Below are 110,237 nucleotides of genomic sequence, written 5' to 3'. Positions count from 1 at the left end.
TTGTTCTTGTGTTTTATGCTTAAATGTTCCTCATTTACTTTATGTTGTAATACTTTTTTTTTTTATTTTTGTGCTTTTTTTTCGGAGGATTTTTTTTTTTTTCATTTTATGTAACATGTATATCAATATACATATATCGATACTATATTATATAAATTAATATATAGAGAAAAGGTTTTTTTTGTGCTTAACTTTAGGCAAAGTAAATATATATGTATCCAGATATACAGTTAGGCGCGTGAATAAGCAAATAAGCTCTAATTTTTTTTTCTGTTTCTGTGTTTCTGAAGAAAAAACTGACGTATATATGCGACCGTACCGGATTATATACATATATGTATATCTATTTTTTTTTTTCATAATTTATAAATCAATTTTTTTTTTTATAATATAATATAAAATACACATATATAGTTTAATGAAATGTTAGCATGCTCAAGTTCAGGCTGTTCTTACCAACTATATATATATACGATGAAATGTGTGAGAGAATGAGAGAGAGAAAAGCAGAAGTAGAGGTAGAGGTAAAGTAAGGGAGAGGGGAAGAGAGCAAAGGCGAGGCAGCTTATGATGGGCTGAAGAAAAATGTTCATCAGACAAAATTACAAAGAAAGAAAAAGAAAACTTAGAAGTGAAAAAACTGAATTAATTTTTTTTTTCATAGTTTGTAACGAGAATTTTTTTCATAATTATAAAGATATATAAATATATATTTTTTTTTTGAAAATCATTTTTTTTTGTATGCGTTTAAACAACTTGAGCATGTTACATACACAAACACTCACACACACACACATATAAGTACTGACAAAAATTAATTAAAAACAAACAAAAACAAAAACCTTAAATGAAACGAAAAGCACGTGATAAATGCCTGACAAAAGTAAGATGAGAGAAGAAAAGAGATACACTAATATTAAAGAGAAGCAAAAAGCAAAGAAACGAAAATTCATTTATGCAAGTGGGCGTGGCAGCTTTAGCCAAATATGAAAAATTGTCGAAACATTCTCTATTTATATTTTATTTTATTTAAATTGCATTTTTTAAGTTTGTATTTTGTTTTTAATTTTATCTACATTCATATATATATATTCAGGCGATTCTGTCATGCCTCCACGCATTATGTAAAACGAAACATGAACAAAGTTTCAATCAATTTCATTTAACCAATATATACATATATATATTTATGTATAAATAAATATTCACTGCATATTGAGAAACTTGAGATGATCCTCTATGTAAATCTTTTTCTTTTTTGGTTTCTAGTTTTTAACAAAAAATGTGAACAATTTTACTTTGTCGACAAAATTTCTGAAATACATACATTAATCAACAAACATACAAATGTAAACAAAAAAAAAAAGGAAAATTTCCAAAAATTTATTTTCTTCTATATTTTAATTTTGGATGAATGAAATAAATAATTGCAACCACTTTGATTTTCATTTGTTTTATTTTGTTTTTAGATTAACCTAATTATTAATAATATATGAGTTTTTAAATTTAAGCATACATAAGAAAAAAAAAAAAATTACAAAAATGAATACAAATTGTTAAATAGCAAACAATTCATCATTTTTGCATACAGCTTGGTTGTGCTGAGTACTAAAAAAATTCTAAAACATCAACATTAAAAATAAATAAGCAACAACACGAAGCATACGAATTAACTAAATGGAAGTCAAAATGCAAATATATATACAAATGCAATTTTTTATATAATTAATAATCGTAATCGTAAAATCAAATTAAAACAGTTACGCTAGGTGGCCGCGAGAAGCACCGAAAGAAGAAGCAGAAGCAAAGCAAGAGCAAATAGGGAGAAGCTTGGATCGGCGAATCGATAAGTATCGATAAGTAGATAACTAAAACGGATGAAAATGCCAGGCCATAAGACTTAAAAGCAAACATACATAGGAAGCTTAGAACAAACAAGCAAAGCAATAAAATAAGTAGAAGAAAAAAACATCAAACACAAAGTGAGAAGCGAAATGAGAAGTTGAACGAAAACAGAACGAAGCGACTAACTAATTGGAGAATGCACAACAAAAGCACGCAACTGAAGGAAGTAAACGGAGAGAAGCCAACAACAGAGAGATATACAGGAGAGAAACACAGGAGAGAAGTTCTCGCTGCTTTCTTTCTTTGCTTCTTCTGTGCTTTTCAGCTTCGCGCGGCACTCAGACCTAAGCACATACGGCACACACATACTTAGCTAAAGCAAAGACACACAGACAGACAGACAGACAGTCGATAACAATCGATATACATAGTTACCAAGTGAATATACTCAACCAATTGTAGCCTTAGCTTGTAATGGAATATCAGATTAATCAACTTAGCACTTAGCGTCTCTCGTCTCGTAATTAGTATTTAGTGCAAGCGTAAAGCAAATTTTTTTCCTTGTCCAATAAACGATTAGCGATTAATTAATGATTAATCGATAACCTAAACACGTCTCATCAATCGTTCAAGTTAGAATTAAAAAAAAAAAACAAATCGTATTTAACAAGATTCTTTTATAAAGAAATTTAACATAAAAAAGTTTTTTTTTTTTTAGAAATATTTTTTGAGCATGTGCGAAAATCGTATATACCAACTATATATACATAAAAACTCATATTTTTTTTTTGTAGAGCTGATAATTTTTTTTCACATACTATATTTTATACGATAAATGGAAAAACATATATATATATAGATATAAATATATATATACATAATTTTTTTTTTCAATTTTTGTTATTAAACATAAGCAGCCAAGCTAATTTTGTCGTATATGTTTTTTTTTTTTTGTGAAAAAATCAAAGCGCAATTAAAATAATAAAATAATTAAAAAGAACCTAACAACAAATAAAATTGCATACATTTTAAATGTTGTTCAAGGAAAATGAAATATACAACCACATATTTTTTTTTATATACATAAAGAATATAATATATATATGTATTAATATATATATACCAAAGTAAATGTTTAGTGTTAAACGAATCTTTTTATAATGCATAACAAATCGAAAAACGCATACAAAAACAATTTTTTTTTTTTGAGTTTAGCATAGGTAAAAAAAGAAGCAAAAAACACATTTTTTTTATATATATTAAAAAAAAAATTAAAAACAATAAGAATGAAGTGAAATACCATATATATACATTAACGAATCGAACCTCAAAACTGATTAATAAAAAATAGTTTCTTACGTAAAAACTTAATGAAAACAAATATTGAACCAGGTTAACAATATATTTTTTTTTTTCTAATGTCGTGAATAGCAAATTAAATAAAGCAAATCGAAGACAAAGCGACTTATGGTATTATGTATAGAAAAAAAGTATTCGAAATGAAAATTAAAAAAAAAAAAAAATACAGCAAAAAACAATAGATTGTTCTTAAATTTCTTTTCGTCAACTCTATGAAGATTATTCATTTCGAATTTCTATTTAATGGCGTAAGTCAAACGTTCCATCTTATATAGAAATCGTACCGAACATTTTTTTTTTATATATATACATACATACCTACATATATTAATATATATAGAAACATTTATATATAGTACATATAAAGCGAACTATATACTAACATATTTTTTTCGGCTTAGAAATCGTAGTGCATGTGAAACGTATTTGAAAAACAAAAATACAAAGTTTAATATTAATACGAAAATTTTGAAAAAAAGTTAAAGAACCCGTCAAACTGCTGACAAATGTTTGAGTGCGGAACGTGAACTGCCCTTTGAAAGATTTTTAAATATGATCAATAACATGAACAGAAACAAAAACACATAATAAAGACAACAACAAATACACAAGTCAACTGCATAAGCAATATATATAAACTGCATAAATAAAGGAACAAAACGATTTAAAAGAATGTATTCACTGAATAAAAACCGATACAAAACGAAAAAAAAAAGAAAATAAAAATTATATATGTAACTATATACCAATACGTATACAAATGATAAGTGAGAAACAAATATGAAAAAAATAAATACAAAAACAAAAGAGAAACATATACGATACGATAAACTACACTACACACACACACACATAAAGTCATAAACTTGTAACGTTCGTAGTTCATATATATGAAAGTGAAAAGAACAACTTGAATTTTAATTCGTTTATACAAATATATATATTGTGTAATATATATATATTATATATTAATATATGAATAGCAGCAGCTAATTGTTGTACTAAGACGTCACATTAAAACCAAGATAAGAACAAATAAAAATATTTAAAATTCAAAATAAAACGCGTTTTTGCCCATGTCACAGACAAAAGCTGGTAGATACGCATGCAGTTCTATTGATGCAGATGTGCGTGTATAGCGGAATTTCAAAAGAAAACGAATTTCTTCCAGCAGTTAACAGGGAATGTTAATGTGCCTGACAAAAGCTGATAGATACGTTTGCATTCAAATTGAGTTGCGAGTGCGTCTTAAATATGTGGCTGACGAGAGCTAATTGATATGCCAACATATATTTGCGCAGAGCGCGTGTACGAGTGGCAGACAAAGTCTTTATGCTACGAGAGATGTATTTGGCGCATATTTGAATTTGAATTCATTTATTTTTCTACTCTACTGCTTAATTTCAAGAAATCAATGTCGTATATATATATATATATATATATATATATATATATATATATATATATATATATATATATATATATATATATTTCAATAACATTTTCTGCCAAGTGCACTGGCACAATTAAAGTGCATTACATCACTGTTGCAATGTGTTGACAATCGCCGTTAAGTGGTTCTTATGTGGAAGGTGCTCTTGATGTAGTAACTCATTGCACTAGGATGCCTGGTGTTAATGAGCATATTGTAATCTGTATTCGCCCATAAATAGGGTTGCCTTACATTCACATTCGCATCGCTAGATGATGTTTGTTCAACCGCAGCAAAGCATTCGATTGACGTTGCTGCCACGCCCCTATCGTTTGGTGACATTCTCCGCCTGATAGGCAATTGATTAGCTGATAGACGGCACACGTTTTTCAATCACATTCAATTAAAATTGTTTGTGTACTTCTTGTCATTTAAGTGTTATTGTATTTAGCTGCCGTGCAAAGTTATTTTTTTATTGTTTGTTTTTGTTTCTTTTCTTATCTGGCGGACAATTTGAAAGTCATTAAAATGTTTGCCATGAGGAAGTACATTGTATAAATCATGTTAATCATATTGCTATAAAAGTGATTTTATGAAATATACTTTCATATTTGCAATGATAAAGATGCTTGCTTTGGCCTTCAGCTGGTTCTTGAAGTTAGCTTAACTTTAAACTTTACAAAAATATAGACATACAATAGTTTTCGACATGAGGAAGGTTCTTGTAAAGTGCCTGATATCTAGATTAAATTCTTTTAATAATATTCTTTGCTCGTAGATAAAGGGACCTAGCTTAAGCACCAAGTGGAGTTATTAAAATTTTGAAGAAAATGACAAAACTATATGGAAATATTTAGATCGCTTTCCAACAACTTACAATATTATTTTTTGCATATGAAAGGGTATTTACTTGTCGGTTTGGCTTCTCGTTTATTTTTATTCATGTTTCTTCTTTAATTGCTGATAATTTTCGCGTTTTGCTAATGGGGAATACCCATGTATATGCATTAGACTTGCTTCGATACGATCGTCTGCCCCCCTCTCTCTCTGAATGTAGTCGATTTTCGTTCAATATATTTAGATTGAATTTTTTTTGTAGTTCCTGATAATCATTGTGTTTTGCCAATGTGGAATATCCGTCTATACGCATTAGAGTTGGTTCGATATGGTTGTCTCTTTCTCCATCTGTCCTTCTTCCTCTGAAAATGGAATCTAATCTAAGCAGCGCCTACATGAGCTAAGCTATTTGGTTTCTCGCGTAGCTCCATTCCATGTTATTGGCTACATCTGCTTCTTTCTCTCTCTCTCTCTCGGCCGACACTCAATCAGCTCGTTGCAGTTTGGGAGGCGTATCTACTCATTAATCTTATCAGAGATTTCGCCGATGCGTAGTTGCATTTGTTAAGTGCAAGTAGATCAAATGCTGACTCAATTACAACAGCTGATTGGCTCGGCTCAATGGATTCAATCTGCTAAAAGCCAAATGTCGATTGTTTACCCTTAAATGCACTTCAAATGGCTTCATACTTCACTGGCTTTCTTTATTATTAAGTAGAGTAGGGTAAACCCTCGTAAAATCTTTCTTCCTCAGCCTCTTCTCTTCGAATATTCTCCTAGAACACAATAGATCAAAATCGGTTTCAGTACGTAGATAACAATCGACGGGAGTCCTATATAAATTGACAGTGTGAAGTCTTCGTGTTGGACTTCCTACACTCATAAACGGCTTCTTGCTGGCGTTTATTTACAAAGAGCAGTTAGCTCGCTTGTTGAATCATAGCATGTCCATATTGTTTCGATTATGCAAGGCTACTACACTGAGTCCGATAAAGCGCCTTACGTCACGCTGCTAGAGGGCAATAAATATCTGACTCGAACGCACTTGAAATGTCTTTTAGGCATGCCCACTCCGACTATTATTGTTGTTATATCAAATGCTGCCCAAAGTATTGAACCTAACCTTTTCCCAGGCGATAGAGAGTCGAGCGTAATTGTCCTTGAATTATTGTTCAATTGATGGCCTGCTGGGCTCTTAAACTATGTAGGCTATTGTCCTGGGCATAAGCCGGGCCATGCACATGTAATAATAATTCTCAATTGGCATTACTTGATTCGATTGCTGTACAGTCACTTGAGTCTACAAGTTTATAGACTACTTTATTGGGTGGTAGGGGCCTTTGTTTGGCAAGCGTCTTGGAGAATAGGTTGGCATGGAGGTAAAGGGGTAAGGTAATAAGGGGGTTGGTTGATAAGGGGATAAAGGGGTAAGAGAGTAGGGAGTAGGGAGGTAAGGGGATAAGACAATAAGGGGGTAAGTTAATAAGAGGATGAAGGGGTAAGGGAGTAAAGAGGTAATGTATCAAGGGGTAAGGGAATTAGAAGGTAAGGGAGTAATTGAATCAAGTGGGTAAAGGGGTAAGGCCTTCAATTAGTCAGCCGATAATTTACATGGAGTCAAGGTCTTTGCCAGTTGAGCTAGTACTTCTGCTGCTACTACTTGACGTTCGGGTAACTTACCAACTGCTGTCAGCTCTGCTCACTTCCCATTTGTGTTCGTAGGTAATTGGAAACGACAGTCTGTGATTACCCGATTAGGCTATAGATACCTGTTCGCTGCTTGAGGGTACGACTTGTGTCAGTTGGCTTATCAGCGGTTATTTGTCCATTTGCCCCAATCAAGTTCAATTTGTGATTTCTTGATATATGTATACCCATATAGGTTTCTTATTTATTTGTTAACTTTTGTTTGCTTTATTGTTGTTAGTTGTTGTTGCTGTTCGCCATAGAAAATGCCGCATTCCATTTGGCTAAGGCTAAGTACTTAACACATCACAGATTGCATTGTCACTGACTGAGCTGACTCCGCTCACTTCTTCAGGAAGACCTCGTGTAGCTCCACGTCCTTCAGATTGTTAACGGCCGCCGCTGAGGCCCGCTGCGCCCGCCTGCCGCGTCGACCCATGCGCCAATGCTCCTCGATTTCGATGAGGGTGCGTCCGCGCGTCTCTGGCACACAGATGTAGATGAAGACGGCGGCCAGGAACGAGACAACCGCATAGAAGGCAAACAGATTCGATGTGCCGAGCAGCGCCTCCATATTCGGATAGATCTTCAGGCAGATGAAGGCCAGGATCATGCCAAAGAAGACGGAGATGCCGGACGCACTGCCGCGCACACTCTGCGGAAATACCTCCGATATCATAATGAACGGCAGCGTCAGCATGCCCATTGTCGAGAACACAATGTGCGCCACAATGCAGACGACTGGCAGCCAGGACCAGGTGCCCACTGTGCTGGGGCACCAGCCGCCGGTGGCTAGGAAGAGCATGCAAATGCCCATGCCCGATGCGGAGAAGATGCCCGCCGCCCGTCTGCCCCACTTCTCGAAGATGGTGCTCATAAAGAAGGTGGTTATGATGCGTGCCACGCCCAGCATGACAGCGACCAGCACTGGATCGATGGTGACGCCGGCTCGCTGAGCGATCTGCACCGCATACACTATGATGACCACAACGCCGCAGGCCTGCTGGAACCCAAAGAAGCCGATCATCATGAGTAGCGGCTTGTAGACCTCCGGACGGCGAATGGCCTGGCTCATGGATTCGCTGGCTGCCGTGTCCCGGCTGTTGTCCGCCGTCATTTTCATTTGTGTCAGCTCCGCCTCAAACTCCGGCACGCAGTCGTCATCTGGGTGGATCAAGAGCATTAATACCGGTTGCATGTGCAGCTAGCGTTGGACTTACCTCGCCGGTGCAGTCCGCGGAAATAGCGCAGCGATCGACGCGCCAGCTCGATGCGACCCTTCTGCAGCAGCCAGCTGGGCGACTCCGGCATCGGCATCACCAGCAGCGTGGCGGCCAGCTGATAGCCGCAGCTGATGCTGGCAATGAGCACCACATTGTGCCGTATGAAATAGCCCAGCAGATACATCAGCAGTATGCCCGATGCCAGGCCGATTGAGGTGCCCAGGATCAAACGGCCTCGGATGCGCGGCAAACTGATCTCGGCCGAGTAGACGCCCACCGGGGAGACGAACATGCCAATCATCATGCCGCCAAAGGCGCGCCCCACCAGCATCTGGGCATAAATGATGTCCCGATTCGTGTGCAGGAAGCTTGTCGCCAGCAGCAGCCAGCCAATCAGACCGATCACATTTGTCAGCAGAATCGTGTACTTGCGCCCGATGCGGTCTAGAAAGTAGCTAACCATCAGGCCACCCAGGGGACAGGCCATGTTGTTGATGGAGGCTGTGCGGCGGAGGAAGTGGAAGATTGTTTATCAAGAGGTTGTCGGACCGAACGAGAGGTAGAGGGACGCGAGATCTCTCAGAAAAACTAATCTAAACAAAGTTTAGCTATAGGAAAGGCCTATTCGCATGAGGAGCCCTTTAAGCCTATGATCAATCTTATTGCTATTAAGTCGAAAAAAAAGAAACCATTCGAGCCGAAATCTTGTCTTTCTCCAAGCTTAAGATTACGGCCAGCTAAGAGAAAACAACTATTGAAGATAGTCAAAGATGAGAATGAAATGAGATCATATCTTTATAATTCAGTTTAATTAAAATGCACAACAAATAAATGGGTGAAGATCAATTAAGGTTAAATAGCGCAGACTGTGCTCCAACAAGATAAGGCAATAAAATAGCAAGATATCAGTTGAGATAAGATAACGAAATAATTGAGTATTGATAAGCATAAGAAAATTCAGTAAATGAACAAATATCAAGGGCTAAGATCAGCTTAAGCCAATAAGGGAAATACTAAGCAGAAAAGCCTTGAAATTGCCAAAGTAAACAAAGCATTCAATGTATGAAATGGCAAGGATATTAAAATAGACCAGATATGGGATTAAACGATAGGTAATTGCCAGAAGACTAACGAAGCTTTAGAGTTCCATTTACCTCTCTAACTAAATACAAAAGAGAAGAGATCTGCGGACTCTCAGTTATAACAGGAATACAATGTTGGTCGAAGAGATTTTCAAAATCCCGGGAAAATCTTAAGCTTAAGTTAAGTGAAGCTTTAGGAAACATAGGAAGATGCAAAAAGTTCAGGTAGCTCAGAAATTTCATAGACAAGTCCTTGGCATATTCTGATAAAAGAGTTTCAGGCATCACAGAAAAACATTTATCTAAATACTTTCTGCCTATAGAAGTTTCAGTTCTCCAAATAATCTATTGAGTTCTATGGAATTTCTTGTACAGAATCTGTAATCTTGAGAGCCTATAGAATTTTAAAGTGTGCTAACTTTATTCAGATATCTTAGAGATCTTTTGGAAATCTCAGAAGTCTCCATAAATCTACCACAAAGAAAGAGAACTGCGATTCTGAACATTTTCTGCAGCTCTCTCTCTCTCTCTCACTCGTTGGGTACTCACCAAACCAGCTGGCCTCGTCCTTGTTCAGCCAGAATGGTTGCGTCTCGTCTGTCAGCTGATTGAGCGTGACGCTGGGCATGCTGACCACCATGCCGGAGCCGAGGACGCCGCTGTTGCCCAGGAAGACCATCAGCTCCTGCCGCAGGACGGCCAAGTGGCGCTCCCCCAGGGGTAGGCTGCTCTCTTTGCGCTTACGCGATTTGCTCTGTTTGCTATTGTTGTGTTTGTCGTTGTCGTTGTCGTTGTCCTTATTGTTGTCCTTGCTGCTGTTGTTGTTGTTCGTTGTGGCTTGCAGGTTGCTTTTGTCGAGATCCTTGCAGATGATGCCCGGTTTGCCGGTCTCATAGGGCGGCGGCATCAGCTGTTCCTGCTCCAGCGTCATTTTGTCTTTTGTTGTTGTTGTTGTTGTTGTCTGGTTTATCCTCAGTGCTGGTTGCCCTCGCGTTTTGGACAACGTTGCCGCAACGTTGGCTGTGGCCCGACTGTGGCTATGCTGTCTGCTGCCAGTTGGCTTTGTAGTGCGGCCGGTGCCTAATGCCGATTCTCTTGATGTTGCTGGTGTTGTTGGTGCTCTTAACTTGGCTGTTGTACACTTGTCTAATTGAGAACGACAAGTGGAAACTTCCGCGCAATTCAATCATATGGCGACTGGCAACGACTCAGTATCAATTTCATAACTCGCTTCGTGTCTCTCCATGACGAAACCAAAATAAATATATATAAATATATACTTGAATGTATTTGTAAAAAAAAACCTTTGAGAACCTTTTGTTCTATCCTACATATAAATATATATATATATTTATATGTATATATCAGTGGCAACGTAACTCCCACTTGACGTCGTTGCGTCTACGCGTTTCCGAACTTTGGGACCAGTTCGATTATAGTGTGTTTCGGTTCTGTGTTTCTTCCCTGCATTTGTTGTTTTGTCTTTAGCGTTATCAGCAAATGTAAGCTTAACTGAGATGCGAGCGTGACACGACTTTAAAAAGCCATAGAAATTAAACAACTATTCATTATTAGATTGTTTATATATTTTTTTTTTTTGTAGTTAGGCACAGCGAAAAGTTATTATTCGATGGAGTGAGCGGGATATTATATAAAACATATGCTAATTACTGTGTGAGAGGTCTGTTTGGAATCTTAAATTGGAACAAAGCAAATTGGATTGAGACACGCTCCGAGACTTTCATTGATGTGACATTAGCGATTGAGCATGGCTAATAGTCGGGGATGTGTTATACGATTAAAATGAGCTAGCATGACTTGACACAGACTTTTACGATTGTTAATAAACACTTAAAAAAAAAAAAAAAAAACAAAACGAAATTTCATATTTGTCGAACTGTCTAATTAATAATTCATTTTCTAAGTCATTAATAAGAAGTTTATTAATTAATTAGAATAGTTCTCAATGAGAACAGATTTCTTATTCTTATATAGGTTTTTCTGGATTAATTTGATGGGTTTGAAAAACATCACTTAAAAAAATTTTAATAAATTCCAATCAATAAGAGTTTTGCATTGATCGTGGCAGATTTAGCTGTCTCTATAGCTCGAATCGTATATCGTATATTGTATCGCCTCACGTGCTCATCTCTATATTGTGGACATTTGCCTGCGGCATTCTATTGATTCCGCTATCGATTCGTATGGCGCCCCATAACGAGCCTCTTCAAGCCAAACACAGACATAAACACAGGCACAAAGACGCGCACACACACACACACACACACACGCTCACGCACATGCAGACATATATTATCACACGCGAAATTTGAGACTGGCATTTGGCAATTGGAGCAGCTTTTATATGCATCTGTTAATTACCGTTATTGCCTTTTTGCACTACTTTATGGCTCTCTTCTTATAGACGTCCGCCAATGGAACGGAACGACAGAGACGCGTCCGCCTCAAGCAACGTTTGCGCAGCAACTAAAATGTTGCCGGGCTAAAAAGAAGCACTCAATAAATAGAACGGCAGCAGCAACCATCTGCTGCTCTTAGCTGAAAAAGCAACTGTTGCTGCTGCTGGGGCTCTTTTGCGCTTGGGATACCCTGTATGATAGCAGAGGGGGTAAATGGGCACACTCAGGATATGGATCGTTATGATAGCAAGCTAGAGCAGAGCGTAAATAGGGCCGAACAGACGCAGTAGAATCTAGATAGCTAGATGCCGATGATGCGATCACTCAGTATATATCTATATCTATATCTATATCTATATCTATATCTATATCTATATCTATATCTATATCTATATCTATATCTATATCTATATCTATATCTATATCTATATCTATATCTATATCGATATCTATATCTATATCTATATCTATATCTATATCTATATCTATATCTATATCTATAGCTATATCTATATCTAGATCTATATCTATATCTATATCTATATCTATATCTATATCTATCTATATCTATATCTATATCTATATCTATATCTATATCTATATCTATATCTATATCTATATCTATATCTATATCTATATCTATATCTATATCTATATCTAGATCTATATCTATATCTAGATAGATCTATATCTATATCTATATCTATATCTATATCTAGATCTATATCTATATCTATATCTATATCTATATCTATATCTATATCTATATCTATATCTATATCTATATCTATATCTATATCTATATCTATATCTATATCTATATCTATATCTATATCTATATCTATATCTATATATCTATATATCTATATCTATATCTATATCTATATCTATATCTATATCTATATCTATATCTATATCTAGATCTATATCTATATCTATAGATCTATATCTATATCTATATCTATAATCTATATCTATATCTATATCTATATCTATATCTATATCTATATCTATATCTATATCTAGATCTATATCTATATCTATAGCTATATCTATATCTATATCTATATCTAGCTATATCTATATCTATATCTATATCTATATCTATATCTATATCTATATCTATATCTATATCTATATCTATATCTATATCTATATCTATATCTATATCTATATCTATATCTATATCTATATCTATATCTATCTATATCGATATCTATATCTATATCTATATCTATATCTATATCTATATCTATATCTATATCTATATCTATATCTATATCTATATCTATATCTATATCTATATCTATATCTATATCTATATCTATATCTATATCTATATCTATATCTATAGCGCATCTTCTAGTCCAGCATTTTCTCATCCTTCCATTTTAATATATTTCTTTATTGGTTTCCATTTAACAAATTGATTTTGTGTTCGTGTGTCCATTGCGTATGATAAACGTCACATTAAGTATACGACCCACAGACCACCCACATGGTTTAGTGCCATATTGTCTAATCGGTTGTTGCAGTTCTGTTGATTGGGTTGCCACACGACCATCAACTGCATCATCGACCTCTCCACCTCCCCCTTCCCAATTTCTGCTCTACCCCATTCCACACCCCATCCGCTATCTACAAATGAACGACATTGGCAACGAACTTTTCTTCACGGGAAAGACTTTTGCTGACGATGAGACGGCTGTACGAAGTCTAGGTTTTATTTTTATTTCCCTAAAAGGGTCTCATGGGTTTGTGAGTAAACATGTAACGTGAGTATGTATATTGTATACGTTCAAAGCAAACTGAGTTTATTTATACAATTTATTTATATTAGCCAGCTTATTAATTTGAGCACCCTTCAAAACCATTTTGTTTGTTAGGGTATTACGAGTCTTGTGTGAGGCGATGCAGCTGCAATTGGTGCTGGCCTTAGGCCAGAAGTTCTCACAGCTTTTGCTTATCGGCTGACTCTCTCCCGATCTCTCTGTTGCTGCGGAAGAGGGCCATAAATTATGCAGTGTGGTCAGTGATATGATATGTGTTGTGAAATTTGAATCGCGCAGAATGTTTGATTTGCTACACGCATACATACACACATACATACATAGATATGTACATGCTTATCAGACGCAACTTACGATGCGATCAAAGCCGAGTCGGTTTAATGAATTCTTCGCAAGGGGTATCGTGCGTGTGTGATTCAATTTAAGTGATTAGCTGACTAGTGAATTTAACGACCACAAGCCAGAATTGTAGCGATCAAATTACCTAAAAGCTAAACATATTTCTAATTTGATTAGGTGTGAAAAAACAGAAAATAAAAAAACAAAACAAATTGCCACGATAAGCGCTCATGGCGCGCCATGTGCCAAAGTTTTCGATAATAGCAATGTCATCGAGCACTTGATTTATTCCCGACAGGCACACACACTTCTTAAGAAACTGATTTATGACCCGTTTGGTATACCCGGCGTGAGGCTTGAACAGGTAAAGCGTCTGAAATATTTGGCATCTAAATTAAGGGTTAATTATTTTTTTTTTGCGCTGTCATTGGCGTTTTGATTAATTGCTAACCTCTGGATCTAAATCAATCAAAAAATTACAATGTGCACATTAACAATTCAAGTATTTCACAATTGACCAAATACTGAGAAAGTTGAAATAGTATTTCTTCTTTCCTTTGGCATGCATGCTTAATTAATTAATTGTCGTACGCAAACACACAATCACAAACACGAACACAAACACAAAGACAAACAAACATCTAAATATTAACACAAGAGTCGTCGGTATACAGCTGCTCAAATATATATTCGTTTTTATTTTATTTCGACTATGCACAAAACGTCTGGTCTAAAATAAACTGGTTTGCAGCGTTTATGCATGCAAATGTATGTGTGTATGTCTGTTTGCATCGTGGAATATAAACGAGATCAAACAACACTTAAGTGCTGCATGCCAATAACAGTGCTCAAAATATGAAATGCAATATCAATTTCTATTAATATACTATATAAATATTTTACTAGAATTTGAAAAGCGGTTACGTAAATTAAATGCATATCCTGAAGCTGGCTGCTATGAAACATCAGCGGTCGTGTGCACAGCTTTGAGCATGCTTTAAGACACGGCAGTTCTTGGTATACACTGCTAACACTGTAATATAATTGCATATGTTTTGTTACCAAATGAATCAAATAAACATTCGTCGATCACTTAAAGAAATATATATCGGCTTATCTTCAGATCTTATAAACCAATATGAAAAGACTCTGTAGGTTGTGCAAAGAGCAGCTCCGTTATTTTTAATGTTAATTAACATTTCTGTATGTTAACATCGCTGTTATGTAGTTGAACGTAACGTTTACATTTGAGTAACACAAAGTTAGCTGCAACAAATATCATGCTAATCATGTTGTTTTGACTACTTTCGCAGAACAGATATTGAAATAATAGAAAAATTGGTATTGTCAAATAAAATAGAAAGAAACAAATTAATATATCTCCAAGGCAATATCTGTTGTGTGTGCCCAAATATGGTTTTCTATTTCAAGAGCAACGTTGTACAGCCTCCAGCACTGCTGTACATGGGCCGCGATAAACACGAAAATGAGGAGCTCATCCGCTGGGGCTGGCCAGAAGATGTTTGGTTCCATGTGCACAATTTGTCATCGGCGCACGTTTATTTGCGTTTAAATAAGGGACAGACCATCGATGATATACCCAGCGATGTCTTGGTAGATGCAGCACAGCTGTGCAAAGCAAACAGCATTCAGGGCAACAAGGTAAACAATTTAGAGGTCGTCTACACCATGTGGGAGAATCTTAAAAAGACGCCCGACATGGAGCCCGGTCAGGTGGCCTATCACGATGAAAAGGCGGTGCGTAAGATACGACTGGAAAAGCGCATCAACGAGATCATTAACCGACTGAATAGGACCAAAACCGAGGTAGAGAATCCCGATTTCCGTGGGCAGCGCGAGGCGCGAGATGCTGCCGAGCGTCAGGATCAGAAACGCTTGCAGCGCGAGAAGCGTGAGAAGGAGAAGGAAGCGGCCAAGCAACGTGAGCTGGAGGCTGAACTGCGCAGCTATGCCTCGCTCCAGAAGGCAGAGAACATGCGCACCAACTATGATGCCGGCAACGAATCTGATGACTTTATGTAGTAGTTACTTTGCTACTTTAGATACTTAACACAAAATTGTATAATATATATATTGTATATATAATTGTATAATTGTAAAGCGAGTGTAAAACACAAAACAAAAAATTGTAATAAAAACGCTGTTAACCAATCTTGGATGTGGAGTCATGATTTAGCTTTTCAAATGTGGAGCAGTTCTGTTAGCATGTGTGAACGCAGTTGGTCTGGCATCACTGATTACGATAAAATGCGCGCCATTTAAATGGGAACCGGGCTAATTGCAAATGCAATAATTATGCAAATTTTAACGTATGTATGTATACAAATAAAATTATTTGCGTATTTTTCGAAGATTTTGTTTGCAGCTTAGTCTATAATTCTAATTTCATAAATTATTTAAACCTCCTCAGTGTAAATTTTTCGAATTAAATAACCCTAATTTGGTTCGTTAATGGGAAATGTTTAGATATCTTATAGACGGAATGAGGCGTGGCAGACCCCATAAAGTATACATACATACATATGTATGTATGTACATATCGAATCGTTATAGCCATGTATGTTTGTCTGTCGGCTCAGAAGTTATTTGTAATGTATGTAATTTCCTTTAATGCAGCCTAAGCGAAATCGAAGCCAACTGCGCAGTTAGCAGATCGCTTACTTATTTACATACATATGTATGTATGTTCATTTGGACGCATGCGTAGTATGTATGTATGTACGTGTGCCTAAAAGGGGCTGGAATGATTGGAGTATCAGCTTTCTGCAGAATTCAAGGGAGCAATCTTGACTGGAGCATTCTGTGTCAAATTGTCAAATTGTCCACTTTTTATTGTTATCAGGGCGAAATAAAAAAAAGATAAAGTAGTGGTGAATAAAGAAATGTTTTCTCATTTATAAAAGTAGAATGCGGCGTTGGGCGGAATTTAGCAGCTAAAATGCAACTCGAAGCCCAGAGATTTGTTTTTGTTTTTGTTTTATGTCTGCGGCTGGAGGCAGCGCCGATGCTGTCCTTGACAGCTCAATTTACGGTTTGGGTAGCTTGTCTGCTTTATGGAGCGACGGCTTGTTGCCTTTTTGAGATGTTACGCAGCAATATATGGGGGTACGCACATGGCCATTGTTGTTGCTGCTGGATGCTCGACATTATGGCTGGGCCAGCTGGCGGCGGGTCAGCAGCGTTCAGCACGCACTCATTATCGCTCGTTTTATTTTCACGCATTGTTCATGCCGTGCTCCGGCCCCGGCTCCAGTCCTAGTCCGTTCGTTGCGAACAAAAAACTTGATGAGGCTGCGTGTCTTTTGATTATGCCATAGCTCACTTGCAGCACTTCTCACTGAGCCGCCCATTGACCCTTCTGCCCCACAGCTCCCCTCGTTGTTTGCTTATGCGCAATGTTGCTGCCATTATGAGCGCTCGTAAACATTGATGACAGTTTGGAGGCGCAATGACCACGCCTCTTTTGGGCCGTTTGGCCCGTTACGTTCCCATTGATTGATTTCAAGCATTCGGCTCTCGATACTCTATGCAAATATTATGGTCACCAGCTGACGGCAATGTAAATTGTTAACGGCGCTGTTATTGTGACGCTGTTAACCCAATGTTAACCAAGAATTGAACTTCAAACTCGCTTTCAATTAACAGAAGTCACACACTAAAACAACACCGAGGGGCGGGCTACAAAGCTGCCTGGCAGCGGCGGACAAAATGTTGCCCGAGATCATCTTTACGATGTGTTCAACATTCTTTATGAGCCATTGCGAAACTTTTTATCGAAAGTAGCAAATCTCTACGACAAGTCTCCCCAAGGGAGAGAGCGTACAATTGGTTAGTTAACTTGTTGCTACGCTCAGTGTCCTCTGCCTGGCCTGGCTCCATGCTGGCTTCCTTTAAGAGTCAATTTGTCGCTAGCTTGACCAGAAATTTGACCATTTACTAGCCACTGTGAGTATGCTCAGAGCAAATACTGTTCTCAATTGGCTTAACCTCTATTCAATATTTGCTTACTCTTAAAACTTGATGATTCAGAGAAAAGAAACACCTGCCTAGTCTCAAGTGATCTTCAAGCATAATTTAATCTTACTTTATACATATATACCATCATTTTTGCTTGACAGAGCATCCGCTAGTCTGGCATACCCTACCGGGCACGTTGGATTCGTTTTAAAATGGCTCCAATCAGATGCCGTAAATGCGGCAACTTAGTTTCGGCTGGGAACTATAATAAAGTGACAACCATGAGCATGAAAGTGGCCCTGGACCCTGGGACCCTGGCCATCCCGCCCGCCCCTCGTCTCGCTTTGGTCCCTTTTTCGGGGCATCCCATTGCGTCGTGCTCCACTGTCAAAGCCGCTCATCACTCAGCGCCGCAATGGCAGTCATTAATCAAATGCCACCAAAAACACCCACCCACCGGGCAGCTCCCCTCCGACCCGTCCACTCCTCCGGCCGCCAGCTGCGGTCGCAATGACAATGGAACGCGTCGCTTTTGGGCTTTCATTGCATTTGTCACGCAGCATCCGAAGTTGCCGAGGCATGGGAAATGTCACACTTGTGTTGGCGTCCAGTTGCACAAGGACAAGGACAACTCCCCATCTCTCCATCTCTCTCACCCTCTCTCTCTCTCTCTCTCACAGCCCTTTAACTAGTGTGCGTGTGTGTCTGCCGTCTCCTATGTCTGCTCTGCGCTGCCTTTTTTTTTTCATTCAGTCTGAGCTTAATTATTAGTCTATTCTGATTGTTGTTACGTTGACTGGCTACCTCGCTTCCTCTTTTCCTCTCTCTCTCTTTCTCTCTCTCTCTCTCTTTCTCACTCTCGGGTTGGCGGTGTTAATTAACTTGCTTGGGAGCAATTAAAGGCAAGCTTTTTTCGTTGTGAACAGATTCACAACAATTTAAGCTTAGATTTATACTATTTCTCTATATTCTAGATACGAATGTAAATTTAATATTATTTTATTTATATACTCTCAATTCGAGCACTTTGCTGGGTCATAAAGTCTTCTTGATCATAAATAAAATTAATTAATAAGATTCATTGAGGTTTGAAGCACCTTTGGTCTCAGACAGCTTTATAAGTAAAATATTCCAAGTTTTTCAAAATGAAAATTTGTCAGAATGAAACACAAGACTTGAACTGATTGAACTTTGATTTTATTTTCTAACTCAAACTTTTAAAAATTTGATTTATAAAATCCAGATAAAACTTCAATTTATAAGCAAAGTAGAAAAAAGGATCTTAACTCTTGAAATCTTGGTATTAAGAGAATGTTTTTGGATCTGCCCTCAAGGTAGAGAAGCATGAGATTTAGCCAGACTTGAATACAATTTTAAAATGTCAATATTTGTTTATTAATTTATATTATATATTAGTTCAAAATCACATATGCTACAACTATCTGTTTATTTTTTTTTATTTAATTCGATAATTATCAGCAAAAAATTGTATAAAAATAAGTTTTCATATTATTTACAATTTATACCTAAGAGAGAAGTCATTAAATTAATGTAATATGTATGTATCTATGTATATGCATACTATATACTACATACATATATACATATGGCATATACATATATCTGACAGGACACTCGTTGATTAATCGTGTAATAAATAATTTTGCTTTGGAAGCTGCTATCAGTTCATCAAAATTCGCTTTTCACATTTGTTTGCGCATTGTGTTGAAATCCATGCGCGTTGCTTCCAGGCATGCCACATGCCGCATGCCGCATGCTGCATGCCGCACAGCGTCTGCCATCGTTCATGCATGCAAACACACAGAAAGACGAAGTCGACCAACTGCAATAGCGACAGCAGCAGAGCTAGAAATTCAAGCTAGAGGCCCTGGCGGAAGCGGAAGAGTCGCGAGAGGGGGCGGGGGGGACATGGCCATGTGGCGTCCATGAGGGCAATCAATCAGCTGGCCAAACTATTAGAGCAAAAGCTCGACTGGCAACGCGACTCCTTCAGCTTCGAGCTGAATTGCTTAATGGAATTGTGTATTAATTTCAACTCGACGTGAGTATATATACACACAAATATATTTAAATGGTAACGACCTGTGCTATAATGCTGTAGCTTTCGGAATTGTTGAGCGAATTGCAACAGCAGTTGCAGCGATCGCTCGTGCGGCAGACGAGTTGCTTTTCGCAACATTGAAATTGCTGCATTTTATGTGACTGCCTCATATAAATGTGCTCTCCAGATTATCCCAGGACCACCCCAGGACCATCGTAGACATCCACTCACACACACACACATGTCTTCAAATGCGCTGTTATGGGTTTGTCCTTGTGCTGGGGCAGTGCGACGACAAGCGAAGGTTTCCGGCAATTGCCCCGGAGTACTGCGGCCCCAGTAAGCTGATTTTTGTGCTGCTTGATACCTTGTAATGGTTTTGCTGATGAAACCGATTGATACCCATCAGACTATATATATAGGTATTGGCATATACGGGAACATAAATCATAAGTACAGCTATAAAGAAGCTGGTCAAATGAACTCTCAGCTCATTTAATGGATTCTCTCTCCTCTCCATCCTTTTCGTGTCTCTTCTTTCTCTTAATTTTATTCTCTCTTCTTCCGCTTTCTTTATCTTCCATCTTCTCTGAACTGCTATTTTGTTTCTTTTACCCTTTCTCTCATCATTTTTGTCTTCTTTATCGCATTTTTTTGCATTTTTCTGTTCTCTCGATTTCTTATTTTGTCTATTTTCTTCTTTCCTCTGTACTCTTTCTTATTTATATTTGCTTTTCTCTTTTCTCCCTTTACTATCCCTACCTATCCTGCTTATTCTTATTCCTATTATTATTGCTCAAGTCTTTATCTTTCTTTTCTCTTTTCCCATTTTACTTTGTCTCTCTTCTTTCTTCTATATCTCGGTTCCTTGCCATCTTTCTTGTCTCTCTCCTCACTTCTATTTTTTTTCTTCTGTTCTATTTCTTATTTATTTCTTCTCAGTCGCTTCTTTTCTTTCTTCTTTCGTATCATTTTCTCTCTCTCTTCCTTGTCCCCGTCTCTCGCTTCTCTCTTGTGTTTTCTCTCTCCTATTTTAACTTTATACATGCGTTTTTCCCTCTCCTTATCCATCTCTTCGTTGTCTCTCTCCTTACTCTCCACTCTTGTCTCTTTATTTTCCTTGACTTTATTGCTCCTAACTTTCTTATCGTTAGCTACCTTCGGAGTCATCCACATGGAAGCAAAGCTACCCCATTGTCCTGGAGTTTACTAGGTAGTACAAGCGCTTATTTCATGTTTGCTGTCATGGGAAGTTTGCACTGAGAGAAAGGATAGGGATAGGAAGCTGTGAAATTTCATTTGAATGTGTCTCAGTGGACAAATCAAAGTTAACGAAGCTCCGACATTGGCTCTAGCTGCTGGAAAAACACCAGCAGCTCGAAAAAGCGCGCGCGCACAAAAGAAAATTTAAAAATCCGCAGAGTAGCGAAAGAACAACAATAATGATGAAGAAGAACAGCGCGTAACAAGAATGCCTGTTAAAATATGATAGGTAGCCCGAGCTGTCGGAGCAATGCCTGCCACAGGCCCCTCGAATACCTCTTCATTCCCCTCGCCCAACCAAGCAAAAGCAATTAAGTTTTCGTTCCAGCTGCAGTACATAAATTTTTGGCAACAGAATAAAAAATATCTAGGCTGTGCAGGGGTGGAGAGAGGGAGAGTAAGTGATGGTTGATGAAAGGTGAGTGGGGATGGGCGGAGGGCTGTTTACTGTGTACCATATCTGGAGTCTGGAACCTCGCTTTCAACCAATGCTGACTAGCTGTCAGTTAGCCTGACTGACTGATATCCAAAGCAGATTCGCTTAAGCTCCATGAGTCTCTATTTTATCTATCTATCTTAATGAATCAACAAAGCTTTCGTTCTGTTCCTAAAATCTCGAAATTAAGTTCTCGAATCTAGTTCGTTCAAATCTAGTTCAATTGAGTGAGCTGTGAGTTCACAAGTGAAGTGAAAAATCGGCAATCGAACGAATTTCAGTAGTTTTTGCCATTTCCATTTGCATGGATATCATGCGGGATATATTTGGTAAAGTGATATGCATATTAGTTGGCTTTAAGATGTGACTTAAAGCGCTTAACCGAAAGCAAACAGGGGCAACATCTAGTTGGCCAAGCGGGGCGAAATGTCCCTGACATGGACCAGCAGCAGCTGGGCTGGCTAAGGAAGGAACAGCCTGGAGCTGGAGCATTCCGCTTAAGCAGACAATTTGGCAAGTGCTGGCAACGTGGCAACAAAGTGCCACGCCCAGCGCATATAGGGCGGTGGCTGCCACTATTTAACGCAGCAGCAGCAGCAACAACAACCGCGACAGGCTGCCTTCGCGTGATTTGTGTGCAAGCGCACTTCAAGGACACGCGACGCACAGGCGACTCTCACAGAGGGCAGCAGGAGAGGCAGGAGAGCGAGGAGATAGCTGCCTGCTGAAAGGGTCTATGGCTGCACTTTACTATGTGCCATTGTGGCCATAAATTCAATGCACTTGAACTGCATGCTCCGCGAGGAGCAGTGCGGGAAGAGGCATGAGAAGAAGGTTGCAGCAGCGGGTCGGAGATGTAGCCAAATTGAGACACAGGGTCGACATCAAAGTCAGAATCACAGCTCTCAGACTCTCACAGCAATCGCGTCTTGAGCACATCAGCGCATCAGAGTCAAAGGAATTAGAGTCGGATTGGGAGTCGGAGTCGGAGTCGGAGTCACAGTCACAGAGCATTTGAGGTCATAGTCCGGTTCCGGTTCGATGCCTGAGGCCGAGCCATAAGCCTCGTTTATGACCCCAGGGCGCAATTGCTCTTCGCTTTATGCATCGTTGTCAGCAGTTTATGCGCCGTTTGGTCATTTGCCCAAATTGTTTATGACCCAAAGGAGGCAAGGCAGAGCAGATCCAGCGGCCACATGGCCAAAAAGGCTGAATCACATTTCTGTATTGGCCAGGCACTTGCCAGAGCTACAAGCCATTAAAACCGAACATTCCGTACAATTTACGACAGATCTGCCACCCTATACAATCATTTACTTAATTTCAAATTATATTTAATATTAGCTTCGAATGCTCAACTTTTATCATTGGGAAGCAGTCTAAGTGATTGCCGGATAAGTCGTAAGAGATTCGAATGCCAGCTAATCGAATCTATGACAAATATTGTATTGTACGAAAGCGGTTAAGAAGAAGAATACGGATTACTGCTGTAGATCTTTGCCTCTTCTTCTTGGAAAAGATCTCGTCTGGGCGCTTTCTCTCGACCGGGCCGACACCTTCGTCTACATACAATGAAACACAGAGGGAGAGGGAGATCATGGGAGATAAATTGAAGGGAAAGGAAGAGAGAATAGCGGAGAGAGGAAAGGAGATAGCGAGCGTATGAGAGATAAAGAGAGAGTGTTCTTATAAAATGTTAAATAAAGCTTTTGAAATATGGTTTGTGATTACTTAAATGCCGACTCACCAATTAAATCTAAGAGTGAAATTTATATTCAATCAATATAAATTAAATACATTTATAAACGAATGATTTACCAAAGTTCCTCGTCAAGAAGGTTAATGAAACACATTGGACTTGCATTAAATATAATTGTTTCAATTTAATTCCCGAAATGTATTGTATATAATTGTTCGTTTAATAATTTTCGCTTTATTATAGTATACGAGTATATACATATATTATATATATACATATGTCTGTGTATATATAAATATGTCTGTATAGAAAGTTTTATATATGATGCGCACAAATACATACATATATTACATATACGTACATTTTGCACTATTGTATTTAACTCTTTTTAAAATTTTATCATAGAAACAAACATTTGAGTACCCTTTTACTTTTGAATTTGGAACACTTTGTCGAACGAATCTTTAGTAGGGATATTCCTTAGCTCCTGTGTATTTTTACTTATTGTACAGGCTCTTGTCACAATGAACATGTGATCAATTATTTCTGTGCACTTTACAGCACTGAATTATTGAATAGAAACTTGTTCGCATGTTCAATTTGCTGCCTGTTTGCCAGACCGATTTTTTAGCTTACACTGATTTTTCGGAGCCAAGAAATATATATATGTATATCATTTATATACATATATAACTTATTTTTCAATTTTTTTTTATTAGCTTTAGTTGTAATTGTATTTAAGGTTTAATTAGTTGTTCCGCATAGTTTGCACTAGAATATAGTTGGTTTTTCACATATAAGAATCTTAAAATATGTATTTATATATATATATGTATGAATGTATATATATTTGTGTAACATTAGTTTAATTCAGTTGGATGGGTTGTTTATTTGTTTAAAGCTTTCATTAGTTATCCTCTTGGTTGTAGTTGTTCCTTAGTATTTTATTTATTTTTTTTTCTCATATTTTTGTAGTTCTCCTTCTTGGTCGAAAGTTAGCACACAGGCAGATTACAAATTACAGTTATAGATAGACATACAGATTGGTAACATAGATAGTTGGTTAGCTAGATAGATCGATAGATAGAAGAATAACACATCTATAAAATGGACATCGAGAAGATTATTCACAGTATATAGAATATGTATATATATATTATAGTTGGCCAACTATATAATATTTGGTATGCAAATAAACGTAAATATTTTTAGCGGCTATAAAGAGGCATAGACAAATTGACATATTGGCAATACAGATCCGACCAAATCCTAAATCAACTATCCTGTGCCGTATGCATAGAATTGCATGAATAGTATTTTCTTCGTTCTCTTTTACTTTTCATTTTTCCTTTTTTTTTCGTTTCAGTTCATTTCTCCTTCTAATTAAATTTGGTTACAGCTGAAGTCTCTTTCTCGATTGCTTAACTCGATAGAGTATCGTGCTCGCAAGTTTTACTCTTTCCATTTCCAAGTGTTCCCTCAATTTAGAAGCTCAATTTTCAGCTTACAAAATATATTATTGACTTAATGAAAAAAAAAAAAAAACAATTAATTTACCTGAACGAGCATTAAGATCCTAATTCACGTTAGTTATTAAATCGAGCTTATATATATATAGATATTGATAAAGATATAGATATAGATATAGATATAGATATAGGTATAGGTATCTAGGTATAGTTATACATACTTGTAGTTAGGAGATATAGCAACATATGTAATCGTATGTGGGGGATATCTTTTGAGCTTTTGCAACAAAACTGTTTTACTAGAAACGATCTATTTTAATTGATTATGCTAATTAAACAATTTTATGTATATATAGGATAACGAAATATTTTCTTTTTGGCTCTGGGTGTGAGAGTTATGGTGTGTTTGGGAGACTTGCGCGTAAGGTAGTGTAATCGCTTTGATAAACTATGCATGGGATGCAGAGTGGCAGACAAATGCTGAACAGCACGACAAAATGTTAACGAAAGAGGTTTCATAGCAGCGAGCTTTGTCGCGGATGAAATTGAAGCCAGGCTCCCTCAGCAAATAAATAGAGAGAGGCAAATGTTAACGCAAGCGGTTTCATAGCAGCGAGCTTTGAAGTGGATCAAATTGAAGCCATGCATCTTCAGCAAATAAAGAAACAGAGAGAAAGAGAAAGAGGGAAAGAGAGAGTGATAGATAGAAATTGCGTGGCTTTGAGTTTTTACATTTATACATTGTAAATTGTAGTAGTTGTTGGACAGTTTTGTATTTTTGTAGAATTGCATTTAGTACTTTTTATTATCAACTTCAGCTGTCTATTGACATCAAACTTGACTTACTCGCTGACTTACTTATGCCTTAGCTGTGCTCTCTCACACCTGCACACAGTCACACGTACACACTCACACACAGTAACACACACATACACACACGCACACTTAAGCCTTAACATACACTCTCTCTCTCTCTCTCTCCTTTTATCTACACCTGCTCGGCACTCTCATCCAGCACCATCGAGTGCAGATCCATGGCGGAGCGCGTCTTCCTTGGGGGTCTCGGCATCAAATAGTGACTCGTGCTGGCACCCACGAAAACCGAATTCTGGCGTGGCCGAGAGACGTGCGAGACGTGCGAGGCATAGCCTGAAACAAAAATAAATAAGTATTATTATGTGCTATATGATAGCGGGCATAGAAGCATGATAATGATAATGCTAATGATTGCTAACTGCACAAAACTATACTAATAAAATTATGAAAATCGTAATAATAATGATTATGATAATGGATTTTCTCATCCCAATGCATGAAAATTGATATGATGAAAGTGTTAATGAAACATAGTATAACAATATATAATATAATATAGTTATAATATTAAAGAAACAGATGGTCGTTATAAGAAGAATAATAGTACTCATAGATAGAGTTTTGATAGTGCCTCGTTTAATATCTAATGCAACTATTGTTATTGACAGGCTAATGAATTAGTCATAATCCAAACTTTATAGATTCATTTAATATCATCAGTGGCTGCACACAATCGACTGATCATTTACTCACACACATACACACACACGCACACTCAGACGCTCGAAAAGCTTTCCTTTCCCATTTCACCCATTACGCATTCCACTTTTAGCAATTTTTCCATTTGCGAATCCATGAGTTGCGCGTCAGCATGTGTGTGTGCTTGTGCGTGTGTGTATGTACGTTTCCACTAGATTTAATTGCATTGCTATTGTCGTAGTCGGTCTCAGAGCCCGAGCCAGAGCTGGACCTGGAGTCAGAGGATTCTGGAGCGCCAGCAAATGGCATTAAAATTGTATTGTTATTTGCTTCGCTGGCGCCTTTGGTTTCCCCCTTTTTGGCAGGCCTCACAGCATGCCACGCCCCTTCGTGTGCGGCCCCTCCCTTAGTGTTGTGCAGCTTAATTGTCTGGCAACTCATTAAAAGTCCAACTAGAATGCAGTACTTAAAGCAGGCAACGCCTCAACTAGCGCGCATTAAACATATTTATAAGCTTTATTTCGCTGCTCTGTCGCTCTCGCTCTCCCTCTCTCTCTCTCTTTCGCTCCTTCTCTTTGTGTACTCTCGTGCGCAGTGTTTACTACTCTTTCCAGTGAGTTGCATCTTGGCAAAATTAAGTCCTCTCTGACAGCGGCGCTAATGCGTAAAGCGCAAACATGTGCGTCCGGCATAAAAGACAAATGCATTAAGCTGGAGCAACTACTTAAGAGCTGTGTGATGGGGAGTGCACGACTAGGAGATACTCTGGAACTTGAACTACTTGAGCTCTGTTAAATGCTTAATATAAATGTACGCATATAAAATAAGGGATAAACTCTATTAGACATCTATCATCTATATTTTGCGTATAAATAATTTCAGTTCTAGTTTTTCATTGAGCTCTCTATAAGGCCTGAATAGACCAACAAGTTCATTCTATTTTAGCCCAACTAATCCTTTCAGCTGTTGCATATGGGCCTGAATTAATGATGAGTGACCCACATCATGTTATATTCACAAAGGGAGTCCACATATGTATGTACATAGATCATGCATGCATGTATGTAATTAGTCAAGCGTGGCTGAATAAATGTTGATATAAAAGTTTGCGGCTTCATCAACTTTTATAGCCCTTGAAAGTTGCCGGACATTCTACAACACTGCATACCATTAAAGGAAGTGCAGAGTTAAGCAACTCAAATTTTAGTTGTATTTTATGATGATTGAGCCAAGGCACTAATTTGCGAATAGTTCTTTTATGGTTACCAAATTTAAAACACTTGAGGCACCACGTTGATTAAAGTGATTATTAAATCAAGTCTCTGTAAGTTCAATAAGCTAGACAAGTCCTTTTTCTTCGGGTTCTTAAGGCAAAATGTTTGCAAACTTACAGCTAGTTCGATGCGATTAACATGGATGTTCATGTAAAATTTATTTGCATCGGAAAGTTTGCAACGCCGCGCACAAAAGTAGGCAACACAACATGCATTACGAGTTGACAACACACACACACACACGCAAAAGGGTCTATCGACTGTGTGTGTGTGTGTGAAGACGTTCGTATTTAATTGCATTTTGCATTTGCATTTTACGCGAATTTTTCACACGAAAACGAACAAACACAAATAAGTAATGAAGTAATGCACGACTAGTAGATGCTCTGTAAAGAATTTTTATTAGGAATATTCTTCAGTCAGGCAGTAATAATCGATGCTATGAAGGAACTATGGGGGACTAGCACAACTACAGTTTTGAGCTAAACAACAAATAATGCATATCGATATTTATCGATTAATCATGATTTCTCTATTTTCACGATCACACTTGATAGCAATTCCTGCAATGGCTGATGACATCCACTGTCATAGCATTGTTGAATATGAATGGGGTGGCAACGAAAAACGTGCAGCATGCAACATGAGGCACGAGTGTGAAGCGTAAAGGCCGGCGTAGCCGCTTGGTGCGGGCACGTGGCAAGGACATCGAGGACAATGCGCTTACCCTTCGCATATATGTTGGGATTATAGGCCGCAAATTGACACGTTGGCATATTCAAATTATGATTGTGCACCATGCCCATCGACATGCGGGACACCGACGAGCGCTGCAATGACAAAAACCAAAGAGAATATCAATGAGAGCTGTGTGGATGGATATGGATGGATGCATATATAGGATGCATATACATTCAATTGAATCGAATTAACATGGTAATTGAAAACTTTATGGCTGATGTCACAAGCTCTTCATTTAATTTTCATTTGAATAACAGATACATTTAGATTTTTTTGCACATTTCTAATAGATAAGAGATGACAATCTCTAGTGTATTTCGATATATGTATATATATATTACCTGATGCGTCTGCACGGCATCGATGTCGACCAGCGGACAGGAGCTGCGATGCTGTTGCTGGAACTTTGGCTGGTACGGCTCCAGCATGCGTATCTTACCCCAGCGATTGAAGAAGAGCATGATGGCGCCCACCCAGAGGATGAGTACGAGTCCCACAATCAGCACCTCCTCGGTGCGCACAATGATCTTGGGGCCTACAATCGAGATGGAAGTGAACTTATTTCAATTGTTCTCTATGAAATGTACGGTAAAATATGTTGTTTATTTGTTGTTGTTGTTGTTGTTTTATTACTATTTTTATTTTAAATTTCTGTTTGCTGCACGTACGACGCATAAATAACTCAAGAGGCCGCAAGAGTGGAATTCAATTATCGCGCGTTTGCTGCCACATTCTGCTGCTATCTCAGCACCTGCCACCTGCCACCTCACAGCTCACAACTCATGGCTCATGGCACTTGGCTCTTGGCTGTTCGCTGTCGTAGGGGGCAATTGGATTACAGTTAAGACCATAAACATTCAATTACTCGTATTCTGCGCAAGGATTTCTTTTAAAGCCGAACATGCGTCGCTTTTATGTTGTTTTACGATTTAAGCCTGATTCTTATCGTGTTTTCTTCCCGTGTGTGGAGGGATCCAGCAACACCAGTTTAGCGGTGGCAGGACGGTTATTTGCTTAGCCTGACAACATTCGCTGTTGGCAGCCCTAAAACCCTACATTAAATATTTACAATCCGATCTGGCCACATCAGAGATAGTGTCCATCTAATCTATATAAATATTCACCTCTCTGGCAGCATTATAATGGTGATGACATATAACAGCATTATACAATTTAGCTATCTGGCAGCACTGTATTATAAAACGTTAATTATCTGGCAGCACCGTATTAATCTCTTTTATCCTGCTGAACAAATTGTTTATATCTAATAGAGTTTTTAAAGTACTACGATCTGGCAACGCCAGCTTATACCTAAAACTTACAGATGCTCATACACCATACTTTTATGAATACTTTTCTCCTATTTCTGTTCTTGATGATCCGGCAACGCTAATTATACAAAACTTCGGGAATAAATTCTTGCCTAGGGAAAAACTCGATCCACTCACTTGAAGCAGATTTGTAATGAAGCTCAACTAAAACAATATTGACCATCTGGCAGTGCGATGCGTCGATCTGGCAACAACATATGCTGCGAAGTGCTTGTAAACTTCGCTGGATCAAAATTAATCTGTGAGCCCTTCACTCCCATGGCTGTCTTTTTTCTATTTCTTTGTCTCTTTCTCTAACTAGATAAGTTTGCTCCAAGTGAACTTAAAAATTAAATTTTATATTTAAAATAAAACTACCATCAAGACTAGTTAATTGATGAATGGGATGAAATCAGATAAACCGATTATATATGTATAATCCCAATCATAATGCCCATGGTACACTGAGCAAGCGTTGCGTATATCTCTTTGAGCTGGATTATGGGGGATCACATAAATTAATTGATTATGAATACGAGTTCGAACCGTTCAACTCAACTAACCCGTTTCGAGAGCTGTGCCGTTGCTGGTGGCTGTGGCCGCTGTGCCCGTGGGGTCTGTCTCCTGGCTGTTGGCCAGCTCGGCGTTGTAGTCCACGGATGTGTTGCTGCTGCTGTTGCTGCCACGTGCGGCATTTGGGGACATGGCAGCCGTCTCTTCGACCTCTACCAGAAAGTTGGTTCCGCCCTGCCAGCCGGAGCCCCATTCTGCGAAAACAGTTTTCTGAATTGAGTACATCGTTGTGGCATGTGGCATGCGGCATGCGGCATGCGGCATACGGCATGCAGCATGTGCGCCAGTTACTCACCTTCAGAGATGCCAGTCGAAGTGCTGACCTCCTCAGCGTGCACCGCCAGCTTCACAACTGGCAAATAGAGAGAGCGAGTGAGAGAGAGAGAGAGAGGGAGAAAGATGGAAAGAGGCGGTTACAAATGTTGCAAATACAAACGACAAACTTTCGAGTGCGGCACTCGAATGTGGCAAGTGGCAAATATTGACTTTGGTCATTCGCTTGCCTTGGCCAACAGCCAACAGCCAAATCAAAATCAAAATCAAAATCAACAAACTTTGCCCAAAACTCGGCCATCGACTCGTCATCAAAGAAACATTTTGGTTTCGAGATATTGTCTTCATACAAACATAAGTGCAAAGTACACACATCAGAGTTATGAATCCCGATGATAGATAAAGTCTGCTGAGTGTGTGCCAATTCCTTAGAGCAGACCCATCAAGTTACTAGCATACATAGATACTATTTATTTGACCTTTAGCTTAAATCATTTTCCACTTTATGTTTGCAACTTCTTGAGAACTCTTGCTAAGCTTAAAACTAGATCAATATGAGGTCCCATGTTGAATTATCAACAAATCTAAACATAAATCCGAATATCTCTAGATACATATATCGCTATATTAGCTCCTTTAGAAAGGGTTTTAGTGTAACATTTAAGAGAGTTTAAAGTTCTTTAGTTGAGCATGCTCAGTTCTGTAGTACCCTAACCATAGTTTGGGGCTGGATGATATATTATGTTTTCATATACAAATTGCAAATAATGATGACTACATATAGAAATAATATATACATATATTCTCTGGAATCTACCACACCTTCGTCTTTTCTCTTGCATAAATTTGAACAACAATCATAGTATATATAGTCCATATGTGAATCCATTTCCAACGATTCAAATCTTTGGTGCTCATTTCACTATAAATACAGCGTATCTAACAGTCGATGCACGCACCTGCATCATCAAATTTCCATTTGGTTCATTAGGTTCGCGTTTAGCTACAATTAGTTAGTCAACTAACGAACTCATTTCAATCTCAATTATCCGTTCAATCGATAGGCCGACGCACTTAACTTGAACTAGTTGTAAGTGCTGCCAGAACGTTGCACTTCACCAAAGTGGCAGCTAATTCAATTTCAATTAGTATCAAGCGCAATTTAATTGCCAGCCGTGGAAAACTTTGCCACTCGCTGCGTAAATTTCTCTCAAAATTACCTAGACAAGGGCTAGAGCTAGCGAAAGGGTTGGAGCGTCAGGTGTAGTACGTCAGCAGAAAATAACAAATGGTAGCGTGATTCCCCGGAGTGTTGCATGGCTTGACGCGGCCAATTCACATGTGCAACTTCATGTTGCATGCAACGGTTCGCTCTGGCACTACCCGGATATCCCACTAGAGGGACACACAGCCTCAGCCGCGGCCTGCGAAGGTTTTTGCTGCCGCAGAGTTCGTAAAGTGCTTGAGTCAGAGAACAGACATGACACATATACATCGCCACACCCCTACCCTCTCTCTCTCTCAAACACACACACACACACAGACGCACATTTAGCGTAATGATTGCTGGTGCTATGAACGCAATTTACGAATATGGGAAACTTAAGACGTAACTTTTGGCACTTGTTTAGTGCATTAAAAGTTACAGCTGTACCAGAACTAGCAAAGTGTGTGGCCCTGTGGAAGGGGAGCTCATTTTCGTATGGCTGCTTAAGGGGTAGAGGACATCGCTTAGCTCCCATTGTGATAATGACGATGCGGATGATGATGAAGATGATTTATGGCCCAACCACAAGAGCCGAAATGCCATCAATTTAACGTCTTCAGATAAAGTCATGCAATTGAAGTTGGCATAGCTGAATATGCACGACTGGGCAATACCCTGCAGCTGCTTAGGGAATAGTGTATATGTACAATGTAAGTACACTTGTGTGAATGTATTTCTATCATGCGTGTATGTAATTACGTGTAACTAGTTATTAGATTATGTATTACGTATCTAGTTATTGCTCACAGAAATCACATATAAAATTTAGTGGATATATTATATGGATATAGTGTCTATATCATATGTATAATGCTGTCTATAGTGGAACATACACATTTTACTCTCCTCAAATGTCAGATATCTGGTGTAGTTATCTGAATCTCCATTATATACTCATTTAACGTATCTTGATGTATCTCTCACCTCTTTTGATATATCAGATATTCGGTTATAGCTATCATAAATTTCTCATTTCGATACATCTAAAATAAACTAGGTCTATTACCAGCCATGCTCTATAAGTACTTTCATATACATATGTACAATGAGTCGACCACTTTTATATGATATTGTGATATGTAAGTTGATACGCTTTATGGCCCTGGCTAATGTCTCTTAAGTACATTCTCACAATTTAGTGGCGATTGGGTCTAATGCATTTGCTGATAATCTTCACCCTGACCTTGATAGATAGACCAGACAGTCATTAGCAAATAGTTAAGCTCCCGCTAACCCCTCGCTCTCTCTCTCTCTTTCTCTCTCTTGAGGCATTTAATTTATTTATTTACTTGCTGCTCATTTAGTTAATTTGGTTAATTTGCTTAATCTACGCCCGAAAATGAGCTAATTAACATGCACAATTCCCGCTAGACATCCGCGGGGCGCAAGATCTGGGTGAGACAGAGATACTGACAGAGGCAGTGAATGTCGAAATGCGAGAGAGTGAAACAGAAAGAGAGATAAGCAGACGACATTTGTTTGTTTATATTCCAAGAACTTTGCTGCATTAGAAATTCCCTGTAATTTATGAATGAAACTGTGAATAAAAATGCAAAGCATTAGCAAAAATAATAGAAAAAAAAAACATAAAGAAGAAGAAACTACATAGACTTATACAAATGTGTGTGTGTGTGTGAAGAAAATGACAACAGAAGCAGAAACAGAAGCCAGCGTGTGCAATAAAAGTGAAAAGATATGCAGAAAGGGTAAACCGGAAAGGAAGTGCAGGTAATCAGCTAATTTATGAGTGTGTATGTGTGTGTGTGTGTGTGTACGTGTGTTGGTGTGTGTATGTCACCAGGGGTAAGCCTGGCAATTAAATGCTCGTTAAGTCAAAACCAGGAGCAGCATGTGAGCTACTTTCAAAATTACTTAACGCAATTGCAGTACAGCCAGAAGACAATGACAAATAGCAAACAGGCCAAGCGATACGCTACTAGATATACCCATAGATACCCTTTAAGCAGCTATAGCTCTGAATTAATGAGGTACACTAATGTGAGTGTATAAATGTATATGTGATTTATGTTGATTACCAACTGCTACAGAAAGTACGTTAAAGTACATCAATCCAACTTGTAAATACCTGCGCTCTATATACATATACGTATATATGTATGTATCTATATTTTTTCTTTAACACTCACTGCACTCACAACTTTATACTTAAGCTAGAGATTAAATATTCTTGCATTAGTCATTGAAGCGCATATAGAAAAGTTAGCTAGCTCAACTAGTGGATACCCTTTAAATAGATTTTTGTTTCAGAGATATATAATATATACATATATATAAGCTATGTCTTTTCATATAAAGTTCATACTGTTTTTGATATACATAGTAATAATGTGAGACAGCCCATAAATACCCTATTATCATTTGTTATATACTCCATTTATTAATCAACCCAACTTATATGATGTTGATTTGCTTAAAATCTGAGAATATCTGATAGATGTTCTAAAAGAAGTTCATTCCAATTTTTAATGGCTTTTAAAAAGTCTGCAAAAATATAGTTAAGAACCTTATATAGATTGCAAGTCAATGCTCTCAGCTATAATACGCCTAAGTTCAAGCGACCATCTGGTCTACAGGGTATTTAAAAAAAAAATCGCAATTAAATTACAAAGTAAAATAAAAATGGTATTACGATTCCAGCTTGTGAAAAGCTGTCAATTTGCACAGCTGTTCAGGCATTCAACTGTAATCGTCTCATATGCTCCCGCCTGACGTGTATACCCTGCCCACACCTCAATTCAATCGCCGGGCATCGAGTACCAAAAGTATCGACTGAGATTGCCGCTTCAATTATGAGTAAATGTACTCAGGAGGACAGACAAAGCGAGAATCCATAGCCGATTAATAATTCATAAAGTATTAACAACAAGAGAGGCACACACACACATATATACACACACATGCACACACACACATGTGGGTAGCTTAATATAAAAGTAAGAAGTAATATTGATTTTCTATGCATTGCAATACACACAGACACACACACACACACTCAGACAAGCACTCAACTGTTTTGTAAATCAAGCAAACAAATAATACACACACGCAAACACACCTACACACGAGCACACGCACACACACACACTCAGTACGCACAACTCATGTGCTGTTAATTCAACATGACACATGCAAAATGCCACATAAGAAAGAGAAAGAGAGAGAGAGAGTGAGAGTGAGAGAGAGAAAACAAGAACAAATTACAGCAAAATAAAAACAAAAAGTGAAGAAGTAAGAGACTTGCCAACGGGTGTAAACGACTGCACTGATTACTATAGTAAGTTAAGTTAGTTAGAGCTAAGAAAAAACTGGGTGAGACAAGCAAAGATAGACTGTGATAGAGGGAGAGAGAGATAGAAAAAGTGAGAGGAAAATAAGTGAGAGACGGAGGGAAAGAGAGATCAGAAGAGAGGAAGAATGTAATAAATGAGTGAAGAGATTGAACAAAATTATTGCGAGGGAAATGGAACGCTGATAGAGAGTGAAGGAAGTGAAAGGAGAGGGAAGAGGTAGAGAAAGAGAGAGAGAAAGAGAGTGAGACGGGGGAGGGGGCGCGAGAAGGGATCAATAGCTAACATCCATTCTTCTTCTCCTTCCTGTCTTACTCCTTCGCCAGTCTTAGCTCTCTCTCTGCCTCTCTCTCTGGCACTGGCCTCGAAATGTTACATTCCGAATGCCACAGTCGTCATACCCATCCTAGTCAGTAAACTTCTCTTCCATCCATTCGATTGCAGTTGATTTATCTTGATAAACTCACGAATTGCTAAGCACTATTTCATGCCCCACTACGACCTCCCCCTCGCCTTCCTCCTGCAACTATTCAGCTCTCGTTGAGCTTCAGAAAAAAGTGTTGCCTACTTTTGGGCGAACGATTTAATGGAGCTGCTTTTGGGCAGCGACAGCTGCGATGGCCACGTCCTGAGAGCCACATAAAACGCAGAGTGCTCTGGCTAAGTGGTCAGCAATGGAGGATGGGGGCGAGGCGGGGCTTAATTAAAGCTGCTGCTGCTGCTGCTCCTGCTGCTGCTGTTGTTGTTGTTGTTGTAGTTGTTGTAGTTGTTGATAATTGAATTGTATTGTAAGCACAACTGTACGTCGAGATGAACTGTGACTCTGGCTGCGGTATATCACCTGGCCAGCACTGTTGTGGGCAATTCCCGTAGGCTGTCCACATGCCAAACTCGCACACACACACACACACAGAGAGAGACACACTTGTCTCAAGCTGCGTTTGGCATAGCAGCAAGTGCTTAGAGCCAAGCAGAGCAGCAAGGACACAATTAACGTTTAAATAGATGCCGCCTCGCATCGGCATATGCTAACGAGCAGCTTATGTGGCACATGTGGACGCGATTTGCATTGGCAATTCCACGCGGCCAAGCGGAAATACCAAAACGGAAATACCGCCAATCGAGCAACAGAGCAACCGAGCAACAGAGCGCCCCGGCAGACTCGATTGGCGGCCAACTTGACAGCGAGTCCGCGGAATGGCCCGCCGGATCAACAAGTGAAGGGACACGCCAGGATAGCCTGTTCAGCGTGGTCCGGGCGACGCCTACCTGGCCTAAGCGTTCACATTTATGGCCCAAATTGCCGCAAATATGTGGCCCGAGGGCCAGCGGCCAAGGGCTGGCCCGCAAATGCATTTCATAAACAACAAGCGAGCAACGCGCACGGCCAAGCAGGCAACAACAACGCATACGCACACTTTTATAGCCATCCAGTAATATTCCTCCTCTGTCTGGCATCTTTTTGCAGGAAGTGAGCTAAAAAGAAGACAATCACAATCACAATTACAAAACCGAGTCCAGATGTGCCTATTTTTTGGTTTGCTTCGTAGTCCCCTTCTACATAATCTGCTCAATGATGCATTCGTCCTTGCCCCTCGATCGAAAACGCATTCACTTGCAAGGCACAGCGAGGCAAGTGGGCAGTAACCGACTGTCCAATACACGCTCACAAGTGAGCGAGCAAAGATTTAATGGAACCTACACAGAGCTCAACAATTTGAGGCTGACATTGACTCCATTTACTTAAATATTCAATTTGACTCCATCTAATAGAGCTATTATTTCTCTGTTATTTCAATATCAAGTACCACTCAGACCAAAAAACCAATATGCCCTTTCTCATTTGCTGATCGAGCATGTAAAGCCCGTTGCATATTGAGCATCTAGAACAGTTTTTTTTTTGTGGAATTCCATTCGAAATACTCGACAATTTCAACATTTTGGGCACGTTCCAATGTGAACCAAGTGGCCTTCTCTACTATTTGCTGCGATTTGCCGTAGTTCAAGTGCTTCGCTTCTACCGCGCACAATTCGGACGTAGCGGGTGTGAACGATGTGCAGCTAGTTAAGGTATATTTGAAAATGAAGTAGATTTTAAATTACGTTTTTAAGAAATTAGAAGTCTATTAGTAGATTACAATATGGTATGAAAAGCTGTCACCTTTATAGGGTATTTCGGCAGTTTAATAATATACAGGGTAGCGAATCAGTTCAGTATTCTATGCACTAAGCGTTTTACAGTTAAGCTTGAGTATAATAGTGAGTTAGCATAATATTGAAGGAATTTCGTTTAGCGTGGGATCTTCGAGGGTATTCTATAGTGCAACATTGCCTTATGAATGTGCTATAAATTTTTCTACTTGAGCATTAAATGCTTATGACCATTGCCTTGAAAGTCAAGTAAGAAATCAAATTGATGACTTATTAATACCCCTGCAGGGTCTCATTAGCGGCCGGAGCAACTATTGAGTGCTTAGCTAAGCTGTACGGTGCCAAGCTATGCTAATCAGGTTGAAAATATTGCCCCGGCAGGTAGCAATGCCATTTGATGTTGATTTAGACTTTCAGAGTTCAGCTCAGAGTTTTAGCAATTGCTGTTCCTTTACAGGGTATCACGAAAGTGCATTGCCTTGACAGCTCGCTATGTTTCAGTGCAAGTCAATGGCATTTCAATTGGTTCGGCCGCATGCTGGTCCATTCATCCAAGCCAGGCCCGGCTGATGCCCCCCAGTGGACGCATCGAGTGTCTCGGTCTTCGCTTTGCCCTGGACGCCAACTGCGACTGCAGTTGGTCCGAAATTGATGGCGTTACTAATTGACAGTGATTGGCGAGTGGAACAGTTGTTCGGCCAGTCATTGCAATTGTAAATTGATTGTGCTGAGAGCCAACTATTGCTGACAGCGTGTAAATATCATAGACATCCGATGCCGGACGGAGATACCCTGTGTGAATTTGGTATTCGCAGGGGGGATATAGTATATATGTATCTATATGTACCCTTGAATCCTTCAGTGCAATAAGTTCAATTTCTCAATTCGATTATCTATCGTTCCTTTTGGCTTCAATTTAAATTGAGCTTAAGAATTATATTCATGGATTGGCATTTAGCCTCAATGGCTGGGCTGGCAGCTGTTTCCGCTTCCGTCGCTTTGCTCGCAGCCAAAGTCACGTTCACGTTGCCAGCGCACAAAGCAAACAGAGTGCGGGAAAATTGGCAAATCGGAAAATGTGCAACGGCAGCCCCAAACTATGAAAATGCGCTCGGGAGCTGTTTGGTCAACGTGCATGGAGCTGGCCCGTTGGTCGAGCTCCTGCATCCGGTATTTCTCTAACGCACTCCCAGATAAGCAGCAGAAGTAATAAAAAAACAGAAAAGGAACAAAAACGGAAAGGACAAAGAAAGAAAAAACCCGAAGCTGAATTCCATTTGGGATTTGGAAAATTGTCAACCGCAGAAAAGACTTTGTCGTTGGCTGGCTCATGCAGTCATGAAAAATGTTCCCGGGCAGCGGGGGAAATACCAGTTGGCCCGGCCGGAGTTACGACGAACTGCGTGCCTCTTGCGATTGCGTGTGAAAATGCAACAATCCACGTTTCCTGCCGATAGTCAAATGAGCGCGGCAAAAGGCCAACGAGTCGCCTCGAGTCGCAACCTTCTGACACCAACCAAACAAATGGGCTGCACCCAAAGCATCAGCGAATGTGGGAAAACAAACGCCTCAACCCTTCCACAACGGGGCTGACTCTATTCGTTATCGCGTTCCAGCCACAGCCAAGTGTTTACCCAGGGCCCAGCTTTGAGAAAGTGTGAAAACTCTGTTAAGGATTTACCAAATTTACACTCCTGCTAGCTTTCCATAATATATATACATTTCTGGAATATTTGGCCAAAAGGTCAATTTATTGCCTAACCATTGGAATTTTAGAGGAACTGAAAGCTGAAACTATTGTGACCTTGACTTTGACTATCTATATCTATATCTATATCTATATCTATATCTATATCTATATCTATATCTATATCTATATCTATATCTATATCTATATCTATATCTATATCTATATCTATATCTATATCTATATCTATATCTATATCTATATCTATATCTATATCTATATCTATATCTATATCTATATCGATATCTATATCTATATCTATATCTATATCTATATCTATATCTATATCTATATCTATATCTATATCTATATCTATATCTATATCTATATCTATATCTATATCTATATCTATATCTATATCTATATCTATATCTATATCTATATCTATATCTATATCTATATCTATATCTATATCTATATCTATATCTATATCTATATCTATCTATATCTATATCTATATCTATATCTATATCTATATCTATATCTATATCTATATCTATATCTATATCTATATCTATATCTATATCTATATCTATATCTATATCTATATCTATATCTATATCTATATCTATATCTATATCTATATCTATATCTATATCTATATCTATATCTATATCTATATCTATATCTATATCTATATCTATATCTATATCTATATCTATATCTATATCTATATCTATATCTATATCTATATCTATATCTATATCTATATCTATATCTATCTATATCTATATCTATATCTATATCTATATCTATATCTATATCTATATCTATATCTATATCTATATCTATATCTATATCTATATCTATATTATATCTATATCTATATCTATATCTATATCTATATTTATATCTATATCTATATCTATATCTATATCTATATCTATATCTATATCTATATCTATATCTATATCTATATCTATATCTATATCTATATCTATATCTATATCTATATCTATATCTGATGATATACTGACTGACTGTACTGTCCTGTTAAATCTCTTGTAGATGATTTATTTCCACTTAATCATCATATGCTTAACTATGATTACATACAGTAAGTAAGTGATACATTTGTTCTTAATGCTTTTGGGGTCCGGCTTTTGGTAATAGCTTTTCGCTGACTAATACAAAATGCATGTGATCTAGAATTGGGCTTAAATTGGATAATTGTTAAGTCAAATCTGTTGCACTTTGAGTGATTTTGCTTTCTGGTGACGAGAGTTAATTGAATGCGTCAAAGAGCTATGGAAATTTTTTGGAATATTCGAGAAAGTCACGTAGGTACGATTTGCTCCTGTCAATGAGGCCAACGAACAGGTCGAGTGTTTTTAGCCAACATTTGATCACCCTTCGTGGCTGGCAAGTGTCTGGGATGCATTTGCTTTCGATTTACTTTGGGCAGCCTTGAGGCTTGCAGCGGCAGCGGCAGCAGCAGCAGCAGCAGCAGGAGTCGGCTCAGTCATAAGTAGTTCTGGCCAGGAGGAAAGACTCCATTCACAAGATTTCACGGAAAGCGAAAACTCTCTCAACTCTCAATAAAATGCAGATCGACTCGCAGTCGCAGCTGTTGTGCACTTCTGTTGTCCAGCTCTCTGTCTGCGCCTCCCATTGTCCTGGCTGCACCGGCGTCAACGGCGTTTGCACAACAAAGGCCCACAAAACGCAATGGGCCAAGGTTAGGCGCAGTCGCAGCGCCGGCCCAGCATTCAAATCGAATTATGGTCGCAGCACGAGGCCAGCTGCAGCCAGAGTCGCTCTCACTTTCTCCCTTTCTCCCTTTCCAACTATCTATCTGAATATGTATGCATGTATGTATATCTATCTAATTGCTTTGATTTCTGACTGGATAAATTGTGTAAAAGTGTTTGGGCGATTGCGAGAAAAGGGTTGGCCGCATGTGCTGCGTTTTTCGCGAGTTTATGAAAAGTCCAGAAGATTTACGAAATTGAAAATCCATCAAGCGAAATCCCTGCAACAAGGACAATCAAGGACATTGAGCAGGTAGAGCGCATGTATATTATCTTAAGCCGAAACACGCGGGCCGCGATTTCGGGCCGCGCCATAAAAACCGGCGGATTAGCCAAAACTACGGCCCAACTGCGATCGAACGTACGATCGATCGATCAGGTAAATCATCTTCGAGCAAAAACAATTCCGGGAAATTCGCAAAGAGCCGATCGCTACCTGCACTGAATCATGCTCGGCATGCTGGCTATATAAAGGCCAGCTGTCGCGCTAGTTGGCCAAGCAGTTGACGTTAACGCAGCGTAGCGCGAACTACTATTTGGCAGTGCAGTCTCCAAGATAAATTACAAACTCGAATCAAGCGAAAATGGGTTGCTGTACGAGCAGTCTGAAGGAGGATGCGGAGCGCAGTTTGGATGCCAGCGGTAATGCCACCAAGCGTAATCGCAGCGGCAGCTCCACCAACAAGAGCAACAAAAGCAGCAACAACAACACCAACAATACCAACAACAACAACAGCAGCAGCAACACCAACAACAAGTGCAACAGCAACAGTTGCGACAGCAGCGGACTCGGCGGCAGCAATCGCAGCATCTGGAGCCGCAGCCAATCGCGGCCCATTTGCGATGACTTTGCCGAGCGGCCGCTGGCCGAGGTGGAGCAGGAGATGGAGCGCTCCTGCGGCTATCATACGTGCAGCAGTGCAGCATCGACGCCCACCAAGCACCAGCTGCGCCGCACCCAGGATATGGAGCTGGCCAATCGGAGCAGCGCGAGCTCCACCCGTCTGGATCTGTCGCCGGACGTGGGCAACCTGGAATGGGAGATGTACATGATGCAGCACGCACAGCGCATCATGCCGAAGACCTCGTCGCCCGTCTGCCAGCGACGCGATGTCACCATCGAGCTCAATTCGCGCTCCTACCACAAGTGGCGCAACTATTTGCAGAGCACGCCGGCCCACATGCTGCACAATGTCAGCCACATACCGGAGGCGATTGCCGGCCACTTCTGTCCCGTCGACTTTCCCGCCTTCACCGATCTCGAGGGCGAGATGGAGAGTGCGGCCAAGCGCTTCAAGGTGGATACGGAAGCGTCTGTCTCCGAGGACGGCTATCCCATGCAGCCGATACAGTTTCAGACACACACCATCAGCACCGATCTGTGAGCAGGACAACTGGACGGGCTCCGCCTGGTACGGAGCCGTTGCAGTTGTTCACACACACACACACACGCACAGACGCCATTCCATTGATCGATTGCTGGCCGCTGGCAACAGGTTGTCAGTCAGTCGATCAACCAAGCAGTCAATCAACCGCAACTGTTCAACAGTTAGACAATCACAAAAGCAAGCAATAGCTCAGTCGATCAGCGCAACATTTTGAAAATAGTTGTCCATCAAACGAACCAGCTCCCAATCAAGCAGTCAATTACAATCCTGTATATACGTATATCTCTGTGTAAATAATTAACGACAATTGCCTAGCAAACAAAAATATCTACTCTTAAATATGCCTATAACAATTTTTTTGTGCCTAGCTCTAAGACAAAAATGTAATTTAATACCATTTTTTTTTTTTCGGCCTATCCCAAAAAATAAAATTGAATTTTAATTATGTATCGAAAATCGAGACGAATTTATTAATTAACTAAATAAACAGAGCAAATTTAATATATAAAATATGAGATTTCAATTTTCCATCTTCCATTTTCAATTTCCCATTTTCAGTTTATTAAAGGCTCTGCCACACCCCTCGCTGATTCTTGTGGGCTTTCTTAATTAGTCAAAGCAAACAAATGGAAGGCAACAGCAACAGCAACAACAAAAGCAACAACAACAACAGCTGAAGCTGTTCGCCTTCGTCAGGGGTCAGAGGTCACCTGCATTGCGTATTTCCGCTTGGCCAAGTTTTCGCCAATTTGGCTCAAAGCCTCAAAAGCAACAAAATTCCGTTGATGCGATGATATTTGAGTTCTATTCAAAGTTTTTGTTAACTCACTTTTTCAATTGGAATTTTATGTTGTTCATGAATTGTTCATAAACCGTTTCGCTCTCCTTTTTCACTTATCATCCACTGCATTTCTTCACACTTTCGCTATTGACTACAAAACATTTTGTTAGAGCTACTTTGGCATATGTGAAGTGTTTCTCTCTCTCTCTCTTTTTCTCTTTCTCTCCCTCTTGCTCACTTCTCTCTTGTCACTTTTTGCCTATAATTTTCTTTCATTCTCTTTTAATTAATGTCCCACATCTTCGTTTGATCTTATAAGCCATGCGATCCTTTCTCTATTTCTCTTTCTCTCTCTCCCTCTATTTTTCATGTTTTTGGTTCTAGTTATATTCCATCTATCTATCTATCTCCACTTTTATCTCTTTCTACATTTTCTCTTTGTTTCTTTCTCACTTCTTCTCTCTCTCTCTGTCTGTCCCTATATATATCTCCATTTCTTTAATGCTACAAGTGACTCTTCTTTTCTTTCTTCTGCTTCTACTCCCTGTCTCCGCCCACTCACTTTCTCTGCCTTTATGTCTTCTCTATCAACATGCCTACTTATATATCGCCATCTCTCTCTCTCCCTCTCTCTCTCGCTCTCTCTCTCTCTCTCTTTTCGATTCCCCCATCATTTAATCAGTTTTCACAGTTGAAATGATTTGTTATTACCTTTTACCTCCATATTTTCGACTTTTTCTATACGTGTATGAATATTTCATTATTTTTTTTATTTATATACACCACTTTTTTGTGGTTTATTTGTGGTTTTGGCCTTAATTGGATGTCCTTTTGGGATTTTTTGTGCAATTCTGTCCAATTAATTATAGCACAAATGATACATTTAAATTGTGAATATTGCGCATACGCTATGTGGTTGGCTTTACATTGCATTATATTACATTCATTTCTTTATGCGCGTGTGTGTGTGTGTGTGTGCGTGTTTGTGTGTGCTGTGTGGAGGCGTTATTCATAATGCGCATTGATTTTTGCCATTGGTCAGCTGGTCTCAGACACGCACTCTCCTGCACCCATCTCCAGCCCCGACTCTGGGCCCTGGGCCACCTCTATTAGTCGACCGGCTTAGTGCAGCAATCAAAAAATCAAAAATTGAAATCGAAGGCAATACGGAAATGATTATTCCAACATATTAAACGGCCACGTGCAACATGCAACCTCGCCCACCTCGCCCACCTCGCCAGTTTCTCAATCAATTGCCGAACTTCGAGCTGTTGAGGTATACAAAATGCAGAGTATAATTGTAAGTGAATGAAATTTGACATTGACTTGAGGATGAAGAAGCTGAAGAAAGTTCAAAATTTAAATAGAAAATGTAGAAAATATTCTTTCCCTAAGACATAAGATGAGTATTATAAATGGCTTTATACATCTGAGATGAGAGTGTGTGTGTGATACATATTCTATCTACATACATATATGATAACGGATTGCTTTAACTGTACATTTATATATAGTATACTTAGTTAAAGAAAGTCTAAATAAATCGTGAGTGATTCAAGGCTCACATTGGTCCATTTAGCGTATGACTACTGCCACTAAGTGATGTAGAGGCCTGATTCAACGATATGCATATATATATATTTAATGTATAGTTAAAACAATTAGCAATGACTGTGGTCCGTCGTCATAAACTAAAACACAAACTCGAATTGCTTAGTTCGCATTGAGCAATCGAAATACGAAAGAAAAAAGCAATTTATAGACACATCTACATACATATATATCCAACTATATTTATATACATATATACAATATATCCATCATCATTTTCATGTGTGCTTCTCGTGACATAAGTGATTACAACTATTGCAGGGTATTGTGAGACGGCATGTCCGGAAAAGTTTGCCCGCAATTGTTTCCAAATATTTTTCTTCATCAAACTTTTCCACACAAATAATGAAAAGCCGGACGACAATTCGCCTGATTGTTCATAATTTAAAGCGAGTAATATTGATTTTGGGCTAGCCCCGGCCCTCAGTCTTCACATCTGCCCTTCAGCCAGTGGCCAGACGTCTTGGCGGGGCAGCGGGGCCGTCTGTGTCCAGACGTTGCCTTCTTGGCCTCATCATTGTCAGCGCCATCATTATCGTCATCGAGGGGCCAATGCTGACAGGCTGCCTTGGTTGGCTAACCTAGCCATTGACATGCTACCAATATAGTCTAGTCCCAGTCCACAGTCCACAGTCCACAGTCCAGACGTTGCCCGCACCACGAGCAGTCGTCTTGCACAAGTGCAGCCCTGACATTGCGAGCCGTTTGCATTTTTAATGACGTGACAGTGTTGGCCATAATTGTGCACCCCACAATTGTTCAATCAGTCAATCAGTCAGTCAGTCGGACAGCAGCACCGTCAAGTCCTCGCCGTGTAGCGGCTTTCGGTGACCCACCTATGTAGGTGGAAAGTCGCGTTTTGAGGTTAGGGCGCTGGTTCAACCGCAGTTTGAGTCGTATGTGCATACACTGAGCGAAAAGCATATGGAACTTGGCATGGCTACTAGGTGTTGTATATAAAATTAATAGTTTTTGGTATGAGGAGAGAATAAAACAATGAAATATCTGATTAAGGATTTTTTATATTTAATTATAGAAACCTAAGACTTTTAGCTATTTAGCTCTTGGCTTTACAGCTGTACATACTACGTCAATCACTCATCAATCAAGTAGTTATTTCTCTAGTTTCAGAACTACTTCTTAGACAGCATAAGCTCACGATTACTCTAATCACTTGACCTAACTGCACAAACTCTATATCTATCTCACGCTCTTTAAACTGTTCAATCAATCAATCATCAATCAAACTATAAAACTGCAACTGCAATCTGGGCAAATGTTAGTTCACAATATTGAATTACCATCAATGGGTACTTTCCTTAGTATATTTATCAATACATTAGCTGCCTTTTGCTCTCCGCTTTCGCTCAGTGTACATTGTGCTAATCGTGTCTATATGCCATGCACTTCTGCTCATTGTCAAAACGCCGACAGGGTGCTTGGCCAAATGACAGTGCATACTGCCTGATCACACACCACACTCCCCATCCCCCTCCCCCTCCCCCTTCACCTCTCTCAGTTGGTAAATCGCTCTTCCCCCCTCCATTTCATGTAGACAATTGCAGCACATTTGCACCTGTGACGCAGACAAAGCTCCGGCAGCAGAGCGACTCGAGTCGAGGACACGCCTTGGTTATTGCGAAAAAGGAAAACTTTTGCACTGGCCCAGGCCGTTGCCGTATACGGTAGGGATGGTGGGCGTGGTAGTTGCTAATATGGAAGAATTTACAGATGTGAAACACACAATTTAATAATTTTATGTGCAGACGGCACAACTTTTTGCCACGAGGCCAGCAAATTCTTTGTCACAAAAGTTTTACTTTATATATAATAAATATATTTATGTAGAAGTGTGTGTGTGAGTGTGTGTGTAGTCTCATGGACACGCACATAAAAATGATATAGAATTATTAACTTTCTGGGTCTCGAATTGAGCGATAAAAGCAACAACAACAACGCAAACTGGACCCGAGGCTAGAGGCCTTTCATTGTTCGATCAAAGGGCAGGGGTGAGGGCAAACTTTCTCTCTCTCTCTCTCTTTCTCTCCGTATGTGTGTGTGTGTGTGTGCGCCGAGGGGTTAACATAACAGTATGCCCAGTAATAAATAGTGAATAGAGCTATTTTCTATGGAATTTATGCGAAAAATGCGTTCAAATGAAATTGAAATAAAAGGTCGAGGGACAGAGGGCTGCAGGGGCAGGGGGCGGGACAGAGCCGGCCTGGTCAATGGGTTGGCGAATGAAGACTAGCATGAATTATATGCGAACATCCCATAGGGTATACTTTGATATTATTAACGGTTCTTTGTGCATTATGCCAAAGTCGAAGAAATTCGATATGCAACAATTTGTATGAGTAAAATAAACAAGGGAAAATTACAAGAAATCAGAGAACTTTTTTTATGCACATGAGTTAATATTAATAAGTAATGAATTATTATTACTACGAGAGAGAGAGAGGGGGGGGGGGGGAGAGAAAGAGTGAGAGAGCTCATGATAAATGTTTTTATATAAATTAATGTTATCCGCCATGCAGAACACTCCATTTACCCTGCACTACCTACAGAAACTCAGAGACTATTTACGCTAGAGTACTTAGATTTGGTATGCGATTACTCCAATACGTAACTTTCATAGTAATTACGCTCGGGCTGGAAAACACGCATTTGGAATCAAAACAAATTCCAATTTGTGTAATATTTAAAGAGGGACCATTATTTATGAGCTGTTTGAGTGAAGAAGTCAGGGCGGGCGAGTGCAAGGCACTCCACTTAAATAAATAACATCATACATAAGTTAAGATATGTCGCAGTTCGTGTTGTTCAACTCTTTTGCGGCGGAGCTGCGAAACGGGGCCAGGTCAGAATGTTCGTGGTCTTGGCCAGCAATCTATTAGTGCGACCCATGCATAATTCAGTCGCTCTAATGGTAGCTCGCGGGCACAGTTTAAAGTGAGAGAGAGGGAGAGAGGAAGAGAGAGAGAGAGTCAAGAAGAAGTGTTGCGACATTTAAACAGTTAGAGCAGAGTGAGACCGAGAGCGAGGGAGAGTAAGAGTGAGATGGAGGCAGATTTAGACCATGTCAGGACAATCAATTGAGTCTGGCCCAAAAGTGGGAAACTAGTTTTTGAGCTGTCACAAAGCTTAAGCCCAGGGCTTGGGCGGGCATTAGCTGCCTGAATTATCGGTATATAGGCCGATATATATGACTATATAGGGTACATGCATAAGCTGCTCTAATTACTAAATGCAACACTTGAGTTGAGTCTGGGATTTAGGCGACAAATCCCACTTGAATTTGTCGCGTGCGCAACGGGATTCTGGCCGGGATTCGGGATACGGGATACGGCAATCGGGATTTGGGCTGGGCCAATGATAACCGCAGCTGAGCCAAAGCCACAGATTAACCAGTCAAGCACACACACGCACAATGAAACACACACACACACACATATGCGTATGTGTGTGCGTGTGCGGTTTATAGCACTTGGAATTTTATGGAAAAACGTCGCGGGGTTTCATTTTAATTCGCTCATCGCAAGGCGTTGGGCTCGTAATCCTTGCCAGAATCATGGCTCATGTTGCGGTTTTATATGCAGCTGTGTGTGGCTGTGTTAGCTGTCACTATTTTCCCTAAGCCTCTCACACTCCATCTCGCCCAGCATCACAAAGCCATTTAGCGCCCTGATGAATTTATGGCCCATCTTAAAGCCTAGCCATTCCATGGCCCGACACTCGCCCTGCTTCTCCTGGCCAAGTCGAAAAAATAAAAGAACGAGCGAAAGAGGGAGAGACGAGATGCCTAAACAAAATCCAAAATGCAGACCAGGAACTTGATGCGTGTAAACATTAGCCCTGGGTGGGGCGCTCTCCCATGTTGATTGGAGGCTTCTAAGCAAAAAACCAAACAAACCAAAGAGCAAAAAAAAAAAAAAAGATAACAACAAAAAAATGAAAGTAAAGTAAACTCAGAAACCGAAACGTTTTCTGTTTAATCAAATTCAATTATGAAAAATACACAAAATACTGAAAAAAATTAAGAATAAATGAAAAGCGATAAAAGGAAATAAGCTGAAATAGTTGGGCAAGTTTATTAAAATGCTCCGAGTGTAAGGTTACTTAGAAGAAGAAGAAGATAATGACTGTGGGGCAGAGAATATATTGCAAGAATTTTATTATATATGGTATAGAAAATCAAATAAGACAACTAACTAACTAAATGTAATATAAATGATTTGATTTGTTAGATAATGATGTCTATAGAGACTTACAATTTGTAGATAGACCTCTAACTATATTTTATCTTTTTACATTTTTTCCAGAAAAAAAACATTCGAAAACTAGAAAATTATAGATTTGCTATAGATAGATCCATCTCTAACTATATTTTATCTTTAAATTTTATCCGGATAAAAGTTTCGAATATTAATATATAATATATGCTTCATAGCAAGATTTTGATTTTGAGGCGTAAAGAAATGCTTTTTCGCTCAGTGTATTAACTGGTCAGAGCATTTAGCCTATGTTCATGTGATTGTGTATGTGCGCGCGCGTGTGTGTGTGTGTGTGTGTGTGTATTGTTCTTGATGCTGCTACTGTTATCTGTAAGCGAGTGTGTCAAAATCACATTAGATGCTGTTAACTTAAGCCAGTGGCTTCTTTTTTGCCCATTGACTTGATTTTTTGTTGTTGTTTGTTGTTAGCCAACAAATTGATTGATTGCGATTGATGCGTGCAGCAGTTTTGTCCTTAACCCTGGCACACAGAGAAAATCAACTCACATAAGCACATATATATACATATATACATATATTTACTTATATATTTGTGTGTGTGTGTGTGCTTTATGGAAGTTTATTATGAAGATGCCTTTTGGCATGTTTAGCTTTTGTTATCTGCGGCTGGCCAAAAAGATTTCAGGCCAATTCCAAGGAGAAGCTGTATGTATGTGTGTGTGTGTGTTTGTGTGTGTGGACATTATTAACTTTTGCTTACACTTGACTTTGTTTTGTAAACTTTGTTATCAGCTTCCACTTATCATTATTAAAAGGAGCAGCTAACTATGTCAAGGGCAAATGATTGAGGTAGAGCAAGGGCAGTGAATGGGTTGAAAGAGCTGCGAAAACTTTCCTAAGAGACCTTCAAATTAAGCCATTCGCCATGGAACTCTGACTGAATAAGCGCGAAGCAGAACAGAAAGTATGGGAAATGAGCTTGAAGCGTGAACAAAAGATTAGAAGCTCCTTGAGTTAAGATATTACAAATCTCCGATTACTCATATATGGATTTACCATGGAGCTATCATATTTATTCAACTAAAATCCTTCTCACAAATTCTATTCACCAATTTTTATTTAATTTGTAATTTTTTCGGGTATTTCTCCTTTTTTTTTTATTATTTTAAATTACTTTGTCTTTTGGCATTTCCTTTTGCAGAATGTTTTGAAGTTTAACGTTTAAACTTTGACTACGAAAGTTGTTTTGTACATTTTTCTGGGGACACTTGTCTCTCTGGGGCATAGCCCATACCTACCTGGCTGACTCTGGGCTCTGGCTGGCTGTTAAGTATCTGTGCGAATGCCCCTCTTCGTGCACCTGCTCTGCCCAACAACGAGAGAGCCCACAAAAACTTTGATATTGCATACCTTATCGCAATTCGCCTTGCGGCCTGTGGCAAATCGAAACTAAAAATCTTTTGGGGCAATTTCGTGATACTTTCGACTAGGTAGATACCTGGGAAGTGCCCAATATTCACTTTGAGAGCGTCAATTTGAAAATTCAAAGAAATTCCACTGAGATTGAAATGCAAAATTAAAATGATTTCAAGTTTAATAGATAATATGAATAGCATGGTTACTGAAATTCGGAATATAATATTGTGAGGTGTTGGAAAATGTATAATACTATATGATCATATCTTAGGGTATATGAAAATAGATTTTGAACTAAGTCAAAATGAGTTGGACAAACAAGCCGAGTAGGTGAGGTGTAGCACAGCCCTACATGGTATATATGTGGATAGCAGGCCCAATCCCTTGTTATGGCCGTTCAATGGTTACAGGGTATTTAATCTCAAACTTGGTAAATTCGCTTTGTCAGCTTTGTGCTTGCCGCACAGAGCAGAACCTTTTGTGTGGCCTGGCCTAGCAAGGGAGCCAACACATTTGCCACACACAAACACAAACATACTCACACATACACACACACTCGCTCATTCAGTTATCCACAAATAGATAGAGTGTCAACTGTTTTTTTATTTTTTTGCCAATTGTTGCGCATGAAAAACTGCAGCGCATCAATAAACTTGAATTTTTTTGCATAGCCCTCGCCCAGCTGGGGTCAGAGGTTAACGAGAGAGAGAGAGAGCGAGAGAGAGTGAGCGCACTTGAAAACTGTTTGTATTCCCGGAACGTCAGCCGGCAATTGATGCGTTTTTTGCTTTTGAGCAGTAACTGGCTGGAAAAAAAAAGGAAAGAAAGGGTTTGTGAAGGGGTTGCGGCGGCCGTAAGGAGCTAAAGGGTTAAAAAATGAACTCGCGCTTATAATAAACAATTTTCATGGCCTTTTTTTATGGCATCTACATATGTTGGCCTGGCCCGCAGCCAGAGCCTGGCCATAAACCAACAGAAGCCACCACACAGCCATAAACTAGCTGACATAGCCGCTGTCTGGCTACGCAGTGCCATTCCACGTCGTTCCAGTTCAGTTTCAATGGCATACAGCAGACGAAGACAAAACAATTAAGTGTAGAGTGTAGAGAATAGCGTGTAGAGAATAGAGTGTAGAGTTTGCGGTCTAGCGATTGTAGTCTAGAGTTTATAGACTGAAGAGTGTAAAGTCTATAGTCAAGAGTTTACAGTCTAGAGTTTAAAGTCTATAGTTTTGAGTCCACAGTCTGGAGTTTACAATCGAGCGTCTATAGTCTAGAGTTTAAAGTCTATAGTCTACAGTCTAGAGTCTACAGTCTAGAGTCTACAGTCTAGAGTCTACAGTCTAGAGTCTACAGTCTAGAGTCTACAGTCTAGAGTCTACAGTTGAGAGTCTACAGTCTAAAGTCTACAGTCTAGAATCTACAGTTGAGAGTCTACAGTCTAGAGTCTACAGTCTAGAGTCTACAGTCAAGAGTCTACAGTCTAGAGTCTACAGTCTACAGTCTACAGTCTACAGTCTAGAGTCTACAGTTGAGAGTCTACAGTCTAGAGTCTACAGTCTGAGGTCTACAGTCTACAGTCTACAGTCTACAGTCTACAGTCTACAGTCTAGAGTCTACAGTCGAGAGTCTACAATCTAGAGTTTACAGTCTAGAGTCTACAGTGTAGAGTTTTGATTGCTGTTGAGCTCAGTTTGGAGGCAGAGTAAAGTAATGCAAAGGCAGACAGTGCCACCTTCTGTTGTCATTGTTGTTGGATTTGTCGTACCTTTGTTTGCCATCTGATATAGACCCATCTTTACAATCCTCGCGCCCTCTACGCCCAAAGAGCAACACAAAGTGCTCGACTTTAATTGAAAAACTTTTTTGCAGCCGTGTAAAACAATTGTGTGGGTGTGACGCTGCCTATCGTGGGGTGGGCTAAGTGGGGGCAGACGGGTCGTCTCATATTTTGAGCGGGAAATCAATTAGAAAATTGTGGTTGCGAAAAATGTCCAGGGAAAATTGTCGAAACATAATAATAATAATTGGCATCCTATGGGCGGCCAATGGGCAAGCAATGCTGCATTAAATTTGCCATGCTCAACATGCAACGTGCACCGTGCACTGTGCAACATGCCACATGCTGCATGCCACATGCGACACGCCACAAGCAACTCAATTAAAAAGTTCAAAGTTGATGGCGCACCCAAAAGAGTAGCTCTATCTCTCTATATATAGCACGTAGCTTAAAGTAAACAAAAATCAAATTATTTCGATCCGGAGAGGCGCGTGGCACAAGCTCACATGGCGTGAAGGAAATATATACAAGATATATTCATAATATATGATATTCTACGTAATCTAACTTATATTTTGTCGTACATTATTAAATCTATCTACATCTATCCGCGAATCTCATATCTATACTTCGATATTTTTAATTCCGGACTTTTCTGTGGCTCACAGCTCTTCTCAGCGTTATTTAAATTTAAAACCTTAACTTTGATAAAAACTAGAAGAAATACTTTCTTAAACGATATACAAATTGTGGCTATAAAAATACTATCGAATGGTAAAGATTTTTTGTTTCACAAAACTATCGATAGCATGGGTCTACTAACTGTTGTTTACCAACACTAACAACGCTCATATATCAGCCCACCCACAATGGCGTCTCCTACCTATCTGCATGCAGCCATCTCCTGTGAAACATTTCAACAATTTCTCATAGCATTCCAAAGTTGATAAATTGCTTTCAATCTATGCATTCTCCGCACATTTCCTCTGTCGTTGTCCAACACTAATATTCACTAACCACAGCACCTCGTCACTGTCAGCTGCAACAGCAACAGCCACTTTTGTTGCTTTTCCACGCCATTTGGCCAACTCAATGACAAGATACTCTATAGAGTGGTAGAGAGTTTGTCTCTATGATTTGAATTGAATATTTTGCAAATTAAAAAAAAAAATAATAACATAAATAAAATACATATTGAACTCATTAATTATGAAATCAATTTTACGTAATAGTTTTAAAACTTAAATAAATGTATACATTTAATAATTAAAAAAAAAAAATAAAAATATATATAAAAAAATTTTATTATTTATTTTGATTATTTTGTGAGCTTAAACTCTTTATATATAATAATTTAAAACAAATTTTTGTTGTTCTTTTTTATATTTTGTAAGATTAGATTCAAATTATTTACACTTTATTTTAATTTGAGTATTTTGAATATTTTATTTAAATTTCTTAAATTGAAGTTGAATATATAGATTTTATTAGATCATAATTTATAAATAAATTTTTTTATATAAATAATAATTTACCATTTTTTTCTAAGTCCAATGCTTTCTAAGTCTGCCTCTTAAATATATTAATATATATCTCTTTTTTTTCGCATTAAACTGTAACTATAAGAAAAACTTGATGTCAGCTTGACAAATATTAGCCTAAAAGTTGGCCCAAACTCTTGGCCAAATCCAAGTCCAAGCCTCTTGCTGCAGAGGCCTTTATTGTATTTTATTTTAATTTCTGTGGTTTTATATTTCTTTCCTCCCTATTTTTTGTTTTGGTTTCAGGGCGCTTTTCTGTTGGAATTTCGCAAATGTATTTGCAGCTGGGTCTGTGCCCGGCTTCCATCAGTCTGCGGCTAGCTGAATGATGTTGACATTTGCCACACTGCCCCACACAGCCGGCCATGGGGCAACAGTTTCACACATGCCACATGTGAGCGAGCAGGGAAGAATAAGAAGAAGAAACAGAGAGGGGGGGGGGGGGGGGGGGGGGTACACTTGCCACAAACGGCAGCAGTGCACGCGCTTTGCGTTTCATCTGGCAGCTAATTATGAAGCATTTGCATTGCGAGCAGCGCAAACAACAACAAATCCAATTAGTATGACTCACTAGAGCATCGAAGCTGACTCGGTGCTGAGTGTGGAGTGTGGAGTGCCGAGCATTAAATCAGACTCGACGTAGTCATTAAAGTGAGTGCAGGCAAATGCAGCATGCAGCTACGAATTACGATTGTTTGAAATATATGTATGTATGTGAAATTAAGCAAAGTTTTACGAGCAATTCGTATTTATAGTCCAGCTGCTTAAGTTTTTATTAGTGGAGCAAGGGAGGAATTAAAAGAGGGGGCGTGAGAGAGAGCAAACATGTACATATGTATGCATATGATGAATAGCATTTAGAATGTTGAAAGCAGCTTAAATTGTGTTGCAAATTGCATATGGAATTCATGAGGTAACTCACACAACGCTTAAAGCACTCATTCATACACTCAATCGGTTAGAGCCAGCTGTTCACCCACCTTAACATTAAGCAAATATATGTATGTATTCACAGGGAAGAGTAGTTAAAGTTATAATGTTACATTGGTTTGGATACGCTTATTGGGAGAGTGCAAGATCGAATATTAATATATCTATTGATTGACCTCTGTCTAAGTCTGAGCGATGTAAGCCTATATATTCCTATAAATCAAGATGATCAAGCTGGTACAGCTACGCTCAACAAACATACATATATATAAATACTTCATTGACAGCTTTATAGTATAGGAATGCCTAAAGATCAGTTAGCTGCGATCGCCCTTAACCTTAAAACAAATCCTAATTAGCTTAGTTAACAAATCAATTCAGTTAGAGCGACGTCTGCTGTACTCAGATATCTCGGCGATCTATGTTGAACTGATCTTCGCTCCACTTTCTCTGGGTATCTCACACCTATTGGGGGCTAATAAAAGCAGTTCGATGAACCACATAGATCTGTGCCGAACTAATGGCTGAGCTACAGCGATCTACACTCAGACGAATGAAACACAACACTTGAATCTCAGCTGATCGCAACTCTAATGAGCCACGGCATTATTTATTGCGCTTATCGTCATTAGGAATTTATCTCTAATAGGAATATTTTGTATACAAATATGTATAATTTTTTTCAATAACAAATCTCTACTGAAATGATCTTTCAAGGCTTGTAGCTGGGTAGAATTGTTTTTCCTATGTCTCTACAATTGATTGGACGATCTTTAATTCCATGCTAATGCTTAAACACCTTGTACTTAAGTGGAGTATACATTTCAGAGCTTAAAAATCCATATAGCTATTCTGGCTATACCATTGCCAAGCGAAAGTAAACAGATGCAATTGTTAATTAAAAAGGGCTCGAATATAAAGCGGGACAACAACAACTGAGGCGAGCGGAATATACAATTAGGAGCATATACAATGCACAGAAGCCTTCCCTGGCTGACACGCAAAAGCCACGTTTATATGAAGTTGATGGACATACAAAGCCGTAAACGAAATATGAAGACGTGCCCCATCGAGAGAAAGAGAAAGAAAGTGAGTGAGTGAGAGAGTAAGCTTGTTGCAACGACTGTAAGTAGTGGGAGTTTGTTTCCCCTCCCCCCCTCTCACTGTGACAGCTGCTCGCAGGGCAATTCATTAACCGTTTGTTGCGCGACTTCTCAAGTGGCGCCAATGGCTTTTGGCCCTCTGGGCAGGCCTGAGACTCGGGCCAAATGTGCCAAACGGCAGGCCATTAGCCAAGGCTGGAACACGTGTGCACAATGCGCTCGCATTTATGATGGCCAAAACCGAAACCGAAACCGAAACCGACAGGAAAATAGCAGATTTATGCAAAACCCAATTTTAATGAGGTGCCATAAATGGATGCAAAGCGCGTTTAGCTTTTATGGCAGCCAGCAATAAGATTTTCAATATTCGCTTTGGGCATTTGGCATACCTGCTCGGGCAGGGATTACCTGAGCGCTGGGCTGCCCAGGTAGGGCGGCGGCACAGTCGCACAGTCGCACAGGCGGCAGCTTAAATAGGCGAGCAGCCGCGAGCTGGGCAACCAGTAGCCACACGACAGCCAAGCAAGCAAGAGCCACTTCAAACGATCATGGGCAGCACACACTCCGATACGCACAGCAGCGATGCGAGCACTCGCGTCAGCTATGCCGACTTGACGCCGAGCCAAGTCGGCTGCTGTCCGTCGCCGCGTCCGCAGTGGAGCCAGTTACTCGCCCAGCTGCAGCGCAAGTTGGCCAGGAAGCGCCAATGCGCCTTTCAGCGTGGCTGCGGGGCGCGCACAGCGCTGCTGCGGCCCATGCCCAGATGCTCCTCCTTTGGCAGCTGCAGCACGCTTCTGACTCCAAGCAGGCAGCAGCAGCAGCAGCAACAGCAGAAGAAGAAGAGGAAGCAGCAGCAGGTGGACAACAACTACGCTCAGTGGAAATGCATGTTCGAGCACGCTGAGAGCAAGCGACTGCTGCCCCAGGCGCTGCGTCCACACGACATTAGCGAAGCGCTCTCGGGCCAGACAACGCCTCGGGGCTTCCCCTCACACACGGACACACGCCGCTGCACATTGGCCGAGCACCCCAAGCTGCTGGAGGAGGACCAAGCGGTGGAGCAGGAGCAGGAGCTGGAGCAGCACACGCCCCTCTACGATGACTGCAAAGTGCGACGCCGTCTCAGTTTCCGCCTGCCCGGCAGCGGCAGCCAGAGCAGCGTGCGTCGTCTGTCCACACGTCAGAAGGCCGACCAGGCCAAGCTCGAACAGCAGCTGGAGCGGGAGCTACGTGATCTGGAGGAATACTACGGCGCCTTTCACTATGCACGGCGCAACGAGCGACGCATTTGACGAGCGAATAGCGAGACAGCAAAAGAGAGAGAGAGAGAGAGAGAGAGTGAGAGAGTGATATGAAGAGTTGACAAATGGAATCCATAATGTGATAGCTTTTAGTATATGTAGAATAGCTAAGTTAGCTTTAAGACACTTTGAATAAAATTCAGTCTGAAATAAATTTAATAAAAAACATGAAAAATCAAATCGAGATGAAAGTCAATCAAGGTTAAGGTCATTTGAAACTAAATGATGGAACTGAAATGAGTTGAATAGCCTAGAAATACGATATCTGCATTCATTTGTGGCTGTCGGCTGTTTATTGGGCTGGAACGTCTACATAGGCGTATAGAATATCAACCACATTCAGCATTATTAGTTGAAATTAGTAAAGTCTAGGCGAAGCGTTGTAGCCGTCTATCGTCAATCAACCAATCAATCATTGGGTAAAGAAATTCACTTAAAGTACAATCTATTGATGGTTCATATAAGAAAAGTCCTCTGGCGTCGATAACAAACAGTAAAATCAAGAGATATCTGTAGACAATCAATCATTGGGAAATGCATATAATCTATAGAACAATATGTTAAAGAACTGAAAGATTAAATCAATCGAGTAATCATTTAGCTTAATATTCATGAAAGATATAATTAGGAGATATGAGATGAGCCTGAGATTCATTTAAGCTAGAGTATGAAACATACTTTGAAATAGGCATAAGATTGATAGCCAATCAATTAGTACAGTGTTGTGAAACAAATGAATTTCATATTTCAAGCAACTAATTGTGATTGAAGAAATATTATTATTCAAATTGATTGAATAAGCAGAGAAGAAGAAATCATTTTAATTCTACACATGCTAAAACATCGCAATCAATCAATCACTTTATCCATTATTCAAATCAATATCTAAGAGACAAAGTGAAATGACAATTAGTCAATCAGTTCATTAAAGGCAATATACATGATGTCGAACAAATGCTCTGGGCTTTGCGACTCTGACCGATAAATGCTTGATAGCTTAACTAAAGCAGTCAATCAATCAATCACAGACTGTGGAAGAGATTGCCATTCAACATGTGCGCCACGCATAGTGTAATCCTTTTGTTTTGCTTGCATGCTATTCATAAGCCAGAAATAGATATGCCAAATGAGTTGAAATCGTCTGATGCATGAAGACAAATCTAATTGCCAGTATGAATGGAATAGTAATTGGGTACATTTGTGTGGCCAGCCATCAGCTGAAGAGTGAAGGCTGCCAACGCCCCTAAAGTGGGGCAGGGTCACTGGCAAATGCCACTGGCAATTAATCAGAGTCAATGAATTCGCTGCCAGCTTACAAACAAAACAGACCGACAAAAAAGAAAAATAGATGAAAATGCTAGAAAAACTTGGCCAAAATGCAGCCAGAAATGCAACAGTCGGAAGAACGAGAGAGAGAGCGAGAGACAGAGTTCAGGATTTTATGGGATTTTTTCTGGCTTAGCAATAAGTCAGAGCAACGCAAGGCAATGCTGTATACCCTGTAATAAAAGAGTGTTGTGCGGACTGAATAATGGCATTTGTCAGTTAAACGTTAACGAATGTGGGAAATAAACAAAAATGGGTAGAGATAAATAACACGTAAATGATTGTATAAAAGTCTGTGCGAAGACTTGGCGAAAATATCCTGTAATAGTTAGAGAGAGAGAGAGAAATAGCACTAGAGAAAAACGGATAAGCAGGGTAAGAGAGCTATGTTACGTTATAAGTGACGCTTAAAGGGCAAAAGGGGGGAAAGAGTAGGAGTACAGGTAGGTATTTCTAGATATTTCAAATAGCTAAATAGGTAGGAAGGATCTGACTAAATATAGAGACATAGGGATAGATAGAAGTAGGCAATATGACATAGGATTAGACATAAGGTAATATATAGAATCTACAGGTAGCAAGACCTGAGAGCTACAGAAAAGAATGAAAGGAGACGGACGGATAAGATTCAGGGACATTTTCGAAACCGTTAGAAAGTTGTATACAGGCAAATACAAGTAGAGGTAGGTAGAGTGAGAGAGAGAGAGAGAGAGAGAGAATGTATGGATTGAATATATGTGTGAAATTGGAGAGGAGGAATAGATTGAAGAAAAAGAAACAGAGAGAAAAAGGCTAAGATATGAAAAGAAACAAATACATTCATGCATTCATTTACATGATGTACATAAGCATAAAGAATGCATATTTTACATTTCAATATGCAAATAGTAAACAAGTAAGAAGACTCTAGTCGAGACTGCTCGACTAGGAGATACCCTGAACCCTCCAAGCTGATATTCTTATCATTCTGCACTTCTTTTATGCACGCACACATACATACACATGCATCCACCCTCACGCGCCCGCGCTCTGCTAACTGCGCAGTAAGCAGCGACTGCGCTTGGGCTGCGCTGCAGTGTGGGCAATAGTATGAGAATCTATTTGATGAATAACTTTTTTTGTAGACATGCAATCTTAATGAAATTTTCAGAGCGTAATCATATGGTCAAAATGTGTGTACATTCTAAAGCACAAGTCTCTAGTACTTGAAATACGTTTTTTACAAATTGGGGGCGAAGGGGGCGTGGTATCCGAAATCTGTTGATTACAAAATGTTTGTATTCATCATATATATATACACAGTAAATCTGAAGTCTCTATGTTTAATAGTTTCCCATGAGGCTCAAAAAACAAAATCAATTTTTCGATTATTCTCGATAAAAAAGTTATCGGATGAGTTATCGAAAAAATAAAGCAAACTCGTACTGCGTATGGTATACACGAGTATGCACAAAAAATTTCAGCTCTCTAGCTCTTATATCTTCTGAGATCTCGGCGTTCATACGGACAGACGGACGGACGGACGGACGGACGGACGGACGGACGGACGGACGGACAGACGGACGGACAGACGGACGGACGGACGGACGGACAGACGGACAGGGCTATATCGACTCAGCTCATCGTGCTGATCAAGAATATATATACTTTGTGGGGTCTGCGATGATTCCTTCTGCCTGTTACATACTTTTACACAAAAACATTATACCCTGATTTCCCATTTTCAATGGGTTCAGGGTATAAAAAGAAAATGCTAGCAAATACATTCGAATTCATATTACATCTACTTGAATTGACTTGGATTCGGAAACTGTTCAAACTACTCTCGCTTCGTTGTAAAGTGAACTTTGGCTATTTAGCCTTCGATTTATCTTTATCGCCTACGGGCGGACATTTCAATCAGTCAATTTCACAGCGTCCAGCGATTGCTATTGATGATGTGTCTCTTCGTTTATTTTGACAAGTTTTGTTTTCTCTCGATGCCAATTTGATTTTTGGCAACAGCTAGAGCCGAAGAAGCGCAAGGCGAATGCGAGCTGCGAACTGCGAAATTCATTCATTAGGCAGAACAAAAATTGAATCGACTGTCCGCTGAGCGAGAGGGGAGACGAGAGGAGGAGGAGGAGGAGACATTGTTAGCGGAAGATTAATGAGGCTGGCCAGGCGAAATGCCAGAGACGGCGACGCGCCACATAATGCAAATGCCGCAGTGAAATATTTGTGGCACTTGTGGCGCCCCCGACAGACATGAGGCACATGCAAAAAAAAAAAGAATGAAGCGAATAAAATGAATAAAATGAAATAAACTAGATGACAACAAGTTGAACGAACCGCAAAGCTGACCACAAAAATTGGCACAAGTTCACAGAGAGAGAGGGAGAGAGAGAAGGAGAGAAAGAGAGCGACAACTGAACTCAATCAATGGGGCTGTTGAACATTTAGCTGGGACAGCTACTCGCAAAACAGCCAACAAACAGCATTCATTGAAATCGTTGTGGCTCAGCTCGCCAGCCAACAAACAGACTGTTTAGATGTTGCCCACTTGGCCAGGGCCTGCGGCTTAAATCGATAGCCACGGGCGAAGGGCGCGTCACGTGCTAACAAAGTCAACAAATGAAAACTAATCGGCAATTATAAGCAAATGTCTGCAGCGAAACGGAAAGCGGAAGAAGAGAATAATAAAACCAGAACAGAAGAGAGAAAGAGACAAAGAGAGAGACAGAGCCAGAGAGAGAGAGGGAGAGAGACCGACAGTCGAATTTAGCATGCAACATGCGGCGTATGAGTAACGCGTGTTAGCCAAATGTCACAAAGCGGCTAATAAGAAGAAACATGCAAGCAGAGCCAAATGCCATAAATACGAATACTAAATGCCCTTAACATAGTTTGTGCTCATAGACACACGCAGCAAATCTAATGTGAATCAAAACTTTATGTAAGGCAATTCCCATTATTTGACAAATCCCTATTAGATCATCTGGTTTTATGAACATAATCCTTGGATAGGGTATTCGAGTGTAAGAAGACAAAATAGAATGAAGCTGCTCGACTTGGCCAACAAGAGTCAAAAGACAAGGCAAACAAGGCAACGGAGCCAGCAAGATGAGACAGTGAGTGGAAAGAGAGAGAGAGAGAGAGAGAGAGGGAGACAATATGATGATATGAGAGGCAGGGCAAAGCAAGACAAACAGCCGGCAAATACTTTTCAATTTCGGGCACAGACTTAATGCCGCTCACTGCAGTCGAGGCTGAGGCCGAGGCCAAACGCCGACTCGCAATGAATCAGAGCCGTTGCCTGGCTCTTCTCTCATATCGTAAATGGCAATTACCCAGTAGAGGGCGCATCGGCGGGGGCGATTAGGGGCAACATAAATGATTGCATACGTGCAGGCGCCGAGCCAGCCGCAATTTTGGCTAATCAAATAAATTTGTCAGTTTATGCGAGTTGCCACATTTCACGCATGTTAAGTGGGTCGCGACACGGTCATGCTCTCTCTCTCTCTCTCTCTCTCTCTCTCTGTGTCTCTTTGTTTGTGCCAGCTCGTTTTGGGATGTTTCCATATGAAGTTCCCCTGTCTGGCTGCTGCGCCGAGGTCTATTTTTAAAGCCCCAAAACTTAATCATTCGACTATTTGAAGATTTTGTGTTAATACCCTTGCTTTTACTCTATTAAAACGGGTATATTGGCACTTGAGAGTAAAAGATATGATGACATGATAATGTGATGATATGATGATATGATGATATGATGATATGATGATATGATGATATGATGATATGATGAGATGATGATATGATGATATGATGATATGATGATATGATGAGATGATGATATGATGATATTTTTATATAGTTTATTTTTACATAAGTGTATACAGTTTAACAGTTACTTATTCTTGGCTCTGGAAGTTTTCGGCAGAGCATTGCGCAGCTGTAGGCAATAAAGGAAATTTAACATAATATTGAATTGAATACGCTCAGCGGGGTTCCAGGTGTGCATAGTTTTAGGGATGAGGCTGTGACAGAGAGAAGTGTGTGGGTGTGTATGTGGCATAAATAAGGGTGTATTAGTTTGAAACAGGCAGCCAGACAAGGCTTAAATCGAGCATTTTAAAGTGATTCCACTTGAGAAGCAAGCAAGCAGAAAGAGCGAGAGAGAGATAGAGAGAGAGAGAGAGAGAGAGAGAGAGAGAGAGAGAGAGAGGGGAGAGAGAAATCAACCTATATACCTGTAAACAGTTTTATTCTCATTTTTGGCATGCGAAATTTGATTTTGTGCTACAATATTTATTAAAATTGTATTTTTCAATTTAGCCACAATTTGCGTCGTTGACAACGACTTTCAGAGCAGCCGTATACCCACTACTCCAGCAAGTTCCCAGGTCCCACTTTTCCTGTTATTTTTCTCATTTTGCTCAGGCTCCAGTTTGTGGTTGGCAATGTCACTCGCAGCCGCTATCGTTGGCAACGCGATGATATCGTTTTATTTCCCTTTGACGCTTCCGCCGGCGGCCGCTTCAGTTGCCACATCCAACCCCAGCCACATGCAACACGGCCAACTCCACTCTCGCCCCCGCCCGCTGCGCACCTTTCTGCCGCCGCCTTCGGGTCCATTCATCCCACAAAGCTGCCGGTGAGTCATTCGTGTCTGTTCACGCTGACGCTGATTGTGTGCAAATGATAGCAATATGGTAACAATCTTTATGCCTCCACCTTGGCAGCCTTGCCAGCGCCCTTTCCTTCGCTTCATTCGCTCACCTCCCACTTCTCATCATCATCGCGCAGCATCCAACAATTTGCTATTACAGTTATACTCATCAGCATCATCTCATCATTCGTGGGGTATTTTGCTATGCGTCGCAGCAGGCAATCCAATTTTATCTCTTTACATTTCGATATTGGCCAAGAAGGAGTGAGAGAGAGTTATACATATACATATATACATGTATATAGAGGGGGAGCGTATGTTTCCTGGAACTGCCATCGACTCGAAGTTCAACTGCGTCGCATTCTAATTGGATTTCTGTTCGTGGAAATGCAATGAATCTTCTGCTGCCTGCATTCACTAACACATTCATGGTAAGCAATATTAAAGCGAGAACAGCTGCTCAACAGAGATGCCATCTTAACCTTTTCCTTTCTTTAGCGGCGTTTCGTACAGATTGTCAACAGTAATAGCATAATATGTAAGTAAGTAATGGAGCTGTTAGCATTGTTGGCTGAGTTGTTAACAAAGATCTTTCTGTTCTGCAAAGCTAACAGCAAATTATCATAACATTTTCATTAACAGTGTACTGTTCAGCTCCCAATAGATAACAGACTTACAATATACATAAGCAGATGATTAACAGCTACAGCTTTCACAATGAAGTTAACAGGAAACTGTTAATGTACTATCAACTGCTAGTCTGTTAACCTCCTGTTAATTCTAATTTTGCAGCTCTCTTAGAGGGTAACTGCCCGCTGTGCCAGCCTCACTTGGAGGCTTTATAACTTGATGTTTTGTTATTATGAAGAATTTTGCGCTTTCCGTTGGCCCAACTTGGCATATGTAGAAAATTGTTGCAAACAAATCATTTGCATGCGCGCCAATCTCAACGTTGGCTTGTGTGCGTGTGTGTGTGTGTGTGTGTGTGTGGGTTGACAGAAATAAGTTCATCATGTTATAAATTATTACAGTCTGTTTTGTATGCACACTCACAGGAGAAAATTAGATTCTTGTCGCTGCGTTACTTTCTCAACGCGCTCGCCCTCTCTCTCTCTCTCTCTCACACACACACTCGCGTCATCTCCATTTGATTCATATGAAGTTGGCGCTTAATTAAATTTTAATGACAATGTACACAACACTATATCATGCCACAAATCCCGATGGATTTCAGCTGGCAGCGCCAAATTGAGATAATAAAATGCTGCATGGACAGGCACATTAAATTGGAGGAGGACCGGCCAAAAACCAAGACCAGGCCGAAGAGCACAGCAGCAGCAGCAGTCGATGCGAGGTAAGAGACCTGCCCATGCCCCCATGCCAAAAGAAATGATGGCCAAAGTCTTTGGCTTTGCAGTTCTGCAGCAAATCTCACTTAAGGCGCATGGGGCGTATGCGTTACGCGATTAGTTGAAGCTCATTCGAGAGCATGTTAGGAGGGGAGCGTGCGGACAGGGGCAGGGGCAGCGGCAGGGGCTGGCATACTAAATGACAAAAGGATAAAAGGCGTTTGCCGAAAAATAAATTAGACAGCAGCGCGAGCTGCCCACGCGGAGGGTGAGAAGCAGCGGGAGAAGCAGAGGGGCGGGGATGTCTTGTACATAAGCCAAAGCGTAAGTGCCAATTAAAAAGCCAACAAAAAACATAAGAAGAAGAAGAGAACGCATAAAACAAGGCAAACAAAAAAAAAAAGCGAAAGAAGCGGACATAAGTAAATGATAATGAAAGGGCATGCTAAATAAGAGCAGACAGACACCACCCCACAGGCCATAAAATTGAGCAAGGACAAGAATTAGGGGACACACTTAGAAGCACACACACACACACACACATACACACGCCCATAAATCGCCTCATTTAATATACTGAAAGACGCATTCAAAGTTCTTGAAAAAGGAAGGAAAAAAAAAGCGATTTCGATGTGCATTTCAATCTTGAGAAGACCCAATTCTTTAATTCAATTTCTTTAAGTCACTTAGAAAAGTTTGACTCTTTTTTTTAAATTTTTTTTATTTTTTTATTTCGGTTTTGTTAAGATTTGTGATTTGTTTTTCATTTTTTTTTTTTTTCATTTCTTTGCAAAGCCAATTTTTATAGAATTAGCTTAGCCTTGAATATAAGAGATTTCCCAGCTACTTAAAGTGTGCAAAGCATTAGCATAGTAAGAAATAGCAGAGAATATCTATAAGACAAAAATATTTTAAAAATATTAAATATTATCTATAAGAAAATAAAAATATTAAGGAATCAAAGAAATATGAAAGAAATACTACCAGCAAGAATCTGAATTAATATCATAACTTCCACCTTATTAATATTTCACCTCGATATATATCTCTGCCTTAAACAAGTATGCAATTACTAATATTCAAAACAGAAATTCCCGCCTAATGTATCGGATATAATAAGCCTAAATACCTTCTCTAAAATAATACAATTAATTAATTTTGTCATCTTTTGAAAGCAGCTGCAGCTAGCAGAAAGCTGCCACACACTGCCACTGCTCTATAAGTGTTAAGCCACGCCCCCGTCTCAGTTACGTCCGTTGCAAGAAGAGAAGAAAAACAAAGAAAATTGAAAGCAAATGTGTAGCATACTTAGCAGCGCGCTTCGACGAGCAAAGTGGCATTGAAATAACAATAGCAATAACAATATTGTTGAAGAGAACAATAAGAAAGCGAGAAGAGGAAGAGAGCTCGGGTAGGGTGTGCTCAACGAGCATATACCCTGCATGCAGTGAGATGGGAGCGAAATGAGTATTAGAAGTTCGTTAAACTTGAATATTCCCATTTATTCAGCAAGGGTAAGAAGATAAGCAAGACAAATAGAGATAGAGGTAGAGTCAGCTATGGAGCCGAGCACATCTCTTCGCTCAGAATACAAATACTTCAGGCTGCATGTGAGGCGGATAACGCATATGCCGCTGTCAAGAACCACCTACAGGGTATATTAAGAAAACAATGTAACAAAAACTGCAAAATGCTGGCGAAGCTTGTACCAGAACTGGCACTGGGTCTATGGCTGGGGCACGAGCGGGGCGGGCTGCTCATTCCATTCCAAGGCAAAATGTAAATGACGCCATAATTGCAGCCATCAAATGAGGCAACAGCAGTGGCAGCAGCGACACCAAAAGCAACCGCAAAAGAAATCAAATGAAACGAAAGAAAAGAAAAGAAAAGAAAAGAAAAGAAAAGAACAGCAGGTCAAAGTCCCAGAGCCCTATTCGCCTGCCGTCCTCTGCCGTCCCCCTGTCACGCAGTCAAAATGCGTGCAACTAAGCGTTGCAAATCGAAGCCGCATTCATGAAACTGGCCTCATAACCATTTCATAGGTCTGCCGTTTCCTCCCATTTCACTCGCTCTGCCACAGCCCTTTTTTTCGGGTTTCTTTCTCTGCCACACTTGCCAATTGCCACTTGCCACTTGCCAGTTGCGACTTGCCTCAGCCCCGCCTCTTACCTTCAGCCTTGCTTTGATTGTCGGCCCAAGTCAATTGCAGCCCGCATCAGCAGCAGCCCCAAAAAGTATGCTACGCATATTTAATTTTATGATTTCTTTTGCGCTAGCTGAGGGCGGGCAATTCGAATACGCTTAAAAGACAATTCTTAGATAGCAAAGGAGGAAGAAAGAGAGGGAGAAAAGCCCTGCAAAACGACTGAAAAATACTCTCACTAAATAGATAGAGATATAGATATAGATATAGATATAGATATAGATATAGATATAGATATAGATATAGATATAGATATAGATATAGATATAGATATAGATATAGATATAGATATAGATATAGATATAGATATAGATATAGATATAGATATAGATATAGATATAGATATAGATATAGATATAGATATAGATATAGATATAGATATAGATATAGATATAGATATAGATATAGATATAGATATAGATATAGATATAGATATAGATATAGATATAGATATAGATATAGATATAGATATAGATATAGATATAGATATAGATATAGATATAGATATAGATATAGATATAGATATAGATATAGATATAGATATAGATATAGATATAGATATAGATATAGATATAGATATAGATATAGATATAGATATAGATATAGATATAGATATAGATATAGATATAGATATAGATATAGATATAGATATAGATATAGATATAGATATAGATATAGATATAGATATAGATATAGATATAGATATAGATATAGATATAGATATAGATATAGATATAGATATAGATATAGATATAGATATAGATATAGATATAGATATAGAATAGTAGATAAGATATAGATATAGATATAGATATATAGATATAGATATAGATATAGATATAGATATAGATATAGAATAGATATAGATATAGATATTAGATATAGATATAGATATAGATATAGATATAGATATAGATATAGATATAGATATAGAATATAGATATAGATATAGATATAGATATAGATATGATAGATATAGATATAGATATAGATATAGATTATAGATATAGATATAGATATAGATATAGATATAGATATAGATATAGATATAGATATAGATATAGATATAGATATAGATATAGATATAGATATAGATATAGATATACATATGTATATGTATGTATGGATTTCCTGATCAACTGTGCCTTGATTTCAAGTTCATTTCAAGTTCATGTCAACCTCAGCTCAAAAATAGAAACATTTCTCGCTTTAGCATTCGAACAGTACACAACTTTGCAAAAATCTATGAAAGTTACATTTTGCAGAAAATATTTAATAGTCAAGTCAAACAAAATTTAGTCCAAGTCATTTTCATAATTTCACTCACGACATTTATATAGAAGTTTGGCAAGCAGCATGTCGTACCGCACACAGGAGGAACTGCAGCGGCAGCTGCTGAAGCTTGGCTGGACAGTTGACCCGCAGCCGCAGACACTATATCCAAATATTCCGGGCGAGGGGATGCCTCTACGCCAGCTGGCCACGTTCACACTGCGGGAGCAGTGCCCCGACAATGCGTGCCAACCGAACGGAGCCAAGCCCTCCGCTCAGTCGTCGGCAAACTCAACCGATTTCCAAAAATCGAAGCAACAGAAAGATCGCCCACATAAGGACTTCCACTGACAGCGTGCAAAAATTTATTATCACTTTCGAGTCGAGACCGTTTCGGACACTAAATCAAGCATATATACTAATTGATATATATACAGTAGTACAATCACTTTATGTGGAATGAATTAATTATACAATAAGATGATGAAATTATTGAAAGTTTTAAATGATGATTTTTGGTCTTGAGAGTTATCTAGATTATTCACATTTGCATTTGGCCTTTGCAGTTGTAGGAAATATTATATTTTCACTTATGCCAGCGGAATATGCATGACGAGGAAAAGTTTTTGGGCAAGGAATCTAAGTAAGTTGAATTTAAAGCTCTGCACTTGAAATATGCGTGAGGAATTCAGCTTTCTCATGGTTTTCACATAGCTCCATATGGAACTACTAAGGAAATTCATCTAAGCCAAAACGATGGGAATTTTAACATGGCTGAAAAAGGAAAGGCCAGATACTGCGTTTGCTGATAAGCCTTGGCTGTGGACCTTGCGGTTTTCTTCATTTCTGTTAATAGGTATATATTTATTTTATATATCTACTTTCTTGGGGTCTTACGCTTGACCCAATCGGGCCGTGGCCGTGGCCGTGGCTAAGGGGCAACAGGAGCGAGGCTATGACTGTTTATACTGTCTGCCTTTTATGCCTTTGTGCGCGGCTTTTGTGTCTGTCCCTCATATCGAGCTGAGCATTGTGCGAAAGGTTTGCGCGTTGTTTGTTTGCCGTCTTATCGCTTATCGCTTATCGCTGCCAGAAATTGATTTCTAAGCATGTATTTAAGCTGAACAACAACCATTCAGCTCACTTTCACGCTGTGTGTGTGTGTGTGTGTGTGTGCGTGGGTGCGTGCCTGTGTCCATAATTATAAAGCCACTTTTGACTTTATGCCTTGTAATTTGTTTGGCCGTTCGCTGCACAGACAAAAGATGGGAAACGAATACATACATATATGCAAATTAGAGGCCAAGTTCTCTGTGGATTCGATGGCATGTGGCAGCAGGAATGTGGCAAGTGGCATGTTTAGTTTACAACTTGATATGCATAACTCAAATAAACAAACAAACAGAATCTACATACGCACAACCCGTTGGCCTTTAACACATCGTTTCGCATTGATGAATGACCCAAGTGCACAGTGTCGCGCAAAAGTCCATGTACATTGGTAAACGTGTGATTCAACAAAGTAATAAATTATTTTAGGATTCAACTTCCTTACAAAAGTCTTGAAGTAGCGATAGTGAAATGAGATCGTCAGAGTTTCAAAAGTCATTTCTGTTCCCAACTACTAGAGTTGAGTGCTCTTTGAGTACTCTGTGAGTACATTTTGAGTACTCTAATTAAAGAGCTCTTACATCGAGTACTTTTTTAATGCGAACAGAGCTAATGCCCATTGGTGGAGCACGAATACGTGGCGCAGCTGTACATGCTCAATGCTTCTCTAACATTTAGATACGTTTCTCAACTTTCTATCTATCAATTCGACTGCCTAACTTTTCGCACGCACTGTAGCCTGGCTATATGTATGTCAAGTAAATAATTTCGTTGCGAATAAATTTAATATGCAAATATTTGGCTGGCACGCAATTTGTAAACATTTAACAAATGTGATTTCAAATCGAAATTCAACTATTGCTGCGCCATCATCCAAATTTTAATTGTATATTCAAAAACAGAAACAGAAATTATAAACTCGCAAGCAATTTATTTGCTTGCTTTTGGCACTTTTGCTTGCAGCTGGGGAGTGTATATGCATCTGTGTATATCTATCAGATTGTATCTTTGTATCTATGGGTTTTATTATTATTATTGCGTCTATGTATTACTGTATCGTTGTATCTAAGTATCTGAGTATCTGAATATCTAAGTATCTGAGTATCTGAGTATCTGAATATCTAAGTATCTGAGTATCTGAATATCTAAGTATCTGAGTATCTGAGTATCTGGGTATCTGAGTATCTTAGTATCTTAGTAGCTGAGTATCTTAGTATCTTAGTATCTTAGTATCTTAGTATCTTAGTATCCTAGTATCTTAGTATCTTAGTATCTTAGTATCTTATTAACTTAGTATCTTAGTATCATAGTATCATATTAACTTAGTATCTTAGTATGTTAGTAAATTAGTATCTTTGTATAACAATATTATATCTCTGTATCTTTATATCTCTGTATCTTTATATCTTTGTATCTTTGCAAGTTTGCATAGTTGTATCTTTGACTCTCATTGCATCTCTGAGCTTCTGTGTCTTTGCACTTTCGGTATATCCTTGTAATTTTGCATCTTGACAACATTGTATCATTATATCTTTGTAACTTTGTATCTCTGTTTGCGTATGAACCTGCATCTGTATCTGGATCAGTTCAAGTTGAAATGAGTTTTTCATTTGGCAAATGCACGCCAAACTTTGAAGTGTTTCTTTCAACACACCGACGCAGTGAGCAAAAGCTGCAATTACTTTAGTGGATGGAAATGGAAATCAGAGCTAGCATTGAACAAAAACTTTAAAACTAGAAGAGCTAGCTAAAATCGAGCTCAGCACCGAAAGTAATTAAGATACCCAAACAAGTGAACATGGAGAATAATCTGCTTGTTGTTACAACAATTTGCAAAATAATTGTTCTGCAATTGAGTCTTAGTTGAGCATTGAGAACGAATTGATTGAAGCAATTTAGAATCGTGATGGTTAAATTTATGTATGAGGCTATGAAGAGAATAAAATGTCATTCGAGTGAACTGTGTATCAAGCTGAATGTCAGCCACGATAAAGGACTAGAACGCAATGCTAACTGGGAAGCCGCATAGTCAATGACGCACTCTGACCATGGACTATGACAAACAACTGGGGGAGGACAAGTGACATTGAATGACACAATTGAACACAGTTGGACACAATTATTAATATAACCAGATAAGCGGAGGGCAGTCAGAACAATGCACAGATATCAGTCAGTGGAGCTGACCATGGCTAAAAATTCATTGGAATCTCATTTCGATAAACCAAATTTAAGCAGAATATATTTTAATGATTTAATTGTATAGGATGAATCGAAACCGAATCTAGCCCTCGACTAGATATGCCTCAGGTCGAATGACAGCATAAGCATGAACATTCTTGTCGCCTCGTTCAGCTCGCTGGACATTGTTGTCAGTTTTGCTGACAGCATACACACACACACACACTCTCACACTCATACAGGAGTAGACAGCATGTAGAATGTAATGAAAACCTGGCCCTTACATTTGGGCCATCTATTACAAGCAGAGAGGAGCGCCAACGAGTGGACTTTGAGTTTCCTCTTGTGTCTGTTGTCTGTTGACCAAATGCGAACTGGCAAACAATGCATTTTGTGGGCCTGCCCCAGAGGCACTAATTATGGCAGGAGACGGAGCGAGGTAGATAAAGACAAGGCAGAGAAATAGAGAGAGGGAGAGAGAGAGAGAGAGAGAGAGCGAGAGAGACAGCTAGAGGTAAGCTGCTCAGCAGCAACCGAAATTTAGTTTTCATTCACATTTCTGTTGACCGAAATGCTCCAAAAGTGTGGAACTACTGTTCCGAGAACCAGCTCTTTTGCCGTTCTGTGAGCTGAGAGCTGAGGCGTGGCACATTTTCGTTTGGGTAATTATGCATTGAGCCGCTTGCCAAATTAATCCCCAACTGAAGTGTTCCCCAGAGCAAAAACAGCTCTGAAGTAAGATGCGGAGGGGAGATAGGTGAAGCATAACTAAAATTAATTTTGTTATAGCTTATTTCCATTTAAAAACTGATGAATAATGGAGGCCCAACGAGTAGAAGTCGAAGAAAGTTTATGCAGATTCGGAAACTCTATATCGGATCTATCGATATCGATAGCTAGCAAGAAAGACTAGATGTCTATTTGAAGTGGTTCGATATGAATTGAATATGAAGTTAAAATTGAATTGAATAAAGACGCCCATGTCGCTTTCGATTATACTCTTTCTATAGCTAATATCGATATTTATCGATTTATTTAAAAGTTCTAATAAATGAATAACTAACCACTAAAAATCGGTTTAAGCTTTGGAATGCTGACTTCTTAAACAAAAAATGGATGCATAATAATATATATGTATATAGAGAATATGAAATATATATATCTCTGGAATGCCCAGGCTGTTACAGCTGTTACGCATGGCTATTGTCTATAGGGTATTTTCGCTACTGTTTGTCTGCTGTTAGTTCGAGCACTTTCTTTTTTTGAGTTTTGTTTGACGTGTCCTTGCGGTCGGCTCAATAGAAACTAGGCGCGGCGACGACGTCGACGTGGGCAACTACAACAATTCGGCCAGGTTAACAGGTAGTTAACTCTTTTGGCCCAGCTACCTGCCTCGAGGCGCTCATTAAAAACTGTCGCCAACTCGTTGTCTCTAATGTCCTCTGTGTCTGCGTGTGTGTGTATTTGTGGGCGTGACCAGTGCTAAGACTCATGTTTGCCTTGTTAGCTGTAGGCGTGGCTGTTGCTGTTGTCCTTCGCCGCATGCTGTGACAATGTGCGAACATGCCTCGCAGCAAACTGGAACTGGAGGGAGGGGAGCCGGCTGCAAGGCGTGTGACTGCACGGTGGGCGTGGGTGTGTATGCAAGTGGGCGCAGTTGCAGAGATTAAGCCGCTTCTGGTCACACATTTTGCACCGAATGCGTTTTTAATTATGATTTGTATTTTGGCTCGTGACACGAGCACGAAAGCAAAAATGCTAAGTGCTTACCTACCGAATAGGGCTCAGGTTTCTATGAGAAAGGTGAGAAGAGTTTTATGGGAGCATCTTTAGTCATATATGCACACATTATATTCAGCTTAAGTATGTACGAGTTTAATGGGCGTGGCTACACGCATGCTTGTAAACATTCTCTACTCATATATACAAGCATTGAGTTTCAGATAAATTTTGTTATTGATCGAAATCGATAAATAAAAAATGTTTACAATTTGTCATGTCTGTAAAGCTGTTTGAGTATACTATATTGTATAAACCATTTTTGTATCAATGCGCATAGCTCATATGTACTTAAAATCGATAAATATCGATACGCCGAATCAGTTTAAGTTTTCAATAATATTCTATGTGCATATAATGCATTAAGTATAGATAATAGTTTTATGTATTAAGCATAATACAATGTTTACTGAAATCGATATATATCGATATTTAACATGAATTATTTACTGAATGTACTACTGTCATTATCATTATTATATTATATTATTATTTATTCTTGTCGTATATAACCTAGTAAGAAGTCAGTCCAACTGATTGGCTCTTATATGGTGAACATATCGATAAATATCGCTTTTATCACTTTCATTCGACTTTATGCTATTATCTAATGCTCCACACTCACTCTCCAAATGCATAGGGTATATGGTAAATACCCAAAATGCATTCAATTACTTGACTATTAATTAGATGAGAGAATCGCCACAATGGAATACCCCAACATGTGTTAACAATGCAAGCTAAGCTATCGCATCCACTCAGTAAACATATCACGATTGTCTGACGATTGTCAGATATTCAGATGTTCATATTTGGCAGGTTTACCTAGAAATCGTTGCAGCGAGCTGCGAGCGATGTTTGGGCTGTTGTCAGAGCTCTGTTTTTCTAGGCACCCCAAAGTGCACTATGAATGCTCAGCAGCTTCAGCTTGGTTTATTGAATTAATTCCAACATGTCATGCAGTGCACACACACAGATATAGTGTGTGTATGTGTGTGTGTGTGTGTGTGTGTGTGTAGCTGTGTCATGGAGATGTCAGCCTTTATCTATGGAAATACTGGCTGGCATTTTACAATTCAATTTGCAGCAGCAACTAAGCCGCCAGCACAGGCAACACAAGTAACAACAAAGGCATTGAATAAAGAAAGATTTCGTTAGATATACAATAAAAACAAATACGATAACAACAACAACAACAACAACAACAGATAGAAAGGCTAAGAATGTTGTTGGGGCTAATGAAATTAAAACGCGTGAACAGATTTTTAGCCGAGCGACAAGAAAAATAATACTAAACAGAAAAGTAAAGCCAAATCCAGACGGCGAGGACAGTGCGCAGAGGGCGAGGCAAAGGAGAAGTCGGTGGAGAAATGCTAAGAATGTGCACTTAAAGTAATTAAGCGGACGCAAGGACCAAACGAGAAATATTGCTGAATGCGAGTGGGAAAAATGTGCAGAACTTCAAGAAAAATGTGCACAGAGTGTAGGGATGGGAGCGGAGAGCGGGGGAGCTGGCAGCTGAGGGAGCAGATCTGGGAGCCGGAAGCAGCGATTGGAGTAGTTAAGCATGCGTGAGGAAAGCGTGTAAATGGCTTTTTCAACTAGCCAAATGTGAAGTGGCACAGAGCGAGACAGACAGAGAGAGAGAGAGAGAGAGAGAGAGAGAGAGAGAGAGAGAAGGGAGAGCAAAGCTGGTAAAGTGAAAATAGATTAATTAAATAATAGTTAGTTGAATGGAAATAGCTAAAGAGATGTTTGAGCTTAAAGTGCTTGAGTAGTTATGCAAAGAGCTACTTCACAAGGAGACTGAATGGGGCTTTGTAGGACATGCTCAATGGCGAGATACCCTGGATATTGAGAATACCCATCTACTGACACAATTTTGACAAGATTTTATTTAGATTTTCTCTATGATTTTATATTCGTCTTTATATCTTTATCTCTCTAGATGTTTCTGTATTTATTAAATTTGAATTCAGAGTATTCGAAAATTTAGTTTCATGTAAAGATATGAAAATATATGATTATGATATAAGAAAATTTTGACCTATAACATTGAAATCTTCTCCAACTGAAACACATCTAATAAGGCTATATAGCCTACTGATCTTCGATCTGGGCATTAAATTGATTAAAATCTTATATGCCATACACTTTAATCTCTATTTTCTTTACAAATTTAGAGAGCAGAGAGATATGAAATATAAGGAGAATATTTGAAAATGTGTATGTGTATGCATTAAGATAAAATATATATTCCACTATATATCTATTATGAAGTCTCTCATCTAAAAAATCGAACTACCTCTCACTAATCAATGAATTCCCTCTTCGAGCACAGCTCTTCAATATCGTATTAGAAGGCAGAGATTCACTCAGCTCTAGCCCCCTTGGGGGCAAGCGGGTTAATCGCATGTGTTTTAACATAAATGAAATGAATTTATGTACTGACAACAATAAAAATATTAAACCCGAATTCCAAATGGAGAACTTCAAACGATTGCGAAGAGGCGTGGAAGCCCCCTCTGCAAAACAAAAAAGGGGCAGAGGAAGGAAGCAAGCAAAAGTTCGTGCTTCATGCTTTACAATTCTCATTTTCGTTCGCATTTTCATTTTCATTTTCATTTTCATTTACACATTTTCATTTACAGGTTTTTATTTTTGCTTCCAATTTTAATGCGTGTTTTATGATATTTTTGTTGGGCACAAATGAAATGCACGAAATGTTCGCATTTTACAACACTGCAAAGATGTACCAGAAACGAAGACAAAAACAAAAGCCGTCGGCATGGCATGGCGTGTGAGTGTGTGTGTGTGTGTGTGAGCAAAAATTCATGCTGTTTTAGCCGCAGGCGAAGCATTCAGTGAGGGCCAAAACTGTGCTAAGGGGAAGGGGACGGGGTCAGAAAGCTAAAAGAAAATAAATACGTAACGGGATTTCAATCAAATTCATAAATAAAATGAAAAAAACGAGCAAACAAAATATAAAACTAAAAACTGAAATTTAAACTAGAAACAAATGTAGATAAAATTGTTCAACAAAAACGAATTGAATTTCAATTGCAAAGGGCAGCGAAAGATATCGGATTTCCTCCCACTGCTCAGCCATAAAATGCTAAAGTATTTCAATCAGAAATCTGTAAAATCAACGAAATAAATTCGGTAATAGAATTTTCACCGAATTCTCGCAATCGATTTGAGATAATATATCAAAATTATTATATTTCAAAGTTGGGCAGCAATCAGCGAAAGAGACGTTTCTACGTCTGATTCATATGTCGGCATAAGTTTGGATCTGGGACAAACGAGCAACCAAAATCGTTCTACACTGAGAAAACAAATGAAAGTGGCGTAGCTTAGATACTCTTGAAATCACGTTGAGGTATTATGTGAAGGGGTAAGAACTCAATTTGGAATAGGTATACAATGTTATCCAGTCGACATACAGAACTATACCCATACCATAGGTATAGGAACTATATGAACCTGATATATATCACATAATATGATGATAGACACTCTCGTGAAGTAAAAAAAAAGAATCTAGCACAAAGTCGAAATCAAGGAACCTTAGAACCACCAGGAATATGAGAAAGTGTCGATCAAAAATTTGGCAGGAGTGATGGAAAATGACACAAGAAAGTGTCAAAGGTTACTTGGATAATATGATCATCTCAACTTGAGAATACATTTCTAATGTTCTATAAACAACTTTTACAAGCAGAACAAATCAAAATACATCAATTTCTGCCCCAACTTGTACATGATATATGGTATCTCGAAGCAACCCATATAAAGCTACATATATGTATATTCAATAGACAGATATGTAGATGCACTAGATATAGTTCTCATATGCATTTCGCTGATCTATCAGCATTGCTATATGTAACTGGAATTTTACATATGTATCATCTTTGTTTATATATATGCCAGATGTTACAAGTTACATGCCAAAAGGTACATACCTCCCATTTAGAAAGAGGTACAAAAATAAAAAATGTATTTTCTGCGGCTTTTGTTATGGAATGAAAAAAAAAAAAAAAAAGACGAGACGTGCACATACTATACACCATATACACACATATACATATACATATATGCTATATGCTAAAAAAAAAAAAAACAAACAACAAACAAACCAAATAAAGCCGACATGTATCATATGCATGTGCGTCCTTTAGCCTGCTGTGTGGGCGTGGCATGGGGCATTGGATTGGGGTACAAGCGATACAGAGTTGACAAATTTGGAAAAATTACAACTGCGACAGGCTGGCGAGGCTGGCGCACAATTGCAATGATAATAGCGATGACGATGACGATGATGATGATGATGATGATGACGATGATAATGAATGCTGTAAGGGAAACGATGATGAGCATGATTAAGCAAGATGTTAAAAGTGCTCGTACATTTTTAGCAAGAGCAGCGCGAAATTGTTTATCGTTTATTTGTACACAACAGGCAGGGGCAGTGAAAGGGGCAGGGGGAGGGGCCAGGCACGGGTGTAGGCAGCTCGCGAATGTTTACAAATATATAAACCCCGACAGAGAACACCACCGCCCCGCACCACCGGCCAGCCCCCACCCGGATTGCGCTTGGCGGCTTTGATTGATTTTTGCGGTTCTAATGTACAATTTTAATATTTGGCCAAAACATTTGTACATTTCATTCCATAAATGTGAGTTTATTGCCATCAGCCGCAGCATTCACCCCACACCTCGTTCTTTAATTTCTTTTTTTTTTTCTTTTTTTTTTTGCTGCCCACACAAATTCTTTGGGCGTTCACACGCTGCGTATACTTAATAATTTGTGCTTCTAGTGCTTGTAGTGCTGTTAGAAGAATTATATTTGGGAACTATAAGCAGTTTCAGAGCATTCAGCTTTTGCCAGGGATCTAAAGGACTGCTGAAGGTTCTTTATGGTCTATATGGATTGTATCTGAGATGCTTGTCTTGGAGGTTTGTATGAGAATTTAGATCAATCCCTATATGAGCTGGGAAAAGAACATGAATCATGGGCATATACTACCTATCCACTTCACTTTAGCTTGGATTAGCAATACTTATGGCTATTTATCTTCAATTCAAAATGCGTCTTCTAGCTTTATTCAAGTCAGAGATACGTATTGATTGCTATGAGTATACCTATGAGACACATTACACAGTTTAAGTTGTACATATTGAGCTACTATGTCATATACATATATATAAATATATAAGTTTATTAAGTTTGAGATGACATTTACAAATACCAGGATGTGGCATAAGCTTCATTCTACCGGCGGCTAACCTTCTGAAAAACTCTCGCTTAAGCAAAATATATACACAATACACAGACCACCTTTCTCAGGCGTCTCAGCTGATGCTGAATATAAGCAGCCCTGAACAAGCACGAAATGTTAGCGTGCCCTTGCTCGAAGACATAATAAACAAGCAAACAATCGACAGCATTTCACAACCAACTGTACTCTCTCTCTCTCTCTCGAACAGCACCCAGAAGACTCGGTCCACAGACATAGAAGAAGAAGAAGAAGGAGAAGAAGAAAAAGAAGAAGAAGAAGAAGAAGAAGAAGGAGGAGTAAAGGCCAATAAACTCAAAAAGATATACCCATCATACTTATCGGATCTGAATTGAAATACTTTCCCACCTCATCTTCAATCTTCATTTAGAATAGCTCAACTGTTGGCCATAATTCTCTTACTTCATTTACTCCTTGCTGCTTCTTCTTCCTTCTGCTGCCACATTCACGTAGTTGAACTCAATTTGCGGCATATCGGATCGGACCGACCGAGATAAACAGCCTGAGCTTTGAACGCTCTTTGGGCAGCTGTGGCACAGCTTACCTGGCTAACCCGATGCAACAACAACAACAACAGCGAAAAAAAAGCCCATTATTTTATGTTTAGAAATAGAAAGACAAAGACGAGTTACAAATCAAAGGCAGCGAAAAATAACGGACTGAGTAGCCGCGTGTGGGAGCGCGTTACCTATCTTAACTGGCTTAGGGCCACTGTCACACGAAGGGCTAAAAGCCCCAACAGCCGCCCAGACAAGACAAGACAAGACAAGACAAGAGACAACAGCCACAGCAACAATATAACAAAGGGCACAAAACGAAAAAAAAAACAACAATACGAGTTGGAGCCAAGGGAAGTGCGTGTGCAGAGACAACAGGAGAGTGGGAGAGAGAAAGAGTCTGTTATCTGGTACACGGTGCGAAATATTTGATAAAGAATGAGAAATTGATGTATGGGAATGACCGTTAAAGGAATAAGAATGGAGCTGGCAAAGACGACAACGGAGAAGAGGCTGAATAAAAACCAAGGCACAGTAATGATATACGATGGGCATTACTTTGAGGATCACAATATATACAGGTCTTAAATAGATGACAAGAATAATCTTAATTAATACATAATCTTAAGAATAATAATAATCATTAATGATACTTTCTGAATAGAGTTATCGAAATTTGTTTCTATTTGTTACATATTAAATTACAGTAGAATCAGATTATAAAGACTCCGCTCATGGTAGCTGTACGACGAAAATAATGGTTCCCAGACAAACTTATGTATATGAGTAAACTTATAGGGTTACAGCGTCTGCTGGGTATTCCTTGAGCATCGTTTTGATCGGATTCTACTGTATTAGTATAAGAGCAAGTCCCTAAAGTTAAGCGCTACGTAGGTACCTTAGCTTGAATCAGACGTAGAGTGCTTATAGCTCAGTTAGTTTTAATATATTTTAACCATTTTTTTTATTTTATTGATACTTATATATGTATTTTGTGTTAGATATTTCAGCTAAGCTTAAAGAAGTTTAAAAGAATCGTAGAATGGCTAGGATATCAGTTCTTCGAAGGGTTCAGGGTATCTCCTAGTCGCGCAGTCTCGACTGGTGCTTTATTATTTGTTCAATCTGACTTTGGCTCAGCTCTTAAGTCTGTCAAGCGTCAATATGCACATTCCAGTGCCTCAATATGGATTCATTATATAAATTTTTAATTTTTTTTTTTTCAAATTTGTAATTTGTAATTTATAATAATTAACATTAGATCTATTTTCAGGCATCTTTTAAAACATAACTTAAATATAACTATAAAAAATATGCTAATTTTTTTGCTGACAGTGTAACGGTGCCTGTCTGGCGCAGTCTTCCGCCTGGAACTCTGTCTGTAACTCTGTCTGTAACTCGGTTTTGACCCTCGCGAGTTTCCAATCTTGTTGTTGTTGTTGTTGTTGCATGTGATTAGGCATCGCTCGATTTAACTGTCATTTGCAGGGGACAGCCATGCTGGGAGACAGTTGGACAGGTAACTAACTGCAGCTAAGACGATTACGTTGACGTCTGCGTCACAGAAGCACGTCAGAGCCAACTTGCACAACTCGCTCATCTCTCCCCAGAGGCTGGCGCTTGGGCTTGGGCTGGCATTCGCATGGCCGCAGCGCAATTTACATAAGCAGACCGACCAGAAGCCCTTCAACCGACTGCCAAATATATTTGAAATAAAAAAATAGAATAAAATAAAATAAAATAAAATAAACAAACAAAAAATCAAAACAAAAAATAAATAAAAAATGTAATAAAAAATAAACAAAAGAAAACATTTCATGGCAGCGAGTCCTTTTTGTAATGCAAAACAAAAAAAAAAAAGTGTCTCACAATGAAATACATAAATCACATACATACATACATAATTCAGCTAACAACGAAATTTTCTCACTTTCAAGCGAGCCGAGAAAGGGAATGAAACAGATTAGAAAAGGGAGAGGTAGAAACAAATTATTGCCGCATACATTTACAGGGTATGTGGAGGCTTTGATTCATTCATTCTAGCAGCTTTTCCGCTTTCGGCTAAAAATTGATTAATTTAGTTCCCAAGTGAACTAAAATTATAATACAAACAAAACAAGTTGTGAATTGAATAAATGAATAAGCAAAATATGGCAGGGTTGTGGAATATACGACTAGCAAATACCCTGGCTGAGAGAGTTGTAGTCCAAGTTCAGATCATATTATGGGCCATTATACTGAATGATGGTTACCTAACTTGAGTTATCTAATGTTAAATCGGAATATAGTACAAAACCAAATTAGAGTTCCCAAGAGTTCCCTAGTAGAATTGCATTTTATATAAGTAACTCTTAAATGATATACACAGTTCACACATGACAAGCAGTCTAACTATTTTCACAATCTTTATTCAAATTATTTATTCAGTCATCCCCGCGAGTGATCTGTGTCCAGGGTATATGACGGCATTAAATCCCGTTGCATTGCAAATTTATTGCCATTCGCTGAATGAAAGATAAATAAGCATTTTATCATCTCATTGCGGCTGTCCGTCTGCCTAATGCAATAAATATTTATTGCATTTTCTAAATCGTCAAATTTCTGTTGCTTCAGTTCAATAAAAATGCTGATTAATGCGCTGACAGATTGTTTTGTGAATTTATAATGAGTTTACTGAAATTTGGCAGTTGTTATTGCTATCTCTGTCTTTGCATTTGCATATATCCACGCGGTTTCTCTGTCTCCCTCTCTTCTTCTCTCTTGATTTTCTGGCTAGCTGTTCTTATCCTTCTTTTTAGGAAGGAATTCAGTATTCTACTGCATTCGCTGTCTCTTTCACTCGATCTTATGTCCTTTCCTTTCCTTTCCGTCAGTTGGTCTACTAATATTTTTCTCTTTTTCTTTTTCACACACTTATTTCCTCATAATTTCTTTTGCACTTTGAATCATTATATATTTACTATTTTCGATTTCTTGGTTTCTGTTTCTGTTTATCTTTATTTATCTCACGCTCTCTCTCTCTATCTCATTGTGTAACCCTATCTGTCTTAGCATATTTATATACACATATATCTCCTAAATCGCCGTACCTCTCTCTGTCAGATAAATTCCTTATTTCTTTCTCTTCTTTATATCTCTCTATCTCTATCTTTATCTCTAGATAGATCTATCTCTATCTATTACTATTATTATTTTATCTACACAATCATTTCAAACTTTCCACTAAATGTGCAATGCCAACACTTTCTCACGTCTGAAATACTTTGCCGTAGCCCATATAACTAACTGCCAACAAAGTGCTGGAAAAGTTGTAAAGTTCTAACTATTTTCAACAGCTATGCAGAAGTTGAATGTAATTGTACGAATCGAAAGTCATTTGATGTCATAATCAACCAAGTTCCAAGACGCCAGAGCCAATGGTCAATCAAAAGTCAGCTTATGCCCCATGCCGAGCTCTATTCTAAATCCCTGAAATAATCTTGCACAAACTGTCCAGCAGCAGAGAGAGAGAGAGAGAGAGAGAGAGAGGGAGAGACAGAGAGGAAGGGAAGATGTGTTAGTTTGTGTTGTGGGAGGTGTTCAAGTGTTTTACAATAACGGAGCATCTGCAGCAGCAGCAGCAACAACAACAACAACAACAGCGCACAAAGTTTCTTCACACTTTTCCACAGATTATCTCTATATGTACTTTTCTTATTTCTTTGCTTTTCTTTTTTTTTTTGTTTTTGATCGCCTGTGCTCTTTTGTTGGTCTTTCTCGTTGTTGCTGTTATTGTTTCTGTTTTCTGCTCTCATGCTCTGTTTGCAATATTTAAGTGGCGCATATTTGTTAAGGTCAGGTTGACAGAGTTTAAAGCATTCATATTCATCTATGTCCATTTGGCTTGAAATTTTGAAATTTTGATTGATTGCTATTTATATTCTTGGGAACATTTAATATGGAATAGTATGGCATAGATATCTGCTATTTTTGTTTTATTTCAAAGTAAGGCTAATATCATTCAACATATAATCGACTCACTTTGCTTTGCTTTAGTTTGGTTATTAATTGAAAATGTTTTATTTATGATATTTTAATTACAAATATTTATAACACTTTCAGTCTAATGATCTTTAGCTTCTACAATTTTATTTTGTGACTGATAGTTCAGAACTGTTACGAAATAAAAACCAAAATCATAATGCAAAAAGTCTTATATAAAAAAATTAAATATATATAATTTTCGGTTTTTATATAATTAAAAAAAAATCACATTTTATAAGAAAAAAGCAACTATTAAGACAAACATCAACTGTTATTGCAATTAAAGCAAATTAGATTTCACAACTCGATTATCCAATCAATTATCAATTCCATTAACGATCTGTGGACGAAAACAGAGTATGGCGCAGTCGGCTCTAATTAGTTGTCTCCGTCTGTTTCACGCCTCACGTTTTTCTTCTTCCGCTGCGTGCACTTCTCAGCGGGAGGCCATGGGCCCTGCTGCACATACATACATACATACACGTATGCTTATGCTACCGATACGCACATACATACATACATATATATATATATGCATATATGCATATGTATACGTGTATGCAAATGTATATGTATTCTTTTTATATGCAAACATCTTGGCTGGGAAATTTCGCATATTAATAGCGTTTTCCTTATTTTTTGCTCGCCTTATTTTTGCACATTAATGCAATTGGGGAAATGGGCAGAGAATTGGGGAGCAACCGGAATTTGTTTTAATATTCTTTTAAGTACCCGCCATAAGTGGTGGCAGGCGATTCGGGCAGCTGTTGCTGTCAAACAATAAATACAACAAGAAATCAAGCATACGCCGTGTTCGACTTACCGTGGGCAAACAGCCCCAGCCGCAGTAGGCAGTGCAGCCAATGTTGTTGCGAGCCGACAAGGGATTTGTAACGGTATTTGGGCCCGCTGCTGATACTGATCGATGCCATTGATAAGGATTTACATGTTGTGTTGCTGACGCGCAAAGTTGCAAGTGAAGGCACACACGCGCATATACACACACACACACGCACACACACAGTCTGACAGCCACGTAAACAAAATTGACAACAAAAATAATAGTGTTTCACTCAATTAATACAATTATCGCAGTCGCATGAATTTTTCAAAGGCGCTCTGCAATTAGCAACAAAAGCACGAACGAATTGAAATGCGCGCCAAAATAACTGTTTACTTGGCCAATGGGTGTGCCTGCACTGCCATCTGGTTCATCGCGTGCGCCGCTGTTGAGCACTAGCATGCAACTGGCAGCAATGGGACGCCCAATTGGCTTGGCGCGCTAACTCCAAGCCCACACACACACACACACACACGCACACACGACTACAGACAACAAGACGTACGCAATTGGCGCACAGTGCAAAAGTTCACAGAAAATGACCAAACATATGGCAGCACTGGCGATGTTAAGCACGTTTATGCGCCTATGTTAATCACGATGTGTGTATAAAACAAACATATTTGTGTTCAATCAATAACTGTATAAATATTATGAATATAAGGGAAACCAAAACTAAGCTTGCAAATTGATTTTGAACTGTTTTTCAGAACTGCTTTGTTATTGTTCTCTATGCTTGAGGTATGCAATAGCTGTGCAGCAGCTTTTAGGCGTATGAAATATCGTAAGCTGTTAACCCAAATAACTATATCGTGTAAACATGCCACCTGCAAATAGCAAGCAGTGTACAGTATACAGTGTAAAGGTGGCAACGCCATTTAACATTAACATTGCCAAACAGTTGCGTTACTGTTGCTCCACAGTTGAGCACATATATTTTGTTTACCATTCATCCACTAGCCCACTGTTAAAAGACACTCAGTCGTGCGACTAACCTTGCGGTCTGCTTGCTGCATTCACTTTGCATTTTGCAGTGGCCATGCATACTTTGCTGACCAACAACAATTGTCTGACTTGCCTGCTCCGCCTTGACTCGAGCCAGGATGAGCAGCCGGCAGCTCAAGCCATTGATGCAGATTTGCGGCATTCGCTGTTGCAGCATCTCGACTGGCAGGCAGATGAATTCAACATTGAATTCCTGCCCAAGCAGCTGTGCCGAAGTTGTCACCAGCAGCTACTGAGCTTTCGAGTGTTTCAGCAGCGGGCGAATGCTTGCCGGCAAGATCTCCTGTCCATGGTAAAGCGATTGAAGAAAGAGCTCGTCGAGGAACAACAAAATGCGGCATTTGAAGTTGTGTACGAGGAACCTCTAGCTGAAGACCAGGAAAAGCAGGAGCGGGAGCCAAAGCAGCTGCTCGAGAGAACCATCCAGGAGGAGAACCAATCGGACCCTATAGATGAACTGACTAAAGAAGAGCCGGAGACGGCGAAAGAGGAGATGAAACCCAATCAAAACGAGCCGGAGATGCCCAGCACCAAACGGCGCAGCAAAGGCTTAAAGAACAGTTTCAAGTGCGGCCAATGCGGTCACAGTTTTGCCCACAATCTCACCTTGGACGCGCATATTCGCAAGGTGCACGAGGGCAGCAAACGACCCTTTCAGTGCGATCGCTGCGACAAGGCGTACAGCTTCATGGGCGGCCTCTACACACACATCAAGGAGATTCACAGTCCAAAGGAGCGCTCCTATCGTTGTGACCATCCCGGCTGCGACCGTGTCTACATCAGCTGCATAGCCATGCAGAAGCACAAGCGACTGAAGCATTCCGAATCCTCTGCGGCTCCAGTCCGAAAGTATGTCTGCGAGCAATGCGGCGCAACGTTCAATCAGACAGCGAATCTCAAATACCATCGGCGCACCAAGCATCCCACCGAGGATGAGGCGGCAGCCAATGCGCTAGCCAGCGAACAGCACTATTGTGATCTCTGCCAGAAACATTTCCACTCCCGCTACACACTAAAATATCATACGATGCAACAGCACGGAGGAGGCAATTCAGACGCCGCCCAGGATCAGCCAACGCCCATGCACGAATGTCAGGTGTGCGGCCGGCGCATGGCTAAGCGCTTCATGCTCGTGCAGCACATGCTGATGCACAGCGCGGAGAAGCTGCCATGCGAGCATTGCGGCCGTCTCTTTGCCCGCAAATTCGAGCTAGAAGCCCACATTCGGGCAGTGCATCTGAAGCTGAGACCCTTCGGCTGCAGATACTGCGACGAATCGTTTGCATCAAGAAAGACGCAACGCCATCACGAGTACATTCACACCGGGGAGAAGCCCTATGTGTGCTCGACCTGTGGCCAGGCATTCAGGCAGCAGACGTGCCTCAAGAATCATGGCAGAGTGCATGAGAAGTCCAAGAAGTGATTGATTCACATAAGTTCTCTCTTTAGTTGTATAGTGCAGATAGAACAAGAAATATATTATACTTAAAGCTAACTATTAACAATGCCGTGCTCCTTCTGTAGTTGTTGTTTCTCCTTCTCTATGTACACGGGCAAATCGTCCAAGGGCTTAAAGTACATATGCACCGCCTGGGAGCCGGCCATCATGGCCAGCATTGCGCTGCCCAAGAACTTCATGTATTGGCCCCACGAGACTCCGGCGGGCATGATTAAATCGGTTCCTGTAGTTGATGTTGCTGCTGCTGCTGCTGTTGTAGTTGATCCTCCACGTAGTTTTTCGCCTGTCTGCGCTTGAACGTGCGATCTACAATAGGCAGAAAGTTTAATTTTATGAAGTCTTCACACTTAATTGTCGTCTGGAACTCACAGAAATTTGTCTCGCCTACGGTCCAGTTGATCATGGAGAACTCCAGAGCCGCGCCCAGAACAAAGAATATCGGCAGAAACCGATAGATGCCAAAGCGCCGCTTACCAGGCCAACTGTCAAGCAGACGTCGCACAGATCTGCTATATAGAGTCATCCGGTTTTTGAATTATATAAGCTGGCCGGTCCAATTATTTGACCAGGCGAATAGCCTCGTTTAACTGTTTAACTTGATGTTAATCAACGTTATTTATATAGAATGTTCTGCATGCAGCTTACCAACTGATACTATCAATTTAGTATAAATTTTTATACAAAATAAAGTAAAGCAAACTAAATACAGCTACCGATAGAGTTTCTATTTTAAACAGCTGTTTCAGATATTTATCAGCTGTTACGTGAAGCCAGCTCCTTTTTGCGTTAAGTTGCTCTTTCGAGCGTTCATGAAGGGTATGCTGCTTATGGATATCAAGTGGGAAAGAAAGCTGTTAAGAATATAGGATCACATATCACAATTGTTTTAGTTTAAGGTCATACAATAATAATTAAAATAATATAAACTGCAAATCATTTTATTTTTTTATATATATATAAGCACATAGCTTATTCGAATTGCGACGTTATTTGGAGTTGCTTACGTACGCTGTTAGAGCGTAACATGTTCTGTTAGCCTTACGTTGTAATCTACGTTTGTTTAGTATTTCTACATTTACTCAACACGTAAACAATTTTTTGAGTTTTTTTTTGTTTGCAAAAAGCCAAGCGTTTGCTTAAACATATGCCGACATAGTTAACCAAGAGCAACAATAACAAAATATGATACACAGCCTGTTCATAGTTAATAACAGCGGGTAAGCTAGAAAACAGATGTTGACAATGTTGAGAAAAGGAAAAATATGATAACTTTGATTTCACCCACAGCGAAGTCTTTTTGGAGAAGCATTGGCGTTCCGTTGTCTCTCGCTCCGTTTGCGAATACTTTCTCGATGCCCAGCGTGCCGCTCCCTACGTTAGTGATGCTTTGATTTCCCATGCCATTCCATGTAAATGATTTCAATTTCTTGCTCCTGCAGGATGTGCCGCCCGTTATTGCCACGCCGCACTATTATCTGATCACTGTGCAGCGGGATAGCGTCTCCTTGGTCGCTGCCTGCAAGCAGGAGGTGCCACCTTTGTTTGTCATCGAATTTCTGCATCGTGTGGTGGACACCTTCCAGGACTATTTCAGCGATTGCTCCGAGTCTGTGATCAAGGATAACTATGTGGTTGTCTACGAGCTGCTCGACGAGATGCTTGACAATGGCTTCCCCCTGGCCACCGAGAGCAACATACTCAAGGAGCTGATCAAGCCACCCAACATATTAAGAACCATTGCAAATACAGTCACCGGCAAGAGCAAGTATGTCCACCTGTCCCAACTAATCCTTGAAAAGTGCTCTCTAATGGATTATTTTTGTGGTTGCAGTGTCAGCACTATTTTGCCATCCGGTCAGCTGTCGGCCATACCCTGGCGCCGCAGCGGCGTGCGGTATACAAACAACGAGGCCTACTTTGATGTCATCGAGGAGGTGGATGCAATCATTGACAAATCCGGCTCAACGGTCTTCTCCGAGATACAGGGACACGTGTGTAGACAAGGACAACATATATAATTGTGAAACTCTATAATTCTTTCCCCTTGCAGATTGACTGTTGCATCAAGCTGTCGGGCATGCCCGACTTAACGCTCTCCTTTATGAATCCGCGTCTCTTTGACGATGTCTCATTTCATCCTTGCGTACGCTTCAAGCGCTGGGAGGCCGAGCGTTTGCTCTCCTTCATACCGCCCGATGGCAATTTCCGTCTAATGTCCTATCACATTAGCTCGCAATCGGTTGTGGCTATACCCATCTATATACGGCACAATTTCTCAATTAAGACGGGCGAGCAGGGGCGCTTGGATCTCACAATTGGGCCACGCAACACACTGGGACGCACCGTGGACAAGGTGAAGCTGGAGCTAACGATGCCCAGATGTGTGCTGAACTGCCTGCTAACACCCAATCAGGGCAAATACACATTCGATTCGGTGAGCAAAACGCTAGCCTGGGATGTCGGCCGCATCGATGTGTCGAAGCTGCCCAACATACGAGGATCGGTAAGGACCATGAAGGAAAAACTGTACATCAAAATATATACTTACATATATAATTATTCTGTTTTAATCGCTTTCAGGTCTCATTAACACCTGGCACGCCGAACATCGATGCCAATCCCTCCATCAATGTGCAATTCCAAATCTCTCAGCTTGCTGTGTCCGGTTTGAAGGTGAATCGATTGGACATGTACGGCGAGAAATACAAGCCCTTCAAGGGCGTCAAATACTTAACCAAAGCGGGCAAATTCCAGGTGCGCATGTAGCTGCATGCACCACATGCCACACACGCCACGCCCAGCCCACAGGCTCCCTCTACTCAGCTTTAATTAAGTGTAAAACAAATCGAAGTGAACTCGAATGTTCCACATATGTGCATAATTGTGCTGCTCTTTCTGTTTTATTTTATTTGCTATGCCATCATAACAGAAAAGAGAACAAGATCATGAATAAGAATAGGAAAAGTCCGCTTGTTCATTGTATTCATCCCAATTCGTGCTTATCTCTGTGCAAGCTCTATTTTATCATCTCTCTCTTTGTGTGTACTTGAGCAGCCCGAGCGTTGTGTCTGGAGGCGAACTATCATATACAGCTCATTAGAGGGTATATTAATGTTAAGAATAAGAAGCTAAAGTGCATTGTATTAAACATTTTTTTATATTATGTATATGCTCATAATATCATTCTTTTACAAATTAAGTTCTTGATAAGCCCTTTGTTTTTTTTTTTTTATTTTCTTTGCTTGCCTTATAAATAATAATAATATTTGACTATTATGTGTACACTCTATATATAAATTTATAGCAAGGGTCAATGAATAAAGATGTTCCGAGAAATTCATATATTTATATACATATGTATGTATATACTTTAAGATATTTCAACTGGACAATCAAAGGGTTAAATTTTCATAAATAAATATATACATGAATCTGATATCTGATGTATATATGTATATGTACTTAAGATATTCAAATCTTAAGTTAGAAGATAGAAAAAATGACATGTATATATTTATTTATATATTATATCTGATAGTCGGATTAGCTAATCTTTATAGGAGGTATCATGATTCAGATTTCTATATAACATATAACATTTCTATTAATGTTGAACTTGGGCGCATTCTCCATTATTTTCGAACAAGCACAGAAAAACTACATATTCAAGATAATAAATAAAATGTTTAATACTTTACAGGGTATCTGCCAATTGGTTACTTCATTCTCGATTGTTATCTACGGCTGCATTGGCTTTTATAAATGTCCAAGCGAATGCAGAAAGAAAAATGTTTTATGCTAACTTCAAGTATAGTTCTAGTTGTGTGTGTGTGTGTATGTGTGTGTGTGTGTTTGTGTGTGTGTGTGTGTGTTTGTTTAGTGTGGCGTCGCCATATTTGAAACTGGCTGTTGAACGTTGGCAAACAAGTTGCAAGCTGCCTGGCAACAAACCTCTCAAAGCCAGAGCCAAAACCAATAAATTTAAATAAAAATGCAAAACTTGATTTCTAATACCCTAGGTGGCTGGCCAAGCGGGTCTTATGTGAAGCCCGTAACACTGTACATTCTCTCAACTTGGCTCTATATATATAGCCTGCGCCTCACAATCTCACTGAACTCTCTCTCAACTTAATTAGACTCATAGGCTTAGTAAACCTTATTAACTCAATATTGGAATTTAAACTAATATCAACTTATACTAATATATATACAAATTCACCAATTTTTTTTATTTCAAAATATTGAACCTATCGCCAAATTGGTACTCCAAGAGGACCAAAGAAATATTAGTATATATTTTTTTGACCACAGGTGTATATATGTATATGTATATATATATATGTACATGAATATTTCTAGTGGTATATCTGACATATAGATATGTATATATATATTTATATAATGTCTCTTAATACTGATCTAACAGATGTACTATATTTATGTATGTATGTATGCCGTATACCATAAATCTTATATCAATACCCTAAATAAACTTCAGTTTAAAAAATTTTATAGATATACATATACACTTCATTTGTTGTATCTATAGATATATATAATATTTATAATTTTTAATATGTTTTCTATATACTTTATTATATATTTTATTAATTTTTTTTTTATTAATTTAAAAAGTATTTCTATATATTTCGATAAAACTAAAAGAAAATATATTTCAAGACATTTTTAATTTCAAATTCCAAATATGAAACATTTTTCTGATATATTAGATATTGGATAAATTACAGAGTATCTGCTCGTACACTACCCTCGAGACGGTAAAAACTTTTGTATATTTGCTTCCCTTTTTGAGTTGGCCCTTCCAAGCATTCGCATATACATAACACATAGTTATAAATACATACATACATACATATATAGACATTGCAAAGCTAACATATATATGTATGTACATGTACCCCTTATATTCTATATACTCAATATACCCTTGCATTTTTTCTGTTGACTGTGGCAACCGGTTCTGGGTTCAGCGTTTGAGCCCGGCCTCGGCTCGGCTCGGCTCTTGGGTCTCTGGCTGTTAGGCCCTGGATCTAGCCGGGGCGTGCAACAGTAGCCAAGTAGTGCCACCAGCGCGCAGCATACGCCTCTGACCATGCCTCCAGCTAGACATGTTATACACATCCAACTCATACACACATACATACATTGGCACATAGTTTGCTTAACTTGGCCGAAATTGCGAGCGTGGGAAACGGTTTTGGTTATGGTCAGAAAACGGCATGTGGCATGCCACATGCTGTGGCATAGCGCTGGCGCAGTTTGATGACTAACAGTTGAGACCCCGCTGCCGCTACCGCCCCCGCCCATCCATTCATTCCCTTCTCAAAGGGTCAAGTTTGTTGCATAAGTCTTTCGTTTTGGCTCACACGAAGTGATTGTTCGTTCTCCCCCATTTATTGTAGAATTCCATCAATTTTGTAACAACACCTCAGTTTTGCTCCGATAATTGATATCGGTTAATGCCAGTCGTCGTGGGAGCTGCCATTAATATTTATAAACGTATGGCTCCCAGGCATTTGCCGACACCCCCCTTCCATGCTTGCCCCCACCAACAGGCTCAAACGAGTGCCCAGATAATTGTGTGTGAACGAATACAAAGTGAAGAAACAAACAACTGTTTAATAGTCATTACTAAGTGGAAGAGAGGGAAAGAGAGAGACACAGAAAAAGAGATAGAGGGAGACTGAAACTGGGAACATAGAGAAAGAGAGACAGAGAGGTGTATAGAAATTGACTTATTTACACTTGACAATTACACAATTTTAATGGATAAGCAGGTTTTTAATGGCTTTTGGAGATTCCTCTTTAAACTTTTGACATTGTTAAAAAATTAATTACATAAATGTATATACAGTAGACACTCGGTAAGAAGCAACAGCATTATAACTATAGTGACAGCTGTAAGAATTTGTAGCAATTCAATAATCAACTAACTGATCGATGAACATAGTAAGGTATGTTAAGTCCATATATCCTAAAAGCTTATGCATCAATTCATTTTGGATTTAGATCAATCTGGATGAGCAATGATTATGATGATGGCAATGATTACTATTGACAATGAATAATTAGAATGCATAAAGATAATGAACATTAGAAATATATGATAATGAACAATAGAAATGATTTTGAAGCATAATAACTCTATGAAAGTGAACAATTATAATGCACGATAATAATGCATAAGAATGAAATGCCAATAAATTATTATAATATTCTTATTAATAATGGTATATGCACATTTATAAATGAAGAAAAAAAGGAAAAAAAATTAATTTAAAAAAAAAAATTAAATAAAAAAAAATTAATTTGTGGTAAAATTATAAAATTTAACTTTTATCCAAATTACATTTGTCAGGATTCGATCTCTAGCTAACTAACACGACGTGCAGCGACTCTACAGCAGCGCCACTGCACTGCTTGAGAAAATGTTAATGAAACGGAAACATCTTCACTGCTAAGCCACACACCAAGCAAAGAACTAAAGCAGTGCACTGCACTGGCTGAGAATGCAAACACAATTCAAAGACAATGCAAACACAATTCAATAACAATAACAGACTGCACGCATATTAACATAGAAAGCGGTCCATGCTTGTTTGCATGTATGTGTGCACGCGCATAGGCGAACTGCTTAACATGCCCAATGTTGCTTGCAAATTAAATGTTGTTGAGTTGTTTAACATAAATGTTGAAGGGACAAGGTAAAACTTTCGGCATATGATGGACAAATAAAAAGCGAATATAAAGAATCTAAGATATATAAAAAATATTACAAAAATTGAAGTTACATATTTGAATGCTGCAGCTTTAAGTTGTCAGAGATATAATTTGTTGATAAGGTTCTTCAGCGATAAGAGATAAAGGGAAAACGAAATCTACGTTTCTACACATATGGACAAACGGACGGAAGAATAGTGAAGAATGAATATATATACTTTATGAAACACCTCCATTTGCGCGCTACAGACTTTTAACAAAATCATTCTAGCCTGATATCACATTTTCAATTTTTTAGAATTGCAACAAAGCCAAACAGATTATCAATGCTTATAATATACTCATTGAAATAAAATACTTGAAAGTAATTCAAAGCCAATCAACGCTTAGCTGGCTGTATACCAACTTTTTGTAGGCAGTGTTTCGCTGCCAGCCAGATCAGATTTCATAAATCATTTTGGTTTGTTAGTTAGCTCGTTAACGCTTGCCAAGCTACCTACAAACACACACACTCACACACACATACGCCGCGACAAACACACACACACACACACTGCAGTCCAGTCCAGGCCAGTCCAGCCCAGGGCAGCCCAACCCAACTGCAATTCAAGCCCAACTCAAGACCCCACCCAGGTTCTCCTCTTTCGCTTAATGCTCCAGTTTTGTAATATGCTCCGCAAACTGAACTCTAGCCACTTGGCTGAGCGCTAAGTGATTTTTTCTAAATATATACTAAATGCAAGTGCATGCACTAGACGTGCCACGCCTCTCTCGCAATCGAAGGGAATATCTGAAGACGTGAATGCACTTCCAATTGAACGGGACTTTGTTGCAATTGAGTGTAAAACTGAGGAATTATATAATATAAAATGATTTTTGTTATTGATCACCATATAATGATGATAATGAGCAAGGGTAATGAACAATAAACTATGATTATATGCCAAAAACTATGATGAAGAACCATACAAAAATTATATTAATAATAATAGTGAATAATAATAATTAATAATAAATAATAAATAATAAATAATAAATAATAAATAATAAATAATAAATAATAAATAATAAATAATAAATAATAAATAATAAATAATAAATAATAAATAATAAATAATAAATAATAAATAATAAATAATAAATAAAGAGTAATGAATAATGAACAACGAATAAAGTGAATATAATAATTATGATTGTGAACAATAATAATGAATAGAGAATATGAAAAATAAATGCTGATGTATGTATGATGCTTATAATAATGAACAATGATAATATAGTAATAATAATGTTAATGCTAATGCTAATGAATAGCGCATCTGTTTAAAACTTGGATAAAAGCCCCATGATATTCTCGTTTGGCTCCACTCTTTCGTAGAGCATTCAAAATCAATAAACCAATCGGCGACACGACTTTGTCATTAGCAACAACATCTTGTCACATTGTTGTTGTTGTATGTAGTTTGTTTGCTTTGACATTTCAGTATCTCTCATTTCGCTCTGTGTATGCACAGTGAGTCGTGCAATTGTGCACATCTGTTCAATATTCATTTGATGCAACTTGTTTCGTTGCACTGTGCAAATGTTTGAGTTGTAAATTGCTGTTGTTCTTGCTGCTGATGTTGTTGTTGTTGTTGTTGTTGTTGTTGTTGCTGTCGCGTTTCGAAAGCTAAACCGACACGAGGCACACACAAATTGCGATCGTCAGTTACTTGGCAGCTTGAAAGTCAAAACCGAAGCCGACAAAATTCAAACTGCAGCTGAAACTTGACTCCATCCATTGCCCAAATCCAAAATCCAAAGTCTAATCAGCGTCTGGCCGGCTAATTAGAAACGCTGATTGTGCCACAAGACAAGGCAACTGGCACACAAACAAGCACAAACACAAACACACACACGCGCACACATGTATATATATATATACATATATCTTTATAGAGGGGGGCATGTGAGAGCGGACAGCATTAAATTGTAGTAACGCCTCGTTTGCTGGCCCTTGCATACCCTGTAAAGCAACAAATATTATTGGACATGAAAGATCGAATGGGGCAACAGCATTTGATATTATTAATATATATAATATATGTACACATATCTAGTAGAACTTTCGAAAAGAGAACTAGAGAAGAATGAACAAAATTACAAATGAAAAAAAAAATAAAAATAATATTAATAATAATAATATTCAATAATAATAATATTAATAATAATTATTATTGCTAAATTAGAGAGAGCTTTCGAGCTAAAGTCACTGAAGCTTGCGGTCCCGTCACCCTTAAAAATTTCCATTTTCGATTTTCTAACAAATTGGAATATTATAGAATATATTTGAGCATACTTTAGATATTACCTATTTTAAAAATATAGTCTAATTCTAATTTTTTTGTTTATGTTATATTTATATAATTCACAAATTATATTTTGTAATTTATTAAATTTTTTTGAATACTTATTTGGTTTTTGTTTACCATTTTAAACACATGTTTTTTCTCCAGCTTTTCCTTTTATCTATCATAGTAGTAAAATATATTACCTATAGTGGAGCCAAAAAAACCATATAATTCTTGAAAAAGTTTCATTAATAATAATAAAAAATAATATATATATAATAATAATATTGAATTACGAAATATTGATACATGACCAATTGCAATATACGATAACTAGTTATACGATATGCACATACAATATACGATATACGATATTCCCATATATGTTTATACGATATTCAGATATATGTGTACCTATTTGACGCCACATATGTAGACATATGAGCTATAGACATGTGATACCGAGATATACGATACACATACGCTATATACGATATATATGTGTATATATACGATATGCATTGCAGCTGAAAGCACAGCAGAGGCAGCAGCATTTACACTTTTTATTTCATTTTGAGTGCAGCTTGCGGGATAGCTCATTAAAAACGATTGAAACTTCCGCAAGAAGTCGAATTTTCAGACGACATAGATAGATGGGTAGATATGCCTAAATAGATATATGCATACGCCTTTGTTTCTAGCCGCAAAATGTGTTTCTGGAGCGTATTCAAAGCGGGCTTTGATAAAAAACCGAGCTCCCTGTACAGTCAGGGCCTTTGTTTTAAAGAGGTCGCCCGTGATTGGGAGCACAACTGGCAAGTGGCATGGCCAGGGACAGGGACAGGGGCAGGAGCAGGGGTAGGAGTAGGGGAGTACAGTGAATGTGGGCATGTGGGCTCGTTGTGGGAGTTAAATATTCGCTGGAGCCACTCGAGAATGTGTCAGAATTTTGTTCATTGTGTACGAATTACGCGAATGTGCAACAGCAACAAAGTTGCCCAACTATTCATGGAAAAGACCAAAGTAAATGAACAAAAACTGAATAAATAAACAAATGACGCACACACGCACACGCACACACACTCAATCACTAAATGTCAACGGACAAAATTGAATTTGAGAAGGATTTGCATACAAAGTCAACGTCAATTGATAAACAATCAATGAAGGTTCAGATAGATGGGTATTATCTTCGAACGCAAGTAACAAAATAAACACCCTGGCAAACATATAGCAGTTATTTGACAGATATACAACAGTGTTATAACAGATAGTATAGGTAGTCATTCAAAATGCTTAGCACAGTTAGAAGACTTTTATCAGATCTGAATACATATGTACAACGAATATATATATAGCCAACATATAAGTCAGGTGTATAGCACATATGTCTCTATATGATTACGTATTGTCTTGACTAGGGAAATCGGAAAGAATTAAAATTTAGCAAGTAGAAAAATTCCTGGAGAGCACAGAACACATCGATCCTATGGGTTTCAGTTAACATGCAAACGAATCAGAGTTTGGACCCAATTGATACTAAATTAAATATACTTCAATTAATGAAAATTTCATTAAATACCTAGTCTAGAGTGATTCACTTGGATTTCTTGTTATACTTGAACGTGGGTAACTCGACCCTAGCAAGTGTGTTCCATTGAATCTGAGTCGGAAGCTTTATCCGTCCTAAAATAAACTTGCCATAAGAGACAACTTCTTGCTAGCAAATAACAAAAAATTAAAAGAAGTTTAAGAAGAAGTAGAATATTTTCAATTACCATAAATAGACTTAAATGTTTCTATCAAATACTTAAAAACTATGACGAAAAATCAAACAGGGCTAGTTTAAAATTTGCAAACTTAGAAATTATTGTATTTATTGTAATGTATAATTATATACGGTAGAAATCTTCAGCGAAGTATTGCTTATTTCTGGGTTACTAAATCCCCTTTGATTGGAAATTACCAAATTTATATTCCCTTAAAAAAACAAAGACCATAAACTATAAAATATATACAAATTATTTTTATTTCAAAGAATTTTGTCTTGCAAATACATTTTTCTTATTTTTTTTTTTAATACAAATTAAATAATATAGCTGCTAAAGACAAAGACGTCGAGTCCCATGAACATACGCAACGTTTCCTCAATCGTCAAAGAGACATCGTATGAATAGTTGCACAGGATTACCTGAAAAGAGAGAAACAACAAGTAAGAAAACTCTAGTCGAGAGCGTTCGACTAAATACTACCCTGAACCAAACTAATAAAAACGCACATTTAGTATGATTAAAATTTCAATTTTGATGTATTTAAAAATATAAATGAAATAGAAAACTATTTAACTAAATATAAAAACATTTTGAAACAAATAAAAAAAAAAAAAAACTACGACACGTCCTGGATTTGAACCCGTGTCTTCTTGATCGAGCGGCACGCTTTCTTTCGCGACGCCACCGCATTGTCCGCATCTGAGATGGCAAAACTGAAATACATTCACTGCTACAGCGCCATCTTGAAAATCTAAGCCAAACTAACAGCTGATGTGTTTCTAGGAATGTGCTAGAATAAGTTTGAGTGTATGTGTGCACACGTATAGGAAAACTGCTGTAGCTGCTGCACGTGCGTTTGTTAATTGGCCAAACATTTTGTTATTTTTTAACGTCGATTGACTTAACCGAATTTAATGAAACTTTCAGCATATGATCTACATGTTGTATTAAATAATTGATAAATTTGAACAAATTAAAAATCATTCACAATTAGCTACAGTGGCATCTACCATGATTTATAATGTTTTTAATCGATAATAAAATATCGGGAATAGTTATCAATTTTTGAAGCTAAACTCGACATCCGCACTGCCAATACGGTCATATAGAAAAAAAATCAAGTCTCTAGCTCTTATATCTTCTGAAATCGACGCGTTCAAGCATACGGACAGACGGACAGACGGACGGACGAACGGACGGACAGACGGACGGACGAACGGACGGACAGGGCTAAATCGACTCAGCTCCTCGCCCTGATCGAGAATATATGTATATACCTTGTGGGGTCTGCCACGCCTCCTTCTGCCACGCCTCCTTCTGCCACGCCTCCTTCTGCCTGGAGGGAAAGTCGGGCTGAATGACATTCAAATGGATGGACAGACGAAAGGAAGAAAATGGAAAGCCACAATATGTACAAGAGGTACAATATCATTATAATTGCTTAAAAAATATTTAACAAAGAGCCAAAATTTATTGTGTTATTACGATTTCATTTTTTTATATTTTTTTTTTCTATATCAAAAATCTACACGCTTAAAAAGAATACAATTTTAGAATGTTTTGGGTACTTAGAACAGGCTTTGTCCCATAGATATGCTAATGAATGGGGGTTTAAATTAAATTAAATATATCGATTTTTTTCGTGGCGTCTTAGATGCGACTTGATAATAGAATTGATAAGGAAAATAAATATTTGTCGCCTGACTAAGACTCGGTAGAGTAGAAGCGAGAGCGGAGACGCCTCACTTTAATTATGATAATTTATTCCAAAAGAAAATATATCAAAATATAACAAATTATAATTTTAAAAAATATATGTATACATAGTATTGAATGGATTAACAACTATAACAAAAATTAGTATATACATGTTATTGAAAATTAAAAAATACCTTTATTGTTACGTGAAAAACATTAGAGAAGAAAATAATCCATAAGTTGATACGCAATATTAAAATTTTAAGCACTGCGCGTGCTATATACTATCCTGCAAATAAAAGTTTAAGTCTCTTTGCTTTCCAAGACCGATATGGCCAGACTCCAGGAATAGACGACCGAGTTAAATCGCCTCAACTCGTCAATCAGTAGATGAAAGCCTTTTACAAACCTTTAAGAAACCCATTTAGAGAATGCAAATAGAACATCTTTGTCATATGTTTACAAAAATTTGCTTTTATTTCAAAATATTCAAAATCAACAACAAAAATTTGGGATATACGTTCCTACATTTGCTAAATTATATAAGATATAAATGGCAAATATAAAAGACAGGATACATGCTTAAAAAAAATAAAAAAATACAAAAAATTCGCAAATAAATCTAGGTATATTTTTATATATATATATTTAATACAACTATTTACAATTAATGAAAATGTGACAGTTAAATACACAAACTGAAGGCATATATTTATTGATTTATGATGAATAAATTATTATTTTAATAATATGAAAAGTCCAGGTACTTCATTAAAGCTCCTCCTCCATACATCCAGAAAATTACGGGTCATCCGAGTCCTTTGAATACTCCTTCGTTATCTGTCTTCGCAATACGCAGATAAATTCTTTACGGATACTAGACGATCCCCAAAATATGTTCCTCGCTAACCAATGCCAATGGAACTACAGACGATTCCGCACCAGAACAACGGATATCGAACGTTCATTGGTTCCTGTGTGATATGCAGCGGAAGTACAAACAAATACCCAGAAAATCACGGGTAATCAGATATATTTTTTTAGCTCAATAAATAGACGATAATAGATGATAAATGTGTAAGATATACTTCAAGCCAATACAACTTTTGGATGAAGAAACCATTTAACCTTAAAAACTCCCCCAATTCCGTATCTTCGTGATCTGCCCTTGCCAAAAAGGCGCGGCATGCCGTGGGTTTGGTTACAATCTGAAGTACGTTGGTAGCATTGGCGCAGGAGCGTAAATTATATTTAGGAAAAATGTGTAATAAATAAAATCCGATAAAAGAGAAAATATAATACACTTCAAGCCAATAAAACTTTTGGATGAAGAAACCATTTAACCTTAAAAACTCCCCAAAGTCCGTACCTTCGAGATCTGTCCTTGCAAAACGCAGGTAAATTCTCCACGGATACTAGACGATCCCCCAAATATGTTCCTCGCTAACCATGCCGATGGAACTACAGACGATTCCGCGCCAGAACAACGGATATAGAACGTTCAAGGCGCGGCATGCCGTGGGTTTGGATACAATCTGAAGTACGTTGGTAGCATTGGCGCAGGAGCGTAAATTATATTTAGGAAAAATGTGTAATAAATAAAATCCGATAAAAGAGACAAAATATAATACACTTCAAGCCAATAAAACTTTTGGATGAAGAAACCATTTAACCTTAAAAACTCCCCAAAGTCCGTACCTTCGAGATCTGTCCTTGCAAAACGCAGGTAAATTCTCCACGGATACTAGACGATCCCCCAAATATGTTCCTCGCTAACCATGCCGATGGAACTACAGACGATTCCGCGCCAGAACAACGGATATAGAACGTTCAAGGCGCGGCATGCCGTGGGTTTGGATACAATCTGAAGTACGTTGGTAGCATTGGCGCAGGAGCGTAAATTATATTTAGGAAAAATGTGTAATAAATAAAATCCGATAAAAGAGACAAAATATAATACACTTCAAGCCAATAAAACTTTTGGATGAAGAAACCATTTAACCTTAAAAACTCCCCAAAGTCCGTACCTTCGAGATCTGTCCTTGCAAAACGCAGGTAAATTCTCCACGGATACTAGACGATCCCCCAAATATGTTCCTCGCTAACCAATGCCGATGGAACTACAGACGATTCCGCGCCAGAACAACGGATATCGAACGTTCATTGGCTCATGCAGCGGAAGTACAAACCAATACCCAGAAAATCACGGGTAATCAGATATATTTTTTAGCTCAATAAATAGACGATAATATATAATAAATGTATAAGATATACTTCAAGCCAATACAACTTTTGGATGAAGAAACCATTTAACATTAAAAACTCCCCCAATTCCGTATCTTCGTGATTTGCCCTTGCCAAAAAGGCGCGGCATGCCGTGGGTTTGGATACAATCTGAAGTACGTTGGTAGCATTGGCGCAGGAGCGTAAATTATATTCAGGAAAAATGTGTAATAAATAAAATCCGATAAAAGAGACAAAATATAATACACTTCAAGCCAATAAAACTTTTGGATGAAGAAACCATTTAACCTTAAAAACTCCCCAAAGTCCGTATCTTCGAGATCTGTCCTTGCAAAACGCAGGTAAATTCTCCACGGATACTAGACGATCCCCCAAATATGTTCCTCGCTAACCAATGCCAATGGATCTACAGACGATTCCGCGCCAGAACAACGGATATAGAACGTTCAAGGCGCGGCATGCCGTGGGTTTGGATACAATCTGAAGTACGTTGGTAGCATTGGCGCAGGAGCGTAAATTATATTTAGGAAAAATGTGTAATAAATAAAATCCGATAAAAGAGACAAAATATAATACACTTCAAGCCAATAAAACTTTTGGATGAAGAAACCATTTAACCTTAAAAACTCCCCAAAGTCCGTACCTTCGAGATCTGTCCTTGCAAAACGCAGGTAAATTCTCCACGGATACTAGACGATCCCCCAAATATGTTCCTCGCTAACCATGCCGATGGAACTACAGACGATTCCGCGCCAGAACAACGGATATAGAACGTTCAAGGCGCGGCATGCCGTGGGTTTGGATACAATCTGAAGTACGTTGGTAGCATTGGCGCAGGAGCGTAAATTATATTTAGGAAAAATGTGTAATAAATAAAATCCGATAAAAGAGACAAAATATAATACACTTCAAGCCAATAAAACTTTTGGATGAAGAAACCATTTAACCTTAAAAACTCCCCAAAGTCCGTACCTTCGAGATCTGTCCTTGCAAAACGCAGGTAAATTCTCCACGGATACTAGACGATCCCCCAAATATGTTCCTCGCTAACCATGCCGATGGAACTACAGACGATTCCGCGCCAGAACAACGGATATAGAACGTTCAAGGCGCGGCATGCCGTGGGTTTGGATACAATCTGAAGTACGTTGGTAGCATTGGCGCAGGAGCGTAAATTATATTTAGGAAAAATGTGTAATAAATAAAATCCGATAAAAGAGACAAAATATAATACACTTCAAGCCAATAAAACTTTTGGATGAAGAAACCATTTAACCTTAAAAACTCCCCAAAGTCCGTACCTTCGAGATCTGTCCTTGCAAAACGCAGGTAAATTCTCCACGGATACTAGACGATCCCCCAAATATGTTCCTCGCTAACCAATGCCGATGGAACTACAGACGATTCCGCGCCAGAACAACGGATATCGAACGTTCATTGGCTCATGCAGCGGAAGTACAAACCAATACCCAGAAAATCACGGGTAATCAGATATATTTTTTAGCTCAATAAATAGACGATAATATATAATAAATGTATAAGATATACTTCAAGCCAATACAACTTTTGGATGAAGAAACCATTTAACCTTAAAAACTCCCCCAATTCCGTATCTTCGTGATTTGCCCTTGCCAAAAAGGCGCGGCATGCCGTGGGTTTGGATACAATCTGAAGTACGTTGGTAGCATTGGCGCAGGAGCGTAAATTATATTCAGGAAAAATGTGTAATAAATAAAATCCGATAAAAGAGACAAAATATAATACACTTCAAGCCAATAAAACTTTTGGATGAAGAAACCATTTAACCTTAAAAACTCCCCAAAGTCCGTATCTTCGAGATCTGTCCTTGCAAAACGCAGGTAAATTCTCCACGGATACTAGACGATCCCCCAAATATGTTCCTCGCTAACCATGCCGATGGAACTACAGACGATTCCGCGCCAGAACAACGGATATCGAACGTTCATTGGCTCATGCAGCGGAAGTACAAACCAATACCCAGAAAATCACGGGTAATCAGATATATTTTTTAGCTCAATAAATAGACAATAATAGATGATAAATGTATAAGATATACTTCAAGCCAATACAACTTTTGGATGAAGAAACCATTTAACATTAAAAAAAAATAAAACCCAGTAATTCTCTCCACAGTGTGGAGGCCCTCACACAAAAACTGTTTAAGTGAGGCCAAATTACATTCATTGCACGAAACAGAAAAAAGTGCATTGGGTGATACCCAGAGGCAGACTGAGCTTTGCGAAACAGTAATACAATATATAGCCAGTCGCCAAGCATGAGTACGTCTTATAGACACCACAATCAATGTGTTCACCAACCCCAGTAATTCTCTCCACAGTGTGGAGGCCCTCACACAAAAACTGATTTAAGTGAGGCCAAATTACATTCCCTGTTGCCAGGGATGAGGATTTCAAGCCCAAAAATAAGCTTGAAAAAAAAAAAAAAAAAAACAAAAAAAAACTTTATACCAAAAAAAAAAAAATTTACCAAAAAAAAAAACCCCAAAAAAAAAAACCAGAAAAAAAATATGAAAAAAAAAATTCAGCCTGCACTGGGTGCCACCCAGAGGCAGACTGAGCCTAGCACTGTGAAGGCGCTCCTTTTATAGCGAACGAAGGGCTACCTCGATAGTCTAATACAATGCAGCTCTGTGTTTCGGAGTTGCACTGAAACTGTAATTACTAATTGCAGGTCCTAAATACAGTTGCTATACAAAGGATACTATAGCTACTCGCCTTCTGTGTGGAGTGGCGCGGCTGGTAGATGCGCCGCCCGTCGCCGACATTGGCCCGGTTCAAACCCCAGCCTGAACAAAGATTTTTTTTTTTTTTTTTTTTTCTTAATATTTTTATTTTAAATTTTCAAGTGGCGTCCCTTATTAGTGACCCCTTTATTACTGACCTCTCATATATTTTACCGGTACGACCTATTTTAAATTATTGTTCAATTATTTAGTCTCCACAGCATAAATTGCATGAGCATCGTCTCGAATTGGTGCAAAAACAGTTTCTCCTCTTCGCGCTGCGTGATCTAAACTGGGGTGCCAATCTCCATTTGCCATCTTACCATACTATTACTCAATTGTAGAAAAATTCGGGGTATTATTTTTCTACATAATTCGTTATATAGATTCGGCCCGTTTGTTAACTCAATTTCTTTGTTCCTTACAGAGCAGCCAGATGTATTTACCTTTCTACTATAATATTCTTCTATAATGATTACAAATAATATTACCATGTGTTCTTCCATGATATTAATTTTTAATCAATTAATTAAATCCTTGCTCATCTTACGGAAGTCACATAGAGCCCTCACATGCGAGCTTATGCATAAACTTGATGTTCCGTCAGAGCACGCACATTGTACAGTGATTTGCCAATTCTATCTATTGGATTTATTTTTTTAAAATAATTTGTAAGATTCCTTTAACAATGTCCATATATCTTAATAGTTTTTCTTTCCTTTCTGAATAACTTAAAATAAAAAATATATATATTTAAGTTTTTATACATTTAAGCCAAACATTATATTAATATATATACTATATACACTTCAACTAAGCTAAAGCTCGGTCAACCAACCAATCTGAAGTCAGCATTAAACTGGAATAATGTAGACAATAAAATTTGATTTTTTGCTTTATTTTTTTTTTTTTTTTACTTAGCGAATAACCTTGAACGTTGCATCATTCGGGAAGGTTAATTCGTATCAAACAAATTGCCGCGCGAAATGTCAACCAAATTGTAATTTTAATTCAATCTAAACAAATTGGCAAAGCTGTTAAATGTATGCGATGTGGCTTGGATCATTGACGGCCTCAGCCGCGCATTGTATAACCCAAAGTATCACCCATTCGTGCCCTCTCTCTCTCTCTCTCTCTGTATATGTGTCTGTGTGTGGGGTCTGCGCTTAAATTTAGACACAATTTATTTATTTATTTAAAAGTCAACTATCAAAAGGTTGTCTTTTTTTCCTTGCTTTTGTCTTTTGTTTTGTCATTCGTTGTCAGATTTATTGTGATTATTTTCTCTCTCTCTCTCTCTCTCTCTCTCTCTCTCTGTTTATTGTCTCTCTTCCTTTTTTTGTTTTGTGCTGGGAATTTGCTGTGAAATCTAAACAAAAACTGTCGTTGCGGTTTCCCGTGGGGTGAATCCATGTAGTTCAGCTCTTGTTCAATTCAATTGCGGTTTGTTTTTTTAGTGTTTCGTAATAGTTTCAAAAATTAAGCTGAGGCTTAATTTGAGAACTCTTTGAGTATTATGCGGTCTAGTAAAAAGTTGCAAAATTTGTATCGAATTTGATATGAAGAATCAAGCATATAATCTTTTCCCATTTGTCCATTTTCATTGACAAATATTCTTGTTTCGTAAACTCCACGCCAACAGCTATCAATTATATAGAAGCTTTACTTAAGTAGATCTCGCTTGCACTTGTGAAGCATATCCCCATTATTATTTTTCCTCTACCATGTTGCTCTATTCTTAAGCGATTATTACTTTTCTATTTAATTGCGTCAGCTCTCAGGTACTTCAATTAGTTTCAGGTCTATTTATATGGCAATCGTCTTTCAGCTTGAGGGGTGGGTCATTGCTTAACTTGTGGGCGCTTCTCACATTCCAATTGCAACAGACTGGCCTGCTGTTGACCCCAACTGAACGGCCCCTTTGCAACCGTGTATGGCAGCAAGTTAGGTAACGCCATGGAATTTCGCTTTTCTTCTGTCGTAATATTTATTTATTTACTTATTTATTGAGGGCACGCCTGGACAATTGCAGCGTTTTATTCAATTTGATATGATAATTTGCTTAGACAGAGGCCCCCCCTCCCCTCCCTAACCGAAGATGCCCAGCATATGCCATGTGTCTGATATATGTATGTATGTATGTATGTATATATCCGAGGGGTAGACCGTATGTTGAGACTTTTATTATTTTATTTCGCAGCTACCTTGCAGTGCAAACGAAATCAAGTTGATTAATCAATTCACACATATATGTATATAAATATTAAGTTAACTTTTGCTATAGAACTAGAGATAAACCCAACAGTTTGGCTAGGTTAAGCAGAGGGTACGATTATTTAATGATATATCAACTTATTTACTTATATTAAAATGACATGTATAGCCTGAAGAAAGGCCTCTTGGCATATTCTTATAACATTCAGCTCAGACTCTCAGCGTAAGCTCTAAAGTTTTTAAAATTCTGCTCTGGAAACTCTGCATAAAATTGTATAAGAGATATGCTCGGAGAGTATAAGGAATTCTTATTATTTTTCTTATTACTTTCAAGATTTATTAAATTTCTCTTTGCATGAAGTTCTATATGTTGATACCCCCAAGTAATCCTCATCAGATATAATACAATTGTGCCAAGGTATTGCTGCTATCTTCGAAGCTCTTCAAAATAATTTTGAGTGCGCGTTTATCTTGCATCTGCGCAATCGTGGCTGCTCATCGGATCAAGGCCGTAGAGAATCAGTAGAAGTATAGGGAATACTGGCTGATGAATCAGAATATGTGGAAAACAAAGACGAAACAAACCCGAGCAAAACAGCTGCCAAAAATGATGTTCCTATATATTGTGGTATATTATTATAGTATGGCAGATCTGAGAGAAAAGTGCATGCCAATCGAAAACATGTCATAGATAAATTTTTGTAAACATAAATTCAAGTGCTTCAAGTGCAATATTCGAATAATTCAACTGGACTTCTATATATACATATATATATACCTATCGAGTAGAGACTGTAGCTGTTCCATCAGCATTGCCATACTGTGAAGTTTTGGTGTAAACAAATAACATCATAATCGAGTGTAATGGCACGAGTTGCTCCGGCGACCGTCTGTGGCGCAAGTGTAATCCGATCCGCGGCCCAATTTAGAGTCCGATTTCGATTGCTGACTGATGGCTGCTGGATGCCGTCGATCGGTAACAATTGCCATAAAAGCTGGCGACTTTGGAGCCATAAACCACTAAAACGTTGACTCAGTCAAACAGAAAATAGAATAAGGAAAACAAAAAAAAAGTAAGAAACGTGTTTGAATGCCGGATCGTAAGATTGGATGCATTGGCGTGTGCAGCGGATGCGATTCACTTCGTTGGCATCCGTTGGGGCTTCAAGTCCAATTTGCGACAAATGCAACAAGTAGACCCAACCATGATAGAGTCCATACTCCTATATGCAATCAATACTAAGAGCAACATGGGAGCAAAGTCTAACTTTTCTCTTTTCCCCTTTCCAAGGCAAGGAACCTTCTCTCCCATATCTCATCTCCACAAGAGCTTAACACATACGAGAGAAGCATAAAATAGATGTAGAACAAACATATTTACAAACTTCAACCATTTGTCACTGCCACGAGTGCATACTGTACTTGCTTCGTCAAAGATTTGTTTAGGTTTTTCATGGTTTCGTGAAGTTCACTATTTGCTTTTACAATTTCTGTTACCCAACAGCAATGTTGGTGCTATGTAATGCTATCTAATGATAGTATGCATAGCCCTTATGAGGGTCTTATGGTATTCAACTGAAAGAATCACCTTTGTGGCACACAAGGAATGCGACTCGGATGGGTTCTACATGCTAAAGACGTTGATTAGGTAAGGAGTCGGAATGATCTCTGTGATTGCCGTACCTTCATTGTCTAGATAGACATACATATATCATAACTACGATGGTTTCTTACTCTAGAGTATTTCAGCTTCGTCTTATCGCAATCTCGTTTGCCTGTCTGCTTAGATTTATGACGCGCTTGTTAGCTAAGTTCATCGGAGGTCAGCCGAGGCTTCAGGTTTCTCACTTTTCCTATTGTGTAAACACTTTCTACGGCGTTTCAAACGGCGCTGAGTCAAGCTAGAGATATGCATTTGACTCTTCATGCTTATAAAATTTATAGATAAATCATTAACAATTTCAACATTTTATCCAGTTTTCATTTAGCATACTTACTCAAGAGCTTTAAGAGCTATAATCCTATACCAATTAATAATTTTACGTTTTAGATGACATAAAAAATAAATCAAATGTTTGTTTTTTTTGTTTTGTATTTTAAATTGTTTCTCTTTTATTTTTATATATTTATATATAAAACTTAGATTACGGCCTGTGGCGCATTTACACACTCGATAAGTCGATAAATCGATGATTATATAAAAAATATATATACTATATCAAGCTGGCTTGTAAATGTGCGCACTTACATAGTTCATTCCTCACATACATACATATACATATACATACATATATATACATATGCATATGACAAAAATTAAGCAACAAAAAATTGCTGCAATACAATTTTCAGCTGTAAAAGTTTCTTTATTTTATATTTATATATATATATATATATATTTTTTTTTATTAAAATTCTTCATTTGCATTCTTTTTTTTTTAATATTGCTTTTGAGTCTTTTGTATAACTAAAAATATTTTTGCTGCCTATAAAGTTTTAGTATAAATATTATATGTATTTTTATATTTTCATTTTCGTTTCTTCTTCAAGTTGTTTCGATTAAAAAAAAAATTGCGCTAAACTAAAATGTTCTAAAAGCTAGTTTAATAAATGCTACAAAAATTGCTGGCGAAAAAATTGCTACAAAAATATGTGTAAAATTAAAAAAAAAAAAATTATATATAATTATGTAAATTTTAATATGCGCAAAAATTGTTATTAAAATATATTGTTTGCATTATCAAATATTGTTGTATATATTCATAATAATTGTGTAATATTTATAATTATTGTTGCATTTGTTTCCATAGTTGTTGTTGTTGTTGTTGTTGTTGTTGTTGTGCTTATTATTATTGCAATTTTATTTTAAATTTAATTTTTCATTTTTGTTTTTAGTTATTTTTAGATTTGTTTATAAATTTTATAAACTGCTTAATCAATGATCACAACTCTTAGCATAAATATTAATCGCATGTGGCATTTGCATCATATAGATATATATGCATATATATATATATACATATATATGTAGATCAATTTATATACATATACATAGTAGTGTATATATGTAGTTTATGTTTTATAAAAAATATTTCATTCAACTCGCATTCCAGTTGGCTTGCACTTTTGTTGTTGTTGTCTTTTATGCTGCGTCTTTTAACTGTTTATCTATAGCTCAATATACACATATAGACATATATATCCAGCCATATAGTTCGATCTGTAGCTTGTCTTTTGTTTGAACATTCTCTGATTGTCGTTGGCATCGGGGATTGGGTTCTGGTCTGGTATTATGGACTTTTTTTTTTTTTGGCTCCTGCCTTCTTTGCACTGGTTTTCACATGTTTTGGAATCCGTGAAAACAGGTGAAACACAAGCGGAATTCGTTGATATGTGTGTGTGTGTGTTGCTTGGGTGCATATTTCTGTATTGTTTACTTACAAGGCCACGCCCTCTTTTATCATTGTTCATACTTCACTTTGGCTGCGTGCAACTATAAGAGAGGAAGAGAAAGAGGGAGAATTACAAATTGATTGAATGAGTAATAGAGAAACATGAAAGGGCAAAGGCTGAACTGAATAAGAGACAGACACACACACATGACACCCACACAGAGTGGGGCACTGCAAGTGGAATACAAATATTTTGAGTTCTTTCCCATAATCTGATCTTTTGCGTATTCTCCTAAAATGTTAAGTGTAAAACTAAATTAGATTGCCATTAAAGGTAAGAGAATACTTTTTAATAAAATATATGAAAATTGAAAAACGAAAAAAAAAACACTAAACAATATCAATGATATAATTTTTAATATATTTACAATATAATAAAAATTATATAATACATATATAAGCAAAACAAATATTTAGTTTTCTTTTATCAAAAAAATAAATAAATAAATAAAAAAATAAAATATAACCGGTATATAAAATTTAACAGTTAATGTTAATTATTATTAAGTTTTTTCATCCATAACATTAGAATATAAATTGCAATTGATTCTTTCAATGCACTAGACGTGCGCCTGGCCTACAAAAAAGTTCAAGTCTGTAGCTCTTATAGTCATTGAGATCGACGCTTTTATATATAGGATCAGACCGAAGGACTGACAGCTCGTCGCCCTGATCAAGTGTATATGTGTATACTTTATGGGGTCTGCCACACCACCTTCTGCCTGTTGCACACATTTTAACAATTATACCCTAAATTTCCATTTCGGATTTGGGGTATGCCAAATATGTATATTAATTTGTATAAGATAAAATTTTGTCTTAATAAAAATAGCAGAAAATAATAAATAATTGTTTTTTTGTTCTACTTCTGCGCCTTTTTTTTAGCAATAAATAAAACTTTGACTTAAATTAGGAAATTTTTTTATATCTATTTTTTTTTATTATATATTTTTTCCATAGATAACAAATCAATAGGAAAGCATTTCTTTTGCTTTTTTTTTTTGTTATTTACTCGCTGTTATTAGTTAAGAAATTAATAACAGTAAAAATTATATGTATATGCACATATCAATTTACTGATATATTATATTATGCATATATATTATACATA

General features: G+C 38.4%; 10 protein-coding genes across 10 annotated transcripts in view; 5 read left to right on the top strand and 5 right to left on the bottom strand.

Annotated features, from left to right (window-relative positions):
- Positions 1-7,356: 7,356 nt before the first annotated feature.
- LOC115565364 (facilitated trehalose transporter Tret1-2 homolog) lies at positions 7,357-11,998 on the bottom strand. Its single transcript, XM_030390492.2, has 4 exons — positions 11,847-11,998; positions 10,014-10,704; positions 8,380-8,883; positions 7,357-8,323 (listed from the first exon to the last, which is right to left on the bottom strand). Exons 2-4 carry the CDS (start codon positions 10,393-10,395, stop codon positions 7,503-7,505), a joined length of 1,707 nt encoding a protein of 568 aa, XP_030246352.1. The 5' UTR covers positions 10,396-10,704; positions 11,847-11,998; the 3' UTR covers positions 7,357-7,502.
- Positions 11,999-15,265: 3,267 nt separating this feature from the next.
- LOC108656807 (coiled-coil domain-containing protein 25) lies at positions 15,266-16,186 on the top strand. Its single transcript, XM_018109093.3, has one exon. It carries the CDS (start codon positions 15,427-15,429, stop codon positions 16,054-16,056), a length of 630 nt encoding a protein of 209 aa, XP_017964582.1. The 5' UTR covers positions 15,266-15,426; the 3' UTR covers positions 16,057-16,186.
- A 7,759-nt stretch (positions 16,187-23,945) lies between these two features.
- Positions 23,946-83,897, bottom strand: LOC108656805 (uncharacterized). The gene is made up of 6 exons (XM_089264141.1): positions 83,430-83,897; positions 30,629-30,685; positions 30,324-30,527; positions 28,792-28,985; positions 28,437-28,539; positions 23,946-26,069 (listed from the first exon to the last, which is right to left on the bottom strand). The coding sequence occupies exons 1-6, from the start codon at positions 83,536-83,538 to the stop codon at positions 25,909-25,911; spliced, it is 828 nt and encodes a 275-aa protein (XP_089120267.1). The 5' UTR covers positions 83,539-83,897; the 3' UTR covers positions 23,946-25,908.
- Positions 41,309-42,728, top strand: LOC108655556 (uncharacterized). Its single transcript, XM_030388924.2, has one exon. It carries the CDS (start codon positions 41,415-41,417, stop codon positions 42,213-42,215), a length of 801 nt encoding a protein of 266 aa, XP_030244784.2. The 5' UTR covers positions 41,309-41,414; the 3' UTR covers positions 42,216-42,728.
- nullo (cellularization-related protein nullo) lies at positions 56,087-57,078 on the top strand. The gene has a single exon (XM_018109092.3). The coding sequence runs from the start codon at positions 56,163-56,165 to the stop codon at positions 56,904-56,906; it is 744 nt and encodes a 247-aa protein (XP_017964581.1). The 5' UTR covers positions 56,087-56,162; the 3' UTR covers positions 56,907-57,078.
- Positions 83,898-84,413: 516 nt separating the features above from the next.
- On the top strand, positions 84,414-85,947 carry LOC108656799 (uncharacterized). The gene has a single exon (XM_018109077.3). The coding sequence runs from the start codon at positions 84,487-84,489 to the stop codon at positions 85,873-85,875; it is 1,389 nt and encodes a 462-aa protein (XP_017964566.1). The 5' UTR covers positions 84,414-84,486; the 3' UTR covers positions 85,876-85,947.
- On the bottom strand, positions 85,876-86,120 carry sloth2 (ubiquinol-cytochrome c reductase complex assembly factor 6 sloth 2). Its single transcript, XM_018109095.2, has one exon. It carries the CDS (start codon positions 86,118-86,120, stop codon positions 85,944-85,946), a length of 177 nt encoding a protein of 58 aa, XP_017964584.1. The 3' UTR covers positions 85,876-85,943.
- Positions 85,876-86,495, bottom strand: sloth1 (sloth 1). The gene is made up of 2 exons (XM_018109094.3): positions 86,281-86,495; positions 85,876-86,217 (listed from the first exon to the last, which is right to left on the bottom strand). Exons 1-2 carry the CDS (start codon positions 86,432-86,434, stop codon positions 86,123-86,125), a joined length of 249 nt encoding a protein of 82 aa, XP_017964583.1. The 5' UTR covers positions 86,435-86,495; the 3' UTR covers positions 85,876-86,122.
- Positions 86,496-86,908: 413 nt separating this feature from the next.
- On the top strand, positions 86,909-89,247 carry cm (AP-3 complex subunit carmine). Its single transcript, XM_018109079.3, has 6 exons — positions 86,909-87,128; positions 87,199-87,286; positions 87,351-87,676; positions 87,743-87,902; positions 87,962-88,414; positions 88,492-89,247. Exons 1-6 carry the CDS (start codon positions 87,094-87,096, stop codon positions 88,675-88,677), a joined length of 1,248 nt encoding a protein of 415 aa, XP_017964568.1. The 5' UTR covers positions 86,909-87,093; the 3' UTR covers positions 88,678-89,247.
- An 18,869-nt stretch (positions 89,248-108,116) lies between these two features.
- Positions 108,117-110,237, bottom strand: part of Inx2 (innexin 2) — a 6,924-nt gene continuing 4,803 nt past the window's right edge. Inside the window, exon 2 of the mRNA XM_089264136.1 lies at positions 108,117-109,167. The gene's annotated coding sequence lies outside the window, so the exon portion shown is untranslated. The remainder of the gene's footprint in view (positions 109,168-110,237) is intronic.

Source organism: Drosophila navojoa, chromosome X, assembly GCF_054131105.1.
Source record: "Drosophila navojoa isolate 15081-1374.11 chromosome X, UAZ_NAV_1.0, whole genome shotgun sequence".
Lineage (NCBI taxonomy): Eukaryota > Metazoa > Arthropoda > Insecta > Diptera > Drosophilidae > Drosophila > Drosophila navojoa.
The sequence above is the reverse complement of the archived record's forward strand: the minus strand, read 5'-3'. Positions and strand labels throughout refer to the sequence as shown.

Excerpts from the sequence above, each read along its gene's own strand:
- LOC115565364 (XM_030390492.2), bottom strand. The coding sequence starts at position 10,395 with ATGACGCTGGAGCAGGAACAGCTGATGCCGCCGCCCTATGAGACCGGC. Across the intron at positions 8,884-10,013 it reads GGACGAGGCCAGCTGGTTTG|CCTCCATCAACAACATGGCC; the intron begins GTGAGTACCCAA and ends TCCGCCGCACAG. Across the intron at positions 8,324-8,379 it reads CCGCGGACTGCACCGGCGAG|ATGACGACTGCGTGCCGGAG; the intron begins GTAAGTCCAACG and ends TGATCCACCCAG.
- LOC108656807 (XM_018109093.3), top strand. The coding sequence starts at position 15,427 with ATGGTTTTCTATTTCAAGAGCAACGTTGTACAGCCTCCAGCACTGCTG.
- LOC108655556 (XM_030388924.2), top strand. The coding sequence starts at position 41,415 with ATGGGTTGCTGTACGAGCAGTCTGAAGGAGGATGCGGAGCGCAGTTTG.
- nullo (XM_018109092.3), top strand. The coding sequence starts at position 56,163 with ATGGGCAGCACACACTCCGATACGCACAGCAGCGATGCGAGCACTCGC.
- LOC108656805 (XM_089264141.1), bottom strand. The coding sequence starts at position 83,538 with ATGGCATCGATCAGTATCAGCAGCGGGCCCAAATACCGTTACAAATCC. Across the intron at positions 28,986-30,323 it reads CGGCACAGCTCTCGAAACGG|GCCCCAAGATCATTGTGCGC; the intron begins GTTAGTTGAGTT and ends TCTCGATTGTAG. Across the intron at positions 26,070-28,436 it reads TCCCAACATATATGCGAAGG|GCTATGCCTCGCACGTCTCG; the intron begins GTAAGCGCATTG and ends TTTTTGTTTCAG.
- LOC108656799 (XM_018109077.3), top strand. The coding sequence starts at position 84,487 with ATGCATACTTTGCTGACCAACAACAATTGTCTGACTTGCCTGCTCCGC.
- sloth2 (XM_018109095.2), bottom strand. The coding sequence starts at position 86,120 with ATGCCCGCCGGAGTCTCGTGGGGCCAATACATGAAGTTCTTGGGCAGC.
- sloth1 (XM_018109094.3), bottom strand. The coding sequence starts at position 86,434 with ATGACTCTATATAGCAGATCTGTGCGACGTCTGCTTGACAGTTGGCCT. Across the intron at positions 86,218-86,280 it reads CGTAGGCGAGACAAATTTCT|ATCGCACGTTCAAGCGCAGA; the intron begins GTGAGTTCCAGA and ends TGCCTATTGTAG.
- cm (XM_018109079.3), top strand. The coding sequence starts at position 87,094 with ATGATACACAGCCTGTTCATAGTTAATAACAGCGG. Across the intron at positions 87,287-87,350 it reads CCCAGCGTGCCGCTCCCTAC|GATGTGCCGCCCGTTATTGC; the intron begins GTTAGTGATGCT and ends TTGCTCCTGCAG. Across the intron at positions 87,677-87,742 it reads ACAGTCACCGGCAAGAGCAA|TGTCAGCACTATTTTGCCAT; the intron begins GTATGTCCACCT and ends TTGTGGTTGCAG.